Source organism: Microtus oregoni, unplaced genomic scaffold, assembly GCF_018167655.1.
Source record: "Microtus oregoni isolate MIOR12 unplaced genomic scaffold, Mior012 000050F_010, whole genome shotgun sequence".
Lineage (NCBI taxonomy): Eukaryota > Metazoa > Chordata > Mammalia > Rodentia > Cricetidae > Microtus > Microtus oregoni.
Window position 1 is genome coordinate 241429 of NW_024543234.1, and position 144179 is coordinate 385607.

Here is a 144179-nt window from a genome sequence, read left to right on the forward strand (position 1 = left end):
CATTTTTACTATGTTGATCCTCCCAATCCAAGAGCAAGGGAGGTCCATCCATTTTTTGGTATCCTCTTCAATTTCTTTCTTCAATGCCTTAAAGTTCTTGTCAAATAGATCTTTCACTTCCTTGGTTAGATTTACCCCAAGATATTTTATGCTGTTTGTGGCTATCGTGAATGGTGAAGCTTCTCTGATTTCCCTCTCTGCTTCCATATCCTTTGTGTATAAGAGGGCGACTGATTTTTTGGAGTTGATCTTGTATCCTGCCACATTACTAAAGCTGTTTATCAGCTGTATAAGTTCTTTGGTGGAGTTTTGGGGGTCGCTTATGTACACTATCATATCATCTGCAAATAACGAAAGTTTAACTTCTTCCTTTCCAATTCGAATCCCCTTGATCCCATTATGTTGTCTTATTGCTATTGCTAGAACTTCAAGCACTATATTGAAGAGGTATGTCGAGAGTGGACAGCCTTGCCGTGTTCCTGAGTTAAGTGGGATGGCTTTGAGTTTCTCTCCATTTAATTTGATGTTAGCTGTCGGCTTGCTGTATATAGCTTTTATTATATTTAGGTATGACCCTTGTATCCCTATTCTCTCCAAGACTTTTAACATAAATGGATGTTGAATTTTGTCAAATGCTTTTTCAGCATCTAATGAAATGATCATATGGTTTTTTTCTTTCAGTTTATTTATATGCTGGATTACATTGATAGATTTTCGTATGTTGAACCAGCCCTGCATCTCAGGAATGAAGCCTACTTGATCATAATGGATAATTTTTCGGATGTGTTCTTGGATTCGATTTGCCAGTATTTTGTTGAGGATTTTTGCGTCGATATTCATGAGTGAGATTGGCCTGTAGTTCTCTTTCCTGGTTGAGTCTTTGAGTGGTTTTGGTATCAGAGTAATTGTGGCTTCATAAAAGGAATTTGGTAATGACCCTTCTGTTTCTATATTGTGGAATACATTAAGGAGTATAGGTATTAGGTCTTCTTGGAAGTTCTGGTAGAATTCTGCATTGAAACCATCTGGTCCTGGGCTTTTTTTGGTAGGGAGGTTTTTGATAACAGCTTCTAATTCTTCGCGACTTACAGGTCTGTTTAGATTGTTCACCTGAAGATGAATATGGGATGTACTCACTCATAATTGGTTTCTAGCCATAAATAAGGACCACGGAGTCTACAATAGGTGAACCTAAAGAAGCTAAGTAAGAAGGTGAACCCAAGGAAAAACATATAGTTATCCTCTTGGCTAAGGGAAGTAGACCAAATTTCCGGGGAGAAAATGGGATCTTGGGGGTGGGGTGGGATGGGGGTAAGGGGAGATGGGGAGAGAAAAGGTAGAAGGGAAGGAGGGGGGACCTGGGGAAACAGGAGAATTGGGATAAAGGAAAGGTGGATAGGGGAGCACGGAACCACAATTCTTAGTTAAGGGAGCCACTTTAGGGTGGGCAAGAGACTTGACCCTAGAGGGGCTCCCTAGTGCCCAAGATGAGGTTCCCAGTTAGTTCCTTGGGCAGCTGAGGATTGGGAACCTGAAATGACCCTATCCTAGAGCAATACTGATGAATATCTTGCATATCATCATAGAATCTTCATCTGGTGATGGATAGAGATAGAGACAGAGACCCACACAGGAGCACTGGACTGAGCTCCCAAGGTCCCAAGGAGGAGCAGAAGGAGGGAGAACATGAGCAAAGAATTCGGGACCACGAGGCGTGCATCCACCCACTGAGACAGTGGAGCTGATCTACGGGGAGCTCACCAAGGCCAGCTGGACTGTGACCGAAAAAGCATGGGATAAAACCGGACTCTCTGAACATGGCGAACAATGAGGGCTGATGAGACACCAAGGACAATGGCAGGGGGTTTTGATCCTACTTAATGTGCTGGCTTTGTGGGAGCCTAGCCAGTTTGGATGTTCACCTTCCTAGATATGGACGGAGGGGGGAGGACCTTGGACTTACCACAGGACAGGGAACCCGGACTGCTCTGTGGACTGGAGAGGGAGGGGGAGAGGAGTGGGGGGAGGGGGAGAAGGGTGGGAGGAGGGGGAGAAGGGTGCTAGGAGGGGGAGAAGGATGGGAGGAGGGGCAGGGAAATGGGAGGCTGGGAGGAGGTGGAAACTTGTTTTTTTGTTTATGTTTTTTTTTCTTCTTTTCGCAATAAAAAAAAAAGAAGAGGTAGAAAGAGTAAGGGTCAATCATGAGGGTGAGAATTACTAAAATACTATATATGTATGAAACTAGAGAAACTATGTATGTAGGAACATAGGTGTGTATGTGTATACGACTGCAATACAAACAAGTAGGTCATTAAATTAAGTGATTTTTATGCTTATTTTTGATTATAGTGATCTATTAAGTTGGTATTTTAATAATTGTAAGATATTGTTAACAGAAAAGCACATTTTCAGAAGCATATGGCTATAATGAAAAGACATTTTTGTGTACTAATAAGCGTTCTAACAAACCAAAGGACCCATAGAACTTGATGGGTCCATAAGTCAAATGTTACGAGTAAGGAAACTGAGGTTTAAGTAGATTTCCTCAGGATCCCACAAGAGTGGTGCCTGGATTTAAAGCTGCTTATACACACACACACACACACACACACACACACACACACACACACACACAGAGAGAGAGAGAGAGAGAGAGAGAGAGAGAGAGAGAGAGAGAATAAAGGCAGGTAAAAAGTTCAGGCTAGAGGTAGCATTGATATAAAAACAAGTGGCATACACTTTCTATCTAGTGTTTTTTGTGTGTGTATGTGTAGCTGTGACAGAAACTCAAATATAACCTTAAGTGAATAAAAACATCACATAATCCCCGAATCTCATTTTTACCTATTTTCAAACATTTTTTTCCTAAATGTGTTTTACTGAAACAACTGATCACTGAAATAATAAAGTGCATTTCACCTCTCATCAATCTACCTACATAATCTTCGGTACTCATGCTTATGAGAGAAAGAAGATGATGCTGAAGGTACCTGAAAAGATGATCAGTGCAACAGCAAGCACAAATCACAAAATGACATCAGAAAAATAAACATTCAGACAAGAGACAACCTAATGATGGGAGAATGTCTTGGCAAACTACACAGCTAACAAAAGATTAATATCAAGGTAAAGAATTTCGAATTAAACACAAAAAAGCCAAATCAACCAACCTATACATGATCTAATGATCTGAATGGAGAATTCTTTTATTTTATTTTTTTTATTTTATTTTATTTTATTTTTTATTTTTGGAGAATTCTTAAAATAAGAAACAGAAATGGCAAATAAATACTTTAAATTGCTGACCTCAGCCATCAAGAAAACGCAAATTAAAACTACTGTGAGACTCCATTTCTCCCAGCCATACTGGCTACCATCAAGAAGACAGAGGGCAAAGAATACTGGAAAAAATGTGAAAAAAAAGTGGAAACCATATTTACTACTGGTAAGAATGTAAATTTGTCCGAAGTAAATTTGTTCAGCCTGTATGGAAATGTGTATGGAGCCGTCTCAAAGCAATAGAAATAGAACAATCGCAACCAAGATATACCACTCTAGGGTATAGAGCCAAAGTATCTGAAGTCCACAAAGCAAAAGATACTTTATGCTGTGACTGGGACTCCAGTCTAGAGACTCTGATGTCCTCTTTTGGACACTCCAGGTGCAGGTGCACTTACTAACATGTGCCTATACCTCTTCCCCATCCCCACACAATTAAAAAAAAATAAAGAAATTAGAGCTCTGCTGTGAAGAGGCTTCCCATTTAGTCAGCATTTAATGTTAATCATTCTTTAATAAAAATTGCTTAAAGCAAAAACAAATTAAATACATATTTGGCAGAGAATATGCTTTCAAATTATCGCTTCACCATCTTGCCCAAGTATTTTCATGTCTACCTCTCATGTGCTATTCAAAAATTAGAAATTCTAGGGAAAGACTATGGTCCTTAAGTACATAGTATTTTGTCATTCACCAACTGACTTGTTTCTTGGAAGATGGCCTCACATTCGTATATTTGAAATTAATATTCTTTGGATGGTAGTTTGCCACTTTTGGAAACAGCTACAGCGAATATGTACCTTCTGCAATAGCCAGATATATGAACACAGATGTTTAACTCTGAATTTTGATAAATATATTATATATTATATATTATATATTAGTAGAATATAAATTTCTTAATATTTTAAAAACATTTATGCTATTTTATGTGTATGAATGTTTGCCTACATATATTCATGTGTCCCGCATGCATGCCTACTACCTACACAGGTCAGAATAGGGGGTTAGATACTCTGGAACTGGCTTTACAGATGATTGTGAATCAATATGTTGGTACTGGGAACCAAACCCTGGTTCTCTGCAAGAGCAATAAGTTCTCTTAATCACAGAGCCAACTCTCCATCCCCAGTCCCTGGCATATAAACTTCAATATAAGAACAGAAAGTATGCCTGTGTAGAGTTTTTATATCTTTGTGCCTTTCAATTAACAGCTATGTCAATTCCCCCTTATGCATGTGGTTCTAAAATCAAATTGCCCTTTAAAAATAAACCCCAAATCCTAAATTCTACTTGAAAAATGAGTCTTGAAACCAGTGTGAGAAAATCACCTTGGATCACTTATAACCACACACACACATATATGTGTGCCATCCAATATGGAAAACACACATGAACTGCATTCAAAATGAGACAGGAGACCAAAAAAGTTACTGCATGTTAACTTATTTATTACTGCTATGAAACACAAAGGATTCACAATTTAACCCTCAATACAGTTACAAAGAAAACTGAACACCTTTATGAACAAAATGCAGTATGTCTTTAAGTTTTTAGGCTTCCTATCACATTAAAACTGTATAGCACATGACATCGCAAAATTATAGGGCCATAAAGAATGCTTCTGAGTTTATACCTCAACCACAATCAGATTCATCTTGATACAGAAATATTTCCTCTCATTTGACATCTCACTTATTTAGCCACATGGGTGTCAGACACAGGTCTTTACACAGGTAGAGTGATCATTTACCTTTAAAACACAGTAGAGATCTAGACTGAAACAAATTCTGTTACTTACTGTCCTTTTATTTTCAATACAAGCACTTTAGATATTAATGTGAGATACAATTTCACTGTCTAAAATCACATCACATATACTGAAATTGCAAATAAACATAGGAATGTGGACATACTGTAGTCTCTGGCTTTAACATTATACACTGGTCAAAATACTTAGAACTTCAAGGTATTGGAAATTGGTTGAAAACTTATACGATAATGTCATTCAATATATTCATTTTATAGCAAATGTAGAGAAGGGAGGGCATCTGGATCATTAATCTGTATGTATGTTTCTGGACATGATAGGAATTATGTTGTTTGAGCAATGGACTGAGCTCCCAAGGTCCAAATGAGAAAAAGATGGAAGGAGAACATGAGCAAGGAAGGCAAGACCAAGGGGCTTAGCCGGTTTGGATGCTCACCTTCCTAGACCTGGATGGAGAGGGGAGGACCTTGGACTGCCCACAGGGCAGGGAACCCTGACTGCTCTTTGAACTGAAGAGGGAGGGGGAGGGGAGGGAAAAAGGAGGCGGGGAGGAGGTGGAAATTTTTAATAAAAAAATTTTAATAAAAAAAGAAAAAATATAGGTGATCACTTTTGGAGAATGATAATTTGGTCTTTAAATTTGTAAAGCAAGATTTATCACCATATGTGAATAAAATCAGGGGGATGTTAAATTGTGTTGGCCAGGATGCATTGTAGCGAGATGTTGGAACAAAAATACACTTTGCAGAAGGAACAGTATAACATAAATTGTTACAAGTAGTCACACAGCACTGCCACTGAAGAAACTTCTGACAGAAAATTGTCTTGATGGTTTTTCAATAATGAATCTAATAATGAAGTGAGAATGTCAAATACAAGATGAACTGAAAACCACTTAACTTTAGAGTTCTTGGAATATTCTGATGAAAATACCAAGAAAAGAATAGATTCTCTTTAAAGCAGCATTCTATATATACCCTATAATTATTTTGTGTGCTAATCTTTAAGAAGCCTATTCAGGAGTATAAATCTTATGCAAAAAGACCTCCCCTTTATTGTTACCCAAATTACAGATATCCAAGACACAGATGACGTGGACTCTATCCAGTTCAGCTGCTTCTTTTACAATATCACCTAAAAGTGAAAAACAGATGGTAAGCATTGTAAAATAGTTAAATATTTACTTGGATTTATAATCACATAAACTGATGATCTTTTTCTTACAATATTAATGGTGGCTCTAATCTTCTTTGTAGTTCATCACATGCATTTATGAAATTTCTCCAGACAGAAAGCACATCTATCAATAGGTGCAGCCAATAATATTCTTACATGCATTTCCTAGAATATTTACTTTTCTGTTTCCTTTTCTTTTTTACAGAGTAAAGCAAATCTACATATTTTCAAGGTCACAGACAAACATCTTAGATTTTTAAAGAAGTTTGAAGATTAGCTATCTTTTTTTATTTTCTTCTTTTTTTTTAAAGCAGCAGAAGCATAGACATTGATGTTATGACTGATACCTTCCTTTCAATAATTGTCAAACTGGGTAAAAGTATTTTTAATATACAATGAAAGGTATTTTTTCAATGTGAAAAAACAGGCCACAAGTTAATAATAACATGAATAATATTTGCTGGGTGGTAGTGGCGCACACCTTTAATCCCAGCACTCAGGAGGCAGAGGCAGGCAGATCTCTGTGAGTTTGAGGCCAGCCTGGTCTACAGTGCCAGGACAGGCTCCAAAGCTACACAGAGAAACCCTGTCTTGAAAACAAAGAGAAATAATATTTGTAGGAAAATGTAAAAGATGCTAGCAGTGAAATTTTTAGAAAAGACAAAAATAAGCAAATAATTAAGTGACTTATTTATACATAACATGCCTGGTCTAGCTGGAACCAATCTTAAACACTTTTTTTTTTTTTTTGATTTTCGAGACAGGGTTTCTCCGTAGCTTTTGGCTCCTGTTCTGGAACTAGCTCTTATAGTCCAGGCTGGCCTCGAACTCACAAAGATCCGCCTGCCTCTGCCTCCCGAGTGCTGGGATTAAAGGCGTGCGCCACCACCGCCTGGCTTAAACACTCTTCAATGGGGGCCCATTAAAGCAAATTTTGATTTGGTCACACTGTAGAATATTTTGTTGTTCCTGAGTAGAATGTGGTAGCTCTTGCTTATTATAAAGGCATGAAAAATTTCCAAGGTGTACTTTGGGGGAGCTGATTAAAAAACTGTGTCTATAGAATTCCAAAATACAACATCCCTTCATGATAAAGGTCTTGAGGAGAACAGGGATACAAGGAACATACCTAAACATAATAAAGGCAATATACAGCAAGCCAGCAGCTAACATCAAACTAAATGAAGAGAAACTCCCAGTGATCCCACTAAAATCAGGAACAAGACAAGGTTGTCCACTCTCTCCATATCTATTCAATATAGTTCTTGAGATCCTAGCTAGAGCAATAAGACACCAAAAGGAGATCAAGGGGATACAAACCAGAAAAGAAGAACTCAAACTCTCATTATTTGCTGATGATATGATAGTTTACATAAGCAACCCCAAAAATTCTATCAAGGAACTTCCTTATGACTCATAAACATTTTCAGTAATGTAACAGGATACAAGCTTAATTCAAAAAAGTCAGTAGCCCTCCTACACAGATGATAAAAGGGCTGAGAAAGAAATCAGAGAAACATCACCCTTCACAATATCTACAATTAGAATAAATTTATTTCAGAGTAACTCTATGGAAGACTTGTATAACAAGAACTTTAAATCTTTGAAGAAAGAAATTGAAAAAGACACCATCAAGTGGAAAGATCTCCCATGCTCTTGGGTAGGCAGAATTAACATAGTAAAAATGGCAATCTTACCAAAAGCAATTTACAAATTCAATGCAATGCCCATCAAAAACTCAGCAAAATTCTTCACAGACCTCGAAAGAATAGTATTAAACTTCATATGGAAAAGCAAAAAACCCAGGATATCCAAAACAATCCTATACAATAAAGGAACTTCTAGAGGCATCACAATCTCTGACTTCAAACTCTACTACAGAGCTACAGTACTGAAAACAGTCTGGTATTGGCATAATAACAGACAGAACTGAATAGAAGACCCAAATATTAATCCACATAACTCTGAACACCCGATTTCTGACAAAGAAGCAAAAAATAGCAAATGGAAAAAAGAAAGCATATTTAACAAATGGTGCTGCCATAACTGGATATCAAAATGAAGAAGAATGAAAATAGACCCCATCTATAACCATGCACAAAACTCAGGTCCAAATGGATCAAAGACCTCAACATAAAGCCAGCCACATTGAACCTTATAGAAGAGAAAGTGGGAAATACACTTGAACTCATTGGCACAGGAGAGCACTTCCTAAATATAACACCAACAGCACAGACAATGAAAGAAACAATTAATAAATGAGACCTCCTGAAACTGAAAAGCTTCTGTAAAGCAAAGGACACGGTCAACAAGACAAAACGACAGCCTACAGAATGGGAAAAGATCTTCACTAACCCCACATCAGACAGAGGTCTGATCTCCAAAATATACAAAGAACTCGAGAAATTGGTCATCAAAAGAACAAATTTATCCAATAAAAAATGGAGTATAGACCCAAACAGAGAATTCTCAACAGAGGAATCTAAAATGGCTGAAAGACACTTAAGGAAATACTCAACATTCTTAGTCATCAGAGAAATGCAAATCAAAACAACTCTGAGATTTCATCTTACACCTATAAGAATGACCAAAATCAAAAACACGGATGACAACTTATGCTGGAGAGGTTGTGGGGAACACTCCTGCATTGCTGGTGGGAATGCAAGCTGGTGGGAATGCAAGCTTGGTACAATGTCAGTGTGTCGATTTCTCAGAAAATTAGGGAACAACCTTCCTCAAGACCCAGTAATACCACTTTTTGGTGTATATCCAAAGGATTGTCAATCGTGCCACAAGGACATGTGCTCAACTATGTTCATAACAGCATTGTTTGTCATAGCCAGAATCTGGAAACAATCTAAATGCCCTTCAACCAAAGAGTGGATAAGAAAAATGTGGTATATTTACACATGGAGTACTACACAGCAGGAAAAAATGACATTTTGAATTTTGCAGGAAAATGGATGGAGCTAGAAAACATGATTTTGAGTGAGGTAACCCAGACCCAGAAAGACAATTATCATATCTACTTACTTATAGGTGGTTTTTAAACATAAAGCAAAGAAAACCAGCTTACAAACCACAATCCCAGAGAACTCAGACAACAATGCAGACACTAAGAAAGACTTACATAGATCTAATCTACATGGAAAGTAGAAAAAGACAAGATTTCCTGAGTAAATTGGGAGCATGGGGACCTTGGGGGATGGCTAAAGGGGGAGGGGATATGCAGGAAGGGGAGCAGAAAAAAATGTAGCGCTCAATAAAAAAACTATGTCTATAGAATTCAACTTATGTGCATTTATTTGATGGAAAAATTTAATCAGTAAACATGGCAAACAAGTGAGAAAGAATAGACATGGGAAGACAAGGGGAACTTTCACTTTTAAATAGGATTTTTCTGCAACTGTTAGAAATTTTAAATTATTACTGTGTATAGCCTTTGTGATTAAAAAAAGGGTAGTGTTTACAAGATGACAACAATGAGGCCGGGCGATGGAAAAAGGGTAGTGTTTACAAGATGACAACAATGAGGCCGGGCGATGGTGGCACATGCCTTTAATCCCAGCACTCAGGAGGCAGAGGCAGGTGGATCTCTGTGAGTTTGAGACCAGCCTGGTCTACAAGAGCTAGTTCCAGGACAGGCTCTAAAGCTACAGAGAAACCCTGTCTCAAAACCTGTTCCCCCCTAAAATAGATGACAACAGTGTTATCCCATGAGCCACTGCTTTAGATGACAAAGCCTATTTGATCTCTTACATCAGAAGTGGGAAAGGAATGGGAAAGTTTGGAATTAGGCAAACTTTCAGATTCTAATCCTAGCTCTGTAATTCATGTTGGTGAGACACTGAGTTCCAGTGTAGTCACCCTTAAATAGGGGGTAGCAGTATTCACTGTGTCAAGCGCTCTATGAGCATTAGTTAGTTGAAAGGCCAGGCACATTGTTCAACACAGAACGACACCAACACTATCATTTTTACTGCTGTGCCATAAAAAAAGTGATATCTCACTCACAATGAATCACTTTGCTTTTTTTCTCCTCTAGTGATCTGTGTCCTTCATGTCCAAATATTAACTACCTAGCAGACTGGTACCAGGCACTTTTCATGTGACCAAGCTAATGATGGCTGGGAGGATACTGGCACTAGTCATGAGCAGATAAGTGAGAACTCTGACCTACAATTGTATATCAATAATTGTATATGCATACACCAGAAAGTATGTGACAGGGTAGATATGACACGAAGGGAAAATATGAATACAGAAATATTTTCACTAGTTAGGGGATTTAAGACTACTGAAAGCCCAAGGGGTTGTAATATAGGAAATTATATTACAAATTAATTAATCATCTCTAAAATAGGAAAAAATCTTGAATCTCATAAATTTAGATACTGAAACTCAGTTTGTACAAGCAGGCATGCCAAGTGACATCATCAAGAAGACTTAATAAGATATGCTCCAAATCAACAGAGCTTCCAGAGTTTCATCAGTTTGGAGGAACCCACCAGAAACTTGCAATAAATGGCATTCTTAAATGCTCTCTCAACTGTATTATCCTGTTGCACTCAATGAAAATGACTAGAAGCTTTACCACTTGCTCAGGAAACAGAAACTACAACAGAATAAACAACCATCATTGCAGAGTTAAGTTTTTAAGCACAGAATGGAGAACTTGATATTGTAGGAAGAAGCATAAGTAGCTAGAGTTTCACTATTGGGCTCACATATAGTCTTAGCTGTCCTGAAGGAGCAGAATGAATAAATAGCACTTGAATAACCAAACATTTATGAGAAAACAATTATTCTGTAGAATTGCTAGCATATTATAATTTGAGGCAATTATACAGCAAAAGTATAAAGGACAAAAGGAAAGATTTACACTAATTCATGGACATACCCTGTCAGTCTGATGAAGTAATTATAACCATAGAAGGGTTCTTTATGGCTCACTGAAATGGAAACAAGCTATTTAATTTATTTAAAAGACACAGTCACATTTAAGTCTTAGGGGGTACACTTAGCAAATGAGTTAAGGCTACAGTAGTTTAAATAATAACAATTGAGAAAAGGTGACGATTCTTTATAGTGTTTTTCTTTTCTGAACAAAAAGAACAGTTACCTGCAACTGCCTTGGGATCTGGCAGTTTTTCACGGCCAGGTGCTTCTGGTGGGTACACACAACTGTGATTCATGCAGGTCAAGAACGTGTCTATTTGAGATGTCCTCACATCCTCTGGAGAGTACATAGGTAGGAACGCAACATCAATTGCAATCTCATGGTTCAAACCTGTGAGTGAAAGATCACACATTGTTAAATGTTTAGTAGATTAGCATATTTTGCTAGTTTCAGTTTCCTGGTTTGATCATAATGTGTGTCTAATAGTTTAAGACCTGTAAAAACCTGTTTACCCACAGGGAACGAAACTCAAATTGATTTTGATAAGCTGTACCTTCTCACCAAGGTTGCCTGACAATCAAAAGACCCTTTACCATACCTTAGCTCTATACACTTTATCTCTGTATTAAGTTAAAGCATTAAAGAGCAGAATTTATGGGTTATAACATGATATAATATACTCATTTGTGAGATTTATTTAGATATGCCTCACTGTTATAGGTGACTATGTATGTTATAAACTTAAGGTAGGAATAAAGTATCTCATATATTTTCATTGCTTTGCAAATCAAAACTAGTTGAACATAAAAGCTCATTTGTAACTGTGTTAATAATAACTTTACATGGTATATTTAGACTTAAATTTTGTTTGAATTAAAAAATATTATTCTAATATTGAATACTTGTTTTCTCTGAAATGAAAGTGGTTAAGAGACTCAGGAAATCTGATTTTTAATCATGGCCTGCTTTCTGCTCAACTTGAATGCGAGACTTGAAGCCATATAATTTTTCTTTAGCTCTGAATTGAATAGGCAATCAAATAAATAAAAGAATGTTCTTTCTCCATTCCAGAAAGCTCAGGGAAAATTACTGCCAAATGGTAGTAAATTGGTTATCTTTATGGATCGAGTAACAACTACATTCTATCCTTCCTTTAAAATTCATAAATGCCTCATGTTTCATCTCTAAACCACCCTTGAAAACAGGTAAGATAACATTTATATAAAAATAGCACAGTTCTAATATTGATCCGATCTGGTGAGCAGAAGGACAAATTTGTGTTCCTTCTACCTTGCTTTTAGCTGACTCATAGGCAAAGCTAATAAAAAGTGACAATTACATATGAGTCAGATGAGAAGTACAGTCAATCTGCTTCAGTCTGTAGCATGTTAAAAAAAACATTCAGTCTCTGTGTTTCTTTATGGCTCTTTGTTTCTGTGGTTATTTTATGTGACTTATGGGAAATCTTGGCCTAAGTTTTATTTTCTAGATATGGAACAAAGTTTGGTAGTGTACCTGATGAGATCAAGCACCATTATCAAGAGAAAACCATCTGAAAGTCAGAGCTTTCATTATCCATGGATATTTATACCTTGTACTACATGCACGAATATTTACATTAGAGGAAACAGGAAGAAATGGACAGAAGGGAATAATGGTGAAAACAGCACTGGTAAAAGTTAGGACCAAGATCAACAAACAGGAGTTAAAGGAAAGCTCCCTTAGTTCCCATTCTCATCACCCCCAAAATTTTTAAAGACTTACCGGTGTTGAGACGCCAACCAATCTGATCTTAATTTCATAATTAGTGCTTCCCTCATTTAGTTTGAGCCAAAGAGAAATCCCCCCTTGGACTTGTGTCTGGCAGAGGGTGCTTATATATTTTAAGTCTAACTTCTAACTATATTTAATAAATACATTAAATTTTACACAAACACAGAGATAAATAAAGTCAATACATTAAATTAATAGTATTCAAGAATAAGAGAAAAGCAGTTCACCTACCTAGGATGGTTACTTCAAAATGGCCAAGGCTTCGAGCACTGGGAAATTCACTGAGTTTGGGGGGGTTTCCTTCTGAGGGTACATACTTTGCAGGTTGAGTATTAAACTGCTGGGCGAGAAACTTCCCATGCTCGGAAATAAATTTCCGCGGAATACTTTCAGGATAAACACGACTGTAGTATAGGTGGTCTCTCAAGCTGCACTTCTTGTCTCTCCACAGCTGACTCTCCCATCTGTCACTTGCTACTCTTCTGGACTTTCCTCTGGAACCAGCACTTGAACTTTCTTGACCTGTCGAAAGCACAATGGGACAAGCACAATGGGCCCATAGACTAGCTAAACCGAGACATTCATTACAGTACAGATTAAAGCGGAAGAGTTCAGCAGCTTTAAGATGAAAATTGAGTATCCAAAAGGTAATTCTTATTGAAGTAAGGAAAGAGGAGTCTGGAGTGATGGCTCAGTGGTTAAGAGCACTTGTTCTTGCAGAGGACCTAGGTTCAATTCCCAGTACTCACATAATGGTTTACAACAGTCCATAACCCCAGTCTCAGGGGATTCAGCACCCTCTTCTGACCTATGCAAGCACTAGGAACATGTGTGGTGTAACAACATACGTGCAGGCAAAACAACCATATACATAAAATAAAAAAATTTAAAATGTGCAAAAGTTTTGAAAAACATTCAGAAAAAATTAAATTTGCTTTCTAAATAAATTTTCCTCCAAAATTATGAGTGATGCAGTTTTCTCATTTGTTGGAATTGTGAAGATTTGTAACAATTTCTCCATTTCCCAAATACTCTTGAATAAACATGTTCCTTTTATTGTATGTAATTCAACCAAAGTGAAATCAAATTCATTACAACAGCAATATAGTAATATTCATCCATTTCTTTGTGTCAGTAGCTTCAACTGTCAATTTGATATAGCCCAGAGTCAGCTGAGAGCATCTCAAGTTGGGGACTGTCCAGATTAGGCTGTTCTGCAGCCATGTCTGTGAGAAATTACCATAACTGTAGGCAGTTGAATTCCTGGGCTGTAAGACAGTTTAGCAAGCCAAAGGAAGCGAGTCAATAAGCAGCGTTCCTTTATGGCCTCTCCTTCAGCTCCTGCCTCCTTTAGCTCCTGCCTTCTGGTTCCTGTCTTGAGTTCCTGCCTTTAGATTCCCACCATGATGGACTCTCACACACGTACATCAAATAAATCCCTTTGTCCCCCAAGTTGCTTTTGATTAGTGTTTTATCACAGCAACAGAGTAGCATACAGGTATCATTTGTATTTTTATAGAGTCTCATGTAGTCCAGGTTGGACTACTAACTCAGTATACAACTGAAACTTGCCTTGAACCTCTGGTCATTCTCCATTGGGCTCTTGAGGGGCTCTCAAAGGTTGGGGTTGTAGGTGTGTGCCAGGTAACTATGGAAATCATTCATTATTGGTAGAAACCATGTCCAAAATAAAACTTAATTTCTACTAAAAGTAATCTGAACAAATACTGTTTTTTGTTGAATAGCATTTCTCCTACAAAAATTTACATTTAGTGTGTATGATACTCCTTCTAGATACACATGGCTTATGATGAAGGAAAAGGGAAGTAAATTGAGATTAAATATCTCAGGATTTGTGCTGGTGAAATGGCTCTTTGGGCAATGGTGATTGCTGCTGAGCTTGACAATCTGAATTCAGTCTCCTAGGCCTCAACATGGTGTGAAGAGACAACTCTCACAAACTGTCCTCTGATTTCTACATGTGAGCTGTGGTGTGCACACATGCGTACACAATCAAATGTTAAAAGGAGGTCTCTATTATTATTCTTTGTTTTTGTGTATAATATATGCATGCATAGAGGGCCAGAAGTTGATGTTGAGTATTTTCCTATATTGCTCTCCACCTTATCTTTTGAGACAGGTTCTTTAACTGAACCTGAAACTTATTTATTGTCTGGACTGGCTGGCCAGCAACCTCCAGGTATCTTTCCTGCTCTGTCTCCACGGCAGTGGAATTACAGGTATGTTTTCTGCTTGTCTTTTTTTTTTTTTTTTTTTTGGTTTTTTCAAGACAGGTTTCTCTGTGGTTTTGGAGCCTGTCCTGGAAATAGCTTTTGTAGACCAGGCTGGTCTCGAACTCACAGAGATCCGCCTGCCTCTGCCTCCCACCGCCCGGCTCTGCTTGTCTTTTTAAGTGGGTGCTAGGGATCTGAGCTCAGTTTGTCAGCCTTGCAGGACAAGTGCCTTGTTGAATGAGCCATTTCCTTAGGCCCCTATTTGTTTGCTACTAAGAAACCCGTTTATTATCGATGTGCAATGCAACTGCTATGTTTGGTTTCTAAAGTAGAATATATGTTATCCCTCACACAGGATGAGAGATGTTCAACAGTTATTGTGTACCTGTTATACATCAGATATTGTGCTAAGAAATTTGGTACGACTAATATTTTGATTGAATAACACACCTTTGGGCATAAAGACATATTCATGCTAAAATCAGAACAGAAATTAGATGTAAAAATAAGACTCTCATGTTGTCAGTTCTACTAAGACAAGCTATGCTCAACTGCATTTTGAAATTAACCAAGTTTGCCAAGTTGCTTCTTTACAACTGTTTTGTGTCCTGTTGTCGATTCCTGTCCTAGCATAAGAAGCCTTGACGAGACAGAGCAACAAGGCTTTACCATGGTTAATACACCACTATTGGCATTTCAGATTTTATCCTCTATCAAAATCCATGCACCAAGCACAGTGCTTGGTTTTTTAAATTAGCTGGGCATCTACGGAAAAAAATGATTCATGTTAAAAGACAGCATCAGAAGGAAGGATATAGAAATTGAACACAAACTTCTGTTCATCAGGAATCTAAAACACTGCAGTGCCACAGGAGTTATTTTAAGTTCAAAATCAGGCTTATGGATGTTCCTATGGTGAGTATTGATAAGGAAATGGATAAATAAATGAAACACAAGAAAAAAAAAAGGAATATACTCCAAGGAAACAGGCTTAAACAGAAGATTGAGAACTGATTTTACTTTTTAAATTCCCTCTAAATAAATCTCTTTTATTTAAACTAATAGAAGTATTTGGGACAACAGGAAGTACCTGAGCATAGTGGCACAGCCTATAATCTTAACATTTCAAAAACTGAAAGTCAGAGGCATGAGAATTGTGACTTAAGAGACACAGGCAGGCTGTGTTAGTGAGACACTGTCTTAAAGAAAAAGATGAAGAGCAGCAGTAACAGCAAGTAACTTACTCAATGACCCACACCATACTGGACATTCCCACAGCATGATTAAGTCATATAGTATCTTAATTTTTTAAAAATAAACACTTATCTTACTTTATGGAAAAAATTACATTATTGAACTTGTCAGGACTAAGTCATGAGCACACACCCACACACACCCATACCCTCCCCCCCCCCCAAAATGTATTACTAGAGACTATAAGGATAAATACATGTTTTACGAAAATTTCTCCTAAAACCATGCTTTATATTTTTATCTTAGCAATTTCAGATTATAATTTCCTACTTCAGTTATATATTCCTAACAAATGAATATCAAAGAAGTATAGGCAACACTCGCATTTACAGGTTGTGAATAACTACGTGTTCAAGAAAATTGGGAAAGAGACAAAATATATTCAGACTTCGCGTTTTTCTAAAAATGAGATGAAGAATCATAAACTAGACTTCTTTTATGTTTAGTTTGAGCACTACTAGAATTAACATACAAATACACATCTGTTTATCATGTGGAAAATGGAAGTACATGTCATTAAATAAATAAAAAAGTTCCTCCTGTGGGCTGGAGAGATGGCTCAATAGCTAAGAGCATGGCTACTCTTGAAGGGAACCTGGGTTCAGTTCCCAGAACCCACACAGCAGCTCACAAGTGACTGGAATTCCAGTCCTGAGGATCTGATGCAGACATCCATGCAGGCAAAACACCCATACACACAAAATAAAAATAATTTTAAATAAATAAATAAATAAATAAAAATAAAAATAGCCATCCAGAGTGAGAGTGATAGTATAGGAGATAGGAAACATGTAAAAAATTAAAGTTCTTTAAATTTGTGTTCTTTGGTAGAGTTGACTTTGGAACTATGTTAATAATTAACCAAATGATAAAACAAGTATTATCTGAATATATTTAAAGAAACCAGTCCCTAGCATTAAGATAAAAGAAGTGAGCTTAAATATCTACCCAGTTTATAATAGAACCATTCAGAAAGGAATATTACAAGTTATCAAGCTATAATAGTGGGGTACACCATAAAAACAAAAGGAATTGCAAAAAAAACCCACTCAGAACATTATTCTGGGCTTCTTAAATTTGCGGTTGGTGTTATAGTTTTGACATGTCCCCAAAAGGTTCAGGTGTTGAAGGCTTGCTTCCCAACTGGTGGGTCTATTCATTGAGAGGTGACTGAACAACGAGGACTCAGGTCTAACCAATGGATCTGGCCCTTGTTGCTTTTCAGATCTGCAAACCCTTGATGGCCTGGGAAGTTTCACGGGTATTCTTAAAGTAAACACAAAGATTTGCAGTTCTTGATTTGAGTGGTTTTATAGGGGTTTCTGGGTCATGAGAACAGGAAACCATTTTCACAGGTCACATCAGGCTTCTTATGGGAAAAGGAAGAGCAGAATCCGGATTCTAGCACTGGAATAGGTTTCCTTTATTTTTAATCTTGTATTTTAAAATTATTTGTTGATTCAAATTGGAAGTATACTTGTGAAATTACATTTTGTCTTAACACTAACTAAATACCTAATAGCCAATAAGGAAGCACTTTTTCTCACTCTGCCCTCTGTAAATGCTTAGAAACAACAGCTAGCCAAGCGTATATTCAAACCTATAATGCCTTGTCTGTAAATGCTAACTGCTACAGCTCTGTGGGGGAATGATCGATTTCATGTCTGCGGAAAGAATGTGCGAGAGGAGTCTGTAAACACGCTGAAAAAACCAATAGGAAAATTCTTCCATCCCCCCCCCCACCACTATCATACATCATGACGGTCATATGAAAAGTATAAGCATAAATGAAGAATGTCTGACTCACAAATCTGGCAGATTGTCACTAGTAATGGTAGTGATAACAAAAACAAAACAAAACTAAAACCAAACCAAACCAAAACAAACCACCAAAAGAAGCAAAACCGAACCAAAGCAACAGCAACAAGTCTACCCTACAACTGATCAGTTCTGGAGAATACTTGGGATGTGAATCATTATTTTGGAAACTGACAAAGAAAAACAGAAAGTACATTTTTCTTCTTAAGTAAATGAAATACATCCTATGACCATTTAGCACTAAGCATTTATCATCAGTACCTGACAACATTAAGAAATAAGGAAACTTTATAAGTGTTGAGTGTGTTAAATTGCCCCCACTAGGTAACAAGGAGCAAGGAAAAAAATTAGTTGGAGTAGGGAGAATAGAGTGGAAATGGTGTAAATACAGTATTCATATATGCAACTCCAAAAATGTTAATTAAGGAAAGAAAACATGTAATTATAAAGATTAGACAGAAATTGTCAGAAGCGACTGGGCAAGAAACCTGGACAACCAGAGTTCAGAGCAATCAAGAGAACACTTAGTCCAAACACAGAGAAACTGAAAACAGCGGGAAGCTTTATGGGCGCTAACTGGGCTGTGGACTGCCCCTCCCTAGCTACAGCAGGGTTCTTGAAGAAGGAAGCCAGGGTTCATTCTGTGTGGCCCTGGTCCAGTACACCTTACTCACAAATTATGTAGCTTTCTTCTTTTTGTTTTTCTTAGGCTGTGTGGGGGGAATTGGGTGTGTGAGCCCATGAGTGTGTTTGGAGGCCAAAGTTCAACATCAGCTAGCTTCCTCGATTGAGCTCCACCTTAGTTTTTTTTTAAATTTTATTAACTTTTTTTTTCACAGCAGCTATTTTGATAATATTCCCCGCCTCCCTTAACTCCTCCCAGAACACCTTTACCTTCTTAGTCACCTAACTTCATGTTTCTCTCTCAAAAACAAACACCACCACAAAAAGCAAGGGGGAAAAAGCCTTGAAAATTAATGTTTTGATGTACACCTTACTTTTCGAGACAGGATCTCTCACGAAACCTAGTCTACTGAGCTAGTTTGGTTGGCCAGTGAGTTCGGGGTACCTAGCCATCACATGCCACCCTTTCCCACCACTGGGTTTCTTGTTGTGCACTGCCGTGCCTCACTTTTTAACCCCCTGGAGATGCGAACTCAGGTCTCCACGCTTGAACAAACACTTTACTCACTGAGCCATTTTGCAGCCCAATTTAGATCTCTTCTAACCTGCCAGGGCATACCTGAAGTAAGTACCATACAAGAGTCCTGACCTCTGGTTTGGGTAACTTACTGAAGGCTGGAAAAGCAGTTGGTATACCTTGGGAACGCTGTGAAGCAGACAAAGCACCTGCAGAAATCTGGAGCAAGGGATGGGAACTGAGATGGAAAAGTCTAAGGTCACGGAGGAAAAGTCTAAGGTCATGGAGGATAAGTCAGCTTGAAATTTTGGTTTTGAAATTGGTGCATTCAAATCACACATGTATCCTAGGTCATTTGGAACAGGCTCTCTCTAAGTTACAAACTCAAAAAAGCTCTAAGAGCTTAACTTTCACTTGAGGTTGCTCCAAAGGCTCCGTGGAAGTCTAGCTAAGTCCTGAAGGAGGAGCACAGCCCAGAGCCAAACTGCTGAGGTAGGGGGAAGTGGTATTTCACTTTAGCTTCTGTTGCTCCAAGAAACGTCTGTCAGGACAATGGATGGACATAGTTAAGGAAAAGAGAATTCTGTAGCTACATACAATGAATTTCAACCAAGAACTGGAGGAAGTCACTAGACAAAGGGACATTCGTAGTTTTCAAAAATAAAAAAAAAAAAAGCAGCAAATCTTATGGGGAAGAAAAAGCTGATTTGCATAGTCACTGCATCATAATATTCTAATGTTCAGTTTATAGTAAGAAGCCAAAGCCTTACAAAGAAGAAGGTGAATATAATGCATTCAAAGGACGAAAACAAGTGAACAGTCACTGACAAGACCCGGACACTGGAATTGTAGTAAAAGTATTTTTAAACAAATGGCTCAAATGTGCTTTAAAAATGAAAAATTGAAAAATTGTTTAATGGGCTAAATATAAAATAATAGCAATACAGGCAAAACTCAAAACCAAACCAGAGAAACAATACTTGAATCAATGGGAAAAAACCCACAATAATAAAAACTAAAATAATAATCCACGGGGAAAAACAATAACAGAATAGGAGAATTTACTCTAGGGCTTCAATGGTATTTCTGAGAAGGCAGAAAGGGAATCAACAAAATGGGAGGATGATTAAGGAGCAGAAATGAAAGGAAAGAAATGAAATGAAATGAAAGCAGAAATGAAAGTTAAAAAAAAAAACAGAGCCCAGAGAACTGGTGTGGCAACATGAAGCTGACCACCACTGATATTATCAGAGTTATAAAAGAAGAAAAGGAAGAATGAGTTCTTGAAGAAATAATGGCCCTAGATGATACAGATTATAACAAAATGGGTGAAAGGCACGCCAAAAGAAAGACACACAAAAGCAAGGGAGAGGCAGCCTGGCAAGGACAAAAACGTGCTCTGCAGCAGAGCCCTCATAAAAGCCCCACGGGGCCAAAAGGCAAAGTGGTGATTTCGAACACTGGGGAAAATGTTAAATAGGGATTCTATATGGAGCAAAACCTTACTTCAAGAATGAGTGTGAGATCAACACATTGTGAAGAGAGAATAGAAAATGAGGGATTTGGTTAGCACTCCATTTAACCTGCAAGGACTGCTAAAGGCATCAGGTGGACGCAAAAGGACACAGAGCCGTACAGAACCTTGATGATATATCAAGAATAAAGACCTTGGGTAAAATTACTTTCATTGACAAATAGCAAAGTTCACATTGCTGTGTTTTTAGTTCTTAACTCTGGTCGTTAATTTTCTATATGAAACCAATCACGTTTGATATGTACAAGATATAATTAAAAGCTGGGCAGTGGTGGTGCACCCCTTTAATCCCAGTACTCGGGAGGAGCAGAAAGGAAAGGAATAACAGGAAGATCTCTGTGAGTTTGAGGCCAGCCTGGTCTACAAGAGCTAGTTCCAGGACAGGCTCCAAAGCTACAGAGAAACCTTTTCTGAATAACCAAAACCAAAACAAACAAACAAAAACAACCACGAAAAAGAAAGAAAAAAGAAAAATGACATAATTAAATGTCAGGGAACACATAATGCACATAAATATAATCTGTGATGACAAAAATATAAATAGTGGGGGATAGGAAAATATGTATGGAGCACAGTCTTTTTTTAAATTATTTCTTTTTATTTTATGCACATTGGTGGGTTTTTTTTCTTTCAAAGATTTATTTATTATGTATACAGAATTTCTTCCATGTGTGCCTGCAGGCCAGAAGACGGCACCAGATCTCATTATAGATGGCTGTGAGCCACCATGTGGTTGCTGGGAATTGAACTCAGGACCTCTGGAAGAGCAGCCAGTGCTCTTAACCACTGAGCCATCTCTCCAGCCCGAGCACAGTCGTTTTATACTGTTGAAAATAAGTTGTTCTTTTCCTAAAATTTTTCTAAGGCTCCTGTCTCCCAGTTCCGCATCCCTGGCTCCCACCGTGATTCCCTTCACAAGGGGTCACTTCTCTGGCAATATGGAGGTGGATTGCCATCTCCCAGAAGGGCTTGGAAACACTTTCTTCTGAATCTCAGCATGCAGAGGATACCTGCCTTACAAGTCACCTGTGTGAAACTTAAACCGAGAGCCTGCCGCGGTGGCGTATGCCTATAAACCCAGCCCTTGGGAAGCTGAGGCAGAAGGATTACAAGCTGGAGGCCAGTCTGGGGTACGTGGGAGTTCGTGACCAGCTGGTACACACTGAGGCCTTGCCTCACAAAATCCACCACCCCTACCCAAGAGAGATTTTACAAATTCCTAGAAGAGAAAACAACCCTCAGAGTATTAGTAGTGCCTCTGTTTGTAATACTAAGTTATAAATAATTCTTATTTTTATGCTCCCCTGAATTTTCTATAATAAGCATTGGTTATTCACACCATGTGAACCATGCGTTTGTTCTCTTTAGCTTTCTGAACTGGTTCTTTCCATCACTTTGTTTTATGTAATGAAATATTATACAATAATAAAAATAACATTATAAAAATAAAAAAAAATAAGTTGTTGATTCAAGCTATGCCACTATAAATTTAGAATGTTAAATTTAATCTGTATGGTAACCATAAGTCAAACAGTTAGTGTTCCATATTTGTGACTTATACAATTATAGATTCAATCAAACTTTGGATTAAAAGCACTTAAAAACAATTGCCCATATTGTACATGTACATACTCTTGTTGCTGCATTGGTCTATAGACAATACAGGGTAAAAAACTATATACTGAGCATTTATAGTGTACTAGATATTACAAATAATCTTGAGATGATTAAAGTATACAGGAAGATACACCTAGGTATCAAGTTGTCAAATAGTACAACTTTTTATATAAGGAACTTGAACATATGAACATTTCGGTATCTGTGGGGCGTACTGGCGTCAAAAACGTGCATGCCCCAAGGTGCAAATCTATCTTCAAATACACACATACGTGTACAGACAAGGAAATGATATAATAATCCAGATTGATTTATATAAACAAGCCACTTAAACACAGAGTAAGGCAGTAATGCAGGAAACGAGGAAAAAAGCAAAGCATGATACATAGGAAACAAAAAATTTAAGTGTGCTCATCTTTCTCAATTATAAAATTCAGTATAATCAAAGACTGTAATCAAAAGGCATAGCTTAGCAAGCAAGTGGAGAAAACAACACAAGCATTTGCTCCTCTAGCTAGAAAGACAATGTAGGTTGAAAGCAAAAGGACAGGATCCATTGCAAACACTAACCAGATGAAAACTAGGGTCGCTGTTAATAGCAGACCAACCAAATAGACTGTAAGCCAGCAACTCTTGTAAAAGATCAAAGAAATTATCTACTGAGAAGAGTCAATCATCAAATTATGTAATAATTATAAACATATGAATTTTTTTTAAAAAAGCAGATTGCCCAAGCTCAAGAGGAAAGCATTAATAGAACTGAGGGAGGCCATTTTACACTGGTAGCTGGAGATTTCAGTATATCATCTTGAATAATATCTAGAGCATCTAGCTAGGAGATGAATAAGGAAAATGACGATTGAAGATTGTAAACCAAACAGAAAAGACATATATAGAATACTCCAACCCCCAGAAGTAAAGTACACATTCTTCTCAAGAATACATGAGATATTACCCAGAAAAAAAAAACATATGCTTGGCCACAAAACAATTCTCAATAGATTAAAAAAAACTTTCAAAATCTTCAAAGTAACTTTTCTAACTGCAACAGAATGAAGTTAGAAACCAATAATGGAGAAAAAAATAAGAGAATTTACAGATCTGTGAGAATGAAACAACACAGTCATAAGCAACAGGTCAAAACAAAATTATAAAGGAAATCACAGTATCTCGGGGTGAATGAAAATGAAAATACAGTATGAAGCCTAGGAGATGTGATGAGGTGCTGGTGGACCACTGACGCTTGGAGATGCTGATATTAAGAATTTCCAAATCAATAGGCCAACTTAATACTGTGAGGAATTAGAAAATAGTGTTTAGAGCAGACATGCAATAGAGAGTATAAAAAATAAAAAACCCTAAACTGCTCTTTGAAAATATCAAAATTATCTTGTGTATATGTGTTCACATGTATGTGCATGCATGTGTATGTATGTATGTATGTATGTATGTATGTGCATATTTATGTGTGAAGTCAGAGGTCAAATGCTGGGTGTTCTCCTCAATCACTATCTTTTACCCTAATTTCAATTCTATTTTTATTGATTGATCGATTGTGTGTGTGTATGTGTCTCTCTGTGTGTATGCATGTGTGTATGTGTGTGTTCATCCTCATAAGGAGGTCCAAGGACAATTTAGAGGAGTTGATTCTCTCTTTTTATTATGTGAGCTGAGGAATTCAAAGTCAAGTCTTTACCTGTTGAGGCCATCTTGCCCTCTACCTTATTATTATAACTATTTTAACATTTATTTATTATTTTGAGAATTTGATAAGAGTACTGAATTTACATCATTTCTACCTTACTGTCTCTTCCACCTTTTCCCACACCCCTTCCCTCCCACTCAAAATTCATGATCTCTTTGATCAATATAAATACACACATATATCTAAGAGCATACACACACATATATACATAAGTATATATATACATACATATATATATATATATATATAAATACAACCTGCAGAGCTAATTTAGTGATGCTCATAGTGTGTGTGTGTGTGTGTGTGTGTGTGTGTGTGTGTGTGTGTGTATGTCAGTGTTTAGGGCTGAATACTAGGGATTGGATAACCTACTGGGGGCTCTTACATTCATAAGACTGATTCTCTCTTTCTCTTAGAAGCCATGGACCATAGTACTTCAATTTGGGGTGGGACCTGGTTTTCCTTTCCCCACCCATGTTGGAATGCCAACTGTCATTATCTTACTGGCCTAGAATTTAAAAAATAGGCTAGGTTGGCATGCCAGCAAGCCCCAGGGATCTTCCTGTTTTTGCCTACCAGGGCTGGGTATACAAGTGCCTTGGGTCACACCTGTCTTTTGTTTTTTAATGTGTGTGCTAGAAATGAAAACCTTTGTTCACATACTTGCATAACAAACACTTTACCAAGTAAACTATCTCTTCAGCTTGAAAACTGTCCTTAGGTAGAGTGGCTAAGCAAAAAGAGAAGGCACAAATGACTAAACTCAGAGATGAAAGTGTGATTCTTTAGAGAAATAATATTGCAGTGGAATACTCTAAGTGATTATTTGCCAATAATCCAGATAATAGAACAGATGCTTTGTAGGAACAGATAAATGGCTGAAGTTTACCCACAAGACATAGACATTCTCATCAGACGTTTAACAAGTCGAGACTGAACTAACAACCAAAACCTCATCAACAAGACAATAGAAACAGATGGCTTCACTGGTGAATTCTAGAAAACATTTAACAGCAGGACTGAGCTAGAGCATTGCTCAGTAGAGTCCTTGGCTAGTATGTGAGAGGCCTTAGGCTTAGTCCCTCGGTATAAAAAAAAATAAGCACAAATCCTCCAAATGATTATAAAACAGAAAATGCAGGAACACTTCCTTTCCCATTCTACAAGGCCAGTATTACCAATACCAAAATCTGATAAAGGCACTCAAAAAATTACATACAATTATTCTTTAGCAATGTCTCTTAATACAGAAGCAGAATTATGAAAAATTATCAGCAAACCAGTTTCAAAGGATTATTAACAAGATTCTGTGCCACAACCAAGTACGATTTATTTGAGAACTGTTTGAGTTGTTCAACATAAGGAAAGAAATATATCACATTAATTCAATGATGACAATACCAGGTAATTATCTCAAATGGTGTCAAAAGGCATTTAACAAAATCCAACACCCACTCATGATAAAAAAGCACTTAGCTAACTAGGAATAGATGGGAACTTGCTTGAGTTGGCAATGGTACTTTATAAAAGATAAAAAAAATAAAATCTTTAATTAATGGAGAAACGAGAAAGTCCCTGTCTATGACTGTATCATCCTGAATGTGCATGTGAAAAAAAAATATCCCTGTGATCTTGCACAAAATAAGGTTTCTTACTTTCCTCATTGCTACTCAACACTGCCCTTTAAGAAAGAAAATGGGAAAGAGAGGTGGGAGGAGTGAAAGAGAAAGAGAGGGCTGGTAAGGTAAAGGCAAAAGCAAGTGCTACCAAGTCTGATGACCTGAGTTCAGTCCCTAAGACCTACATGTTAGAAGAAGATGCCTACTTTTAGAAGTTGTCAGAGGTCTATATATGAATAGTGACACCCACCCACACTCACATATGCCATTTCAGACTCCACATGAGTAAATAAATATAACACGGAATTTCAAGATTCCAAATAAATGAAAGGAAGAGACCAATGGCCTCAAGTTGGAAAGGTACCGTAAAGATTAGGCTGTCTGGGAGCTGGAGCAGTGGTTTTAGAACAGTGGCTACTCTTCCAGAGGATCCAGCTTCCATTGCCAGCATCTACATGCCAGCTCCCAACCATCTGTAACTCCAGTTCCAGGGGAATCGACGGCCTCTGCTAGCCCCTACAAACACTGCATGCATGTGGTGCACAGAATTACATGCTGGCAAAATATCCATCCGTACACATACAAATAAAGAATTCTTTAAAACATTTCAAATGTCAACATTCTATTTGAGATTGGCTTCACTCTATAAAACTCAAAATCTTTAAAACAGCAACAACGTTACCCTTAACAACAACAAAATTACCCTTTCTTGCAGATCATAGGATGCCATGTATAGGAAATCTGTCAGAATCAAGAGTAAAGTAATTCCAGCTAACAAAGTAATTTAGTTCATTGGCAGGATATAGGACCAAGGCACAAAAACCCATGTCTTGTGAATTCACATCCAGAAACCATAAAGATACTCCAATCAATGAACCAAAATCAATTATTGAGCAAATGAAGGGAACAAAAAACCAGTAAAAATAGACAATAAATATATGCAAATATATTCAACATCAGAGAATACAAATAAACGACACACTGAGATTCCATTTCATCACACTCAAAATAGCAATCATTAAGAAAATAAACAAGAAATGTTTATGAAAATGGGAAGCAGGAACTCTTCTTTGGTAGGACTATAACACAGTCAGTGTGGAACTAACTGAGGATGTTCATAAAAGAAAAACTATTTTATAAACCAGGTATCACAATTCTAGGCATATATGTGAAGGAATCAAACTCAGTATACAAGAGATACCTGTACAAACATGCTTATGTACAGAACTGTATCACATCCAAATTCATATATTTCAATTTTGTCAGTACATCACATGGTGATCATACATAAGAGATGAGGTCTTTAAAGAGGTGACTGACTATGAAACTATCAGTTTAGGTCTTAATTCAGATTGGTGTCCTTACATGAAGAGAAATCTTAAACACAGGTATGGATGTATACACACGGTGGAAACAGTATAAAGACAGCAAGATGGCCATGCACAAGTCAAGGAGAGGGGCCTCAGAAGAAACCTAACCTATGCCAAAGCTTTGTCTCCAGACTGTGTGTAAACAGATGTCAGCAGTTCTAATCATGGAGTGTATGGTATGTCATTATTTCAACCTTGCAAATGAACAGTTGCTTCTGATGGGAGTTTTCAGCCTCTTTATTGAGACAAAATGTGGGTACCTGAGGCTTAACGGTCACTCATCAATTTTCTACTTTCAATTTACATCACCATCTACATTGATTCAATTATATTTTCAAATGCATGTCTCATTTCATTTCTTGTTCTTCATTTTTTAAAACTACTACTATATGTTCCTGGCCTTCATTATCACATCCCTGCTTCTTTGCCTCTAGAGTGGTTTTCTTTACACTTGCTCTCCCTATAGACACCACAGTCGAGTCTTAAATGAAAACAAAACCAGGCCACTCTTTCTGTTTATTATCTTCAAATTCTTTGTCTTAATGTCTCTAAAGTCCAAGATTCTTCATATAATATCACATGTCCTTCATTGAGTTAATTTTTTGACATTTCTTTAGTTATTAGACTACTTTCTGCCATTTGTTTTATGCTGCAACACACCAAAACTTTAACAGAGCCAGGAAGTGGTGGTGTATGCCTTTAATCTCAGCACTTAGGAGGCAGAGGCAGGTGGATCTCTGTGAGTTCAAGAGGTCTGGTCTACAGAGCAAGTTCCAGGACAGGCTCCAAAGATACACAGAGAAACCCTATCTCAATAAACCAGAAATGAAAAAAAAAAAACTTTAACAGTGCCCCAGACCTTAGTAGGCTCCCAGACCTTAGTTAGCACAACTGACTCCATGATGGAAGTACCACTCAGGCCATAAAACTCAGCACATAGATAGTACCTCCTGCCAAATTGAAAACAAAGACCTACTCCATCAAAGTCCATAGTTCTGTTAAAGTCTCTAAATGCACTAACCTTGCTTTTTGGCTTCTGCTGTCTTGCTTCTGGATAACTGCTCTTGTTAATTGGAGTATATTATCCCAGGTAATGCCTTGTCTGCCTAAAGGCTCAGCCTGAGAAAGGCTTGGTATAACACTGGGATCCTAAATGCCCAGTGTAGTTGCTGGCTGGCCAATAAAAAATTTCTATTAGCTTAACCCTGTGCCCAAGTAATCTTTTTGGTGGCTACCCCACAACAAAAACACTGTTGTATTTTGAATATTACCTGAAACTTCTTAGTTTCGAACTTCTGCTAAAATTGATCTTTGCCTATATATCCGTTAATTTGTCAAAACTCCACTGATCTTTTATGAATTAAATATGTATTACATGGACACAAGTTTCTCAGGCCTATTTTTACTTTTCCTAAAGAAAACAGAAACTAATGCAGCATCAATATACTTACTAACCAGAATTATGTAGTTTTTAACTCATGTTTGCTATAGCTGCGAAAGTATTTTAATGTTTTCCTTTTTTTTGAGTTTTTTCTTTTGTTTGTTTGTTTGTCCCTCTGTAGACCAGGCTGGCCTAGAACTCACAGAGATCTGCTTGCCTTTGCCTCCCGAGGGCGTGTTCCACCATCGCCCCACATATTTTAATGGTTTAAATTTATTTTTGCTGTGGAAAAATTTCAAATGTACTAAAGCTGGCCTGCAGGCCTGTCAGTGGGACATCTCAATCACTAGTTGATTTAGGATAGGAAAGGTCTTGAATGCCAGCAAGGGAGTGTGCCAGTGAACAGCGTTTCTTTCTCGTCTTTGCTTCAATCCCTGCCTCCAGGTACCTATCCTGAGCTACTTCCCTGGCTTACTTCCATGATGGATTATAACCTGTAAGCTGAAACCCCAAGTCTCTTTTGTTTATGGTGTTTATCAGAGCAACAGACAACAAACTAGAACAATTACTGAGCTATGCTCACAGCCTCCGGAAATAAGCATTTTTAAAAAGGATTGATTATTTTAAGTATAGAGAGGCATAAATACCCCCAAATTCAGCTAGAGAGACGCTTCAGTGTGTGTGCTGGCTAGATTGTTGTTTTCTTTTGGTCAACTTGACAGAACCTAGGGTCGTCTTGGAAGAAGGTATCTTACTTGAGAATATGCTTCTATAGGATTGGCCTGTAGGAAAGTCTGTAGATCATCTTTTTGGTTGATGATCATGTGGCAGGACCTTGATCACATTAGGCAGTGCCACCCCCGAGATGGTGGTCCTGGGTGATTTCAGAAGTCAGGCTGTCCAAGTCAGTAAGCAGAATTTCTTTATGGCTCCTGCACCAGCTCTTGCCGCAACTACTCCAGATGCTAGACTACAAATTATAAGATGAAATAATCCTTTCCTACCCAACTTTCGGTTATGGTGTTTTATCACAGCAGTCGAAGCCCTAACTAACACAGTGAGGCAAGCATTACCCATAAAATTTCCATGAACCAAGTAAAGCATGTGTCTGTGATCGCAGTGCTATGGAAGGAGAAAGAGGAGATGCCTGGGATGTTCAGAACCCAGATAGCCTGGTGTCCATAGTGACAAACAATGAAGAGATCCTGCCTCAAGGTGGATGGTGAGGACTTACACTCAAAGTTCTACTCTGAGTTCCACATACTATAGCACAAAAGGATCTGTATACACACTCATGAGGACACATACACACTCACAGATCATACACACACACACACACACACACACACAATATCAACATTTTGTATCATGTAACAATCAATAAAAACCATACCAAAAAAAAACCCCCTATGGACCAGTTTACTGACACACCATAGTTAAGAAAGGAAATGTCCACAAAATGACAGTCCCACCTTTGTCTGGGTGGAGAACTGAAATAAAATTCACACCAAAAGGCAAGATGGAGTTAAAAGGCTAAAATGTTAAATCCAGAGAGACGATCCCTTGGTTTAGGATTCCACTGAAAGCAAATAATTCTAATAGCATTCTACCAGTATGAAATTATATTACGAAATCACTTCAGAAACCAACCCTAAGCTCAAACTAGTTGACCCAATAGCAAAGAAAAGAAAGAGGACATGCTTAGAACACTGCATTTGACCTCTCCTCCCTTGAAAGTACCCTACATGGTAAAATAAAACCAAAACAAACAAGAAAACAAACAAACAAAAGACTTACTTAAATTTACCTATTCTGACTGTCAATTTAAATCAAGCCTACTTAACCTAAACTCCCATGTTAACTAAAAAAACTTGTTTGCTATTACTAAAGGAACAACTTATAACTATTTTCTTCTGGTTACTTTTACTCAGATAATCATTAGCCCATTTATTGATACAAACGATCTTTTCCTAGTAGTGCTATTGGATAGCAGGACAGAATTAAAAGGGAACATCAAGACAAAAATGCCGATGAAAGTCACTCTTAAGGTAGAGAAAAACTGCTTTTGTTTTGAAGTGACAACGGTTACCTTTTCAGTGTGTGTACAAGAGCACCTCCAAATGGACAGAAGGGTGCATGCTCCTACATGTGCTAAATGGGAGACAGTTTCTTTTGTTAACAAGGAACATATTTTGTGAGCTTTTCTAGAACTGTCGTTTATAACAGATATTCAGAAAATATTGTTGGCTAGTAATCAAATAACGTGACATCTGAATTTTTCTAGCAAGATGAATAATACTATATATACTCATTGCTCAACTGCCTTTTTGAACACATTTTTTTTCTTTCAAGTGTTGCTGATTCTTGGAACATCACTCGTAAGATGAGTTTAAAACATGCTAGGTATATAGATGTATATATATTTCTTTTAATTGAACAATCGCTTCACTGTTAGCAGCATATAGGATCACAAGCACAAACTTATCACACGGCCATGGTCATAAGACTCTCTGATGAGATTGTGACCACTTCCCTTGCACACAGACTTGTCCTCCTTCCTGAAGGTATCGACCTTAACCTTCCTTTCTGCTTGTCAGTGTTATCTGCATTGTGTCTGGGGTTAATCTATTCCTCTTATCATTTTAATATATGGTAGCTGTTCAGATAAGATAAATTTAAGAAAAATGGACTAGCATACAATCATACACATTTATGGGGTTCAATGAAATGTTCAAATGTATGTATACAATATGTAATTATGAGACCAGGGTAACTGGAAGATCTATCACCTCATAAACTTAGCATTTGTATTTGTAGCCATTTGTAATCTTGTCTAGGTATTATAAAATACACAATTAAATGTCAACTATCATTACCTTAATGTGCTATAGAATACTACAAGTAATTTCTGTTAATTATCTACTGATAGCTTATAAGCATTTTATCTCCATGCTTGGATTCTTGTTCCCGGAGTCTGGCAGACATGATGGCAGTACCACTTTACAAGATGACTCAAACTAATATGAAACACTTCATCTTTTGCTAGTAAAATCAAATACTAAAGAGTATGCAACTGAGTTCCATAACTTTTAAAAGGACTAATAACAAAAACAGCAACATACGTCGTAAGGGTACGTAGTGTTTGCTTCTCTTAGCTTGTGCAGAAGAATGTCGCTGAGGTACAGGAACCCTGCAAAGGATATAAAAATAAAGATAACCACAAATTATAAAAAAGAGACTTAGATGGAAAAAAATCCATTTGAGTCTATTCAAAATTTATTTTAATTCAATACATTTCTTAAAGTAATATATTAAATATACATATAATTACCAAAATCCATATATGATATAGTTCAAAACACTGAAATGGAGCTAAATTTTATTATAAAAGAAAACATTTAACTTCATTATATATCAGCTAAAGATGGAAGCACTTTTATTCTCTTATGGGAAACTTCAAAATGAGTTCTCATGTTTCCAGCAGTTTTATAAAACAACCTTTCCTATTCTCCTCCTTCACACTATAGTCTGTTCGTTTCCTACTACTGCAGATCCATGTTGATTTCTTTCAGCAAGGAACTGCTCTCTGCCTCTTCTATTCTATTAGCTCTTGTTTGTCTTTTAAACTTTAACCCAATTATTATTTTCTATAGAACCCTCCCCTCATTTTTAGTCAGGGATAACTGATCCTTTTGTATGTTGTGACAGTACCAGAATAGACAGAAAAAAACAGTGTTGGTGGATGCTGTCCTCTGGGCATGACATGGTCATTGTCCTCCTGAACGATCAGCAGCTGGTATTACTAAAGATAGTGCAAGACTGGGCTCACTGATGTTCCTTCATAGAGGGAGGAGGCTGAAGAGGTCCTAGCCCTTCCCAAAATTCTGTAAGCAGTTAACAGTTGCTAGGAAGGGGGGCGGTTCTTCAGTGGTGCAGCTGCTTATAAGCTCCCCATATCCCAGTAAACGACCCCTTACCTATGTTCTTGTAAACAATCCTAATCAAACCCATTGATGCAACAAGCTGGGCCTGGGAAGAATCATTACTTTGGGACAGATGTTTGTTTATCTACCCAGAAAATGTTTACCCAACACTTGGCAACTTAATCCAAGATACAACAGAGATAAACATAAGGAGAAGCACCATTGCCTCTGTTGTGAGCTATGAGACATACAAAATGAAGCTAAGCCATCTGAGGGTGGAGTGTCTGTGTGGAGAACCCTGGCATGGTTGTCCTTCCTGGTGGGGTATGGAATGGTGTGCCTTCCTGTTTTAGTAGCCCTGGCACTGTCCCTGCTATGGGTGAAATGACATGCCACTAAGGCTACTGTATTGGAAGGTGGGGTTCCCCTGGAGAATTCCAGAGTGACTGCTTTTCTTATGTGGTATGGAATGCAAAACTCCTTAATGGATGGCATCTATCATGTGAGATGTCCCTTAAATGGCCGATGAAGGATATACTATAATCCACAAAAATAACATATATGGGACAGGGTCTTATGTAAGCTGGGGTGTCAGTTGTGTGCCCTTTGCTCCAGGCAATAAGGCAAGTAATTGAGTTCAAAACTAGAATGACTGCATATGAAATGAAGGAAATGTAAGAAAAACCATGTGGATGCAATCTCCTGTACTAGCCACTGAATTAGCAGGAAAAATAAAAGATAGAGGGAGAAAGAGGAGAGCTGAATAGGATAGAGGAATTGGCTTGCCATTTCTTACTGGGACATAAAGAAAAGAGTACCAATTATATATGTGCAAATAGCCTCTCTTGGGACACCTAAACTTGGATTCCATGGGAAGAATTGGACAATGAGGAGGGACAAAATGAGACAGACATGATGCAAGATCTGACCTTTAGTACAGAGGAAGGGAAAACATGAAGAATATAGAGGGGGCTTAATAATGATCCAGTAAAGTCAACTACTTTAATCAGGGAATAGCCTGACTATGAACTATACATCTTTCTACAGGTCAAAGGCTACATAATGAGGGAAATAATTTCCGGATTAACTGACTTATAAGAGCCCCTAGAAACACTTGAGTATCACTAGTTGATGTCCCCATGAACATCAAGGACCAGAAGACAATAGAAGGACCAGCATTAATGACAAAAATGAGGAGACACAAGCAGTCTCGTGTGAAGTTCACTGGGCCGGATAGGATTGCATTCACAGAACAGCCAAGGAAGGGGTTGATTCAACAGGGACCTAGGGACTAGAATGGTGGCTTTGCTGAACCCCATGGTAGCACACAATTTTTGAGAGCAGAGAGACTGAATGACTTAGATCGGCATGTAGATCAGGTTTCTAAGGTGCTAAAGCACCGAAGAGGACTTAAGAAAGGCAAAAGCAGACTAAAGTACTTTTCCAGGTCACTCAAAAGTGAATGTGGTAAGATGTGGGTTAAACCAGTGTTTTGAAGGAAAAGTGTGACAGGAAGCCAAATTCAATTATTGTGAGCCCTGAGAATGTTTTTATGCCTGAATAAAAGTTAATGAAGGCATAGTGATAGAGCAATGTAGGCGAGCAAGACCGTGCTTGCCTCAGGAGTGCAGTTAGCCTCCAGAACAGCACACTTGTATTCTGTAAGAAAGGATACTGGGAGTGAAAACTGTTTGTCCAGCTCAAGGCCCTCTCAGGTGTGGTCAACAGAAAAGCCATCAACCAACTGAAACTTGGCCAGATGCAAGGAGCCTGTGAGGGAACAGTAGGCAGTCTTGACCCTGGGTGAGTCAGAGCAAAGAAAGCCAGCCCTGGCCTATGGCTGGAGCTGGGGATATGCGAGAAGCATCCCTGTGGCAGCACCCCAAGATGAGGTAGTTGGATGGCTCACTGAGAATGACTGTGGATTACGGAGGGCTGATGAAAGTAGTGCCTCCCGTCTGTGCCACAGAATCGCAATTGTTTCAGGGAACTACTGACAGATGTGATGGAATACTTTCTTTACTTTTGCCTTAACTTCTCGCTTCTGAGATAAACAGGCCTTTGTTTGGAATGGTAGGTGGTGGGCCTTCAAAGACCTTGCTCACACTTTGCAAGACAATTCTGGGTTGTAGACGCTATAATGCTAACCACTGAGAGTTTTGTAGATTTAGAAAAGCATTCTGAAATCCATTAAAGCACACCTGAAGGAGGAAGGACAGAAGAGTAGTTCATAAAGGGCACAGAAGTTACGTATCTTCTAGACTTCAACATGTAGACAAATGAAAATAGACCCATATCTATTACCATGCACAAAACTCAGGTCTAAATGGATCAAAGACCTTAACATAAAGGCAGCCACACTGAACTTTATAGAAGAGAAAGTGGAAAGTATACTTGAATGCATTGGCACAGGGAACCACTTCCTTAATATAACCCCAGCAGCACAAATAAATGGGACCCCCTGAAACTGAGAAGCTTCTGTAAAGCAAAGGACATGATCAACAAGACAAAACGACAGCCTACAGAATGGGAAAAGATCTGATCTCCAAAATATACAAAGAACTCAAGAAATTGGTCATCAAAAGAACACATAATCTAATAAAAAATGGAGTATAGACCCAAACGGAGAACTCTCAACAGAGGAATCTAAAATGGCTGAAAGATACTTAAGGAAATGTTCAACATCCTTAGTCACCAGAGAAATGCAAATCAAAACAACTCTGAGATTACATCTTACACGTAAGAATGACCAAGATCAAAAACACTGATGACAACTTATGTGAAGAGGTTGTGGGGGAAAGAGAACACTCCTGCATTGCTGGTGTGAATCCAAGCTGGCATAACCCCTTTGGATGTCAGTATGGTGATTTCTCAGACTATTAGGAAACAACCTTCCTCAAGACCCAGTAATATCACTTTTGGGTATACATCCAAAGGATGCTCAATTGTGCCACAAGGACATGTGCTCAGCTATGTTCATAGCAGCATTGTTTGTCATAGCTAGAACCTGGAAGCAACCTAAATGCCCTGCGACCGAAGAATGGATAAGGAAAATCTGGTTCATTTACTCAACAGAGTACTACACAGCAGAAAAAAATGACAGCTTGAATTTTGCAGGCAAATGGATGGAGCTAGAAAACATGATTTTGAGTGAGGTAACCCAGACACAGAAAGACAATTATCATATGTACTCACTCATAAGTGGTTTGTAAACATAAAGCAAAGAAAACCAGATCACAAATCACAATCCCAGAGAACCTAGCCAACAATGAGGACCCTAAGAGGGACATACATCTAATCTACATGGGAAGTAGAAAAAGACAAGATCTCCTCCGTAAATTGGGAGCATGGGGACCTTGGGAGAGGGTTAAAGGGGAGGGGAGAGGTATGGAGGGGAGAAGAGAAAAATGTAGAGCTCAATAAAAATCAATAAAAAAAAAAAGAAAATGTGCTACTTTTACACAATGGAGTATTACTCAGTGGTAAAAAAACAATGACACCGTGAAATTTGCAGGCAAATGGATGGAACTAGAAAAAAAATCATCCTCAGTGAGGTAACCCAGACACAGAAAGACAAACACAGTATGTACTCACTCAGAAGTGGATATTAGATATAAAGCAAAGGATAATCAGGTTAAAATCCACAGCCCCCGAGAAGCTAGGTAACAAGGAGGACCCTAAGAAGGACTCATGGATTCCCCTGGGATGGGGAAATAGACGAGATCTGGGTAAACTGGGATGGGGGCTGAGTAGAGGGGAATGGGTTGGTGGAGTTGGGGGCAAGACAGAGGGGATGAGTAATAAAAGAGCTATCTTGATAGAGGGATCCATTATGGGGTTAGGGAAAAACTTGGTGCCAGGGAATCTCCCAGGAATCCACAAGGATGACTCGAGCTATGACTCCTAGGAATAATGGAGAAGGTACCTGAACTGGCCTTCCCCTGACAGCAGATTTGTGACTACCCTAATTGTCAACAGAGAGCCTTCATCTGGTAACTGATGGAAGCAGATGCAGAGATCCACAGCCAAGCACTGGGCCAAGCTCTGAGAGTCCAGCTGACAAGAGGGAGGAGGGATTGTATGAGCCAGGGGGTTAAGACCATGATGAGGAATGCAGAGACAGCTGACCTGAGCTAATGGGAGCTCATGGACTCTGGACTGACAGCTAGGGAGTCTACATGGGACCGACCTAGGCCCTCTGCTTCTGAGTGACAGTTGTGTAGCTTCGTCTGTTTGTGGGGCCCCTAGTGGTGGGTTCAGAACCTGTGCCTGCAGTATAAGCTGGCTCTTTGGAACCAATTTCCCATGCAGGGATGCCTCACCCAGCCTGATGTAGGGGGAGGAGCTTGGTCCTGCCTCTGTGTGATATGACATGCTTTGTTGACTCCCATGGGAGGCCTGCCCCTTTCTGAATGGAGGAGGAGGGGGAGGGAATGGGAAGAGAGGAGGGAGGGGAAACTGTGCTTGGTATGTAAAATACATGAAAAAAATTAATTAAAAAGAAGAAAAGAGGTTAGCTATTTGAGGGCACTGGGGTATGGGAAGGATTGGAAGGAGAGTTACCTGGGAGAGACAGGAAAAAGGAAAGGGAGAGAAGAAAGTGATGAATTCTATTTTAATTTAAAATTTATTAAAAAAGAATATAAGATACAGAGGACTGGGTGGAGAATTGTGGAATATTGTCCTTCAGACATGGCTGCCCATTGCCCTCTTGAGCTTTCAATAGATGGAATTACTGCAGGATTGCTACCCAATAATCGTTCTACTATTGTTCATTGCTAGACGGTAGGGGCAGAGGTTCAAAGGGTGGTATTCATGAAGTCACAAGTCTACCTAAGAATGTCTAAGAAGTTATCAGTTGGCTGGGAGGAGAGGGTTTTTTCTTCAGTGTTTAATGAATTACAAGTAACCCCTTACACATGTTCCTGTAAGTAGGCCTTCTTCACTCATCTCCCTTCCTGTAAGAAACCCTAACTAAACTCACTGGCTCACCTAGAAAGACCTAACTGATAATTCGTTTAATCTACTGTTGGTGCCTTATATGGGGTGAACAGATGTTTGTTCATTGATCTAAAAAGTATCCATCCAACAAATGTCTATCATAACAAACAATACTTTACTCAGATTACAAGTTTGTAAATGAATATAGTATTTAAGATTAAGTTTTCTATGAGAACACTGACTATATTTAGTTTTGTAACACCATATTGTAGTTGCCAAACAGCTGTTTATTGAACAGAAATGGATTAAAAGGGAAACATCTTATATTAAAGGAAAGGAGAATCACAATTTTATAAAGAAATATTTCAGCCAGGCCGTGGTGGCACATACCTTGCCTTTAATCCCAGCACAGAGGAGGCAGAGGCAGGCGGATCTCTGTGAGTTTGAGGCCAGCCTGGTCTACAAGAGCTGGTTCCAGGACAGGCTCCAAAGCGACAGAGAAACCCGATCTCGAAAAAAACCAAAAAACAAAACAACACAAAAAAGGAGAAATATTTCCATTTGATTCTTGCAACAGTTTGTGATGAGGAAATATTGCTTCATTTCCAAAATTAAAGGAAACAATAAACACTATTGTTATTTTCTTTGGGTGCCCCTCTCCAGACATGGAAGGTAACTCCCTATTCCTGAACACACCATGTACTTCAGATATAGGGCTTAGAGTTCGCTGAACTGAATCTAACTTGAAAGTCTCCTGCCTGAGGACTAGCTTTCATGGTACCAGAAGGCCCCATGCAAGCTTCCAAAGGAGGGAGGCTACCAACAGTCCTATCCAGCTATGTTGTCTATGAAACAGAGCAATGACCGGCATGGCAGGATAACTCTAAAGGGATAGTAGTGGCTTCAATACCTTGGCAGTAACCAACAGTTCTCTAATTGGACTGAAGACCTGCTTGCCAAGTGGGAAATCATAACTGGTACTGGAAACCTAACCCAGGGTGTTGTGGAATATTAGTTGAAGATGTGCTACATTTATTTATGCTATGGAACATGTGTTTTTTATGCTGCAAAGACAGGTTGCATTCTTTTATGTTGCATTTGTTTAACTCTGTGAAGCTATGTTATTTTGCTTGGTTAAAACACCTGATTGGTCTAATAAAGAGTTGGGTGGCCAATAGCTAGGCAGGAGGTAGGATAGGCAGGGCTGGCAGGCAGAGAGAATAAATAGGAGGAGAAATTTGGATCAAGGAGGAGAAGGAGAATAGGACTCCAGGAGTCAGTCACCCAGCTATACAGCAAGCCATGGAGTAAGAAGTAAAGAAAGGTGTACAGAATAGAGAACGATTAAAGCCAGAGGCAAAGGGGAATGGGATAATTTAGGTTATGAAAAGTTGGCTAGAAATTTGGCATTCATAAGTAAGAATAAGCCTCTGTGTGTTTATTTGAGAGCTGGGTGGTGGGTCCCAAAAGAGCAAAGAGTAAGAAAAAACCCAACTACACCAGGACCAGTGAACTCATGGGTCTTTGAAGAAAACCTACAACCACCATTCTGCTAAGCTAATATAATATGTAGTTGCATTATATTAATAATTTGTGCTTATACCCAAATGTAAGTGTAGTCCTCACCCCATCAACAAGGAAACCTCTCTTTGGGACAGTTGGATACCATTATAGAAAACCACAACCATTGTCTTAGTGTGTGGGTGCACCCCTCGTGGTCCTGAGTTCCTTGCTCGTGCTCTGTCTCCTTCTGCTCCTGATTTGGACCTTGAGATTGCTGTCCGGTGCTCCCGTGTGGGTCTCTGTCTCTGTCTCCTTTCATCGCCTGATGAAGGTTAATATTCCTGAGGATGCCTATGTGTTTGTCTTTGGATTCACCTTATTTAGCTTCTCTAGGAACATGAATTATAAGCTCAATGTCAATTCAAGAACAATTGCAGTGGGTTTTTGATCCTACTGCACGTACTGGCTTTGTGGGAGCCTAGGCAGTTTGAATGCTCACCTTACAAGACCTGGATAGAGGTGGGCAGTCCTTGGGCTTCCCACAGGTCAGGGAACCCTGATTGCTCTTCGAGCAGATGAGGGAGGGGGACTTGATCGGGGGAGGGGGAGGGTAATGGGAAGCGGTTGTGGGGACGAGGCAGAAATCCTTAATAAATAAATAAATTAAAAAAAAAAAGAAAACCACAACCAATAAAAATGTACAGTTGTGGAGTCCAGTCCTAATGAATATATCTACAAAACTCTCCTGCACCCAAGGTTCATGGTTCATTGCAGAAGAACGGTTGGAAAGATTGCAAGAGCCAGCGGATCAAGGAGTTTGCTGTGAATTGTTTCTCCCAGTAATGTCAGAAGCTACACTCATAAAGTCTCATCAGCAGGATTGCTTAAATGGGAGAATAAGGACAACAAGACTAAACATGCCAAAGTGGACAAGGGAAAGCCCTGGAGGCAGAGAGTGGGAGAAATAGTTCCTCCAGAGAAAAGCATACAAATTGGTTATCCCATACCAAATGGTCAGCCCTGGAAACAAACATACAAACAACATTACAGAGACTGAGCAGGTTGTATCTATGCATTTAGGAATATATGTGTATACACACATTCACATATGTATGTAACAATTAATGAAAGGAGGTCTTGAATTTGAAAGAAAGCAAGAAAGGAGTATATGGAAGGCTTTGAACAAAAAAAGAAAAGGGGGAAATGATGTAATTATATCATAATTTCAAAATTAAAATAATTAAAAACTAAAAATAATTTAAAAGATACAGAAATGTCATGTTACATTATACTGCTCATTTTACTTTATCAGTGTATTTCTTTAGTCTCATTATGTTCTTAATTCTTATAACTAGTTACTAATGGACTATAAAGGAGCATCCATGAATGATGAAAGCAACATTTGACGATAAAATTTTAGCAAGATATATTTTATATGTTATTAATTTTTTGTTTTCTATTTTTTCGAGAAAGGCTTTCTCTGTGTAGCCTTGGTTGTCCTGGGACTAGCTCTGTAGCCCAGACTGGCCTCAAACTCCCAGAGGTCACCCTGCCTCTGTCTCTAGAGTTCTGGGACTAAATGCATGTGCCATCACTGCCTGGCTCATGGTATTAAAATTTAAATTAGTGAAACATATTATTTCTACAAATGATTAAGAAAACAAAACTCTCAGAGAACCCAAAATAAACAAAATAGTTAAAATACACCTGCTTTGCAATTCTTAGGCAGTATATATTGCATATATTCATAAAAATGTTGATTAGAAAATGCCTGTTTTCCATTGTTTAAGCCAGCCAGTTTGGTTGTATTCTGATGTAAGAGTCTTAATATGCTAGTACATGTTTTGGTATTGGGATGTGGGATGCTGTTATGACACATAGCTACCAGCTAGTAAAGAAAAGAGAGGCTATAAATTTGAAAGAGGGGGTACACATGGAGGGTTTTGAGAGGGGAAATGAAAAGGGGAAATGATGTAATTATAATGTCAAAAATTAAAAAATGTGGATGTTTCTTTGAAACTATATTCTAAGTTAAATCTGAAATGTGTAATAGAAAAAGTCTAGAATTCTACAGAGATGTTTGTAGAAATCTAAAGTTCAAAGGAAAACCTCACTGGGCTCAGGATGAGGAGTGAGCTGCAGAAATTCCTTATCTTCTTAGACAACACTGTTATGAACCAAACGTGCCTAGGAATACAGACATGACAGGTTTTTCTGCTAGAGCTTCAGACAGAAATAAAAAGTGTGTTATTGAGAAGGTGATCCTTCTTATGCAGTCTCAAATGGCTTGCTCATACTCTATTCTGTGTGCACAGAAAGTTGACCTTAAAAGTGGTAAACCTAGACATTTAGCTGAGGGTATTTCTAATCAAAACGTGGGGGGACGCCTTGGACTCTCTTTCCTATTTAGACTAAAATATACAAAGAGTGATACCCAATGGAGGGGGAATTGTCAAGGAAAAGAACCCCCAAATTCAAATATTTGGGAAACAGCCAACCTACAAATATAAAATGGAAGGAAGTTTGCTCTGGACAGATCATCAAAGGTGTGGCTGGCGAACCATCTGCTCAAAGATTTGTCTTGTATGAAAAATAGCTGTGCAGTGGAATAGCTCTGTTGGAAAAGTGCTCTCCATGCAAGCATGTGGCTCTGATTTCTCTCCCCAGAACCCACATAAAAAGCCCAGCACAGTGTCATGCGCTAGTCATCAGAGTGTTGGGGAGGCAGAGATAAGCAGCCCCCTTGTGTTGTCTGGAGAGACAGCATAGCCTAGTTGGCAAGTTCCAGGCCAATAAAGATGAGGCTTGAAAAGCAAGGTAGATAGCTCATGCGCATATATGTACAGGAAGATTATTTGGGGAATGGAAGAGGACTAAGAGAAGTGAAGAGGTGTAGATGACAGAAGAAAATGAGAAAAGAAAGATAAATATCAAGTTTATTCATATGTAATAAAGATTTATGCACACGTACACACATAAACATTAGAGCAGAAGTGGGCTAGACCATCTGATGAGGAGAGAGATCAGCGAAGAGGATAAGAGACAGACAGTAGTTAGAGGGCCAACATGAGTAAAGTATACGTATGTACATGTATAAAGATATCATAGTGATAGGCCATTTGGGGGTCAGGGAGAAACCTGGTGCCAGGGAAACTCCCAGGGATCCACAAGGATGGCCCCAGATAAGACTCTTAGCAAAGTCAGGCGCTGGTGGCGCATGCCTTTAATCCTAGCATTCAGGAGGCAGAGGCAGGCGGATCTTTGTGAGTTAGAGGCCAGCCTGGGCTACAAGAGCTAGTTCCGGGACAGGCTCCAAAGCTACAGAGAAACCCTGTCTCGAAAACAACAACAACAACAAGAAAAAAAAAACCCAAAAAACTCAACAACAAAAAACCAAACCAAAACAACAACAAAAACAAAAAGACTCTTAGCAGTAGCAGAAAGGGTGTCTGAACTGGCCATCTGCTGTAATCAGATTGGTGACTGCCCTAATTGTCGACAGAGAGCCTTTATCCAGTAAAAAGGAAGCAGATGCACACATCCACAGCCAAGCCCTGGGCCGAGCTCCCAGAGTCCTCTTGAAAAGAGGGAGGAAGGATTGTACTAGCCATGGGGGAGGATTGTACTAGCCAGGGGGGGTCAAAGTCATGACAGCAGAACCCACAGAGACAGATGACCTAAACTAATGGGAGCTCACAGACTCTGGAATGTCAGGAAGGGAGCCTGCATGGGATGAACTAGGCCCTCTGCATGTATGTGACAGTTGTGTAGCTTGGTCTGTTTGTGTGTCTCTTAGCAGTGGGATCAGGACCTGTCCCTGGCCTTGAACTGGTTTTTGGGAACCTATTCCTTGTGCAGCTTTGCCTTGCCCAGCCTTGATGTAGGGGAAGGAGCTTGGTCCTGCCTCAACTTGATGTGCTATGCTTTGTTGACTCCCATGGGAGCCTGTCCCTTTTGGAATGGTGATGGAGGAGGAGCAGACGGAAGGGTAGATGGAAGATGGGGGAAGGTAGTGGGAGGAGAAGGGGGAGGGGAAACTGTGGTCAGTATGTAAAATAAATGAAAACGTTTAATAAAAAAGATATTGTATGAAGCCCATTATTTTGTACGCTAATTAAAATTAATATGTGGTTGGAGAGATGGCTCAGCAGATAAAGATGATTGCCAGCAATATTGATGACCTGAGTTTGATCCCCAAGACCAACATGGTAGAAGGGAACAAAGAACTCTTGAAGGTTCTCTTCTGACCTCCATGTGCACACCATGGCATGTGTACACATACACAAGCACACACAGTACATAAATATGCGTAATAAAATTAAAAATTAACTTTAAAAGATTACACTTATGATCAGAGATCCAATCAACCATCAAAATAGAAGGTTTGCGTGTTTAAAAAACCAGAGGAAATACAGACAGGATGAAATAAAGAAAAGATGTCAGACTTCTGGGATTCTGCAGGCAGGAAATGAGCTATAAAAGAGAAAAAACTTTCTACAAAGGATTCCGGTAGCACAGGAAATAATCCAAAGGATTGACAAGTGGGAATACATGAGCTTAAAAGTATTCTAAATAACAAAAGAAACTCTGAATAAAGAGCCAGCCTATAGAACAGGAGAAAATCTTTGTCTTGTATAGTTTGTACAGGGGCTCAATATCCAGAATATATAAAGAACTGTAAAAAAATTTATCACCTGAATCCAAAACTTCGTATCGATAAAATAGAGTTTTCCAAAAAAGAAATGCAAATGGACAATAAATATTTTAAGAGTGGTTAAACATCCTTAGCCACAGGAGAATTTAAAACTACTTTGAGGTGAAATTTCATCCCACTCAGAATGGCTACCATTAAGCAAACAAATGGCAGCAAATGTTGCTGAGGATGTGAGGGGAAGAGAGCGATCCTTATTAACTTATAAACTGCTGAGGAGTATGTAAACTAGTGGAACCACTATAGAAAGCAGAGTGGAGGATAGTCACAACTCAAAACACAAATGTTATACCTGAGCTATACCATTCTGCACATATACCCAAAGGACTCTATATCCCGTCACCAAGATATCTGCATATATATGTTTACTGTGTCACTGTTCACAACAGCTAGGAAATGGAATCAGATCATATTTTCATCAGCTGATGAAATATGAATTATGAAATTTCTTCAGCTGTAACGAAGAGTGAAATAATGAAATTGTTAGAAAAATGGATGAAACTACAAAGTATTACATTAAGTGAAATAGGCTAGACTCAGAAAGGCAAATACATTTTCCCTTTTACACGCAGTTCCCAGATTTTAGTGTGTGTGTGTGTGTGTGTGTGTGTGTGTGTGTGTGGAACAGGTTACAGAATTATATAAATGTGTCGGTAAGAAGGGGGAAAGATCTTAAGGGAGAGGAAAAGAACAAAAGAGGTGAAAGAAAACTTGTGACATGAAAGAAAAAGAGGGGTTATGGGGATATGACAGGAACCAAGAGAAAGGAGAGGAAGCCAGTTAAGGCCTGCCAACAGACATAAAAGTGGCATTAAAACCATGGGAAAAACCAACTTTTTGTATTGTTATTGGTATTTTGAGACAGAGTCACTTTATGTTGCCTTGGCTGGCCTGGAACTTGTGGTGTAGAGCAGACTAGACTTCAACTCACAGAAATCCATTTGCCTCTCCTCCTGACTGTTAGGATTAAACATGTGAACTACCATGCCCAGCTTCTAATTAGTTTCTCATAGATTTAAGCCCTGCTCCCCCAAATGGTTATGAAGATATTGATAGACAGGAATAGGTCCTAGGGGATTGGATATTCTGTAGTCTCTTATTCTCTGCTAAATGGATATGGTATTAAAACTAACTCTGAAGGAAGTGTCCCTATAACTATAGATCAATGCATCTCTCAACCCTCACCTGAGAAGCTTCCATTTGCAGAAGATTATCACTAACAGAGAGTTGCATAACTGGTCACGTTGCAGAGAATAAGAGACTACAGAATATCCAATCCTAAATGGAACATATAACACAGCCTCTCCCAAGGCTGCAGGATCATTGCAGAAGAAGGATGGGAGGAGCTTCATGAGCCAGAGGCAGTAGATGGCTACAGGAAGCCACATCTTCTGGACAGAGCAAGGCACCTGAACATATGATCTCATTCTGGCTGCAACAGCATGTACAAAATGTGTGCATTCCCAAATCATACCAAATCCCAGTATTGAGAGGGGAGTTGCATACACAACCCTAATCCTATCTGTAGGGCTATTGACAATTGTCAGATGATGGAAGAAGGAGAGACAGTCTCTAAGAGTGTAGCCCTGATTATGTTAACCAATTTTCAGTGGAAGACCACATGTCCAAGAATATTTGGGCAGCAGAAAATTGTCTTGAAGGATTTTTTTGGAAGGAAAAGGTTTATTTCTGTTTCTACTTCAAGGTCACAGTCCGTCATTAAGAGCAATCAGAGAGGACACTCAGGCAGAGCAGGGACTTGAAGCAGAGGCTGCGGAGGAACTCCGCTTCTCGGTTTCTCACAGCCTCGTGATTACTGGCTTTTTTATAGAGCCCAGGCCCAGGTGCCCCAGGGAACTGTATCCCCACACAGTGAGTTGGGTACTCCTACATGGACTAGCAATGAAGACAGTGCCTCAGAGCCACACCGACAGGCCAATCCCATCTTCCCAATTTCACATTTGAGTTTTTAAAGGACACAAAATGGATGGCTAGAGACATAAAGGAGTGAATCTGGGAAGAGTTGGGGGAGGGGTGTGAATATGATCAAAATATGTATCAAACTTAAGAACTAATAGAACACAGTATATATAAAAATACCACCATGAAATCCATTACTTTGTATTATAATTATAATTATAATTTTAAAACAGTAAAACAAATAAGTAGATGCTTATAAAAAGAAGAAAGGGCAAGAATGATCCTGAAAAGGGGGTGTCACCTCGTTGGTCCCAAAGTGTGGTGCAACCATGTAGGGCTGAGTGACTGAAGCTACCGTAGCGGCCTGGAAGACACAGTATTGATCCCCACAATATGTCTGAATTTCTTGAGAATCAAATGGAATTTGCTACACTAAGCTTTAGAGTGGTTTGGATCTCATAATTCCGCCTTCCGTTCTAGTTTCTCTTTTTCGGAAGGGGAGCGTTTGTGCTAGCCCTGCCACACCACTGTCATCTGCATGGATGGATACCTTGCCTCTTTTCCGCAGTCAATTGTTGGAGAATTGTCACCAGGATGACCCACCTGGATTTTCTTTACATTGAGACTGGGAACTAGAGTTGAGGAAGGTGTAGGTTCAGAATTTTTAGTTTAATTTAGTTTTTGTTTTTCTGGGTTTTTTTTCTTTATTTTTTTTTTCATTTTACATACCAATCCTAGTTCCCCCTCCCTTCCTTTCTCCTGCCCACACCTGCTCCTTTTCCATGCCCCATTCACTCCTCAGAAAAGGTATGGAGTCAACAAAGTCTGATATACCAAGTTGAGGCAGGACCAAGCCCCTCCCCCGTATCAAGGCTGAGCAAGGTATCCCACAATAGGGAATGAGCTGCAAAAAGCCAGCTCATGCATCCTCATTGCCTTTAATCCCAACACTCTGGAGGCAAAGGCTGGAGGATCTCTGTGAGTTCGAGGCCAGCCTGGTTTACAAAGTGAGTTCCCAGACAGGCTCTGAAGCTACACAGAGAAACTCTGTCTTGAAAAACAAAAACAAAACAAAACAACAACAATAGCAAAAAGAGCGTAGGTTAAGGCTTTGAAGGGTTACTGTGATAGAGTGAGTGCTTTCGTGTGTGAAGTTCATGGATTCAGAGACAGAGATAGGCAGCAGGCAGATGTGAGTTCTGAATGCTGAATCTGCTGTAGTCATATGATGGAAGTTCTAACTCAGTACCTCAGAACGAGACCGAATTTGGAAACAGAGCAACTAGAGATGTGATTGGTTAAGGTGAGGTCATAGCCTTGCACAGAACTTCATGGTTGTGATTCCAGCACATGGGAGGCTAAATAAAGGAAGAGCTCCCAGGTCAGTCTGGCCTACATAATGAGATATTATGTAAAGAAAAGATGAATTTGTACCAGACCAGAGTGTTTCCCCGATACAGTATGAATGGTGTCCTTATAGAGAAAGGACATTTGGGGGCTGGAGAGGTGGCTAGGTAGTTTAGAGCTCTTGTTCTTGCAGAGGACCTGGGTTTGGTTCCCAGTTCCCATACAGTGCCTCAAAATTATCTGGAACTCCAGTTCTCGGGGATCTGGCCTCCATGAGCAGCGGGCAAGCAAGTGGTACACATACCTACATGTATGCAGGTAAAACACTCTTAGGAAGAAAATAAAGTAAATATAATTTTTAAAGGTGGAAAACTAGACTGTCAGGTGCGGTAGTGAACTCCATGTGAAAATGAAGGCATATATGTACATATAGCCAATGACTTACGGATTAGCAGATGGGCCTTGAATAATTCTTCGTTTTGCGCCGGCACTCGAAGTTGTAGGTGAAGACTGAGTACGCTGAGAGCCCTCTGACCTGTCATCTTGAGGTCTTTTGCTCCCTCTTCCATAATGATGACCTTCTCTTCTAACCGCCTGAGAAGTTGAGGGCTGATTGTCAGTCTAAAACCAAGTGTTAGGAAAAAAAAAATGGTTTAAAACAGACTCACAAAATGCTTTCTCTTCTGAAAAACTATACTAACTTTCATACTTTGAAGAGTTGAACAGAATGTTGTAATCATATTGTTTTTATACATATTGCTTTAATCTACTTAGTATTAAGTTTAAAGAAGATAAAAGTCCTCTTAGTCTATTGTAACTGACCAGACAGATTAAAAGATTATTTCCACATATACAGTAATACTCCTAGACATAGCTTTAAAAAAGGTGAACTAACCAGGCAGTGGTGGTGCACGCCTTTAATCCCAGCACTCGGCAGGCAGAGGCAGGCATATCTCTGTGAGTTTGAGGCCAGCCTGGTCTACAAGAGCTAGTTCCAGGACAGGTTCCAAAGATACAGAGAAACCTTGTCTCGAAAAACAAAACAAAACAAAACAAAAAAAGAAGGTAAACAAACAGGGAAAATGAACTCTTGATGATATGAACATTCAAGTATCAGTCTTTTCTAGTGACCATTTCTATTATGAGAGTTATTGCTATGTATTACAGAACATAGGTAAAACTATCATTACAGATAAAGAAGTAAAATATTCCTCATGGAAGTTTTCCTGCTGCTTAGCCTAAAAAGAAGTCAGCACAACAATTACTCATATATTCCATCTAGCCACTAAAGACATCCATAGCAGACTTGAATTATTTAGAAATCAAAGGCAGGATCTTATGCCTTAAGAATGCAGAGGCTTGTCCCTTGCCCCAAAATGACAGAAAAAGGACATGAAATAGGAACAAAATTCAAATATTTTTCTCTCAGATTAAGAGTTAATACATAAATGTATCAATGGCCATTATGACCATTGTGCTGTCAGAGATGTACTGGGATCCTCTGGCACCATACCTGAAGTGCTTCTGATGCTGGGGTACTCTCAGCTGAGTGGTTGTGGGGGATGTACTTTATAGCAGCGATTATCCCCTGAATTGCAATGCGCCTCTGCTCCCTGTACTGCAAGACTTCAGTCACCTTCTTCACTTCGCTTATAGCTGTCAAGAGCAACTCAGCTGCAAGAGAACAAGTCCCAAGACAAGGTAAGTTTGAAAGGGAAAATATGATTTAAAGCAATTAAAAAATTCAAATTAGATTTTTGATGTAGTTTTACAATGTGAACCTGCCATATGAACTTAATTTTGTGAGACTTTGTGTTTATATTTGGTATCCTCTTAAGTAATTTTCATAAAAATAGGCAAAATACATGTTATCATTCCAATTGTGATATGGGTTTCTAGTCTGGTCTTTATTGTAACAGAAACTATACATACTGATTATTATAAATTATGATAATTTATAGACCTTGGACCTATATTATAGGCCTTGGAATTGCCACAGGGCAGGGTGCCTTGTACTCTCTTAGGATTGGAGGGGGGTGGGAAGGTGTGTGGAGGGAGTGGGAGGAGAAGAAGGAGTGGGAGGAGGGGAGGGAGTGGGAGGAGGGGAGGGAGTATGAATTTGGATTGGTATTTTTTAAAGTAATAAAATAATAAAAAATAAAAACAAACTGTAAAAAATAGAGATCGTATTTCAAACTATATATTATTGGTTATTCACTGCCCAGAAAACACATTTTCATGATTTCAATCATATATAACATATTACTAACATAGGACACCCAAGAGGATAGCAACACATAGATGATAGCTCAGCATTTGAATGTTTATTGTCTCCCAAACATGCAATTATCTCCAGCTTTAAAAATGAACACACATATTTTAAACTTTTGACTGCCCGATATCAATTCTGCTTAAAAGAAAATTAATGTTAATTTTCTCATCACGATTCCAATTCCAAATTCAATACCACATTTACTCTAGTATTACTTTTTATTTACAATCAACACTCAATCATGCTATATACAAGAGAAACATCACATAGCCATCAACATCTGGATATCAGATTTGTAGCACCTCATTCAGATAACAACGTTCTTCCTATGTAATTTAATACAATAAGATTTCCAATGTCAGAGCTGATCTTAATGACATTAAATCATTGGAGGTGATCTCCACGATATTAAATCAAGATATCATCCCCAAGATAGTCTTCCATCTTCTACGTTCTCTCTTTGGTTTTTTAGTCTAATAAAATAAAAACATTAACCTTTAGGAGACATAACATATATTTTGTATCTATATTTGGACAACATTATTGTCACTAAGGTATGGTCCACATAGGCTCACTCCTTTAAGCAAAGGGAATATACATGACTAACAGAAATAACATATATTAAACTTGTAACGTTAAATAAAGGAACTGACAATTATAACAATACCTCTAATAAAGCGACTATACTTGGCAAATGTCTCTGGAACGGGTGGATAAGGGTAATAGCCACCAAAGGCAGTCTTCTTTACTTCTGAATCAGTCTTTGCTTTAATCCACTGCATACACTTTTTTACCTTGCTATCATATGCATACGGTTGGCCTCTGTGACCTGTTTGCAAGAAGGGAGAAATGCAAATAAACAAATATTTTTTAAAAGATAAAGAGGTCACTGAAATACATTGGGTAGAGTTTTTGTGAAAAGAATTATCATCAAAAGTCTCTCATTTTATATAAAAATCAATTTTACTATGCATAATATAGCAATTTTACTTATCTAGTATGTTGCATATAATTATCCAATGTCAGTAAATAGATCCTAAGAAAATCAAACATATCAGAGCTCAACCGGATTTAAAACCAAAACTGTCTATGTGATAATAAAAATCACAAGGGAGAAAACCCTGAAACTTCATTCTAAATGGTTGGCATCCTCTGAAAAGCTGTTTTTTGATAATTTATTAACTTGATAGTATAGTGTAATCTCAGAATTAAAATACATATGGACATAGTTTGGGATTTAAATTCATGTTCTAAGGCGGACTTTAAAATGTCACATTTATATTAGACATTGTTAATATTTACAGAATATTGATAAAGACATATGCTATACATTTCATAAAACTCTTGACAAACTCCTTAATTATCAGCATGGTAGTCTTCTGATCAAGAAATGACAAAAGTGAAGTTTGTACATTTTAGTATACACACACACTCATATATTTCCCCTAAATACTTGTGATATGATGTTGTCTGAGTTTAAGGATGTGTAACACACATATATAGAGGGCTCAATATATTTGTAGACAAACAATGAGGCTTTTTTAGTTATATAAGTTAAATGTGAGATTTGGAGTCAAATTTTGACCCACATTTTTATTTGGTACAGTGTAAAAATAATGTTAACTGAACACTTTGTTCTTTTGGCTAAGACCAAGTGTGAAAATCATTGTGATACTGAGCCTAACAATCTTCAACGTAACAAGCAATATTTCTATTTTCTATATAAAGTAGTAATCAAAGTTTATCAAATGACATAAATGTAATCTTCCAATGAGCCATGAAACCATTTCCTACCAGCAGTAATACAGAACTAATCTATTTCATAAATCAAATACTGGTTATTAAAACATTTTACAGTCATAATGATGTCAAAATACAGCTACCCTGAAATTGAATGTTATATGGTAGAAGTTAATATATACTAAATGGTTCTAATGAAAAGACAGTGTATTACATTTCCAATAGAAAGCTCTAAAGAAGTACTCACCAGCAATAAAAATGCGGCTCTCATTTGTAGTGGTGAGGTGAAGCAGATTAGGTACTTGGTTTTTATTTCTAACAACTCTCAACTGATTACAAACAAGACATGTCACTGCAGAAAATGGAAAACACATGTGAAATTGCATTTCCGTTCCGAAGAGGAGGATCTACTGGAAATTCTCCCTAAGAACTTAACAGAGGCAGACACCAGAAAGAACTTTTCCTACGATGCCAATTTAGACTTACTAGGTAAATTTACCAGTGTTGAGTCTGCCTGAGATGCTGCATTTTGAATGTTACCAGGTATCCTCTTGCTGCCTGTCCTTGGATCAAACCGGGATCTGATGGTACCTAGTATGTTCTTATTTATTTATTTATTTATTTATTTATTTATTTATTTATTTATTTGTCTTTTTTTAACCAGGGGTCTTTCCTTTGGAAAGTACAAAGACTACATGTAAATGAAGCAAGTTGTTTATTGTGTAAGAATCATTCTAGTTGGGAACATCAATGTGAGTAGTTTTCTATTGTGAAAGGAAACTTAGCTTCTTTGAGATACCTCCACTGATTTCCTCAATACAATACTGACCCCTGCCCACCTGAAATCCTTCCATCAGAGAAGGATATAGAGTATTAATTTGTATTTGTTTATATGGGTGATTTAAATAGTTGCATTAATCAAGACTCAATGAGGGGATTTATATAACCTCTTAGTTTCTGTTCATCTTGCTAACCTACTTGATAGGTTACAAATGTGACTATAATGAGATTATAATGTCTTCAGACCTTAACTACTTTAAAACCTATCATTTAAAAACTACCTATGACATTATTCTGTTCTTGGGAACCTGCAGTCCACACCAGCCAGGTAATCAGGTAAGCAACCTTCATTCTTCTTCCTCTCCTCCAATTCCTATCCCCCCTCCCCGTTTTGGAGAACGTCACCTGCTGTGGTCTCTCCTCCCTGCTTCATTCCCAGGGGTCCCCAGCAGATCCTGGCAACACACCCAGCTTTCCTCCCTCCTGTGAACCCCCTTAGTTTCCCCCTCCTACCCCATCCCCATTCCTGAGTGGCAAGTTCCCAATACCTAGAAACACACACTACCCAGAAACTCCAGGGGCAACACCTGGCAGAATCTCAGAAGCGTTCCCTGCCAGACAACCCACAACAGCCATACATTCCGAAGAACCAGAGAGGGCAACAGAAGCCAAGGAACAAGACATGCACCCAACAAACCCAAGACCAGACATCAGCATCTAAAATTATGATAATCACAAACCCAGATGCCTAGACACCAGTGTAAAAACACAAGCAATAGCAGACGCTATGTCTCCACTAGAGCTCAACAAACCCACACCACAGTAGACCCTGACAGATGTAATGTAGCTGAAATACAAGACAAGGACTTCAAAGTAGCTATTAGAAATATGCTCAATGACCTTAAGGAGGATACGAATAAATCTATTAATGAAGTCTATGAAAATATATACACAGTGGAATGAAATAAAGAAAACTGTTCAAGACATAAAAGTGGAAATGTAATCAATAAAGAAAACCCAAACTGAGGGACAAGTGGAAATAAAATTTCATTACCCTAATCTTATTGGGTACTTCAACTCACTGCATGCTAAAATAATTTTGATTTTGTAAACTAGAACAATAAATAAATAAGTGTAAATTCATGTCATTATTCAAAAGTAGGTTTTTGTTTGAGAAAAAATTTTTCCACAGCATAAGCATAAATTCATTTTCTATTGCTGCAATTGCTAGTTCTTCCTTCTGTAATAATGAAAATAAAGAAAATTCATTAAAGTTTTAAGAATGGTTTTAACTTTTTTACATTTTAAAAATCAATTAAGCTCATTTTTCGCTAATTTCAAACATGAATAAAATAGATTCTTATGACCCTCTCCCTACACCTTCTCTTTTCTATACTGCCAATAATTACATCAAGAAAACAATTTTTTGCTGGGCGGTGGTGGCGCATGCCTTTAATCCCAGCACTCGGGAGGCAGAGGCAGGCGGTTCTCTGTGAGTTCGAGGCCAGCCTGGTCTACAACAGCTAGTTCCAGGACAGGAACCAAAAGCTAGGGAGAAACCATGTCTCAAAAAATAAAAATAAAAAAAAACAACAAAAAAAAACAACAATTTCAAGCTGGGTGGTGGTTGAGCATGCCTTTAATCCCAGCACTCAGGCGACAGAGGCAGGTAGATCTCTGTGTGTTCAAAGCCAGCCTGGTCTATAAGAGCTAGTTCCAGGACAGGCTCCAAAGCTACAGAGAAACCCCACCTCAAAAAAAAAAAAACAACAACAACAACAAATCAGCAGAATTAATATTGTTTAAAAGTCTATACTACTAAAAGCAATCTACAGATTTAACATGATCCCCTTGAGATTCTAATGTCATTCTTTATAGAGCTAGGAGAAAACAACTGCAAAATCTGCACAGAAGCATGATAGATCCTGAAAGGCCAAAGCAATCTGGAGCAAAAGAGTTATGCTGGAGGTATTAAAAATTGGATTTTAAACTATGCTAGTGACATGATAACAAAAACAGCATCATATTGCCATAAAGTAGGCCCATAGTTCAGCAGTAGGAAGTTAAGACCAAGGCACAAATTTGTATAGCTACAGACATCTGAGTCTCAACATAGGCATGAAAATGTACACTACATTGAGAGTCTATCCGAACCCCATTCTGAATGCCTATCATCAAGGAATAAAAAAATAACAAATGTCGATGAAGATGTAGGGAAAAAGAAACAATACACTATTGGTGGGAATGTAAATTAGCCCAGTCACTCTGAAAATACATAAAGGGAGAGCGATTCCTGTGTGGTAACTACATATTTGTGTACACCATCTCAGAAAAACAAAACAAAGCAGAAAACCCAACAGAACAATTGACATCCAAATAGGGAAGATCTGTTGAATAGCTCCCATCATTAGGACTAAGACGCCAAAGGACTCGCGACTGAGGCTGAGTATTTAAGGGTGGAGTGTCATTGGGAGAAATGCCATAGTGGCCATGTCGTAAGGAGTAGCATGTACCTATAATGAATGGAACCCACAATGTCAATCAGTGGATAACCCCCAAATGACTGAGGGGATAGGAAAGATATTGCAATCCCCCAAAATATCAGGGATGGGATCACAAGCAGGCTGTGGCAGCATTTAGCAGCCTTTGTTGTGGGTAATAAACCATGCAACTGAAGTTCAGCTGTCTTCCTAGAGTTTGCCTGAGCGGGGGGGGGGGGGGGGGGGGGGGGGGGGGGGGGGGGGCGAGGTATATGTGTTAGCTGGTGTGGTAGTTTGTGGTAGTTTGAATGTCATTTGCCCCATAAGCTCATATGGAATGGCACTATTAGGAGGTGTGGCTTTACTGGAGTAGGTGTGGCCTTGTTGGAGGGAGTGTGTCACTGTGGGGGCAGCTTGGAGGTCTCATATATGCTCATGATACTGTCCAGTGTTTCAGAGTACTTCCTGCTGCCTGCGAAGAAAGATGTATTAGCTCTTGGCTTCTCCTCCAGCACCATACCTACCTGCAGACCACCATGTTCCTCCATGATGATAAGGGACTAAACCTCTGACCTGTAAGCCACCCAGTTAGAATTTTTTCCTTTATTAGAGTTGCTGTGGTCATAGTGTCTCTTCACAGCAATAGAAACCCTAACTAAGACAGCTGGCAATTTTTCGTTTGTCTTTTTGAGACAAAGTTTCAAATAGTATGTAGCTTAGGTTGGCCTTAAAGTCAATCTATAACCAAGCATGACCTTGAACTTCTGATCCTCCCACCTCCACCTCACAAGTTCTTAGATCACAGACACAGACCACCACTCTCAGAGGTTTGCTATTTCTTAGAGTGGGCAGGGTGCATGGAGAAGAGAATAAAATTAGATCTGTGCGAAGGATTTTTTTCCTGGGAGCCAAAGAACTGGGGCCCATTGGAAGAACTAGATAGTGCAGAGGAAGAGAGTGTCTGACCTCTAAAACAAAAGAAGGAAAAGTCCACAATTCAACATGCAGATGGAGCCTAACTAACGGCCCAGTAACAAGACTATGACAATCAGGAAATGTTCTGCCTTTGTGTGAATGGGAAAGACTTCCACACAAAAAATGAGAACTTCTTTGTCTGATGGGGAAGCTGTAAGACAAGGGGGAAGTAGGATCAGTCTGAGTGCTGTGGAAGCAGAGACCAAGCAATGTAATTATTCCTCCTCACTTGAGACAAAAGGCCACATAATGTGAGAGAAATCATTATCCTTTTCTGACAGGCCCGTTCATAAGAGTCCTTAGGGATGCTTGGTTATCACTGGCTCAGGTACTGTCTTAGTTTGGGTTTTTTATTGCTGTAAAGAGACCCCATGACCACAGCAACTCCTATAAAGGAAAACATTTAATGAGGTGGCTTACAGTTTTAGACATTCAATCCATTGTATTCATGGTGGGGAGCATGGTGGCCTGCAGGCAGATGTGGTGCTGGAGCTGAGAGTCCTACATCTTGACTCAAAGGCAACAGGAAGTCAACTGACTGTCACACCGAGGCAAGTTTAAGAAAAAGAAACCTCAAAGTCCGCCCTCAGCATGACATACTTGCTCCAACAAGGCCACACCTCCTAAGAGCGTCTAAATGGACTCCCTTTGGGGGCCATTTTCTTTCAAACCACCACAGGTGCCTATAGATATAACACATAGAAAAGATAGAATTAGAGAGAGTCGGGCATGTATGTGAGGGGCAGGGTTTTGGTGCTCAGTTACCAGGCTGGAAAGGACTGTGTTCACAGCTACTCCTTCAGGGAACTTAGGGAAGTAAAAGGCTTTAGCGGGTTACTGAGTGCCGTGGTATGAGGTGATCTGCTGAACCTGAATGATTTAGACCACCATGTAACCTAGGCTATAAAATATGACAGTGATCAGGATGGACTGAGGAAAACAAATAGAAGATAATAGGGCCTGTCTGAGTCCCTCAACGCCCTTTAAAAATAAACTCAGAACGGATCAAAGCCCTTAATGATAAGTCCCGAAACTACTAAAGAAGAACACTGTAAGATGTACGAGCATACAATTACTTTCTGAATGGTGACCCAACAGCTTCACAAATAATAGCCAGAACTGGCAAAGGGGATTGAAGTCGATTTTATAGCTTCTGCAGAACTAAGAAAGAAAATATCAGAATGAAGAGATAGTTTAAAAATCGAAAATATTACCAGCTAGCTATTTTTCTGACAGAGAATTAGTATCTGGAATATATGGAGAACTAAAAAAAAAATCCATGTCAAAAGAACAAGTAATGTGATCAGTAAAAGGGAAACTGAACTGGATGCACACTTCTCAAAAGAACAAATGGGGGGTCGGGATGCAGTCAGTCGGCAGAGGGCTTCTGCAGCACTCAGGAAGCCCTGGCCTTACTCTCCTGCACCATATAAGCTGGGATGCACAAGAAACTCTTTTTAGAAAGAAAAATACCTACAAATGGTTGGTAAATGCACAAGAAAGTATGCAACATTCTTAGCCATCAGGAAAACGCCATTAAAGAGCACACTGAGATTCCATCTCAGCCCAGGCAGAGTGGCTACAATCAAGAAATCAAAAACAGTTGATGCCGGCAAGGACGTATAGTCAAAAGCAAATTGTAAACAGTGCTGGCCAGAATATAAATCGTCCAGAAACTATGGAAGTCAGTATCGAGTTTCCTCAAAATCCTGAAACAGAGCTTCCTGTGGTTCAGTCATAAAACTACTAGGTTGCCATCTGAAGGAATCAAAGGTAATATAAAAGAGATGCCGGAATACCCATGTTTACTATTGCATCATTTGCGATAGGCAAAATATATAAAATTAGCCTAGGCACCCATTAATAGGTTAAGTAGAAGAAACTATATATGTAAAGTTTAGCCAGGCATAAAGAATGAAATCATGTTATTTTCAAGAAAATGGATGAAGAATTAGGGATTACCATGTTAAGTTAAATAAACCAGACTCAGAAAGGCATGAATCAGGTTTTCTGTCACTGGAAGAACCTACACTTTAAAAAAGATAAGAAAGTAGGAAGGCCACTATTTGGGAAAAGTAAGAGGACCAGCAGGAGGTGGGCTGGGAAAAGGGGAGTAGTGCACTGTGATTTAAATCCTAAGCCAACTCCTGAAGAGACCAAACGGTGATGAATATAGACTACTAACTGCTTCAACATGGAAAAGATTTGAAATGGTTTTAGATCGTTTGTGCTTCTGCCTCGTTGCCACGCCACTTCTCCAAGTCAGATCACTCTCAATCAAATGTGTGTGTGTGTGTGTGTGTGTGTGTGTGTATTCTTTTAGGTATATGAGTATTTTGTCTGCATGCGTGTATCTTAACCACGGAGCCATCGCTCGAGCCCCCATTTTACTATTTCTAAGTTCATGCTGCTATTTCCAAAAATAAAGCGATAAAAAGATTGAGTACTTGGGTAAATGTTTTCAAAGACTTCTGGCTGAGATGTAGAAAACAGCTGCACTATAAATGGTTGCTCTGAAGTTCCGTCAGCAATGTGGATCCAGCGATATGACCAAAAGTCTTCAGTATTTTCTATGTGGAAAGAAAAGTAAAATAAATGAAGGTCACTGCATGCATATGAACACAAGACTCTTCATATTAAAACAGTCACTAACACTTTCAAATTTAAAGGCTCATCACCTTTCTTTTTTGTCCGTTGCACCCTTCCCACAAAAGTTAACACGCCAACCACATCACAGATTGCTTTTTCTGGCATAGTGTCTAGTTCTGATCTGAAAAGAAAATTTAGATAGATGTTATATCTTTAAACAGTGACAAATCATTCTTCAGGAATAACTATGAAAGTACCGATCTAAATAATTGATTAGGCATAATTTGGGTGGATTTTGAATAAGATATAATTCAATACATTCTGGTTACTAATATTTTAAAGATTAAGAGACTATTATGAGGAACTATTTTACCTTGTAATAAATCGGTTACATAGTTTTGGCAATTTCCATTCTGATTTCAATTGCTTTTCTGGAACGATAACTACTTTAGTTGGAGGATCTCGAAAATTCAGGCAGATTTCTGAAAAAAACCATATATATTACTTTAATATACTATTTTCCATATTAAGGAATATGTGTATGCATAAATTACAAAGCAAAACCATCCACTGAACAATTTTTAAATTTTTGTGTGAGACAGAGTTTCACTGTGTATTCCTGACTGCTCTGAAATTCACTATGTAGACCAGGCTGGCCTCGAACTCACAGAGATCCAGCTGTCTCTGCCTCCCAAGCGCTGGGACTAAAGGTGTGCACCACATCCAGTTTAGACTAAACATGTTTACGCTCTCCATTAAACTCAAGGTACAGACCAATATCAATGATCTGCCATCTGCTTCTAAAACTGACCTCCCGCCACAAAAATGTGCACCATATATTTTGCTTTGTGTATAAGTGTTTTCATAATGTTAAAATATTTTATTTTATATGTGGTCTTGTCCAAATGATATTTGGTTTTCGTTTTGAACATCATTGGAATGAAATCCTTTTATGCACAGACTTCTAGGACGACCTTTTCCGTGCCACATAATACTGCTAAAATTTATCCCATACTGGCTGAGTAGAGTACTTTAAAATTTTCTCTTTTAAAATATTTTATTATTTAGTCACTTATTTCATTTCAAAAAGTAAAAACTTTTTGAAAAATGTTTTTTTGAGAATTTCATGGACTATGTTTCCATCCCATTCTCCTCCTTCAACTCCTCTCATGCTCCCCTCTCAAATTCCTGATCTCTTCTTTTTTAATTGTTACATATATACTTGTGTGTGCATACATACATACACAAATATATGTGTGCATATGTGTGTGAATGTGTAACTTGCTGAATCTATTTTGTGCTGCACATATGTATATGTGTTTAAGGCTGACCACTTACTTTGGAAACCTATCGTGGGTCTTTTCCCTTTTTCTGCAGTCATGATTTGCCTACAGTCTTCATCTAAGAGATTTTTCTCATCCATCTTGGCATGTCAACGGGTGTTATCAATATGAAGCTCTTATTTAGGTGGCCATATTACTAAATAATATCCATTACTAAATAATATCCAGATATGATAAACTAGTACAATTCAGATGCCTATTATTGTGTTGCTGTATATATGAATTATCTCCATATTTTGAAATTTGTAGAAGAGTTGTTGCAAATGTTATTATATGTATTTCTATGTACACAGGTAAGGGTTTTTCTAAGGTAGTACAGGAAACCCTGAATTATACTATATATAAACATTTGACTACATGGGACATATTTCTTACAGCTCTGAAATACTATGATTCTTAACCAAGTACACTTCTTTCAATTGAAAACACTCAGAACAATCATTTTACTCTATATTATGCAATGTGGTCTAGAAATCTCAAGATCTCAAAAGTGTTTATTATTTGGTTATTTCATGAATATAACTTTTGAAAAAGAGGGCAGAAAGAGAATAGAAATACATAAAGCTACATATTACCAGTGGGGAATATATCCTTAGTGTTACAAGAGATGTTTCATCATTATAAACTTACTTGGTCTTTTAAAATGATTATATAGTTTTTCTTTAACTTGAACCTTATACATAAATATCAAAAGAACCAAGAAAAATAATCGCAATAGTTTGTCTAACAACATAAAACACATAAATGGCAGTGACTAATCCCTTACTAATAATCTCTCCCTGACTATATAACTCACCCTTAGATTCTGCTCATAATACGTAGCTGCCCTGCTATTTTCCTGACCCTTTTTACACTTTCTCCTTTCTTCCTAATTAGTCCACTGTCTTGCCCTTTCTTTCCTCAACTAACTACATTTCTATCCGTAACCTCTCCTTTTACCTATCACAACTTCTTGTTATAGCCATTAAAATTTTCATTTTACTGCTTTTTGCTATTTTACCTATCTGTCATCCATTGAACTAATGCTTTAATGGTAGACTATTAATCTATTATTTACTATTGTTTCTCCTGTCTGTAACATGGTGACATAACTGTCTTTGTTCCCTTCATTAAATAGTGTATGATATGTTCTCTTAAAGATCATAGGTATACAGTTCTCAACCCAGCTTAATATTACTATCAATTGAAGAGTTTTAAAGATATGGAGATGCCTTGGTCTCCCCAGATTAATTAAAACAGTATCTCTGATAGGGAGACAGTTCCAGTGGTTTTTTTTTTTTTTTTTTTTTTTTGGTTTTTCGAGACAGGGTTTCTCTGTGCCTTTGGAGCCTGTCCTGGCACTAGCTCTTGTAGACCAGGCTGGTCTCGAACTCACAGAGATCCGCCTGCCTCTGCCTCCCGAGTGCTGGGATTAAAGGCGTGCGCCACCACCAGTGGTTTTTTAAAAAGCTCTCTAACTGACTCTAATATACAGCCAGAGCTGAGAAATATTAAACATATGGCCAAGACAAACTGTAACTTGCAGTTAGCTGCTCATTTCTATAAACTAGCATTTTACAGGAACACAGTAATAATCATTTGTTTGCACATTAACTATGGCTGCCTCCTCTTTCCACGGTCAAAGCCGAGTGGCTACAGTGTAAACCCTATGGCTGGCTGAGACTAAATTACTTATTTTCCAGAATTTTGCATCAAGAATTTATTGATCTCTGTAGAGAAAGAAAAATAAAAAGTCTACTACTAATCAGAATTATATGGGAAATAGAGACCGCTACTACATTAATAAGCAGCAAAACTGTTTTTAAAGTCCAAAGGACATATTTAAAATATATTACCTTCAAAGGTCACTGTCACTTTAAAATAATTACGTATGTGCATCTACATATTGGAAGGCAAATCTTACATTTTTAAGAACAGTTTTCCATCATGAAATGTGGGCTTATGGCTGTGTTCTGTTTCAAGGTTAACTTATTTTTACAGTGGGTGCTTATTTACTGACCTAGTTTTCATGTGGTTTCAAGGCTCAGAAGCAACCACTAGAATTAGAGGTATCCACAGACATGTAAGAAGTCTCCAGGCCTAGGCTACCTCACTCAACGTATTTTCTTTTGCTTCCCCATTTTATTTCTTTTAATTTTTAAATTTTATTCTTCTCTCACACCATACATCCTGACCACAGTTTCCCCTCCCTCCACTCCTCCCAGTCTCCTTCCACCTCCTTTTTCCTCCAGATCTACTCCTCCTCTGTCTCCCTTCAGAAAAGAGCAGTCCTCCTAGGGATAGCCAACCAACATGGCCTAAGATGCTACAATAATACTAGGCACAACCGCTCATATCAAGGCTGGAGGAGGCAACCCAGTAGGAGGAAACGGGTCCAAAACAGAGGCAAAAGGGTCAGAGACACCAGCCATTGTCACTGTTAGAACTTTCACAAGAATATGAAGCTACACAACCAAAACACACATGCAGACGACCTAGCGGAGGCCCATGCAGGCTCTGTGATAGTTGCTTCAGTCTCTGTAAGCCCCTAGGAGTGCTGCTAGCTGAAATTGTGGGCCATATTCTCTGGAATATTTTCAACTGCTCCTGCTCTCTTATTTGTGGATCATAGCTCTGAATCCTTAAATTTGAGTATATAAAAAGAAGTTAGGACAGAAGCCAGGAAACAAAGAAGGGAATATAGTGGGGGCTCTGGATGAGAAGGAGCTCTGGAGACAGGGATAGTAGGGCACAGGGCTATGAATGGGGAGGAATGGGAAAACAGGGCGGGGACTTAACTGTTAAAATAGAGGAGAGAGGAAGGGTAATACTGAGTGTGAGGAAGGAAGGAGAGGTAAATCGCACTAAAGATGTTTGGAAAAGTCATAAGGAAACAATTTTATAAGCTTACTTGAAAGATGTATACTATATTATTGTACACACATACACACAAATACACACACACACACACACACACACACACACACACACACACACACTACCACCACCACCATGACGACGACCACCACTACCACCAAACTAAAAACAAAAAACAAAACCCAAATGGTGCCAGGCCAAGGAAGTCTCCATTTGAGATTTTGGCCAGGAAATTGCAATGTAATTTCTAACTGCAATCTAAACAGTTACCTATATACCTACAGATAGTTGTAGCATTCACCCTTCCTTGTGAAACTGATAAAGACTATTCAAGTATCCACAACTGGTTACAATGATAAGGAATAGTAGATGCCTAGTTCCAATAGACTGTATCCACAACACAACTCATGCACCTAAAGTTCAGTGAGAAGTGAGGAAGAAGGGGCAGGCAAAATGTAAGAGCCAGAGAACCAGGAGGCCTACTGCTAATAGTATCTTCTAGACACGACGGAGAAGCTCCACATATCAGCTCTCAACAACATGGTTGCCCAAAGGAGGCATGCATGACAATACCTGAAGCATGATTAATAAAAACTCAGAGGTAGATATTGGGGTTCAACCTGAAGACCAGAAAAGCAAAGTAAAGCAGCTAGCCACTGGCTCTTACCACTACCTCAGTCTGAAAATGGTGATCTTGCCTCCAGGAATCTCAGAATGACACTGTGTCTGTCAGCTGTCTCCTCCTGTTTTATAATCCTTTCTAGGGCTGGGATTAAAGGCGTGCACTGTCCGGTTTCTAAGGCAACTAGTGTGGCTACTGGGATTAAAGGTGTATGTTATCACTGCCTGGTCTGTAAGGCTGAGCAGTGGGGCTGTTTACTCTCTGATCTTCAGGCAAGTTTTATTTATTCAAATACAAGGGAAATGCCTCTACAAACACCAGTTGACATGCTAACATAGCTGAGGTGCATTTCCTAAGAACTAAAGGCAGTGTATGACTGCAAAGAGAGGAAATCAGTTTTCTGCAGCTCTCTGACAGACCATCTCAGCTCAACATATATACATACAAGCAACAGGAAACAGAAACACACATGTCCTAGAATTGTTAAGTACATATATGTACTTATTATGTATATGTGTATATGTCAGTAATAACTGCATAAGGGTCATGAGGTTGAGAGGAGGATACAGGAGGACTTGGAGAAAGGAGAGTGAGAGATAAGGACAGGAGCCAAGTATAAAATTCTCAAAAATATTTTAATTTGAAAACAGTTCTTGTCTATTAAAACTATAAATCTAGTACAAGGAACTCTGGGCTATGTCTCAAGAGAATTTGTTAATCTAGTATTGTCATAAATAAAGACATTTACCATATCTGCTATTGACTAAGAATGCCCATTCCTTACTAAAGCAGTTCAGTTACTTGGATGTCAGTTTATAGAATATAATTTATCATTCCCTAGGGATAATAGTGTATGCTGTCAATTACTAGCAGCTTCTTCTGGCAAACTTTTGTATTTCCATAAGTAATGCCCAACGTATCTAAACCTTTTATGATCCAGTCACTAAAGTATACACTGTGTAAAACTATAAGATGTCCAATTGCTTATACCGTCCAACTATATCGATTTTTAGTCTGCTATTTGTGCTAGTGTTTTGTTTTAGAACAAAATGCCTCAGAAAATAAACTGACAGTCATTATGGTTAAAAAAGGTAGTTTTCTTTCATCGCCTGATGAAGGTTAATATTCAGGAGGATGCCTATATGTTTTTCTTTGGGCTCACCTTCTTATTTAGCTTCTCTAGGATCGTGAATTATAGGCTCAATGTCCTTTATTTATGGCTAGAAACCAAATAGGAGTGAGTACATCCCATGTTCCTCTTTTGGGTCTGGCTTACCTCACTCAGGATGGCAATGGGTTTTTTTATCCTACTGCATGTACTGGCTTTGTGGGAGCCTAGGCAGTTTGGATGCTCACCTTACTAGACCTGGATGGAGGTGGGCGGTCCTTGGACTTCCCACAGGGCAGGGAACCCTGATTGCTCTTTGGGCTGATGAGGGAGGGGGACTTGATAGGGGGAGGAAGAGGGAAATGGGAGGCGGTGGCGGGGAGAAGGCAGAAATCTTTAATAAATAAATTAATTAATTAAAAAAGAAACAAAGAGAAAAAAATGTAGTTTTCTTTTTTTTTAAAATTAAATAATAATAAAAAAAAAAGAAAAAGAGAAAAGGGGATGGGGGAGCGAGAGGGAAATGGCAGGAGGGGAGGACGTGGAAATTTTTAATTAAATAATAATAAAAATGTAGTTTTCATTTTTTTCTACAGTAACTGTTTAGTGATGTGAAGGACTAAGTGTGTAAACTATTTAGGTAATAATTTTCTTCCTAGCAAGAGTTAAACTATGTCTGCAAATGGTTAAGATTTTAATAAAGAATCATATGTTTGTCTCAAATAGATCAATACTTTAGAATGTAACTAATAACATCTAAATTTCCAAAATTACAAGCATATCTAATAATTGCAAAATTTACTAAATGAATACCTCTAAGATATTTGGGGAAACTGGTTATCAAAACTGTGATTACAATACTAATTAGGGAAATATCTATGCTGGGTGTTGTGGCATACACATGTAATCCCAGCACGTGGGAAGCTGAAGCTGTTCTACTGATATGTTTTATGCCAGGATGGCCTGCACAGTAATTTCCATGAGAGATCGGATTTTAGAGTTAGACCTTGTTTTAAAAAATAACAAAAGTCCTTTCAGGATTATAAGAATTATCAACATTTGATTAATGAAAGGTTACATAATAATAATGTATTGAATTTGTTTCTTGATTTTTATAATTGCACTGTGATTGTGCAATAAAATGATTTTTTTGCTTTTTTTTGAAACAAGGGCTTGCCACAGAGCAAGGCTGGCCTTGAACAATATTTGCTCAAGTCCTTCTGCCTTATCCTCCCAAGAGATGGAATTACAAGGGTGCATTAGCACAGATGTGTAGAATAATTTTGATTTTGAGAAATACATATTATTAGTAAATTGTTAAGCATACAAAGTTATGCAACGATGTATGATGGCTGTTACTATCTCCAAAATGAAAGTGTATAGAAAAAATTAAAGAGCAAAATAAAACTTAAAGATTATTTGTTGAGTTCAGGTAATGTGGGAATTCTTTATAATATTCATTCAACTGTAATGTAATTTTGAAGTTATTTCAAAGTGAAAAGTTAATTTCACATGTGCAGAAACTAAATGTTCTCTGTATTTCTGTTTTGTTTCATGTAATATAGTTACAAAAATATAATTTAAGAATTTATAAACTTAGCCGGGCAGTGGTGGCGCACGCCTTTAATCCCAGCACTCGGGAGGCAGAGGCAGGCGGATCTCTGTGAGTTCGAGGCCAGCCTGGTCTACAAGAGCTAGTTCCAGGACAGGCTCCAAAACCACAGAGAAACCCTGTCTCGAAAAACCAAAAAAAAAAAAATTATAAACTTTATCCCAATCTATTTGTCTTTTCCATGCTTCCCTGAGCTAAATACTGCCTCAGTGTTTGGTATCTGCTTGAACTGTTTATTAATCTTACATATGCATCTGTATAGATAAAAATAAAAACTAGGTAGTTATATTTACATATTGTTAGTTTGTAATATCTTATAACAACTACTTTATATCATTTCACAATATCACTCATATACTTTCTAGATTTACATATGTTTATCCATTATATAAAAAAGTAAAGGCACTAAATGATAAAGTTAACAAGGGTCAGCAGGACGGTTTACTGGGTTAAAATCGTTTGCTATATAAACCTAATGATTTGATTTTGATCCTCATATCACAAGGTGGATGGAAAGAGCAGACTCCTAAAGTTATCCTCTAATTTCTGTAAGCGCACGCCCTCCTCCCCCACAGAGAGAGGCTCACAAATACACACACATACACAACAATAAAAATATGTTTAACTTAATAAAATTCCTTTCAGCATAGTACTTAATAGTAACTATAGAATGTATTCAGGTGATTAACTAAATATTACACACCAAAAATGAACAAAACCAAATTTGAGCATATCCTAAATGGAGTTCATTCTTTGGTCAACAATAAACGCCTCAGATAATCTTTCTTAATAAGTGCACTAATTTATTGATCTGTGTATTAATTTACTGCTTGAATTTTTATAAAGGAATTTAAGCTTGTCTGTTTCTAACAGCTTCAGTAATTTTTACAGACTTTTACCTGATATGACACTCTGCAAATTCATATAAGCAAGATAGCCATGATAGAACAATTAAGTGAACACTAACCTATTGTAGAAATGAGTTTCATCTGTGGATCCACAGGGTCAGGCTGTATTCTGAATGGGTGGCTCTTCTTTACAGTATAATCTTGAAGCAGAAGAATCAAGCCCACTTTCAAACTTTTATACCATTCCAGACACATAGAATTCCACATAATCACTGACACCATGCCAGAACTGTCAGCGACTTCCAAATAGTTCTAGGAAAAGAGCAAAAGCATATATACATTTGCGATTTTTATCTATATGGGTGACACATAAGGTATTATCAGTGGAAATTTATACTGACAGAAAAATAACACTTAAAATTTATTTTTTTATTCATAATGATTCAGTTGTTAACTCAGCTAAGATAGCTAAGTGAAAAAGCGAGGCTGCTGCAAGATACTGGAAGTCAGCAATATAGTACTGACTTACTGTGTGAAAACAATCGTCAAAGGCACAGAGCAAATCTTAGTTTTGATGACTTCCCATAATACTTAACCCAGTGCCAGGCACAGAGTAACCACACAATACAGTTACCAAGAGGATTAGATACGTCTCAAACTGTGGAGATCTTCATAGCATTCTTCATCGTTTGCATGACTGAAGGACTTCCTATTTATTCATTTATCCTATAGCACTTCAGATAGACCACTGAGTAGACATAATCCCATCAATGCTCTGATGACATTAATTACTTACACTGGTATCTTAGGGTTTTTTTTTTTATAAATTGCATGGGAGTTATTTCTGCTACACTATTTGACAGAAGGCAATACTATTGCCAGCATCGTTATTGTTTAATCTGGGAATGGTTGAATAAATATTCTGCAGCATGAAATATGTTCTCCGTTTTAAACTATGAAGATGGACAACACTGCTAACATCTAAAGAATAGCATCTCAAGTTTTCTCTAGCTTTTTAAATTTATTTTCAAATGATGCTTTATTCTAAGATCCTTTTTCTTACCAATGACAAATTTCAGCAATTCATTCTTTCAGTGATTAAATATGTATCAAGTCCGTATTATCCTCCAGATATTATGTTAGTCACTGAGTAGGATAAAAAGCTAAGTCAGACAGTAGCTCTAATAATGGCTAAAATGGAGGACTTGGTATGATCCTAAACAGTTCAATCATTTACCAGTATTAAGAAATTGTATCCTCATATCAGCTCTGTAAGATATATATAATCAGCATCTCCATTCTGCTGATTAGAAAACTGAAGCGTTAAGAAGACAACTAATGCCATAAAAATCTGATACAACTGAGACTAGAAACCAGTTTATCTGCACACAAAGTTATATGACATACATAGTTGCATGCAATCGAACACATATACATATGTGTGTAATACATGATGGATATATGTATATGGGATTTAAATATAAAATTTTATGTATGACATACACACAACCCAGAGAGGGGATAATATTCATCATTTTAGCAGTGGATATTCTCAGTGGTACAATCTTGTATAATATAATTCTCTTAATAAATCTTTCTATATTTTCTCTTAATTCCCTTCAACAAGTATACATGACTTTCACAAAGCACAGTTAATAAAACACATAAACTAGCTCTTGATACATGAGCAACTATGGTGTAATACTAAGGTTTTTTTTTTTTAAAAAAGCAGAACATAAATATCAAGAAAATAGATATATGAGTATAGAAAACACAGAGCCAGGTTAATAGAACAGTGTAGGAATGGATTGACAATTAGAAAGTTACTAGTAAGCCGGGCGATGGTGGCGCATGCCTTTAATCCCAGCACTCGGGAGGCAGAGGCAGGCGGATCTCTGTGAGTTCGAGACCAGCCTGGTCTACAAGAGCTAGTTCCAGGATAGGCTCCAAAACCACAGAGAAACCCTGTCTCGAAAAACCAAAAAAAAAAAAAAAGAAAGTTACTAGTAAGCCAGGCGTGGTGGCACACGCCTTTATTCCCAGTACTCAGGAGGCAGGGGCAGGCGGATCTCTGTGAGTATGAGGCCAACCTGGTCTACAGAGTGAGTTTCAGAACAGCCAGGACTATGCAGAGAAACCCTGTCTCAAAAAAACAAAAAACAAAAACAAAAGAAAAACAAGCAAACAAAAAAAAAACAACTAAAAAAGAAAGAAAAAGAAAGTTCCTAGCAAATGATGAGCTGAAGAAAAGGCCAACTAACTGTATTGAGAAGAAAATGAAAGACAAGAAAAAGAAAACATCTTCAAGAAGAAATGGTCCAGGGATTTTTTTCCCTTACTAAATTGTTTTCCTTTAAAATTTTTTGACTAGAGACTAGAGCCTGCTTACATGGTAGTGCAGAAAGCACAGGGAAGAAAAGATTAGACAAAGAAAACAGTGTGAAAGAGGCCAGCTGGATCGGGAATCGAAAGAACATTAACTACCTCTGTTTCATACTTAACAGATTTTTTTCCTTTGAAATACATTTTGAGGTGCTGGGAACGGAAATGAACCCATGGCCTTACATATACTAGGCAAGTTCTCTAACATTGAGCTATATGTCAAATTTCAAAGAACTTTTAATAGAAAAATCACAGAAAAAATATTTTGGCTTGAGTTCGAGACCAGCCTGGTCTACAGAGCTAGTTCCAGGACAGGCTCCAAAGCCACAGAGAAACCCTATCTCGAAAAACCAAAAAAAAAAAAAAAAAAAAAAACAATATTTTGGCTTTCCACCCTCTATAATTAGTGATCCTAGAGAAGCTAAATAAGGAGAACCCAAAGAAAAACATATAGGCATCCTCCTGAATATTAATCTTCATCAGGCGATGAAAGGAGACAGAGACAGAGACCCAATTTGGAGCACCGGACAGAAATCTCAAGGTCCAAATCAGGAGCAGAAGGAGAGAGGGTACGAGCATGGAACTCAGGACTGCGAGGGGTGCACCCACACACTGAGACAATGGGGATGTTCTATCGGGAACTCACCAAGGCCAGCTGGCCTGGGTCTGAAAAAGCATGGGATAAATCCGGACTAGCTGAACATAGCGGACAATGAGGACTACTGAGAACTCAAGAACAATGGCAATGGGTTTTTGATCCTACTGCACATACTGGCTTTGTGGGAGCCTAGGCAGTTTGGATGCTCACCTTACTAGACCTGGATGGAGGTGGGCGGTCCTTGGACTTCCCACTGGGCAGGGAACCCTGATAGCTCTATGGGCTGACAAGGGAGGGGAACTTGATTGGGGGAGGGGGGAGGGAAATGGGAGGAGGTGGCGGGGAAGAGACAGAAATCTTTAATAAATAAATAAACGGGAAAATAAAAATAAAAAAATAAATAAAAAAAGAATTTCAAACAAGCGATTCCTAATGATATTCTGCTATACTCATAGATAGGTGCCTAGTCCCATTGACATCAGAGAGGTGTGATCTAGCAACTGATGGAAATAGATGCAGAGACCCACAGCTGAACAATAGAGAGAGCTGGGGGAACCATGCAGAAGGCGGGGGAGAAAGGACTGTAAGAGCCAGAGAGATCCAGGACACCATGAGAACATGGCCCACAGAATCAACTGTCCAGGGCTCATGGGGGCTCATAGAGACAGAAGCAGTAACACACAGCCTTCATATGTCTGAGCTAGGTCCTCTGCAAATGTTATGGTTATGTAGCTGGATGTTCTTGTGGGACTCCTAACAGCGAAAGTGGAGTTGTCTGTGACTCTTTTGCCTGCTCCTGAGAGCCTTTTTCTCCTACTGGGTTGCCTCTTCCAGTCTTGATATGAGGGGTGGTGCCCAGTCTTATTGTAACTTGTTAGGCCGTGTTTGGTGGAGGTTTCCAGAGGCCTGTTCTTTTTTCTTCTGAGGGAAACAGAGGAGGCGTGAGTGTAGCGAGACTGACAAGAGTGGAGCAAGAGGAAACTGCTCAGGATGTCACATATGGGAGAAGAAGAAAAGGAAAAAATACTCTGAGGGAAAAACTCGGAGTGCACTTAAAGTTATTAATTCCAACCTGGGAAATATTATTTAAAGGAATATATTTTGCCAATAGAGAAGTGTGCATGTTATAATCTAAAATTTAAATTAAGATATGTTATTTAAGCCTTACGTGTACCTGATATGGCTCAATCATCCTTCTATTAGGTTTCCCATAGTATCGCAGTTTTGATTTATGCAGAATCCTCACAAGCAAGGCAGGAAAATCCTTTCTGCTACTCCAGGTCATTTCAAGGTGTGAGAGAGAGATTATCTTAATGTCTAGAATATAAAAAGATAAAAATTTTATTTATTGCATCATCATAGTTCCAAAGATCCATTTTAAGGCTAAAAAATGGTAGTCAGACAATATCTAATGCAACTCCTTCTTGCCAGCTGGGTCTTTTTAAAAATTTAAATTGGAGCCTATCTATATAGTTCTTCCATATAAACTCTATACAAAGAACAACTAAAATGTTATAAGACTTATATAGAATTAGATAAGCACTTACATAAAATAAAACAGTATTTCTTCTAATTTGCATTCTACCACACCTAACAATTTCATTACATTATGCAAACCTTGGATCTAAATTCATCTCTCGATATTTTCCTTTAATCAATATACTTATTTATCTTACAAAAGTCAAAAGTTGTGGCACTGGAAATGCAGTGGTTCCATTGGTGAAAGGCTTGCCTTACAAGTGCAAGGACCCGAGCTCAATCACTAAAACCCCATGTGAAAATGCCAGGCATACATCTGTAACGTGGAGGAAAGCGGATTTCTAAGACCCATTCGACAGCCAATCCGCCTAACTAGTGAGCTAAAAGCCAACAAGAAGGGTTGTCTCAAAGGAAGTAGATAGTCTTCCTGGGGATGACAAAATGGAAGGCAAGGACTCCACACATGTGCCATGGTCCATGTAAGCCTATGAGCCTACATTTCCATACAAAATGTTTAAAAAAATAAAAATAAAATATGTACATGCATGGACACACACACATGCACGTGTGCAGAGGTGTTTTTTAAAGTACTGTCTAGGATGGACTGGAACTCATGATCCTCCTGCCTCACCGATGCAGGTGCTCGATTATAAGCATGCACCACCACTCTGAACAGATTAGAGAACTGTTGCTGACACATTCTGTATTGTCCTCACTTCCGCTTCATGCGTACACGGTCCACCTTCTCCAAACATCCCATATATAGCTCTGGTTTCTCACCTGCTCTTCCGTTTCTGTAATACCTTCCTCCTAGATATGTAAGGGACATCCTCCCTCCTCTCTCCAAATTGTGCTCAAGGCACTTTCTCAGCGACGTCCCTAACTACTCTACTGAAACCCACCCACATGTATTGCCCACCCACGCTGTTTTCCCAGACAGCACTTATTATTTTCACATACACCATATAATTTTAACATTTTAACCCCTGGGTCTGAATGAGGGCAAAGACTGTTTAAAAGTTGTTCATCATCTTTAAGGATTAACTTTTAAATCAGATTTTAGTCTTCTAGTGTTAAAGGGGGTATCATCTCCAATTGTCTCTACATTTTGTTTTTACAGCCCACACAATTTTCAAACAGAAATTTGCATCACAACCTCTATGTATTATACATTTATAACATATTTGTTGGAATATACTCCATTTCCATTTATATTTGCTAGTATTTGCTAGTCATTATTTTATCAAGGAAGTAATACTTATAATTTAATTTTATTAAGTATAAATGTGATATTTTAAGTATTTCTATAACTCATGAAAGCCAAATTTGCAGTATATTAAGGCACTATAGATAGTTTTACTTTCAAATTCTCAAAATATTTTACTAGCACAGACTCAGAGGCCCTAATAGTTGATATGATGTAATTAAGCAATTTCCTTTCCAATATAGTCAAATTACAGGAAAGCGTTGAATTATCTACAGTGAATGTGGAGCAACCTTGAGTACGGCAAATGCATCTCCTTTATTTACAAACTAGAATGAATTAGAAAGATACGTGATTTTCAGTTAGCTATGTTTAGACATCACTTGGCTAGTTGACAGCCTTTCAAGATTGTCTTTTTAACTTAAAAACTTTATATAACATATTCTCAAATCTAAAACATAATTACAGGCAAATTATAGATAAGGAGCTATCCATGTAGATTCATTGCAACACATACGCTTCATTATCAAAAATGGATGAAAAGAACTTGGATATTCAATGAAATAAACAACAAAATGCTTATTCTCAAAATTTTAAGTCTCAAGACCTGTTAACATTCTTAAAAATTAATAAATATCTTTTCTTAGGGGGGGGTTTATATGTATCTATATAGCCCTGGATGGCCTGGAACTTGTTATGTAAACCATGCTGATCTCAAGCTCAGAGATCCATTGCCTCTGCCTCCTGAGGGATTGGATGAAAGGCTTGAGTCACCATGCTTGGTCAATAAGATATTAAATATCTGGAAGAGCTTTTGTTTATGTGGGTTATACTGATTAGCTGATGTTTACTCTATACACTTAGAAATGAAGCAATCACGAATCAATTTAATAATAAACCTAAATATATTACTACAAACAACATTGTTTTGAAAAATGACTATTTTTTTCCAAAAAAAAAAAATCAGGGCTTGGGACTATAGCTTAGTTTGCAGAGCACTGTCCTAGTATGCATGAAGCCATGAATTCAATCCTCAGTTCTGACAAAAAGAAAAAAAAATCAACATTTGGAATGACTAGGAATTTAGCTCAGAAGTACAGCACCTTCCTAGAATGCATAAGCCAGGTCCTAGATTCAGCTCCCAACATCACACACACAAAAAACAAAAAAATTGCAGTGAGAAAGTGATATTATTTTACATTAGTATGAATCACTTTATCTTAATAGAAAATAGCTTCTTGGGGCTGGAGAGATGTCTCATCAGTTAAAAGCACTGGTTGATTTTTCAGAGGACAGAGGTTCAAGTCCCACCACCCGCAGGTACCACCCAATCGTTTGTAACTTCAATTCCAGGGGATCTCTCACCTTCCTCTGGCCTCTGTAGGCACCAGACAATCATGTTTTACACAGATACATAAGTAATCAAAATGCTCATGCTCGTATTTGTATGTAATAATATCTGACTTCCGGACTCCACACTTATGCACGCATATGTTCAGAACACTTTCTCACCCATTCACATATGCCCTCACATATATGAATCTTAACAGTATCCTTCTTAGGAAAGGATAACAAACATGAAACAAAACTGATATTAAAGACTGGAAAAAAGATATATTGGTTTAGTGATGTTAAAAGTGTGATTTCTGCTAGATACTTATCACCACCAGGGAACTTGATTGAAACACAAACTCTGAAGGACTCTACTGCAAGCCCAATGAATCAGAAACTTATGGTGAGACTCAGGAATCTGTATTTTAAAATACATTTGAGGGGCTGGAAAGATAGCTCACTCAGAAAATTGCTTGTCTTACAAACATGAGGACTTGTGTTTGACGCCCAGAAATACCCCCATTAAAAAAAAAACATGCACGGTAATATATCTCAGCACGGTAGAGACAGAAGCAGAGCGATCCATCTGTTTTGGTGGGCAACTAGCAAGCAGCAAGCCAGTGACAGATGTTTCAAAAATAAAATGGTGGGTGGCGTTTAAAGAAGTGAAGCGGGAGCTCCTTCAGCCAATAGATGCTGAGATACTAGCCCATTGGGGCGTGGTCCCTCCCTCCCCTCCCTCCCTCCCTCCCTCCCTCCCTCCCTCCCTCCCTCCCTCCCTCCCTCTCTCTCTCTCTAAAAAAGCAGCAACTGCCCTCCAGTCGCTCTCTTGCTTCCAGCTCTGCTTTGGCTCCTTCTACTATTGGCTCCAAGTTGCTCCAAGCGGTTCCTTTCCTGATCGAGCAGAGGGCTGTTGTCTGCTTTTTTAAAGAGAGAGAGAGACCACGCCACAATGGGCGGGTATCTCAGCAGCTATTGGCTGAAGGAGCTGAAGGAGCTCCTGCAACAAAGAATGAGGTCCCATGTTGTCCTCTGACCTCCAAACACACATGTGCACATATGCAATTGTATTAACACAAATGCACACACACACACATCACAAAAAAAGAACCTTTGAGGTGTGAGTAGACTACTCACATTCATAAGTATTACCCTAACTGCCACCAAAATGGTAACCACCATTACCAGAATGAATAAAACTTGAGGCAACAAGAACTATGCAGCTCTTCCTATCCCATTCAGCTTACATCCAGATCCCCACACCCCCTGTCTCCCTCCCTCCCTCCCTTCTTTGGGGCATAGCACCTCCCTGCTCAGCCTGCTGGGACCGAACCCGAACCGGGAGGACAACGGGGTGGCCGGTAGCTCCTTTGTTCCCATAGCCTGCCCGCAGCGAGCAGGGTGGGCCCTTTGTTCGCGAGCTAACCAGGCAGCGCGGAGTTTCGATCTGGGCACCGAGTGAAACATCATTGTGGAGAAACATCTCTGGGGAGTGACATCACTGGGAAGGAACATCAGTGGGCAAGAAGACCTGATCCTGTAAAAGAAGATCCAAAGGGGAGTATTGGGAGGAAGAGATGGGCAGACGCCAATGCAGGAATTCTCCCAACAATCTGAAAAACAACACGAAACCACCAGAAGCCAGTGACCCCACAACAGGAGGACATGAACACCTTAATCAAGAAGAAGTAGAAAAAACTGACTTCATGAAAGTGATTGACACCCTTAAACAGCATATAAAAAACGCCCTTATAGAAATGGATGAGAAGTATAATAGAAAGTTCGAGGAATTGAGTAAATCAGTGAATGATACCCTAGGAAACCAAGGAAAAACAATCAAGCAGATAAAGGAAACCGTTCATGACTTGAAAACTGAAATGGAGGCAAAGAAGAAAACACAAACAGAGGGCAGGCTGGACATGGAAAATCTAGGTAAACGAATAGAGACTACAGAATCAAGTATAACCAGCAGAATACAAGAGATAGAAGAAAGAATCTCAGATTCTGAGGATAACATAGAGAAAATAAACACTCTGATCAAAGAAAACAGCAAGTCCAACAAACTCTCATCACAAAACATTCAGGAAATATGGGACACAATAAAAAGACCAAACCTAAGAATAATTGGAGTAGAAGAAGGAGAAGAAGTGCAGCTCAACGGTACAGAAAATATACTTAATAAAATTATAGAAGAAAACTTTCCCAACCTGAAGACAGATGTACCTATGAAGGTTCAAGAAGCATACAGAACACCAAATAGGCAGGATCAAAAGAAAACATCCCCTCGCCATATAATAATCAAAACACAAAATATACAGAATAAAGAAAGAATATTAAGAGCCGCAAAGGAAAAAGGCCAAGTTACTTATAAAGGTAAACCTATCAGACTTACACCTGACTTCTCTATGGAAACCATGAAAGCCAGAAGGTCCTGGATAGATGTTCTCCAAAAACTAAGAGACCACGGATGCAAGCCCAGACTACTATATCCAGCCAAACTTTCATTCACTATAAATGGAGAAAACAAAATTTTCCAGGATAAAAACAAATTTAAACAATACGTAGCCACAAATCCAGCCTTACAGAAAATAATAGAAGGAAAATCACTAACCAAGGAGTCCAACAATGACCACAATAACTCAGACATCTAGAGACTCTTCACCAGCGCAAATCAAAGAAGGAAAACACACAAACCCTACTACTAAAAAAGTGACCGGAGTTAACAACCACTAGTCATTAATATCACTTAATATCAATGGGCTCAACTCACCTATAAAAAGGCACAAGCTAAGAGATTGGATAAGAAAACAGGATCCAACATTCTGCTGTCTACAAGAAACACACCTCAACCACAAAGACAGGCACCTACTCAGAGTAAAGGGCTGGGAAAAGGCTTATCAAGCAAACGGACCTAAGAAACAAGCAGTTGTGGCCATACTAATTTCTAACAAAGTTGACTTCAAACTTAAATCAATCAGAAGAGATGGAGAGGGTCATTTTATACTCATAACAGGAACAATTCATCAGGAAGAAGTCTCAATCCTGAATGTCTATGCCCCTAATATAAAAGCGCCCACGTACATAAAAGAAACATTACTAAAACTCAAGGCAGCCATCAAACCGCACACACTAATAGTAGGAGACTTCAACACTCCTCTCTCACCAATGGACAGGTCAATCAGACAGAAACCTAACAGAGAAATTAGAGAATTAATGGAGGTAATGAAGCAAATGGACTTAACAGACATCTATAGATTATTCCACCCAAAGAGGAAAGAATATACCTTCTTCTCTGCAGCTCATGGAACCTTCTCGAAAATTGACCACATACTTGGTAACAAAGCTAACTTACACAGTTACAAAAAAATATTAGTAACCACCTGTGTCTTATCAGATCACCATGGATTAAAGTTAGAATTCAACAACAATGCTACCCCCAGAAAGCCTACAAACTCATGGAAACTGAACAGTCAACTACTGAACCATACCTGGATTAAGGAAGAAATAAAGAAAGAAATTAAAGTCTTCCTTGAATTCAATGAAAATAAAGAAACAACATAGTCGAACTTATGGGACACTATGAAAGCAGTCCTGAGAGGAAAGTTCATAGCACTAAATGCCCACCTAAAGAAAACAGAGAAAGCACATATTGGAGACTTAACAGCCCACTTGAAAGCTCTAGAAAAAAAAGAAGCAGACTCACCTAGGAGGAGTAGAAGACAGGAAATAATCAAATTGAGGGCTGAAATCAACAAAATAGAAACACAGAAAACAATCCAAAGAATCAATGAAACAAAAAGCTGGTTCCTGGAGAAAATCAACAAGATTGATAAAAACCTATCCAAACTAATCAAACGGCAGAGAGAGAACACGCAAATTAATAAGATCAGAAATGAAAAGGGGGACATAACCACAGACACAGAGGAAATTCAGAGAGTCATTAGATCTTACTACAAAAGCCTGTATGCCACAAAACTGGAAAATGTAAAAGAAATGGACGCTTTTTTAGATAAATACCACTTACCAAAACTAAACCAGGACCAGGTGAACAATCTAAACAGACCTGTAAGTCGCGAAGAATTAGAAGCTGTTATCAAAAACCTCCCTACCAAAAAAAGCCCAGGACCAGATGGTTTCAATGCAGAATTCTACCAGAACTTCCAAGAAGACCTAATACCTATACTCCTCAATGTATTCCACAATATAGAAACAGAAGGGTCATTACCAAATTCCTTTTATGAAGCCACAATTACTCTGATACCAAAACCACTCAAAGACTCAACCAGGAAAGAGAACTACAGGCCAATCTCACTCATGAATATCGACACAAAAATCCTCAACAAAATACTGGCAAATCGAATCCAAGAACACATCCGAAAAATTATCCATTATGATCAAGTAGGCTTCATTCCTGAGATGCAGGGCTGGTTCAACATACGAAAATCTATCAATGTAATCCAGCATATAAATAAACTGAAAGAAAAAAACCATATGATCATTTCATTAGATGCTGAAAAAGCATTTGACAAAATTCAACATCCATTTATGTTAAAAGTCTTGGAGAGATTAGGGATACAAGGGTCATACCTAAATATAATAAAAGCTATATACAGCAAGCCGACAGCTAACATCAAATTAAACGGAGAGAAACTCAAAGCCATCCCACTTAACTCAGGAACACGGCAAGGCTGTCCACTCTCGACATACCTCTTCAATATAGTGCTTGAAGTTCTAGCAATAGCAATAAGACAACATAATGGGATCAAGGGGATTCGAATTGGAAAGGAAGAAGTTAAACTTTCGTTATTTGCAGATGATATGATAGTGTACATAAGCGACCCCCAAAACTCCACCAAAGAACTTATACAGCTGATAAACAGCTTTAGTAATGTGGCAGGATACAAGATCAACTCCAAAAAATCAGTCGCCCTCTTATACACAAAGGATATGGAAGCAGAGAGGGAAATCAGAGAAGCTTCACCATTCACGATAGCCACAAACAGCATAAAATATCTTGGGGTAAATCTAACCAAGGAAGTGAAAGATCTATTTGACAAGAACTTTAAGGCATTGAAGAAAGAAATTGAAGAGGATACCAAAAAATGGATGGACCTCCCTTGCTCTTGGATTGGGAGGATCAACATAGTAAAAATGGCAATTCTACCAAAGGCAATTTATAGATTCAATGCAATCCCCATCAAGATCCCATCAAAATTCTTCACAGATCTGGAGAAGACAATAATCAACTTTATATGGAAAAACAAAAAACCCAGGATAGCCAAAACAATCCTATACAATAAAGGATCTTCTGGAGGCATTACCATCCCTGACTTCAAACTCTATTACAGAGCTACAGTAATGAAAACAGTGTGGTACTGGCATAAAAACAGAGAAGTCGACCAATGGAATCGTATAGAAGACCAGGATTTTATCCCACAAACCTATGAACACCTCATTTACGATAAAGGAGCTAAAAGTATACAATGGAAGAAAGAAAGCATCTTCAACAAATGGTGCTGGCACAACTGGATGTCAACCTGTAGAAGAATGAAAATAGACCCATATCTCTCACCGTGCACAAAACTCAAGTCCAAATGGATTAAAGACCTCAATATCAGCCCGAACACACTGAACCTGATAGAAGAGAAAGTGGGAAATACTCTACAACAGATGGGCACAGGAGATCGCTTCCTATGTATAACCCCAGAAGCACAGACATTAAGGGCAACATTGAATAAATGGGACCTACTTAAACTGAGAAGCTTCTGTAAAGCAAAGGACATGGTCACTAAGACACAAAGGCAACCTACTGACTGGGAGAAGATCTTCACCAACCCGGCAACAGACAAAGGTCTGATCTCCAAAACATATAGAGAACTCAAGAAATTAGACTTTAAAATGCTAATTAACCCAATTAAAAAATGGGGCACTGAACTGAACAGAGAATTCTCAACAGAAGAAGTTCAAATGGCCAAAAGACACTTAAGGTCGTGCTCAACTTCCTTAGCAATCAGGGAAATGCAAATCAAAACAACTTTGAGATATCATCTTACACCTGTCAGAATGGCTAAAGTCAAAAACACCAATGATAGCCTTTGCTGGAGAGGCTGTGGAGGAACGGGTACCCTCATCCATTGCTGGTGGGAATGCAATCTTGTGCAACCACTGTGGAAGTCAGTGTTTCGGTTTCTCAGGAAATTCGGGATCAACTTACCCCTGGACCCAGCAATACCACTCTTGGGAATATACCCAAGAGATGCTCTATCAAATGACAAAAGCATTTGTTCAACTATGTTCATAGCAGTATTATTTGTAATAGCCAGAACCTGGAAACAACCTAGGTGCCCTTCAATGGAAGAATGGATGAAGAAAGTATGGAATATATACACGCTAGAGTACTACGCTGCGGTAAAAAACAATGACTTCTCGAATTTTGCATGCAAATGGATGGAAATAGAAAACACTATCCTGAGTGAGGTGTCCCAGACCCAAAAAGATGAATATGGGATGTACTCACTCATAATTGGTTTCTAGCCATAAATAAGGACCACGGAGTCTACAATAGGTGAACCTAAAGAAGCTAAGTAAGAAGGTGAACCCAAGGAAAAACATATAGTTATCCTCTTGGCTAAGGGAAGTAGACCAAATTTCCGGGGAGAAAATGGGATCTTGGGGGTGGGGTGGGATGGGGGTAAGGGGAGATGGGGAAAGAAAAGGTAGAAGGGAAGGAGGGGGGACCTGGGGAAACAGGAGAATTGGGATAAAGGAAAGGTGGATAGGGGAGCACGGAACCACAATTCTTAGTTAAGGGAGCCACTTTAGGGTGGGCAAGAGACTTGACCCTAGAGGGGCTCCCTATTGCCCAAGATGAGGTTCCCAGTTAGTTCCTTGGGCAGCTGAGGATTGGGAACCTGAAATGACCCTATCCTAGATAGAGCAATACTGACGAATATGTTGCATATCATCATAGAATCTTCATCTGGTGATGGATAGAGATAGAGACAGACCCACACAGGAGCACTGGACTGAGCTCCCAAGGTCCCAAGGAGGAGCAGAAGGAAGGAGAACATGAGCAAAGAATTCGGGACCACGAGGCGTGCATCCACCCACTGAGACAGTGGAGCTGATCTACTGGGAGCTCACCAAGGCCAGCTGGACTGTGACTGAAAAAGCATGGGATAAAACCGGACTCTCTGAACATGGCGAACAATGAGGGCTGATCAGACGCCAAGGACAATGGCAGGGGGTTTTGATCCTACTTAATGTGCTGGCTTTGTGGGAGCCTAGCCAGTTTGGATGTTCACCTTCCTAGAAATGCACGGAGGGGGGAGTACCTAGGACTTACCACAGGACAGGGAACCCGGACTGCTCTGTGGACTGGAGAGGGAGGGGGAGAGGAGTGGGGGGAGGGGGAGAAGGGTGGGAGGAGGGGGAGAAGGGTGGGAGGAGGGGAAGGGAAATGGGAGGCTGGGAGGAGGTGGAAACTTGTTTTGTGTTTATGTTTTTTTTTTCTTCTTTTCGCAATAAAAAAAAATAAAACAAAGTCTTTAAAGAGAAAAAAAAAGAACTATGCAGGAAAATTATCATACTGGTAGGATAACATTCATCAATACGATATTAACCAGCTAATATTGTTAATAATACAGTTAATATGTGCACATATTGTGGGGATCCAGCTCTATCACTCTGCCTTACTCCTTTAAGACAAGGAGGGTCTCTCACTCCTGTCTCAAACACCAAGCGTCTTATTTAATGTGGATGCTGTGATCTCAAGGCTTTGCATGCATGAGACCTCACTGCTCTACTGCTCCTACCTACTAAGCCAAATCTTCAGCCTCAAATTCTTTAGGACTAAAATTGTCATCATAGAAGCTTCACTCAGTGACTGATGGAAGCAGATACAGAGATCCATAGCTAAGCACTGGACCAAGCTTCCAAAGTCCAGTTCAAGAGACGGAGAAGCAATAATATGAGCAGAGGGGTCAAGACCTGTGATTGGGATACCCACAGAAACTGAGCTAGTGGGAGCTCATGGACTCTGGGCTGACAGCTAGGGAATCTGTAAAGATCTGAACTAGGCCCTCTGAATGTGGGTGACAGCAGAGTGGTTTGGTGTGGGACCACTGGCAATGGGATCGGGACTTATCCCCAGTGCATGAGCTGCTTTTTTATTTGTGGAGTCCATTCCTCATGGAGGGACACCTTGCTCAGCCTAGATACAGGGGTGGGGGAGGGTCTTGGTCCTGCCTCAACTTGATGTGACAGATTTTGTTGACCTCCCCCAAGGGATTCTTTATTCTCTCTTCAGGAGTGGATGGAAGGTGGGCTGGGGGAAGGTGAGAGGATTGGGAGAGAGGGGAGGGAGAGAGGGGACGGAGGGGGAACAGGGATTGTTATGTAAAATAAAAGATTGTCCTAAAAATTAAAAAAAATAAAAAAATAATAAATCGCCATTAATCACAATAGTTTGAAAAAAGAGTAAAGTGTGATGTAAATACTATCAGTACAGCCAGGGCTGGTGATGCAGACTTATGATTTCAGTTTGTTGAGTCTAGGGCAGAAAGACAGCCTGCTTGGGTTATAGAGTGAGTTGAAGACAAATCTAAACAACTAAGTTAGACCCTACCTCAAAATAAAAAATAAGAGCTAAAGCTATATCTCAAAGTATAGTTGTTGCAGAGCATGGGCTAGGTTCAATTTCAATCTCTAGCAAAACATGCACATGCGAGTGCATGCACACACGCGCGCACACACACACACACACACACACACACACACACACACAGACAGAGACAGAGAAAAGAGAGAAAGAAAGGATGAGAAAGAAAGAAAGAAAAGAAAGAAAGAAGGAAAGCCAGATTTGGTGGTATACACTCTTAAGCCCAGTACTCAGGAGGCTAGGGGAAGAACAGAGGTTCCACGCCAGCATGTGCTGTAGGCCATCTCAAAAATAAAATAAAAATAGCCGGGCGATGGTGGCGCACGCCTTTAATCCCAGCACTCGGGAGGCAGAGGCAGGCGGATCTCTGTGAGTTCGAGACCAGCCTGGTCTACAGAGCTAGTTCCAGGACAGGCTCCAAAGCCACAGAGAAACCCTGTCTCGAAAAACCAAAAATAAATAAATAAATAAATAAATAAATAAATAAATAAATAAATAAATAAATAAAATAAAGTAAAATAAAATAATCCCTGCTTTGCATAAGTCCTGTGGTAATACTCAGACCCAGCAATTTACACACTGTCTAGGGCTGTTTTCACTATACAATGGTAAAAGTCAGTAGTTTTCTCCAGAATTTGGAGAGAATGCTCAGCAATTAAAAGTATTTATTGCCCTTGCAGAGGACATGTCTTCAGCATCCACATTGTCCATAATCATCTCTAACTCTGGTTTCAGGGCATCTAACACCTGGCCTCCTTGAGCACCAGGTGCACACACACACTGTGCATATCCATGCATGTCGGCAAAGCACTCATACACACGTAATAAAAATTAATAAATAAGAAAAGATAAGATAAGCAACAAAAAGTGGGGCATAACGGTACAGAAGCTTGTGATCTCAGAGACCGCAGAACTATGAATTCCAGGCAAGCCTGGACTGTAAGGTAAAACCTTGTCTCCAAAATCTCGAGAAAAAGCAAGCAAGATGACTCAGTGGGTAAAAGTGCTTTCCATCCTGCACCCATGGTGGAAGGAGAGAACTGACACCCTAAAGGTGTCCTATGACCTAAACACATTCACAGTGACATTGAGGTACTCCTGTGTTCTCTGCCCTGCCTCCCTCATACTCACAAATGAATAAATAAATACGTGTAAAAAATTAAAACTACAAAAACAAAACAAACAAAACTTGGTATGTCACAGGGTCTCTAGTCCCAGTGGAAGCTAGAGTCAGGAGCTAAGAAGTTCAAGGCCAGCCTGAGGTATAAGAATTTGCCTCAAAAGAATATTTTTTTAAAAAAATCAATAGAAAATAGGAAAAGGACATTTGCAAGGTTGCGGTGTGAGCTTCCACTTTTCAAGTAGAGTGTAAACAAAGAATGGGCAAGACAGAAGCTTTTCGGGGGCCTGAAGTTTTCTAGATCTTAATGGACCCGAGTGTGACCAAATAACCATGCAGAAGTGTATGACTTCTATAACCCTTCTCACTTTACTGTGTGAAGCTAAGTTACTAAAAAGAGTCAAAGGCACAGAACATGAGCAAGTTTACAGAAAAGTGACAGGACACCACAAAAATAAACTGCAGCATAAAACACACACAAACAATACCTATTTAGCAAAGAAATCTATTAAATGAATAATAAAAAGACAAGCTTGGTGTGTGGCTCAGCTGTAATGCCCTTCCTCTGGGGTACACTGGAAACCTCAGGCTCAGTTCCTAACTCTAGAAAGAAAATAGGACAAAGCCAAAAGACACTGTTTTAGAATAGAAAGATATGGGGAAATGGAAACTCATATATGTTTGTTCAATTAAAATTACTACAGATTTCCAGAAAACAATTTATCATTACTCAAAGAATTAAAAACAAAGCCCTACTGCTTGTAGGCTTTGGGGGAACCTATTCTCTTTAGATGAATACCTTGCTCAGTCTAGATATAGTAGGGAGAGCCTTGGACCTTCCCCAAAGCAATGTGCCTTATCCTCTCTGTCGAGTGGATGGGGCAAGGTGGGATGAAGGGGTGGGAGGGTATGTGGAGGGAATGGGAGGAGGGGAGGGAGTAGGAACTGGGATTGGTATGCATAATGAAAAAAGATAGTGTTTTCTTTAAAATTTAAAAAATCCTCAGATATTCTTTAACTCTGGGAATCCATCCTTTCAACAATTCTAAACACAAAGAAAACTTACACATCTTACTTGTATTTGGCACTTTTTTTTACAATACTGAGAAAGTTTAAAATAATAAATTACTCAATTACCTGGGTACAATTATAGAAGTTATCATATTTCTATAGTGTGTCATATTATATTTATAGAAATACCCCCAGAGGTGCCTGAAATGCATTATGTGGAAATATCACATAATTAATTTTATGTTTTCAAAAATGTACACCAAATTCTTAAGCTTGCAGTTTTGATAGGAATGCTGAAAGCACACACAGGGCAAAAATGCATTTCACTGCATTCCAAAGTTTATGAATTCGAATTTCAAACACACAGAGAACCTGAGGTCCTGATTTTACTCACTTCCTAGATTTTACTACCATGGTTTTAATAGACTTGGACCTCTCAATTTTAACACAATATGTTTTAAAATACACAGTTTAAATTTTTTAACACGTGGACATTGCTGTTTTAAATAAAATATCACTTTGATATCTACTGGATATGACTATCTTAAGAACTGAAATCAAATATACTTTCACATATTATTTATAGACATAATATATAATTATTAGCCCTCTTTAAATTCTGAATCAATTGTCCTCTTATAAATTAAATTGTAAAATTATAAATGACCATTTATACCACAGCAATCACTGACTACAAATTTCTATTAACATTTTATTTTCTCAAGTAGATATGATTATAAATGCATATTTCTGAGGCAGTTATCTTCTAATGTTCAAATTTGTTACTATTGCTTGCCATAGTAAGATGCCCCATGACAAAAGGGAGTAGGGCTGAGCAAAGTGGCTCACTGGTACCATGCTTGCTTAGCATGCAGGAAATCCTGGTTGGATCCTCAGGTATAATCAAGTACTCCTGATAATCCCAGAATTTGAGAGACAGAGGTAGGAGGAACAGATTTGGCTTAGCCTGGATATATTAGACTCTGCCTCCACAAACAAAAAATATCTAAAACCAGTAAATAGAGAAGATTATAGACTTGTAATTTCTTTTGCCTCTACCCATTTTCTTATATGTTTAGCCTGTCGTGTCATCATCTGCCTTAACTTTAGGTGCTAATACACAAAGATTTTAAAAGGGCATTTATTGAAGACAAACTGCCATTTTCAGGGTAACTTCCTATTTCTGATACAGGAAATATGAACTTCCTATATCAAGAAAAAGGATCATTTGAAGCCTTTCTAAAATCATCACACCTTCTAAGTAATATTTGTATGACTTTTACACTCAATGACATAAACATGGTGTCCTACTTAATGTTAATTATCACATCACAGAACATCTTTGAACAAATGTTCAATGTTAAAATATACAATGCTGCACGCATGGCTTTTACGTAAAATCCAAGTCAATATATTCTTCAACTTATATATTGCTCACAGCTGAAATGGGACTGCAACTAAGATTAATTAAAACCAGATATAAATATTGAACACAGAAGGAGCACTGAGAACTACGTCCTCAATCTTTCTGCCAAACTACATTTAAACCACACTCAGGTATTCCAAGAACAGTACTCTGGAAGCAAACTAAGAACCAAGCACTCAGCATCAACTTAAGACTGTTTATCCCTCTTTGCTTAGAACGAACAAGGCAAAACATTTTCTTTTCCTGTTAGCCCAAGCTTCCAAACACTTTAACTGTTTTTGTTGTTGTTCTTTATTTTTGAGACATGGTGCCTCTCTAGGTCTGAGTTCACCCTGGAATTTGCTCCCAATTCTCTTGCCTCAGCCTCCCCAACTGGGGAGTCTTCTGGGGGTGAACCACCATGCCAGGCTCCCAACAATTTTAAAAACCTGCCCCATTTCCTCCGACTACTTACTGTTAAAATTGAATTCTTCAGGATGCTTGTTGGTCTTCCAGATATCTCCGTAGGGATCCTCGTTGTTCCATAGAGCCAGGTAGTGGCTCCTGCCGCCTCTCAGGGGCCTCTCTGGCTTTTCCTCCTGCACTCTATTTCTAAATGGAGTTTCTACACAAACGACATCTAGGGTCTCCCCACAGTGGACCTTATCTATGCACAGGATTTCCTGGCCCAATCTTTTCTCGTTGTAAAGACACGAAACTCTGAAAATTCTCACTTCTATGCCAACTTTTAGAATATTCTGATAAATGAGAAAGTTTAAGCTGGGGTCTAAGTAACACTTCTCCTGGTACACCCCGTCCGAGATCGTCACATCATAGCAGTAAAGGGGAAGCTTGGGCACCATGTCCCGTGGCTCATCCTCTAAAAGGTATCTTTGGATGGCCAGTACAGTGACAGGCACCACATCGCTAAGGGTGACACACTGTCTAGGGGATCCGGTTATTTGCTCAATAACCTTTTGGATCCAGGACTTGTACCTTTGGCTACCGGCCCTTCGAATCACTCCTCCTGGAACCCTAGGCTGATTTCTTTCGGGGTGCGGCCTGTAGAGGCCAGCGTGGGAGGGTCCAGCCTCCGGCTGACCGGACTCACCCGACATTACGAGATAACCGCGAACTCTTCCCTCTCTGAAAAGCTTATTTTCCCCGTCCAAAGCCAGAGAAAAGCCGCGCGCTCCTAACCGAAGCTCCAAGCCGTCTGAGAGGATTGGTCCGGTCCCGCCCAGGGGCGAGATTCAGACGATTCCACGCCTGCGCAGCAGCTTTCCCGCCTATGCGTGGAGCCCCTAGTTTGAGACTTTGAGACAAAGTTTCTAAAGAGAGCACGAGAGAAGTACGTGGCCTAGCTTGGTACGTTGGACTCCCCCAGCCCATCGAGTTCCATCTTGGGGAGGGAGGCAGGAGACTGAGAGGAGAGAAGCCCGGCTGTCGAGGTTTCTAAAGTACGGCGGCGGCGCGGCGGCGTGGAGGAGCGAGACTGAGAGGAGAGAAGCCCGGCTGTCGAGGTTTCTAAAGTACGGCGGCGGCGCGGCGGCGTGGAGGCATGGAGGAGCGAGACTGAGAGGAGAGAAGCCCGGCTGTCGAGGTTCGCGGCGGCGTGGAGGAGCGAGGAGCGCTGCTGGTTCCCCTGAGAGAAGAGGTAGTGCAGGTGGGGGGTTGGGGGCGTGGAGGTGTGTGTGGGGGGGGTTGGAGAGGTGGAGGGGTGGGGCGTTGGGGGATGGTGGGTGGGCAGAGTGGAGGAGTGGGGGATGGGGGGTGGGGAGATAGAGGGGGGTGTAGGAAGTGGCAAAAGTGAGGCCCTAGTAGTCCTAAAACAGGGCTTACTTGGGCCGGCAAAAGACCGTAATTTATCATGTTCATGTGTATTTACGAAGTTAGTGCCTTGTGGTTAAGAAATAGCTTGTTAAATTTAAACACGTTAAATTAGTAAATATACCGAACATGTTAATTTTGTTCTCCATAGTATGATCATAATCATATGATATATGCACAGCCTTCAGGGAAGTTGCTGGCACAAAAGACTTAAGTAAAATATTAGCTGTTATTGTTATTAGTACTATCATAATTATAATTATCTGGAGTAGCTCCCTGAATGCAGGGTGGGTGAATTAGTAAGTGCAAATGAAAATTTAAGAATGTAGAATTAAAAAAAAAGGGGGGGGGGAGAATGTAGAATTAAAGCCGGGCGGTGGTGGCACACGCCTTTAATCCCAGCACTCGGGAGGCAGAGGCAGGTGGATCTCTGTGAGTTCGAGACCAGCCTGGTCTACAAGAGCTAATTCCAGGACAGGAAACAAAAAGCTACGGAGAAACCCTGTCTCGAAAATTCAAAAAAAAAAAAAAAAACAAACAAAAACCAAAAAACAAGAATGTAGAATTGGCTTGCTAAAGATCTATCTTCAGATTATACTTTTTTTTTGTTGTTGTTGTTTGTAACATCCTGTGCCCTGCTTTCTACTTAGGTGAGCTGTAGGTTACTTTTTCTCGGGGAGATGACACCAGTGACCCCAAGTCCATGCTATCAATCACATGCAGTGTGTTGTCGGGGCTTTCTTATAGGCACATGGGTAACCCCAAAACAGTTCCATTGTGGAAAAAAAGCACAAGCTTTCAAAACCTTCTATGGAACTGGAACAGGAGAATATGCACTGAAGGTGGGAGGCAGGTGGGAGGGAGGGCTTGCCTAGTGAGAGTCCAGTGATACCCTCACCCACTTCTCCTGTGTGGGCACAGCAAGCCTGACCTGAGGATCTATGGGGGCGGGCGGCTCATAATGCTCTGACCTAAAGACAGAGGAAGCCATGCCATGCTCAGAGGACCTTGTTCTATACCGTAAGTCTTATGCAGCTCTGATGGGGCCTCCCTCACTAATGTCAGGAAGATCTCTGCTGCCCCCAAACCAATGTGGGACGAAGGAGGTCCTCCTGCTGCCCCTGCCGGGTCTCACAAGATCCTGCTGAGCTAGGTCTTGGGGAAAAAAAATGAAACTGGAAATTTACTTCTATTGCAGGACAGAGCCTGGTCCTGTGCCTCTCGTTCTGTGATGGCTGTTCCTGCCCAGTGGTCAAGCCTTCAAAACTAGAGCAACACTGGCCTTAGAGAGGTTCCAAAATTCCAAACCCCTGAAACAGCCTTTGTGAGACCTCTGGGCCTTTTTCTATAAAGTAAGTTCATGGACCTCAAATTTATCTTATTGCCTGCCTGGAAAGTCCCCCTTATGTGTTTTAGAACTGAGGATTATCACGGGTGTCCCTGGCAATGCTGGTGACTGAAGGCAGGGGAACACCCGAGCCTCCCACATACTGCCTTTTCCTGTTCTTTACTCCTAAGTTAGACTTTTTAAAATGCATTTTTAAAAATATAATACCTAGTGCAACATACTGAAAGGAAGCACAGTTTTAAAAACTGTATTTCTTAAATACAAAGCGTATTTCAAAGATAATTGTAAAGTGAGTATATTGAGCAGAATAATGTAGCATGATTAATAGAAACCCAGAGACAGATACTGGAGTTCAACCTGAAGGTCAGAAAAGCAAAACAGCTAACCACTGACTCTTACCTTGTCCTCAGTTCAAAATGGTGATCCTGCCTCCAGGAATCCTCACATTGAAAATATAACTGAGAGCTGTCTCCTCCCATCTTATACTCCTATTTAGGGCTGGGATTAAAGGCATGTACCACTATCACCCAGTTTCTATGGCAAACTAGTGTGGCTACTGGGATTAAAAGTGTGTGTCACCACTGCCTGGTCTGTAAGGCTGAGCAGTGGGACTGTTTTACTCTCTGATCTTCAGGCAAGCTTTATTAAAAATGCAAATGAAATATCACTACAGAATAGTCAGAATTAAACATACAATATTTATTAAGTGTGCTATCATATACAAAATGTATTAACTTTTTAAATAACATATCTTTTCAAAATTTTTCTGTTTATCATTTTTAAATTTTATTTTTTAAAACAATCTTTTTAAATTTTAAATTACCAATAACAAAACCTCTCCCTCCTCACCTCCTACTACACCCACCTTCTCCACACCCCACTCCCCATCCATTCCTCAGCAAGGGTAAAGCCTCCAATGGAAAGTCAACACAGTCTGGCACATCACTTTGAGGCAGGAACAAGGCCCTCCCCCATGCCTGTATCAAGGCAGAGTAAGGTATCCCTCCATAGGGAATGGGCTTCAATAAAACAGTTCAGGCAATAGGGATAAATACTACCAGTGGCCCCACAAACTGCCCAAGACACACAACTGACACCCACATGCAGAGTGCCTAGTTTGGTCCTTTGTAGGCTCCCGAGCATGTCAATCCAGGCAGTGAACTCCCACTAGCTCAGGTCAGCTGGTTTTGTGGGTATCACCAGCAGTGGCAGTTATATTTTGTTTTTTGGCTTTTTTTTATATTAACCAATTTATTTTTTTCCTTTTTTTTCTTTTTTCTTTTTTGGATTTTCTTTTTTTGAATTTATTTATTTATTAAGGATTTCTGCCTCCTCCCCGCCACCGCCTCCCATTTCCTTCCCCCTCCCCCAATCAAGTCCCCCTCCCTCAGCACCTCAAAGAGCAATCAGGGTTCCCTGACCTGTGGGAAGTCCAAGGACCGCCCACCTCCATCCAGGTCTAGTAAGGTGAGCATCCAAACTGCCTAGGCTCCTCCAAAGCCAGTACCTGCAGTAGGATCAAAATTCGATTGCCATTGTTCTTGAATTCTCAGTAGTCCTCATTGTCCGCTATATTCAGCAAGTCCGGTTTTATCCCATGCTTTTTCAGACCCAGGCCAGCTGGCCTTGGTGAGTTCCGGATAGAACACCCCATTGTCTCAGTGTGTGGGTGCACCCCTCGCGGTCCTAAGTTTCTTGCTCGTGCTCCCTCTCCTTCTGCTCCTGATTTGGACCTTGAGATTTCAGTCTGGTGCTCCAATGTGGGTCTCTGTCTCTGTCTCCTTTCATCGCCTGATGAAGGTTAATATTCAGCAGGATGCCTATATGTTTGTCTTTGGATTCACCTTATTTAGCTTCTCTAGGATCGCGAAATATAAGCTCAGTGTCCTTTATTTATGGCTAGAAACCAAATATGAGTGAGTACATCCCATGTTCCTCTTTTTGGGTCTGGCTTACCTCACTCAGGATAGTGTTTTCTATTTCCATCCATTTGTTTTTTTTTCTTTTTTTTTTAATTTATTTATTTATTAAGGATTTCTGCCTCGTCCCCACAACCGCTTCCCATTTCCCTCCCCCTCCCCCGATCAAGTCCCCCCCCCCCCCTCATCTGCTCGAAGAGCAATCAGGGTTCCCTGACCTGTGGGAAGCCCAAGGACTGCCCACCTCTATCCAGGTCTCGTAAGGTGAGCATTCAAACTGCCTAGGCTCCCACAAAGCCAGTACGTGCAGTAGGATCAAAAACCCACTGCAATTGTTCTTGAATTCTCAGTATTCCTCATTGTCCGCTATGTTCAGCTAGTCCGGATTTATCCCATGCTTTTTCAGACCTAGGCCAGCTGGCCTTGGTGAGATCCCAATAGAACATCCCCATTGTCTTAGTGTGTGGGTGCACCCCTCGTGGTCCTGAGTTCCTTGCTCGTGCTCCGTCTCCTTCTGCTCCTGATTTGGACCTTGAGATTTCTGTCCGGTGCTCCCGTGTGGGTCTCTGTCTCTGTCTCCTTTCATCGCCTGATGAAGGTTAATATTCCTGAGGATGCCTATGTGTTTGTCTTTGGATTCACCTTATTTATCTTCTCTAGGAACATGAATTATAGGCTCAATGTCCTTTATTTATGGCTAGAAACCAAATATGAGTGAGTACATCCCATGTTCCTCTTTTTGGGTCTGGCTTACCTCACTCAGGATAGTGTTTTCTATTTCCATCCATTTGTATGCAAAATTCAAGAAGTCCTTGTTTTTTACTGCTGAGTAATACTCTAATATGTATATATTCCATACTTTCTTCATCCATTCTTCCGTTGAAGGGCATCTAGGTTGTTTCCAGGTTCTGGCTATTACAAACAATGCTGCCATGAACATAGTTGAGCATATACTTTTGTTGTATGATAGGGCCTCTCTTGGGTATATTCCCAAGAGTGGTATTGCTGGATCCAGGGGTAGGTTGATCCCGAATTTCCTGAGAAACTGCCACACTGCTTTCCAGAGCGGTTGCACAAGTTTGTATTCCCACCAGCAATGGATGAGTGTACCCTTTCTCCACAACCTCTCCAGCAAAGGCTATCATTGGTGTTTTTTATTTTAGCCATTCTGACAGGTGTAAGATGGTATCTTAAAGTTGTCTTGATTTACATTTCCCTGATCGCTAAGGAAGTTGAGCATGACTTTAAGTGTCTTTTGGCCATTTGACTTTCTTCTGTTGAGAATTCTCTGTTCAGCTCAGTGTCCCATTTTATAATTGGGCTGATTAGCCTTTTATGGTCTAGTTTCTTGAGGTCTTTATATATTTTTGAGATCAGACCTTTGTCAGTTGCGGGGTTGGTGAAGATCTTCTCCCAGTCAGTGGGTTGCCTTTTTGTCTTGGTGACAGTGTCCTTTGCTTTACAGAAGCTTCTCAGTCTCAGGAGGTCCCATTTATTCAATGTTGCCCTTAATGTCTGTGCTGCTGGGGTTATTCGTAGGAAGTGGTCTCCAGTGCTCACGTGTTGTAGAGTGCTTCCCACTTTCTCTTCTATCAGGTTCAGTGTGTTCTAACTGATATTGAGGTCTTTAATCCATTTGGACTTGAGTTTTGTGCATGGTGATAGATATGGATCTATTTTCATTCTTCTACAGATTGACATCCAGTTTTGCCAACACAATTTGTTGAAGATGCTCTCTTTTTTCCATTGTATACTTTTAGCTCCTTTATCGAAAATCAGGTGTTCATAGGTTTGTGGGTTAAAGTCAGGGTCTTCTATTCAATTCCATTGGTCGACATCTCTGTTTTTATGCCAATACCAAGCTGTTTTCAATACTGTAGCTCTGTAATAGAGTTTGAAGTCAGGGATGGTAATGCCTCCAGACAATCCTTTATTGTATAAGATTGTTTTGGCTATCCTGGGTTTTTTGTTTTTCCATATAAAGTTGATTATTGTCTTCTCCAGATCTGTGAAGAATTTTGATGGGATTTTGATGGGGATTGCATTGAATCTATAGATTGCTTTTGGTAGAATTGCCATTTTTACTAAGTTGATCCTCCCAATCCAGGAGCAAGGGAAGTCCTTCCATTTTCTGGTGTCCTCTTCAATTTCTTTCTTCAAAGGCTTAAAGTTCTTTTCAAATAGATCTTTCACTTCCTTGGTCAGAGTTACCCCAAGATATTTTATGCTGTTTATGGCTTTTGTGAAAGGTGATACTTCTCTGATTTCCCCCTCTGCTTCCTTATCCTTAGTGTATAGGAGGGCAACTGATTTTTTTGGAGTTGATCTTGTATCCTGCCACATTACTAAAGGTGTTTATCAGCTGTAGGAGTTCTTTGGTAGAGTTTTTGTGGTCGCTTATGTATACTATTATATCACCTGCAAATAACGAAAGCTTAACTTCCTCCTTTCCAATACGAATCCCCTTGATCCCCTTATGTTGTCTTATTGCTATTGCTAGAACTTCAAGCACTATATTGAAGAGGTATGGAGAGAGTGGACATCCTTGTCGTCTTCCTGATTTTAGTGGGATGGCTTTGAGTTTTTCTCCGTTTAATTTAATGTTAGCTGTCGGCTTGTTGTAAATAGCTTTTATTATATTTAGGTATGACCCTTGTATCCCTTATCTCTCCAAGACCTTTATCATAAAGGGGTGTTGAATTTTATCGAATGCTTTTTCAGCATCTAATGAAATGATCATATGGTCTTTTTCTTTCAGTTTATTTATATGGTGGATTACATTGATAGATTTTCGTATGTTGAACCAGCCCTGCATCTCTGGGATGAAGCCTACTTGATCATAATGGATAATTTTTCTAATGTGTTCTTGGATTCGGTTTGCCAGTATTTTATTGAGAATTTTTGTGTTGATATTCATGAGTGAGATAGGCCTGTAATTCTCTTTCTTGGTTGAGTCTTTGTGTGGTTTTGATTTCAGAGTAACTGTAGCTTCATAAAATGAATTTGGCAATGACTCTTCTGTTTCTATATTGTGAAATACATTAAGGAGTATAGGTATTAGTTCTTCTTGGAAGTTCTGGTAGAATTCTGCATTGAAACCATCTGGTCCTGGGCTTTTTTTGAAGGGAGATTTTTGATAACCGTTTCTAATTCTTCACGACTAACAGGTCTCTTTAGATCATTCAGCTGGTCTTGGTTTAGCTTTGGTATATGGTACTTATTTAAAAAAATGTCCATTTCTTTTGTATTTTCCAGTTTTGTGGCATATAGGCTTTTGTAGTAAGATCTAATGATTCTCTGAATTTCCTGTGTTTGTGGTTATGTCCCCCTTTTCATTTCTGATCTTATTTGTTTGCGTGTTCTCTCTCTGTCGTTTAATTAGTTTGGATAGGGGTTTGTCGATCTTGTTGATTTTCTCCAAGAACCAACTTTTTGTTTCATTGATTCTTTGGACTGTTTTCTGTGTTTCTATTTTGTTGATTTCCGCCCTCAGTTTTATTATTTCCAGTCTTCTACTTCTCCTGGGCGTGTCTGCTTCTTTTTTTTCTAGAGATTTCAGGTGTGTTGTTAATTCCCCAATATATGCATTCTCCATTTTCTTAAGTGGGCACTTAGTGCTATGAACTTTCCTCTTAGCACTGCTTTCATCGTGTCCCATAGGTTTGAGTATGTTGTCTCTTTATTTTCATTAAATTCAAGGAAGATTTTAATTTCTCTCTTAATTTCTTCCTTAACCCAGGTGTGGTTCAGTAGTTGACTGTTCAGTTTCCATGAGTTTGTCGGCTTTCTGTGGGTAGCATTGTTGTTGCCTTCTAACTTTAATCTGTGGTGACATATAAGACACAGGTGGACACTGATATTTTTTTGTATCTGTGGAGGTTTCCTTTGTTACCGAGTATGTGGTAAATTTTCGAGAAGGTTCCATGAGCTGCAGAGAAGAAGGTATATTCTTTCCTATTTGGGTGGAATGTTCTATATTTTGGAAGCAAATGGCATTTGATATTACGATTGGCTTCTTTGGTTCTCTGTAAATTACCCAAAATGAATGTTACCTTACATATTTCAGGAAGAAATAAATGACAGTGGGCTCCATTTTCCTGTACGTGTTTTTATTCATTGATGAGATCACAGAGACAACTCTGTTGCAATTGGGCCTTTACAGGAAAACCAGCCCAACCTGCTCACTCAGACTTCCTGAGCACAACTCATGTTTTTGTTTTCAGATGCCCTAACCTGTTAACACGATTCCAACGGCAGAGCTAGATCTTAAGGTGCTGGGATTGAGCTTGCAGTGGGACTATGACATTTCACAAAGACATCCAGACTCATTTCGAGCTGTATTCAACACTACCTGAAAGATATCTGCCATTACCTTTGGTCAAAAACATTTTATGAATCTGCATAAACATTTGCAGTTTCAATGTTTTAAATGGGTGTTTCTTTTGCAAGGAGGGAGCTGCTTGTTTGTTCCGGGTGCCCAGCTAGCTTAGCCCCGAAATAACCACACAGAAATTGTTTTAATTAAGTTACTGCTTGACCCATTATTTCTAGCCTGTTATTGGCTAACTGTCACATCTTGATTTAACCTATTTCTATTAATCCGTATATTGCAACAAGGCAGTGGCTTACCGGCAAATTTCTATCCACTGTCCATCTCAGGCAGAGGATCCATGGCTTCTCCCTGACTCTGCCTCCTTTCTCCCAGCATTCAGTTCTGTTTTCTCCGCCTAACTAAGTATTGCCCCAATCAGGCCAAGCCAGTTCCTTGATTCATTAACAATGAAAGCAACATATAGATAAAAGGACCTTCAACACCATGTTTCCAGAAATAATTTCATAGTGATTCTATTATTACTATTCTATTATTCTATTATCCAGCTTGGCTGTGGACATGTACACACAATGCATCTAACTCTGAAAATTAAAGAGTTATCCTTTTTACCCCGTGCTGTTTTATGGAGCCACAAAAACCTGTTTTTAATCCTTGTGAGTTGTCTCATAATTTATCTGTAATAATGTCCTTTATTCATATTCTTCGCAACCTTACTATAAAAAAGAAAACCCGTCTCAAAACAATGATTGCCGTATTTCCTCATACTCCTGTTTCCTATGTCTGTTTTAACTATTCTATTATTTTGAATATTTTTCAACTGACACATACATTTGTTATTTATTTATTTATTTAATAAAGATTTCTGCCTCCTCCCTGCCACCGCCTCCCATTTCCCTCCCCCTCCCCCAATCAAGCCCCCCTCCCTCGTCAGCCCGAAGAGCAATCAGGGTTCCCTGCCCTGTTGGGAAGTCCAAGGACCACACACCTCCATCCAGGTCTAGGAAGGTGAGCATCCAAACTGCCTAGGCTCCCACAAAGCCAGTATGTGCAGTAGGATCAAAAACCCAGTGCCAGACACCAAAGCTACAGAGAAACCCTGCCCCGAAAAAAACCAAAAAAAAAAAAAATTCCTCCACGAACCTAGTTGCCACGTGCCAGAGTTCTTGTCCACGTCTGCATCCTGAATCGAAAGTCCCCCTTTGGACGTGGGCTCCTCTGCCCTGTGGTTTCCTATGAGGAGGCCATCTTTCTGATGCAGTTATTCAGGCTGGTCCACACTGGTTCAGGGCCAATTTGTGTACCCCTCCATACCCAGGTTCTCCTTGTCTCCCTCCGGAGCAGCAGCTCCCCCACGATCCCTGCCTGCCTTCCGCACCTGCACCCCAAACACCACTGTGTCCTGCGACTAGGCCGAGTTTACCCTCCTCCCCCACCTTCCACTCCTGCCTCATGCCCAAAGAAAAACTAGGGAAACCAGGCTGTGGGTCCCTGGCAACCCCAGCCATCACTCTCAACCCCTGTGCTCCTTCAGCTAGGCCCACCTCACCTTCTGTCCCCACTGCCACCCTCACACCCAGCTCCACCCCTATCCCAAGCCCAAAGGAAACTTCAGGGAAGCAAATGTATGCGATGCTCTAACAAAAGCTTTAATGAGAACACAACAGAGGGGCGAGGCTTGTCAGCCAAACAGGGCTGGCCATGGGAAATGTTGGGCAGGATGAACTGATGCCCGATGGATAAACGGGGCGGAAAGTCCATCAGAAACCCAGAGCCAGCCAGCGAGCCAGGAGCAGGTAGGAGCCATCACTGACGTCGACGACTGCTACGACGACGACCAGGTTCCGGCAGAGGCACATGAGAGATGGTGGTGAACTGGAACAGTTCGCTGAGGGGCGTGTTGTTGTAGACAGTGAAGTCCAGCAGCTCTGGGGTGATGAACATCTCGGCACCTCGGCGTTGGGCCTCGTTGATTGCCAGCTCCAGCACTCTGCGGACCATGAACTCCAGGACGGCGGTCAGCAAGATGGGCGCTGTTTCTCTCAGTTGCGAGGCATGGCCGGCCTCCCGAAGAAGGTGTTCCACCAGACTCACAGACAGTGTCAGCCCGGCTCTGGAGGAGCGTGCACGGCGAGTCGACCCTTGACGTCGAGCGGACCCCTGACCAGACGACCCCTGACCAGACGACCCTTGGCGGCTGCTCTGCCTGGTCCGGGGCATGGTGGCCTCGAGGTGTGCCCTCAGGGGCTGGCTCGGCTCTACCTGGCTGCTCCCTGCTGGCCTGCTGGGCTCTGGGCCTCCGCCCTGATCCCAATGGCCGCCTGTGTCCTAGCGGCCCCTCAGGGTCTGACTGTCGGTGGGTCGTCGCAGCCCACCCTGTCACACTTCCGCTCTCACTGATGACGTGTCACGTGCCGGATGACTCTCAGCCAGCCCTCGCTAGGGGCGCTGTTGCCATCTTGACACCCCCCCCCCGGGGGGGGGCCTTCTAGGAAAGACAAAGACGTCTGTGGTGCTATGGAGAAAAGTCCTTCACAGTCTTGGCTTCTAAGGTGCTGTCACCACGCCTACCCATTAAATACGAGCTGTTTGCCCCTCGCTCGCCTCTGCTGCCCCCCTCCCTGTGCCACCAGTACCCCAGGCACCACTGTAAACCTGAGTTTTTTGTTTATTTTTTTTTTTCCTTTTCATGCCGGTGATTTGGCTCAGAGCCCCTGGCATCTGGAGCAAATTCAGAGCTACAGCTTTCCTGGTCCCTGGAACTCCTTAGCCACTACTCTGCCTTCTGCCATGCATGGCAGCTCATGTCTGAGTCGGACAGGTCCTGTAGGTGGGATCATTTGCGACCTCATTCCTTCCCACACCCAAACAATAGTCCACTGTATGCACCAATCATTTTACTGATGTCTTCATATAGTCGGAGGGTTCTGCCCTGCCCCGGTCCCTCAATAAACACACAGAAACCGTATAATTTGCAATCGTGTTTGGCCAATAGCTTAAGTGTATTTCTAGTTAGCTCTTACATCGTCTATTTTTATATTTCTATTTTTTATCATTTCTATTATTATTATTTTTCTATTCTTAGTTTATATTTCTTTTATTTTATATTTCACCATGAGGCTTGTGACCTACCAGCAAGGTTAGCTGATGGCTCATGGCCAGCAGCCACAGGGCTTCTCTCAACTCTGCCTTCTTTCTCCCAGCATTCAGTTTAGTTTTTCTTCATAGCTCTACTCTGCCCTATCACAAGTCAAAGCAGCTTCTTTATTCATTAACCAATGAGAGCAACACATATACCGAAGGACTTTCCACCTCATCTTTCTATGCTGATTCGGACTTAGGTGTCCTCCAAATTTTACATATAACATGAGCATTTCCCAGTCTTCATAGGTGAAAAAAAACAAGAGCTTGATATCTATCAAGTTTTCAAATGAATATTTTCAGAATTACTATTTCTTTTGGAAAAGAAAGTGTGAGTGGGATTGTCCAGTAGGGACCAAACCAAAGAAAGCATGGCTAGCTGGCCATGTCCTTCAGAAAGACCTGTGAACCCAGAGGGAGGGAGGAAGGGAATAATGTAAAAAAGAAAACTTTCATAAAGCTGGAGAAATGGGATGGATGTTTGGATATTTAAACATTGAAAAAGGGAAGATTCTGGCCATGTTTTGGAGAGAAAGAAGGCACACATATCAGGCATTCCAATCCCATTTATTTCTCCATTTCTTTGCATCCAGCCTCTGCTCTTATAAACTCATCCCTAAAATATATAAATTAAAATAAATGAACAAATGAAAGAAAGAATCTCAGCATGGAAACTGTAGCTGTGGCCCAGTTAGCCCCAGAGGGTTCCCTTTAGTCCATACATCTTTTCTTGGGTTTACTGCAATGAGCCATTGGTCTGGTTTGAGGCCTCTGGCTTCTGCTACACTATTGACACTGGGTCATCACCATGACTCCTCCTTCAAATACTGTTGCTGCCTTAGTGGGGATCCTGCTGTTTGGGGTCTGTAGGTTCATCCCCTTCATCTGCTCCAGCAGTTCACAGATTGAGTGGATGCTGGGCTGGGCTAACTCAGTCCTGCTTCTGGGCCTGGTGGTTGGTGGGTTGATCTCCCTGGCAGCTTTCCCTTGTAGTCACTGCCTGAGTGAGTTCTCCATTCCTGCCCTGGCTAGCTCACCCAATGCAGCAGACTGCAAGGAGTAGGTCCAGTTATGCTCTCACTCCTTCAGGTTGGCTCGCCTGTACACACATCACCAGGGCCAGTTCTACTGAGAGTGTTGCAGTTGGTGAGGGGCAGGGCAAGCACTCCCATTCTCCTGCCTCCGTGGCCAGGTGTAGTGCCAATTCTAATTGGTCTTAATAATAAAAACCCAGAGTCAGGTATTAGGGATTGAAATCTGAAATATCAGAGAAACGGAGAAGCCAGCCACTACTTCTCCAAATGTTCAGACTGAATAGGCAAGATCCTGTCTCTAAAATCCCTCAGACTCAATAGATTCAGGATCTTGTTTTAAAAAGAAAAGGGGGGATACAGAAATGTGGTAATGCAAGTTAGAATAGAAAACAAATTAGCTGTTACCTTTTGGACTCACCAAAGGAGGATAATGGAGTATTTTCTCTGAATTTGTCAAGTGCTAATGACTAGACTTTGTTAATGTTCTTATTGCCTGAATATATTGTTTACCCTTATTGTATACAATATATAGTTATTGTACTTGTGGTTTTTTATATTAATTATAATCTTTTAAATTTTAGAAAAAAAGGGGAAATGTGATGATATTTTGCTTGTGATCTAACAAATAAAAAGCTTGCCTGAAGATCAGAGTGCAGAGATAAGGCACTAGATAGCCATAGAGGCCAGGCAGTGGTGGCTCTATGAGAGGCGCTCGAGAGGCAGAGTCAGACAGATCTCTGTGAGTTCAAGACCACCCCTACCTGCACTAGATTGAGCCAGTGTCAAAGAGAAATAGAGTTGGAGATCTGAAGAGACCTTTGACATCAGGCATGAAGATACAGAGTTTGTCCAGCTGCTGTTTAGGCTTTCTTTGGTCCCGTGTTTCCTCACTATCCTTTCTTCCTTATATTTTGGAACCATAATATATCTCTTGTGCCATTAAATGTTGAATCTGTTTATTTTATTTTATTTTATTTGGTGTTAGAGTTAAGAGAGTGCATGTATCTCAGGGGAGAATTTGAACTTTGGACTTTAAAACATTGTTGAGATTGTGATAGACTACGGAGACTTTTGGAGTTAGACTAAATGCATTTTGTATTATGATATTTTTGCAAGTTCTTGGGTCCAGGGACTAGAATTGGTAGTTTGATTATAAATGGCCCTCATTATCTCATAGAGTATATCACCATTAGAAAGTATAGCTTTATTGGCGTGCGTATGGCCTTGTTGAAGGACGTGTGTCACTGTGGAGGGGCCTTTGAGATTGCCTATGCTCAGGATACCATCCAGTGGCTCCTGTCAGTGAGCAGTCTTTAAGTTCTTCTTGATGTAGAACTCAGAGGAAACTGCAACAGAGGTGTTCTGAAATGTTGGATCATTTGAGCTATTCACTACCATTAGAAATTTTTTTCAGGGGGTTTTCTTCGATCACACCTGATTTTTCTTATCCCAGAATGAATCTACACCCTCTAATTTTCCGTGGAAACAAAAGCATGCCCTCTTCTCCAAAGTAACATACCGTTTGACTTAAATTTTGAAGTCAAGGCATTTTTAATATATATATATATATATATATATATATATATATATATGTCGGATTAATCCAGCAATATTTATTATAAAATATCTTTTAGCAGCTTTTGTTCTTTTCTCAGCAGTCAAACTATTTAAAGACAACACAATTACATACACTATCTAGACTCTCTTTTATGTGGCCTCTTAATGTTATTTTACTCCCTTTTTAAGAACCTTATTATTTTAAAACTATGTGTTTCTTTTTTATGACTGTCTATACCTTTACTTTCCCAGGCCTCTGAATATATATATATATATATATATATATATATATATATATATATATATTTTTATTTTCGAGACAGGGTTTTCCGTAGCTTTTGGTTCCTGTCCTGGAACTAATTCTTCTAGACCAGGCTGGCCTTGAACTCACAGAGATCCGCCTGCCTCTGCCTCCCGAGTGCTGGGTAAAGGCATGTGCCACCACCGCCCGGCTTGGCTCAGATTTTTAAACAAACTGTTTAGATGTTTTTATTTCTTGTCTGAATCTGTCTTTACTGCATATCTCTATCTTTTCCTTACCTCATGAGTCTTTATACTACTAAGCATCATGGGTTTGACTAAGTGGGCAACTTTGGCCACTGGTTGTACCCCTCTCCTTGGTTCCCTGAAAGATTAGTCTCATGATGGAGACTATGGCCACCTTTGGGACCCATGATTTCTGTCCCAGCTCTGGGAAGCTTTTACGTCAATGCTGACACCTAGTAGAATGCCATCCACTATTCATAAACCCCAAAGTTTAGTAGTAGGGCCTCTTAAGCTGCCTGTTATTTTGCCACTAATACTGAGTCAGGAAGGCATCTGTTAAAGGATACTGCCTCTGTTTGCCACTAGCAAACAGAACCCCCCCAAGAAAAAGGAGTTACCAAGAAGCTGAGTTTGACTCTGTTTTTGTGTGTTTAGAATCCTTTTTAAAGCCATTTCAGGCTTTATGTGGAAATTTTGGCCCCATGTTGTAATGCCATATATATCATAATTAGTCTTAATAATAAAAACCCAGAGTCAGATTGGAGTAAATGCTGAAAGATAGGAGAAGTAAATGAGTCATCCACTAGAGAAACATTTTACCTCTACAAAATCCTCAGACAAAAGTGGACTAGATTCTCTCTCCATGAATTCTCAAACTGAATACCAGGAGCTCCTGTCTCCTCCCACCTTATATTTGTCTCTCCACCCAGCCATATCCCTCCCTGTTTCCACCTCTTCAGTGTTGAGATTAAAGGTGTGTGACTCCCAAGTACTGGGATTAAAAGTGTGAGCTACCACTGCCAGGCCTCTATGGCTAACTAGTGACTTAGCTCTGTTCTCTGATCTTCAGGCAAGCTTTATTTATTAGATCACAAGCAAAATATCACCACAGCCAGCTTTCCTGCCTGGCACTGGTGACAAGGGTCAGGGAACATCTTTCCCTCACCCTTGCCACATGTGACATTTGAGGGGATGATGGGGTCAGCTCTCCAGTTCTCATACCTTAGGGCTAGCTCACCTGCATCCCAGCCAACAGGTTAGCTCTAGTGTGCTGTCCAGGCAAGCTGTGTAGGGCCTGTTCTCCTGCCTGGTGCAGCTGGTAAGGGGCAAGGCCAGCTCTCCCACTCTTATGAGCCTGAGTGCCAACCAGCTCTTTCTGCCTGCTGCAGGTGGCAAGGGGTAAGAGGTTGTGGGCATCTTTCCCTTACCTATGCCAGCACATAGCACACACAAGGGGGTGGCAAGATCTGCCCTCCTGATCTAACATCCTCAGGGTCTGCTCACCTGTGACCCTAAATTATTTTAAATAAATGAAAACCACAATTCTTACTGTCTCTCTTCCAAAAGGAATATGCATGTGTGGCTTTTTATAAACAATATACAGAGTTCCAAAAGTTCAGTGATGAAAACATTGTTCTCTGAAAGCTGGCGAGATATCTCAGTTGGTATACTTCTACCCTTGCAAGCAGGAGGGTCTGCATTTGATCCACAGAACTATATACACAATGTAAAATCACTTGGGAAGTATATGCATAGCACAAATTGAAGTCAATGGGTTATTGAATAAAAAAAGCACAAAGTCAAGGGATAGGGAGGGGACGTGGATCTGGGGAGGAGTTAAGGAGACAAGTGCAAGTGAATGAATAAAATCAAAAATATATGAAAATAAATTTTAAAGTGGGTGTGATGTAAATAGAGCTAGGAACGTGGAGACAAGTACATCTGCGGGGCGGCACTCAGCTAGCATAACCTTTTTGGTGAGTTCTAAGCTGATGAGATACCCTGCCTCAAAAACAAGAGAAGGTAGACAGCACCTGAGGAATGATAGCCAAGAATGTCCTCTAGTGTCCAGAAGTATGAACACACAAACTCCAACTCAGGAACCCCCCCCCCCACACACACTTTCCCAAGTATATATGCTTTGTTGTGTTCATTGATAAGTCTTGAGTGTAAAAAACAGTGTGAAACATAGTACTCTACGTAAGTCCCCAATGGTAATTTACAGTTGAATAAACAAAATTATGAAACTTTACTGGATTTACTACAAGTACCATTAAGCCTCATCTTTCTCTATTACTTGTTTAGAAGAGCTTAATTGAGCCTGGTGTGGTGCACACCTTTAATTCCAGCATTCAGGAGGCAGAGGGAGATCTGTGAATTTGAGGCCGGCGTCATCTCTATAGCATGTTCCAGGCCAGCCAGGGCTACATAGTAAGATCTTGTTTCAAAATACAATAACTTAGTACATATTTCAAATCTGTTTTATTCCCAGTCTAAACTATACACAAAATGTAATTTATGAATAAAGGTATTATGTGATCAAATTCTGGGTCCATCTGATCCAGTGAATTTATGAAAGATGGCTTTTTGACGGTGATGCTTGGTAATTGGATAATGTATCAATAGGAAGAATGTTTGCTTTTTACCATATTGATAATGAAGATGAATGTGACTAAGGAATATGCATGTATGTATGTAGCCAAATGTGTGCATTACTCTGTGTTAAGAGGACAACTTGGGTAATCTTGCAAGTATGAATGCTCTGTTGTACTGTTACTAAGCACATGCCTTAGGATTAACTACAATACGCAATAACATAATCAGTAAGCTAAATGACTTTGAGAGTCCTATAATGGTTATCGCTTCTCAACTGGAAGATTTGTTATAATGCCTCTATAGGTAAAATGGTTTGCTTTGTTTCATTGTTTGTATTTGATTTGTAAAAGATTTCTCTATTTTGTTTTATGTGTGTGTTTTTTCTACATATATACAACGTGTGTGCTGTGCCCACAGAGGCCACAAGAGAGAGCATGGTCCTCTAGAACTAGAATTCCACGGAATGTGAGCCACCATGTGGGTGCTGAAAACTGAACCCAGATACTAAGGAATAGCAACCAATGCTCATAACCACTGAGGCACTGCTCTAGTCCTGGGACAATGTTTTATAAAGTGGGCATAGTGTAAGAGTCAAAACACTTTAATATAATGTGAAATGGCTTTGTTAGTCCACTAAATTCAGTGCGCATATCAGCCTCATTGACTTTCTTCACCTTTAAAATTGCACCAATGAAGGTAGTCATCATGGTTGTTGAAACGTGAGGTTATTTCATATGAGTGAAGTGCTCAAGAGAGTGTTTGGCACTGTGGAAAAGTTTTTTAAAAGGCTACTTGCTGTTAACTGTTCTTTCTCTAAAAGATAAGACACAACATAAAAACAATAGGCTTCCAGAACTATAGGAAACCATTAGGTCACCCATTAATTTTGTTTTTTTTTTTCAAATTATGCATTGAAAAGCACTAATGAGGTATAAAACCAATTTATTGGTCATAAACTGAACATAAAGTCAAGACAAAAAATCATAGCAAATATATCCAATATTTAGGATAACTTTGTAGAAGATTTGTCTTATTGGGGCTAGAGAGAAAGTTAAGTGGGTAAGAGCACTGACTGATCTTCCAAAGGACCTGTGTTCAATTCCCAGAATAAACATGGTAGCTCACAACCATCTGTAACTCCAATTCCAGGGTATCCAGTGCTGTCCTTTGACTTCTGGAGCCCTGCATGCTTGTGGTGCACAGACATACATGCTGGAAAACACCCATGCACATCAAGTACAAATAAATCTTTAAAATTTTGTCTCAGATATTTTGGCATGTACATGAGTAGAGTATGATGTCAAATGAATTTCTTGTTATGAATCGTACCCAGAAATTTTTATAAGACTCAATTGTACTTCAATCCCTCTTCATTACAAATGAATAGATTTAGACAGAAAAGGCTACCAATGTGAACAAAATCGTACAGTGATACATGTCAGAGCTCTGAAGCTTGTAGCCAGGCTTCCAGCTTTAAAAGCCACATAAAGGTTTTCATGCCACTTGGACAGACCTAGGATTATCCCCCCCCAAAATAAAACCCTACTTTTTTGTTTTTTCATCATGAATTTCTATTTTAGTAAACATTTTTGTTTCTATTTTTGAGACAACTCGTGCATGTTTCTTTTGTAGGCCAAATTGGTCTGGTTATGTTATGTAGCCCAGGATGGATGTTCTGATCCTCCTGCTACGATTACAAATGAGCACTTTGCATCTGACTGATTTTCTATTCTTTTAAAATGATTTGTTTAGATTATAATATAATTACATCATTTCCCCCTTCCCTTTCTTCCCAGAAAATCCTTTTATATGACCCCCTTGCTCTCTTTAAAATTCCTGAGCTCTTTTTCTTTAATTGATGCTATATTCATATATTTCTACACATTCCTAAATATATATAAATATAATTTGTTCAATGTTATTCATATGCATAGTTTTCAGAGCTGGTCTACTTTGCCTATGCTCAGCATTCCTTAGTTGCCTGTAGTTCTTTGGTTAGGGCTGCGGTATTACTCTCTCCCCCATCTATGTTAACATGTATATTGGTGTCATCCTTGTTCAGTTCATGGTTAGACAGTCATGTTGGTGTGGTGTGAATTTATGGGTGTAGCTTCTGGCATGCCTAGGAAACGCAATCTCACAGCAAAGCTCCATTACTCTGGTTCGTTCTGCTCCATCTTCCGCAATGATCCCTGAGCCTTAAGTACAGGGGTTGTGTTGTAGATGTATCAGTTGGGATTGGGCTTCATAACTCTGCGTTTTGATTGGTTGTGGATTTCCATCTTTTGCAAAGAGAAATTTGATAAAGGGCGAGATAGGATTACGCTGGTTTAGTAAAACTGCTGGCGGATTTAGGTTCTCCTCCAAGATCCATGACTTCACTAGCCAGAGTTTACAGTACAAGGGATAATTTCCCTCCTGTTTAGTGGGCCTTAAGTTGAATTATAGAACTGTCAGTTACTGCTAGACTATGCATATCACTACCGTATCCTTAGGGATACTGTGCTATGTTGGTCATTGCTGTAGTTCATAGACATCACAGCTGGATAGGACTACTGGTTGTTTCTTTCCCCTTGGAAGCTTGCATGGTTATCTTCTGATACCTTGAAAGTTCGTCCTTATAGAGGAGGCTCACAGGTAAAATATAGCTCAGATACTCTGGGTCTTGTGTTCAGAACAGATAGTGTCTTCAGACAGTAACCCCAGGGAGGCAAACAAGGGCAACAACAACAATCTATTATGTTTAGGATTCTATTGGGCAACACTTACCAACGTCAAAAAAGGACTTTCTCATGCCAGGTGTTGAGGTTTTTTTTTTTTTTTGTCAGGTGTTCTGTGGCTCTTGAGGGGAACATTGTGTTCCCAAATGGGAAAATTTCATTTAAACTATATATGTATATTCGTATACTTGCTTATGCATATCATAGGTATTTTACATAGATAGTTAATAATTTGATTCTTTATGACTTTTTAAGACACTCTTATTATTATTTTACCCATCTCCTATCTTCAGAATTTGTTTGAATGACTTTATTTTGGTCTATCCTGCATTCATTTAACTGTTTTCCATTCTTTTTTTGGGATAGGCAAATTAGCCCCATTTCCTAACCATGGACATTGTAGGTATTCTTACAGGTTTGTCAAATCTATAAGATTTTGAAAGTGTTGGTAGAGTTGTGGAGAAGAAATGAAAACAAATAATGCTATGCAGGTGTGGAGAGTGCAGATGTCATTGCAAAGAGTGGTTAGGTATCTCTCCAAATATCACTACGGTAACAAGCAAGGGCCTAAGGGTGGCTGCCTGGCAACCAGAGCACTACAATTTCCTGCTTAGTTCTGCCTTCCTCCAAGATCTTTCCCTTTCATCATTGCCTTTGATGTTGTTGTTATCTAAATTGCTTCCAATGTGAGAATAGACTTTTAATGCTCATAATACCCCATATGTTATTGGAATTAAGGATGTAGCTGCGAGATTATATCTTATAAGTTAGGAAATATGATTCGATTTATGTATAGAAAGTGCATGAACAAGAAATTGTTAGCACAGACTCATCATTTTGTTAGTACTTGACTTCTTTTTCCCCTTAGTGCCTCAGAAAAATGCTTATATTTATTTTCATATCCTTATTCATATTAGGCATATCATAATTTGTGGGTGCTGTTCCTCCTTCCATTATGCCCATTCAAATTTGACTTTTAGTTTTCATAAAAAAGTTTTATGCATGTATACACACACACAGACAACCATACCACATGCATGTGGAGGTCAGACTTGAACTTCCCACAATCAGTTCTCACCTTCACCACGTAGTTTCAGGGACTGAACTCAAGTTATCAGGTTAGACAGCTGAAGAAGGATGCTTAAAAGAAATCCCGCACTAGCTCAGAATTGAGAATAATAGATGGCTATTTATTTAGGGGTAGACTTACAAATCAATATCCTCTGCTGGATTTGAGAACAGCTACCAAATTCCGCAGCTGGAAAAGAGACCGGATGCATGCTTTACATTGGCATAATTAGTACAAGGATGGAAATAGAAAACACTATACTGAGTGAGGTAACCCAGACCCAAAAAGATGAACATGGGATATACTCACTCATAATTGTTTTCTAGCCATAAATAAGGGTCACGGAGTCTACAATTGGTGAACCTAAAGAAGCTAAGTAAGAAGGTGAACGCAAGGAAAAACATATAGTTATCCTCTTGGCTATGGGAAGTAGACAAAATTGCCGGGGAGAAAATTGGGATCTTGGGGGTGGGGTGGGATGGGGGTAAGGGGAGATGGGGAGAGAAAAGGGAGAAGGGGAGGATGAGGGGAACTTGGGGAAAAAGGATGATTGGGATAAAGGAAGGTTGGATAGGGGAGCACGGAAGCACAATTCTTAGTTAAGGGAGCCACCTTAGGGTTGGCAAGAGACTTGAACCTAGAGTGGCTCTTAGGAGCCCAAGGCGATGTCCCCAGTTAGTTCCTTGGGCAGCTGAGGATAGGGAACCTTAAATGACCCTATCCTAGAGCAATACTGACGAATATCTTGCATATCACCGTAGAACCTTCATCTGGTGATGGATGAAGATAGAGACAGAGACCCACACTGGAGCACTGGACTGAGCTCCCAAGGTCCCAATAGGAGCAGAAGGAGGGAGAACATGAGCAAAGAAGTTGGGGCCAGGAGGGGTGCACCCACCCACTGAGACAGTGGAGCTGATCTATTGGGAGCTCACCAAGGCCAGCTGGACTGTGACTGAAAAAGCATGGGATAAAACTGGACTCTCTGAACATGGCGAACAATGAGGGCTGATGAGAAGCCAAGGACAATGGCACGGGGTTTTGATCCTACTTAATGTGCTGGCTTTGTGGGAGCCTAGCCAGTTTGGATGTTCACCTTCCTAGATATGGACGGAGGGGGTAGGACTTAGGACTTACCACAGGGCAGGGAACCCTGACTGCTCTTTGGACTGGAGAGGGAGGGGGAGAGGAGTGGGGGGAGGGGAGAAGGGTGGGAGGAGGGGGAGAAGGGTGGGAGGAGGGGGAGAAGGGTGGGAGGAGGGGGAGGGAAATGGGAGGATGGGAGGAGATGGAAACTTGTTTTTTTTTTTCCTTTTCTCAATAAAAAAAAACTGAAAAAAAAAAGAATCCACGCCCGAGTGGGCAGGTAACTTAAAGGCTATTGGCTGTAGGATTTCCTAAATCATCTCCCACCTTTTTAAGTAAGAGAGTTTTAAGCCTAATACGTAATTATATACAATAAGAACAAATATATTCAATAATTATCCTATCCTAATGAGTTTAAGTCTTGTATAATAAATAACTTGACTAAGTCATAAGAGGAAAGTAACTACATTTATCTAGTCTTCAACCCCATTGAAGATCTGAGAAGGGAAATAATATTACTTGAGTAAGCAGGAAGTGCAATCAAGCAACTTCTAAAATATGCAAGAAATGACAGAGACAAATGGCTACCTGGGCATTACTCAAAGTCTCATTTGCAACGTTGAAGCAACCAACTTTGGCTAAGGCCTAGAGTAACTGACAGACTATTTTTAGAGGCAAGAAATTTTTCGAAACCTTCTTACCCTGTCTTGGTAAGAATTGACAGTCTTTTCCCTTGTGGCCTGCTGTGTGGAGGCAAATTTTTCTCTATCCTTTTCTTGTAAAGGTATAGTGAAGAAACAATCTTTCAAATCAATATAAGAGGCCATCCCATTGGTAATAGAGAAGGCAGAGAAATTCCAGATTGTAGAAGGTCCATGGTTGGAATTACCTTATTGCCAGCTCTTAGATCTGTCGCCATTCTCCATTAAGCAGATTCTCTTCTACAACAAATACGGGACAATTCCAAGGGCTGATTTATTCTTCAATATGGTGATCATCTAGTTGCTCTTCTACCAGCTGTTCTAAAGCCTGCAGTTTATCTTCTGTTAATAGCCACTGTTTAATCCATATTGGTTTCTCACTTAACCATTTTAAAAGTAGGGCTGTGGCCACCTCTAAAGGTTTGCTAGTTGCTCTATATTCTTGTACAGCCTGAATTGTTGGTGACCTTTGTGCATAGTACCTTATAATATCCTTTCTAGAATTATAAGTTCTGGGGACTTCAGGAATGTTAATCTGGGTATTCCATTGCTGCAGCATGTCACAACCCCATACATTTACTGCAATATTAGCCACATATGTTCTCAGCTTTCCTCTCCTACCTTCTGGACCAATGCAGTCAACCCATCTAGTGCTTTGTTTAACTTGAGATATGGTTCCAACTCCTAGTAATTGTGCATCTGCCTCTTGAAGAGGCCAATTTGGATGCCAAGATTCTGGAGTAATGATATTCACATCCACACCTGTGTCTATCTTAACAACAATTACAGTGCCATTTATATGCACTCTTAGCTTCGGCCTTTGATCATTTATAGAAGTCTGCCAGAATATGTTTCCTATTTCCTCTCAGAATTTTTGATTTATCCTCCATGTTTATGTCATCATCTAGAATAGTATGGTCTTTTACAGAAGGCTCTGGATTTTTAAATTTTTCCTGGTGACACATGTCCTCCACAGTGACTGGGAATGACTGGGCCACTTTTGACCTGGGGGCCTGCAAATGGTCCCTCAAGGATTTCCCAATGTTATTGGGTTGCCTTGTCTGTCTTTTGTTGATCTACATTCATTGGTCCAATGTCAGCCTTTGTCACACCTCTACATATACCTGAAGGCTGAGTCCTATTTCTTGCTATTCCCAGAGGAGATATTACTCATAGGAATTTTGTGCCTAAAATCACTTCTCAGATGTCCTATTCTACCACAATTAAAACACTTGGCATTTTGATGTCTCCTCATTCTTTGGAAATTGCTTCTCCTACCCAAGATTCAGTATTATAGTCAAATGTCTCAATGTTCATTTTGTGCAGAATCCATTCAATTATAGGTACTGATTTAACCTTTAAAGGCCCAAGTTTTTTTTTTTGCATTCTAAGCTGGCATTTTCAAAAGCCAGAAATTCAATAAGTACTCATCTAGCATCTGGGTCTGTTACTCCTATTTGTATAGCCTTAGTTAATTTTTTTTTAATTCACTAAAGGGTTCTCTTTGGCCCTGTTTCACCCAGGTATATGATTCAATTAATTTTTCTAGGCCTTGAATCCTGTCCCAAGCATTTAAGGCTGCTTTGTGGCATGGGGAAAAGGTTTTTTCATCGTAAAGAGCATGAGCCTGTGGGTCAGCATAAGTGCCCTCACCAAAAATTTGATCTTGGGAAGTTTCAAGTCCTTTTGTGTTTCCTTGTTGTTCTAAAATTTTAGCCTTTTCCTTGAAATAACATCTAAACATCACCTGTGGTTCATTATCCAGGACTGTAGAAACTAACTGAATCAAGTTATGTGGTGTTGCTTTGATGCTAGAAGCCCATGTCTTCATCATCTCCCTAACAAATGCAGAATGCAAGCGATAAGTTATGACCGCTTGCTTAACTTCTTTTAGATCATTCATTCCTATAGGTATCCTTCTACCTTCTTTGGATCCTTTTGGGTCTTTAGAACTTGATGCTTTGTCAGAGTAGATTTCAGGGTAGGAAGCTAAGACCCTGGGTAAGTCATCTCTGACAGATACTGGTGATGTTGAGTCCTGTCCTTGTGCCTTCTTTCTCTATTCTTCAGCTCCAATAATTTCCTCATTCATTTCAAATCTTGTTATTATTGTCTTTTGAAAAGCCAGAATCTCCTGTCATGTATATATTTCTAGTAATTTCATTGGGGCACCTAGTCTCTGGTCCTCATTCTGCATATGTGATTCCAAGGTCTGAAGTTTTTCCTTTAAAGATAGCATTTCATCTTTGGACATTATTTGAATAGCATGCAGATTGCCATCCTGGAGAGATACTCTACCTGCTAACCTATCATAACTTTTTAACAAATTTTGATTGTCAAATGCTACCGCATGAATTCTTTCAGATAATTTCTTAGTAGTTTGAGATATGAATTCAATTTTGTCTGTGAAATTAATGTTACCCTTTTCAATAGTATTAATTTTTCAGGGAACTTTTAATTTTTGATGGTATTAATACTGTCAACTAGCTGTTCACTATTAGTCTGTAAAGACTGTATCATTCGTAAAAGTTCCACATTTTTCCTTAAAGATATAATATGAAGAAAAAACTGAGTCCCAATACCCAATAAATGGAAGTATCAACATAACCGTATAAGCCTCACAGAATACAATCCATAGTATTAGCAAAAAAGTTACTAAAAGTTTCAATATTAATATAGTCTGCCATATTGACTTATTAATTACCTGTTATGAAATCTGGTAAAATGTTTTAGGTGTAATGGTCTTTATCGTCCAGCAGATGTCGTGGTTGCAGAGTCGCGACTAGCAGTGATACAGCCAGAGGCAACACGAACAGTCTTGAGCCACTTTAGTTTCCCACCTTGGTACTGGTTAAATACTGAGAAATATGCTTTGCTTAACAAATTGAAAGCAATTAAATCAATTCCATACATGAAGCAAGAAACCCAGAACTCACGGGCAGGGAGCGCAACTGGAAGGTGCGTAATTTGCCACATGGCAAGGAACCACACCAGGGAACCAAGCCAGGGAAGGTGGCAGTGGGGGTGTGGGACATGTGTGAGCTTGGGAAATTTCCAAGTCACCACATGCAGTAAGCTCCACTGTGGCAGAGGAAAAAAAAACAAACAAACTACCAAAACTCTTAGGTAAAAGCAAGCTATGCAGGCACAGTTGGAAGATTTTCCAGGCCTTGGATCAGCTAAGCCTTTAAACTGTCCATGCAGTAGGTGTGGAGTCCAAATCCACATGGGCCCCAGATGTAGAAGGATGCTTAAAAGAAATCCCACACTAACTCAGAATTGAGAATAATAGATGGCTATTTATTTAGGGGGAGACTCACAAATCAGAATCCTCTGCTGGAACAAAGAACAGCAACCGAATCCCACAGCCAGAATAGAGGCCGGACACATGCTTACATCAGCATAACTACTATAAGAAGCCAAGCTCAAGTGGGCAGGCAACTTAAAGGCTACAGGCTGTAGGATTTTCTACAGCAGACAGCAAGCATCTATATCCAATGCAGTTTTATTTGACTCTCAAAATTATAGATCTATTTGAGACACAAATTAAGAATGAAGATTTGGATGGTCCTTGCCCTGTAGTCAGACTGACGAATATCTTAAATATCACTACAGAACCTTCATCCAGCAACTGATGGAAACAGAGGCAGAGACCCACAGCAGAGCACTGGCCTGAGCTCCCAAAGTCCAGTTGAAGAGTGGGAGCAGTGAGAATTCGAGCAAAGACGTCAAGACCATGATGGGGACATCGACTGAAACAGTTTACCTGAGCCAATGGGAGCTCACAAACGACAACAAGACAAAGAAGGAAACAGCATAGGTACAAACTATTCCCCCTGAATGTGGGTGACAGTTGTATGGCTGGGGCAGATTGCAGAGCAACTGGCTAAGGCAACAGGATTTGTCTCTCCTCCTTGAACTGGCATTTGGGGAACCTATTCTCTTTGGAAGGATAACTTGCTCAGCCTAGATATAGTAGGGAGGGCCTTGGACCTTCCCCAAAGCAATGTGTCTTACCCACTCTGAGGAGTGGTTGGGGGGCAGTTTGGGAGGTCGGAGGAGTAGAAGGAAGGAGGAGAGGGAGTGGGAACTCGGATTGGTACGTAAAATGAAAAAAAAAAGACAGTTTGTTTTCTTTTTTAAACACTAAATCGAATTAAAAAAGAATGAAGATTTCAGTGCTATAATGATGGACCAGTTAGCAAAGGCATTGGCTTGCAAGCATGAGGACCTGATTAACAACTCCAGAACCTATGTAACATGACAGGTGTCATAGCATATGGTTGTAATACCAGTTCTGGGGAGCCAGAGACAGGGAGATCCTTCTGAATTTCTGGCCAGGCAGCCTAGCCTAGTCAGTGAGCCCAATGAGAGACCCTGTGCCAATAAAGCAAAGCAAGAGCCTGCACGTGGGTAAAGGCTTTTGCTGTCAAACATGACAACTTTGAGGTTAATCCCAGGGGTCCACACATGGTGAAAGGAGAGAATCGCCTCCTGTGAGTTGCCTCCTGATGCTCCATGTTCATGCTGTGACATGTACACACACACACACACACACACACACACACACACACACACACACACACCACTGAAATCCTCACTCGCTGCTTGCTGTCTGTCTTCCTTTCTCCCAGTGCACCAGCTTCCCCTGAAGTGACTCCCATTCCCTGTCTATGCTTTTCTTGTGCCCTAAGCCCTAAAAGTTCCCTGTGTATGTCTTCGCTTATGCTTTTACTGCTTGAAGTCTCCATTTGTGTCCTTTTCAGCCACAAGCCCAGCTATCTCCTCCTCTATACCTGTTTTTAGCTAGTGTGCAGGTCATCTGTTTCTAAGCTGCCCTGGGCCCTGGGGATAGGGCCGAGAGTGGACAGGTGTTTTGCAATTTCTAGACAGAGAGTGGCACAGTTCTTTCTCCTCTGTGTCCACCACTGCAGTGTTCTTGAAGAGAACAGAGAAATTTCTGTCCTTGCTTGAGGTTCCCTTAGATCGAAGGGGCATAGGATTGTACATTGTGTCTTCCTCTGTAAAGATCTCATTCCATGGACATGGCAAATGGTTCCTTACTCTATTATCCAGCTTGGCTGTGGACATGTACACACAATGCATCTAACTCTAAAAATTAAAGAGTTATCTTTTTTGCCCCGTACTGTTTTTAGGGAGCCACAAAAACCTGTTTTTAATCCTTGTGAGTTGTCTCATAATTTATCTGTAATAATGTCCTTTATTCATATTCTTCGCAACCTTACTATAAAAAAGAAAACCCGTCTCAAAACAATGATTGCCGTATTTCCTCATACTCCTGTTTCCTATGTCTGTTTTAACTATTCTATTATTTTGAATATTTTTCAACTGACACATACATTTGTTATTTATTTATTTATTTAATAAAGATTTCTGCCTCCTCTCTGCCACCGCCTCCCATTTCCCTCCCCCTCCCCCAATCAAGCCCCCCTCCCTCGTCAGCCCGAAGAGCAATCAGGGTTCCCTGCCCTGTTGGGAAGTCCAAGGACCACACACCTCCATCCAGGTCTAGGAAGGTGAGCATCCAAACTGCCTAGGCTCCCACAAAGCCAGTATGTGCAGTAGGATCAAAAACCCAGTGCCATTGTTCTTGAGTTCTCAGTAGTCCTCATTATCCTCTATGTTCAGCGAGTCTGGTTTTATCCCATGCTTTTTCAGACCCGGGCCAGCTGGCTTTGGGAGTTCCTGACAGAACATCCCCATTGTCTCAGTGTGTGGGTACACCCGAAGTGGTCCTGTGTTCCTTGCTCGTGCTCTCTCTCCTTCTGCTCCTGATATGGACCTTGGGATTTCAGTCCGGTGCTCCAAAGTGGGTCTCTGTCTCTGTCTTCTTCCATCGCCTGATGAAGGTTAATATTCAGGAGGATGCCTATATGTTTTTATTTGGGTTAAACTTCTTATTTAGCTTCTCTAGGATCACGAATTATAGGCTCAATGTCCTTTATTTATGGCTAGAAACCAAATATGAGTGAGTACATCCCATGTTCTTCTTTTTGGGTCTGGCTTACCTCACTCAGGATAGTGTTTTCTATTTCCGTCCATTTGCATGATGCATACATTTGAAATTGATATTTTTACAAATGAGTGCTCTTCACGGGGTTCTCACCACCTATGCAGATATCTGCATGCCACATGTACACCCCACCCTCAGGCTTCCACCTTTTACTATTTTCTAAATTTGCTATCTTCCATGATCACCATTCCCGATAGTTGTCTCTTCTAATTTCCAGTCCTTTCAATTTTTCCTTTTTCTCCACATATGGAAGGAAAGATGTAGTATTTGTGTTTCTATGCCTGGCTTTTATCTCTCTCTCTCTCAGTGCCTACAGTTGGACCCATTTTCTTACGCACGGAAGGATGTCATTCACTTTCTAACCTGGGAGAGGCTTCAAATACGGATGTATTTGTTGTCTTCACAAGTTGTCCACATACATCATCCATTTGTGCTTTCCTCTGTCTTCTCTAGCTGGATGATCCTCTGTCCTTGTAAGTTTCCACTGTGGTATGGGAGAGCAAGACAGAGTATGGTGAGTTTGCAGGGAACTGGACAGTTGGAAGGGGTGGTGTCAGTGCTTAGACTGAAGGGGACAGGCCGGAGCCACTGTAAGTTACTGCGTCTGCTGAATTTGGGAGGAGTGGACGAGCACTACCAAGGGATAGGCCACTGCAGCTGTTTGAAGCCAGAAGTGGGAGGTGGCATTCTTGCCTTCAACATACATACAGAGAGGGTCCCTACTCCAGTCACAGTCAGAGGGATGATGTTTCTGATTATGTCAGACCACCAACCCTATATGCAAATAATAGCAAGTGGGATGAAACCAGCTGCCAACGACACATACTGTAGGTATGGCCGGAATAGCCACAGATCCAGAGGCAGGGCAAGCCAAGTGTCTGACCCGTGTGCAAATAACAGTATGTGGGGTTGAGCTTAGAATCAGGGATATAGCCTCATGTACAAACCCTTGACCCAGGGCAGGCAAAGCCACAGATGTTGGGGCAGTACAGGCACTGGCGGGCTAGGTTACATATTCACATCCATTGCCAGGCGAACCTCCTGGTAGATCTTGCTGACCATCCAAAAATTAATAATAAATAATATTCATAGCCGGATGGTGGTGGCACACGCCTTTAATCCCAGCATTTGGGAGGCAGAGGCAGGCGGATCTCTGGGAGTTCGAGGCCAGCCTGGTCTACAAGAGCTAGTTCCAGGACAGACACCAAAGCTACAGAGAAACCCTGCCCCGAAAAAAACCAAAAAAAAAAAAAAATTCCTCCACGAACCTAGTTGCCACGTGCCAGAGTTCTTGTCCACGTCTGCATCCTGAATCGAAAGTCCCCCTTTGGACGTGGGCTCCTCTGCCCTGTGGTTTCCTATGAGGAGGCCATCTTTCTGATGCAGTTATTCAGGCTGGTCCACACTGGTTCAGGGCCAATTTGTGTACCCCTCCATACCCAGGTTCTCCTTGTCTCCCTCCGGAGTAGCAGCTCCCCCACGATCCCTGCCTGCCTTCCGCACCTGCACCCCAAACACCACTGTGTCCTGCGACTAGGCCGAGTTTACCCTCCTCCCCCACCTTCCACTCCTGCCTCATGCCCAAAGAAAAACTAGGGAAACCAGGCTGTGGGTCCCTGGCAACCCCAGCCATCACTCTCAACCCCTGTGCTCCTTCAGCTAGGCCCACCTCACCTTCTGTCCCCACTGCCACCCTCACACCCAGCTCCACCCCTATCCCAAGCCCAAAGGAAACTTCAGGGAAGCAAATGTATGCGATGCTCTAACAAAAGCTTTAATGAGAACACAACAGAGGGGCGAGGCTTGTCAGCCAAACAGGGCTGGCCATGGGAAATGTTGGGCAGGATGAACTGATGCCCGATGGATAAACGGGGCGGAAAGTCCATCAGAAACCCAGAGCCAGCCAGCGAGCCAGGAGCAGGTAGGAGCCATCACTGACGTCGACGACTGCTACGACGACGACCAGGTTCCGGCAGAGGCACATGAGAGATGGTGGTGAACTGGAACAGTTCGCTGAGGGGCGTGTTGTTGTAGACAGTGAAGTCCAGCAGCTCCGGGGTGATGAACATCTCGGCACCTCGGCGTTGGGCCTCGTTGATTGCCAGCTCCAGCACTCTGCGGACCATGAACTCCAGGACGGCGGTCAGCAAGATGGGCGCTGTTTCTCTCAGTTGCGAGGCATGGCCGGCCTCCCGAAGAAGGTGTTCCACCAGACTCACAGACAGTGTCAGCCCGGCTCTGGAGGAGCGTGCACGGCGAGTCGACCCTTGACGTCGAGCGGACCCCTGACCAGACGACCCCTGACCAGACGACCCTTGGCGGCTGCTCTGCCTGGTCCGGGGCATGGTGGCCTCGAGGTGTGCCCTCAGGGGCTGGCTCGGCTCTACCTGGCTGCTCCCTGCTGGCCTGCTGGGCTCTGGGCCTCCGCCCTGATCCCAATGGCCGCCTGTGTCCTAGCGGCCCCTCAGGGTCTGACTGTCGGTGGGTCGTCGCAGCCCACCCTGTCACACTTCCGCTCTCACTGATGACGTGTCACGTGCCGGATGACTCTCAGCCAGCCCTCGCTAGGGGCGCTGTTGCCATCTTGACACCCCCCCCCGGGGGGGGGCCTTCTAGGAAAGACAAAGACGTCTGTGGTGCTATGGAGAAAAGTCCTTCACAGTCTTGGCTTCTAAGGTGCTGTCACCACGCCTACCCATTAAATACGAGCTGTTTGCCCCTCGCTCGCCTCTGCTGCCCCCCTCCCTGTGCCACCAGTACCCCAGGCACCACTGTAAACCTGAGTTTTTTGTTTATTTTTTTTTTTCCTTTTCATGCCGGTGATTTGGCTCAGAGCCCCTGGCATCTGGAGCAAATTCAGAGCTACAGCTTTCCTGGTCCCTGGAACTCCTTAGCCACTACTCTGCCTTCTGCCATGCATGGCAGCTCATGTCTGAGTCGGACAGGTCCTGTAGGTGGGATCATTTGGTAAACACTGACCTCTTGTATCTGCCCGTTTACTTAGAATCCTGGGTACATGATGCTTCATGCCCAATATACAGTTCCTTGTGTCTCACATCACCTATAATATGGTTTGAACCAGTGCTCTCTCAGTCCTTCCCACACCCGAATAATAATAATAGTCCACTGTATGCACCAATCATTTTACTCATTTCTTCGTATTGTTGGAGGGTTCTGCCCTGCCTGGTCCCTCATTAAACACACAGAAACTGTATAATTTGCAATAATTTTTGGCCAATATCTTAAGTGTATTTCTAGCTAGCTCTTACATCTTAAATTATCCCATCTTTATATTTTATATTTCACCACGAGGCTTATGGCCTTCCAGCAATGTTCTAGTTAATTGCTCATATCTTTTTCCTCTGGCAGCTCCATGGCTTCTCCTGATTCTTCCTTTTTTTCTCCCAGCATTCACTTTACTTTTCCCAGCTAACTCTACTCTGCCCTATCACAAACCAAAGCAGCTTCTTTATCCATTATCCAACAAATCATTATATATACAGAAGGACTTCCTACAACATCCACCCTTTTCTGTCTAAATAAAAAGGAAGTTTTAATTTTAACATAGTATAGTTACATATAACAAAACATGTCTCACGCAAGAATTATAGTTACAATATTTATATATACTTTATCTTTTATCATAACCAAGGAAAATAATAACTCTATACTTCAACTACATCAAAGTCTCCAGAAGGTTATATTATTATCTAAGTAAACAAAAAGAGCATTATAAGCAACATTATAATAAAAACTCTAGAATTCACAGAGACTTCTAGCTGCCTGGATAGTCACCCAAAGTTATTCTGTAATATTGGGGCATCCAATCTTTGGCCTACAGTTCCATAGTATCCAGCAGACTTTTCCCTGAATCAGTAAGTCTGAAGATCTGTGCTGTCTTATAATGGCAAAGTCCATCAGTTGCTTTCTTCTGTGTCTTGCAGAATATCTGGCAGACTCTTTAATGAAGCAGGAACCTTGAAGGATGGTCTTAATCTTAAGCAAGAACAGCATGTCCAGTTCATATAGCATACCATCAAGCAGTTCAGGCAAGAGCAGTTTCTTGCCCAAATGGCTAACAAACTCCTTATGGAGTCTCTTCGATGCTCATCTTTCTCTTGAAGTAGATTGGTGCTGCCAGAAGCAGATGTGTCTCACTGTCATGAAAAGTCATATATTCTTAAACATTTTAAATGTTGTATTCTGTTAGTGTTTGAAAGGTTTGAAGAATACCTATCCATCTGAAATATATCTCTGTATGTCTAGAAAACCTAACTAACCTGACTACAAACTTGACTATTATAGATGACTATCTATTAACATGTGTTTCTTAATTATACATTACATTTTTATATGAGCTGCACAAATACAATAGCTTAATCAAGAACAGAAATATACATATCACAAAATTGTCCTTAAATCTGTATCATTAGGGGGCTGGAGAGATGGCTCAGTGGTTAAGAGCCCTGGCTGCTCTTCCAGAGGTCCTGAGTTCAATTCCCAGCAACCACATGGTGGCTCACAACTATCTGTAATAAGATCTGGTGCCCTCTTCTGGCATTCAGGCATACATGGAGGCAGAATGTTGTATACAGAATAAATAGATAAAATCTTAAAAAAATCTGTATCATTAAACCAAGACCCATACAAGTGCAAATCTCTACAGCTTATCTTCTTTAAGTGTAAATAAACATTTATAAGAACTATATGGGATATTTGGGCATAGTTCTCTCTAAACTGTTTCCTGCTTTTTCTTGGGTGAAGTAATTCTTGGGGGTGTTCACAATGACCTTTTGGAGGGTCTTTTTCCATCAAACCACATATGTCTGAGTTAAAGCCACAGGTTCTCATCCTCTGTAGAAACAAATTCAGAATCTCTTTTCCAAAGCAACAAAACCTTAGACCCGAATTTTGAAGTCAAGTTACCATTAAAATATTTATGTTGTTTCAACTTTGTTGCCCATAAAATGAAATATCTCTTTCTACTTAGCTTCTTCACAGTCAAAAAATTTTTAAAAACACAATAATATACATAAACTGAAATCTCTTTGTATATTCCATCTTTATGTGGCTTACTTTTTTTACTCTATTACATTTTCTACAAGTTTAATATTTATTTTATTAGTTTTATTTCTTTAACCTATGACTGTCTGTACTCTGAATTATAACTGTCTATACTCTTTTCCTTCTCTCTTTCTCAAGACTAAGTCCATTTATCTAACACTGTGACCCATTTAGAGGTTGTTTTCATATGATTTTTTTATTGTATTTATATAATTATTTTCTGTCCAGAAGCACCTTTTATCTTTTTAATGCTAGGTGGACATCACTAAGACCAACTGCATGGCACTAGCTGTTGGTTCCAGCCCGTCCAACATGGCAGAGGCATGTTTTCTGTCTTCGAGAGCCATTACCTCTGCCCCAAATCCAGGGTTGGTTTACATCAGGTCTCTGTTGCCATTAAGCAAGTTGTAGCACTCTGCTCACAAACCCCATTTAAATGTTCAGTCTGCTGAGAGAGCCAGAGCTGTTCCTGCAACTAGTAAAAACACAGACTCCTTCTTAAAGGAGTTGCATTGGTTTTGCTGCTACTGCTGAATCAGGAAGCCTTCTCCTAAAAGAATTGCATTTCTGCTTGCTTCTAGCAAACAGAGCCCACCCAGAAATATATGTGGCTAAACTTTGCATTTTTTGTGTCAGGTTATATGTGGATTTAGCTGCCCCATGTTGGTTCCCAATCTGTTGTCAGGGGTTTCTGTCCCACATGGTCCCACAATAAATACACAGAAACTATATTATTTGCAATACTGTTTGGCCAGTAGCTTAAGTATATTTCTCACAAGCTCTCACATCTTAAACTAGCATATTTCTATTATTTTATATTTCACCATGAGGCTTGTGACCTACCAGCAGTGTTAGCTGACGGCTCATGTCTTTTGCCTCTGGCAGCCACAGAGCTTCTCTCAACTCTGCCTTCTTTCTCCCAGCATTCAGTTTAGTTTTTCTTCCAAGCTCTACTCTGCCCTATCACAAGCCAAATCATCTTCTTTATTCATTAACCAATAAAAACAACACATATACAGAAGGACTTTTCACATCATCTTCCTATGCTGATCGGGACTTTGGTGTCCTCCAACTTTTAAAAACAACATGAAGATTTCCCAGTTTTCTTAGGTGAAAAAAGGAGCTTGATATCTATCAAGTTGTCATATGAACATTGTCAAAAAAAGCATCTCATTAGCAAAAGAAAGTGTGAGTGGTATTGTCCAGTAGGGACCAAACATAAGAAAGCTTTGATGCCTGGCCAAGTCCTTCAGAGATACTTGTGAACCTAGAGGGTGGGAGGTAAGGAGGAATGTAAAAAAGGAAACTTTCACAAAGCTGAAGAAATGGAGTTCATGTCTGGATATTTAAACAGTGAGAAGGGGAAGGTGCTGGCCCTTTTGGGAGATAGAGAAGGCATACATTACAGAAAGTCAACATTGTAGGTCCCTTTAATGATGAATTAGGACTTAGTGGCCTTTGGTAAAAGCATAGGAGCACTGCAAGGAATGAGGAGTGTGTGATGTAGGGTGGCACCAGTAGAAATGTAAGATACCACAAAGTAGCACTGCAGAAGGAAGAGTCATAGAGCCCACTGATGATACGTGGATGAGAAGTGGGAATGCAGTCCTTTACAGGATAGCAAAGGCCTTGCATGCTTTCCCTCATACAGAGAATAAAAGGTGTCTATACATACACTTTTACCCACAATCATGTATATACCTGTGGGGGGTGTGGTGTTGCACACACACACACACACACTCACTCACTCACAATGGAAGTAGAAGTGGCATGATGTGAGAGAAAGGAACTGTAGTGGTTGTCAATTTTACAGAACTTAGAATTATGTGGGAGTTGTGTCTCTGGGCGTCTCTTCATGTGTGAGCAGTTTTGTAGATTGTTAGCTGAGGTGAGCATGCTGTCCCCATTGTGGGTCACACCACTCCATAGGCAGGTGAGTCTGGACTCTTTAAGAGTGTAGGAAGCTAACTGAGAACTAGCATAACTTGAAGAGTAATTTTAAAACAAACAGAAAACATCACCATCATCAACAACAACAAAACCCAATGCCATTCATTGCAGCAAATTGCTTCTCTGAAACTTATGAGCAAATTTTTCCCTAATTTGCATCTTTTAGAGCATCTTAGGATAAATTCCACAAGGTGAAAGAATTGCTTGAGGGATTTTCACAGCACTGATGAGTATCTCACATTTCTGAACTTAATTTCAACAGGAGGAGAGAGATAAAGAAAGTAAGCAATTTTTTCAAATGCCAGCCAGGGAAAGGGTAGACTAGAACAATTTGAAACTCAGAGCAGTGTTTCTGAGCCACCTGTTGCTATCCTCAGGCATGTTGTCAGCTCCAAGACCCAATGCCAGGAAAGCAGGAAGGCTATGGGACATTGAGAGGTTAAAGAGGTGAAAGGAGCCGTAGGCAAATAAGATATACTTTAGTCACTGAAAGACAAAGGCTGCTAAGCAGGCAGCCAATGGCAGGCATCCATGCATGCAGGGGCATGCCAACACACAGGCAACTACAGGTGTGGTTGGTGCATGGGCCTCATGGTGGTAGGGATGGAGGCCTAACAACAAACACACAGACAGGCTGGCAAAGATGAAGGCTCAGGCCTCTGATCTCAAGGCCACCTCTATATGGAATCCAAAATGATAATTTGAATAAAAACAGGGTATTTTGGAAGAAGCTATAAAAGCATGCAGACAGCAGCTGGGTGATTGTGGTGGACGCCTTTTAATCCCAGTATTTGGGAGGCAGAAGCAGGCCAATCTCTGAGTTTGAGGACAGCCTATAGAGTAAGTTCCAGGACAACTGGGACTACACAGAGAAACCCATAATTCATTGAATTTCTCATCTGGTCCATTCAAGAGCAAGCATACATCGTGATGCACCTCCTACATCCAACAGTCAGGGAGAAGTGTATATCCTGCCATATTGTATTTCCTGCTTGTGAGCCTCTTGCCTACATGTGAGCAAGCACATTCAGTGCAGATGGGAAAAGCAATCTTGTTTAGGGGAGTAAAAACACCTGGCGTGTCCCATAAACGACAGCCTACAGCATGTTAGGAACTGTGTGTCCTTGAGCAAGAGACTTGCAGATCAGAGACATTTTGCTTCATGAATCTCTTAGGCATAGTAATTAAAAATTAAAATGTGACTTTGGCTCTCACATTCCACCCTTGAGTTGTGTCCTGAGTCAAATCTTTGACTTTGTGACAGTTATCTGTTTATACTGGGATCTAATAACCATCAGTTTAATGGTGCCCAGACAGGAATTATCATTTAGTTAAGGAACCAATGATGCAAGAATCAACAGTAATTAGCACCAGAAGAAGGTCTAAAGGCCCTGAAATGACTGACAGGGTTACTATGAAGAAGGAACCTGGAAATTAGAATGGGGACCAGTTATTTCCTTCATTTCAGTCCCCCTTTTTTGCAATGATTTTTTTTTAGAACAGCCAGATTATTTCCAATGATTCCTGAGTGCTTTATATAGAAACAACAATTTTCTCTTAAAGCTATAAAAGAACCTCTCTGTTTTTTTTTTCCACAGACCAGATTGAGTGGCCTATTATACTTAGAACTATTTCAGCTACTGAATCTAGCTGTTCATAGATCTGGGTCTACTTGGTTTTAACAGGCACTATAGGTGGCTATTTTGTCTCCTATGACAGAGAATTTCCTTTTAATCTAACAGTAGTTTTCTTATCATCACATTATATAATATAATACAAGATATTTATGATATAATATATTATCATAATATATTATAAATAATATAATTTAAAACCAATAATTTTTCAATTAGTCAGTTATCATTACTTACATATTAGACCCAAGTTTAAAATTTAAGCCACTCATCAGGCAATAAGTGACCAAGCTAAGGCTTGGATTTAATGTTTGTGATTCTATTCTGTAGCTATAAACTATATTATTCCAATAGGGCTGAGATTTTGTTACAAATACAACAGTATTTGGTCCTCCTCCATTTTTATCGACATCACAAAGTTGTAATCCCTCCATTTGATGTTTAGATGGGCTCATCTAAGTGGTTCTGGCCAAAGTTTCATGAAGAGATAAGATCTGCTTTGTGTTTAAGGCTTTTTTTTTTTCCTTTTCATTTTATTGATAGTCTTACAGCAGCCCAAGTGTATCCCAAGAGCCTGGAGCTCACCATGAAATCCAGGCTGATCTGGGATGCCTGTGCATTTCCATTTATGTTATTTGCATTTTACAAATATATAGGAATAATTAGGAGGCAGGTACTAAGACTTAATAGAATGAGTATAGAAACTATGAAAAAGGGATTCTAATGTTGGGTCTAATATGTATGTAACGACAACCGACTAATTGAATAATTACTGATTTTAAATTATATTTCTGCAAGGTTTAACACAGTTCCTGGCATGCAGAAATCACTCAGTTAATCATTTCGTATGATGCATGACATAGAAAGACAGTGTCATTCACTAAGCTATGATGAGAACCAGTGAAAATTCAAGCCATTTTTGTCAGAACACAATCAAAATACCACACGACATTTTTATTCTTAAGAATTTGTGTCATGGCCGGGCGGTGGTGGTGCACACCTTTAATCCCAGCACTCGGGAGGCAGAGTCAGGTGGATCTCTGTGACTTCGAGACCAGCCTGGTCTACAAGAGCTAGTTCCAGGACAGGCTCCAAAACCACAGAGAAACCCTGTCTCGAAAAACCAAAAAAAAAAAAAAAAAAAGAATTTGTGTCATTAGATGCCATGGTGAAGTAAGAATACAATGAGAATGTATTAGCATCTGAAATCTCTTTTTAGACCCAATATAGGCTAAGAATACTTTGTAAAGCATGCCACTGGGACTATAAAAGAAAGTCAAGCCGGACGGTGGTGGGGTGGTGGCGCACGCCTTTAATCCCAGCACTCGGGAGGCAGAGGCAGGCAGATCTCTGTGAGTTCGAGACCAGCCTGGTCTACAGAGCTAGTTCCAGGACAGGCTCCAAAGCCACAGAGAAACCCTGTCTCGAAAAACCAAAAAAAAAAAAGTCAAAATTATCAATTCATCTTTCTGAATTGATTTATTTAACCATAAAACTATTGTCCTCTAATGTTTATATTGTGGCAAATTGTGGGTGCTTTCTCTAATACATTTTCATTTAATTATTTAATTGGGTTCTGTTTGAAGTTTCTGAGGCAATGATTTAAATATAGCCTCTGAGAACGAGTTTGCGCTATCCAGTTGCTATAGAAAACTCACACCAACAATCTATCACATGATAAACTTCTGGTTTCTATGACAACTGAACTAAGCCATCCTTTTCTTGGAATAGAAACATTTAAAGTGAATATTTACAGACAAAATGTGTGTGTCACTTGCACTATAATTTCATTGAAAGAGCAAAGATAAGCTCAAATTCTCTGACCTTCAGACCAGGTGGAATAGGCTCACATTTTTGGATTCCCACACATTCCTCCCTTTTATAAAGCTGGTGCTTCTGCTAAGGACAGATGACTGTGCCTGCCTTAGGGGATGTTTTCCCATTTTCCAGACTTACCCATCCTAGGTACATATATTCTGTCATGAATGTACTGTTTTAGATTACCTGAGGAGGTTGAGGTTCTTATCTGTCTCTGACTACCAGTCTCTGTAAACAAAAGGTGAAGGGAGAAAGCGTCTCTAGGTGCTGTGCACCTTTGAGTCAACTTTTTTTTTTATTAAATTTATTTATTTATTAAGGATTTCTGCCTCGTCCCCACAACCGCTTCCCATTACCCTCCCCCTCCCCCGATCAAGTCCCCCCCCCATCTGCTCGAAGAGCAATCAGGGTTCCCTGACCTGTGGGAAGCCCAAGGACTGCCCACCTCTATCCAGGTCTCCTAAGGTGAGCATTCAAACTGCCTAGGCTCCCACAAAGCCAGTACGTGCAGTAGGATCAAAAACCCACTGCAATTGTTCTTGAATTCTCAGTATTCGATTACCAACAGCTAGATAATCATATGCAAGCAGATAATGCTTTGTGATATACCTGCTCCTATGGTTGCAGTATCTCCTATAAAGGAGTGGATGGTTAGAGGTGTGACTGCCTTTTTTTTATTGACAAAAGGAAAAAAAAGTTTCAGCCTCCTCCCAGCCTCCCATTTCTCTCCCCCTCCTCCTACCCTTCTCCCCCTCCCCCCACTCCTCTCCCCCTCCCTCTCCAGTCCAAAGAGAAGTCAGGGTTCCCTGCCCTGTGGAAAGTCCAAGGTCCTCCCCCCTCCATCCATGTCTAGGAAGGTGAACATCCAAACTGGCTAGGCTCCCACAAAGCCAGTACATGAAGTAGGATCAAAACCCTGTGCCATTGTCCTTGACTTCTCATCAGCCCTCATTGTTCGCCATGTTCAGAGAGTCCGGTTTTATCCCATGCTTTTTCAGTCACAGTCCAGCTGGCCTTGGTGAGCTCCCAATAGATCAGCTCCACTGTCTCAGTGGGTGGGTGCACCCCTCGTGGTCCTGACTTCCTTGCTCATCTTCCTCCTTCCGCTCCTCATTGGGACCTTGGGAGCTCAGTCCAGTGCTCCAGTGTGGGTCTCTGTCTCTATCTCCATCCATCACCAGATGAAGGTTCTATGGTGATATGCAAGATATTCGTCATTATTGCTATAGGATAGGGTCATTTCAGGTTCCCTATCCTCAGCTGCCCAAGGAACTAACTGGGGATATCGTCTTGGGCTCCTGGGAGTCACTCTAGGTTCAAGTCTCTTGCCAACCCTAAGGTGGCTTAAGAATTGTGCTTCCGTGCTCTCCTATCCAACCTTCTTTTATCCCAATCATCCTGTTTCCCCAAGTTCCCCCCATCCTCCCCTTCTCCCTTTTCTCTCCCCATCTCCCCTTACCCCCATCCCACCCCACCCCCAAGATCCCAATTTTCTCCCCGGCAATTTTGTCTACTTCCCGTAGCCAAGAGGGTAACTATATTTTTTTCCTTGGGTTCACCTTCTTATTTAGCTTCTTTAGGTTCACCAATTGTAGACTCTGTGACCCTTATTTATGGCTAGAAACCAATTATGAGTGAGTACATCCCATGTTCATCTTTTTGGGTCTGGGTTACATCACTCAGGATAGTGTTTTCTATTTCCATCCATTTGCATGCAAAATTCGAGAAGTCATTGTTTTTTACCGCAGTGTAGTATACGATGGAAGAAAGAAAGCATCTTCAACAAATGGTGCTGGCACAACTGGATGTCAACCTGTAGAAGAATGAAAATAGAGCCATATCTATCACCATGCACAAAACTCAAGTCCAAATGGATTAAAGACCTCAATATCAGTCCGAACACACTGAATCTAATAGAAGAGAAAGTGGGAAGTACCCTACAACAGATGGGCACAGGAGATCGCTTCCTATGTATAACCCCAGAAGCACAGACATTAAGGGCAACATTGAATAAATGGGACCTACTAAAACTGAGAAGCTTCTGTAAAGCAAAGGACACTGTCACTAAGACAAAAAGGCAACCTATTGACTGGGAGAAGATCTTCACCAACCCCGCAACTGACAAAGGTCTGATCTCCAAAATATATAGAGAACTCAAGAAACTAGACTTTAAAATGCTAATTAACCCAATTAAAAATTGGGGCACTGAACTGAACCGAGAATTCTCAACAGAAGATGTTCAAATGGCCAAAAGACACTTAAGGTCATGCTCAACCTCCTTAGTGATCAGGGAAATGCAAATCAAAACAACTTTGAGATATCATCTTACACCTGTCAGAATGGATAAAATCAAAAACACCAATGATAGCCTTTGCTGGAGAGGCTGTGGAGGAAGGGGTACCCTCATCCATTGCTGGTGGGAATGCAATCTTGTGCAACCACTTTGGAAATCAGTGTTTTGGTTTCTCAGGAAATTCGGTATCAACCTACCCCTAGACCCAGCAATACCACTCTTGGGAATATACCCAAGAGATGCCCTATCATATGACAAAAGCATTTGTTCAACTATGTTCATAGCAGTATTATTTGTAATAGCCAGAACCTGGAAACAACCTAGATGTCCTTCAATGGAAGAATGGATGAAGAAAGTGTGGAATATATACACATTAGAGTACTACGCTGTGGTAAAAAACAGCGACTGCCTTTTTAAATTAGTCTAGGATATCTTGTAATCTGCTGGCCTGCTCTGTCACCTGGGTACCTTGTCCCTTGAAGATACAAGCCCCATCCACTCCCAACCCCTTCCTTCTGCCAAGGGAAGTAGATCTCCTGCCTCCTCTCCAGCCTGCTCTCTCTCTTTCTGTCATTTTCTGAAGAGGTAACTACTGTTTCTCTCCCCTCCCTTCCCCCTCTCTACCTCTCTCTCTCTTCCCCCTTCTTCCCCCTTCCCTTTCCCCTCCATAACCCACTAAATAAACTCTATACCCAAACTCACCCCGCAAGGTCTATCTGTCTCTCGCCCACCATAGTCTCCCACCCACCGTGGGGACTCTCTGAGACCTTCGGTGACCCATGGCTGCCCCACTGAGGTCTTATGGGACCACTGCGGCCCCTCGTGGGACAGGCCTCTGGTCCCCCATGTCTTTATAATTGATAACAGTTATCATTTACAATCAAATTCCAAATTTGTCCTTTCAAACATATCAAATCTAAGGATTCATTGGCAATGTCAAAAATCTCTCAGACTAGCTCTAACTATTTTCTAATCAGTAGCTTCTTCATAATGAACTAAAGCAGTTACTAACATTAATGGGTCAATATCATAATTCTAGCCTAGAGATTAATAACAAACATGTAATTTTGACAAAAAATTGTCAAATCACAATTCTCTTAAATCTGTTCTAATCAAAAGACAAGAAAAGTTTTCTGTGATAGCTGAGCTATGAGTCTTCTCCTAATGTCCATCTACATTACTGCTTCTACGTTTCAGAGAAAAGTCTGAATTGTTCCAGTCTTTGAGTAGCAGCAAAATCCTTTAGGCTATCTCTCCTCACTTCTGAAGAGTGGCTTGAGTCACTCTTTATAATGAGTCTTTTTTCTCCAGAGTGGAAAATTGAAGTTTTACTTTTCAGGTCCTTTACTGCAACAGCAGATTGAATACAATACTGACCAAGTGAGTTCTGTGTCTCAAGATATAGTGTGGATAAAATGTCAAATATTCAGTCAGTGTCCTTGGGTCAGCTCCAAAGCAAACAGGACACACAGAGGTCTGGCAGTTTGTGCAGTAGGTCCACCAAGAAATGAGGACTCGCCATTCATCATCACAATCTTCTTCCCCTTCTAAGACTGCAGCATGATGGCATAGGTCAGGAACCGAAGTTCAGGAACCTCCTTCTGCATTTTCTCTGGGGTCATCAGCTGTGACGTCATCAGAGCTGACATCTTTCTTCTATTCACATCGAACAAAGACATTCTAGAAGCCATTGTGCTTCACTGTCGTCCTGTGAAAAAGCACAGACATAACCTCAACCCCCATATTAATACAGGGCAAGGGTCTTTCTACCTTGCTTTAGCAAAGGTTACCTTGGTGCTCTCGTGCCAAAATCTCTCCAAGGCAGACTGCTCACGAGTGTTCACATTCGAGAAGTTTAGAGTAACATGCCTTGTTTAGGGCATGATTTAAGGCAGTATGTGGTGACTGGGGGTATAATCCCCCTTATTTATTTTTGAAGTTGTATTGTATGGGCACGTTAACTGCATGCTTTTTTAGAGCCAGCATTTTGTTTAGAAGCTTCTGTGAGTTGCCTGGGGAATTAGGATTATTATACCCCTTAATAATCTCATCGAGGGGCTCATGATCCCTTGTAAGCAACAATAAATAGGACCATAGCCACTGGATATTTTATTTGAAGTTTGCAAATTACCTTTCTAATCCAAGCTGCAAGTCTGCCTGTCTGATGGGCTTTTGCAGACACCTGGTTCGAGGTGCAGCAACTGGAGAGGAATGGGGAAGGGGGTGGGGGGAGGGGGAGGGAAATAGGAGGAGGTGGAAATTTTTAAGTAAAAATAAATAAAAAAAGAGACACTTGACTGGGAGGGAAGCTACAGTTCCCCGAGGCTACTTTTTTGCAGCTTGGCTGTCAGGCCAGGAACATACTTAGCTGAAGCTGGAAGCAGGGTGGGGTGCAGGCTATGCTCTCTGCCCCTTGGTTGTCCCACCTGGGACATGGGACCAGGAGGCTGATTACTCACTGCCTGCTGTGTCTGGACTCAGGTCATGTTTTTTTATGTTTAGTCATCTCATCAGAGGCCTGCATTATAGGCAGCTGACAGGCTCCAAGGTGTCCTCCATTGCAGTGACTTTGAAATCGCTGTGTCCATAAGCTTGAGGGCATGATGCCTCCAGCCATTTCCTGCTGACCGCTCTGGGCACTGGCTTGGGAGGCACAGGCCTTTAGACTGTCCTGTCTTTTGCTGCTTTTTGGCTCCATGGCAGAGCGGGGGTCAAGACTCAACTAGCTATAGCACAGGCACATGGGTGGCTTAGTGACAACCCAAGCCATTGCTGGGCCATGTGCCCTGAGCTCCCTTTATTCCTCCACCCACTCAGCAGCAGCTGAGGCTGCCCCTCTGAGGCTATAGCATCTGGAGCTTGCCAGAGCAAAGGTCAGACCACACTTTGGCCTCTCCCAGTCTCAGAGCTGTCCAGAGGCCCTGGTGGCTACAATTTTAGCATGGGGGAGAGAACATAATATTTACAAACTCTAAAAGTCTCTATATTTGTTTCTGCTCCACCCCAGCTCCTCTGGCTATCAAAATACAACCAAGCAACTGTACAGAGAGTTGAATACTGTTTTCTTGCTCCCTATTTATAAATATTTACAGCCTTTCTCCTGATATTTTATCACCACCTTTTCACATTAATTTTCTATATTTATTTGAGCTCCCGCCTTCTACTCTTACATCTGCAGTGCCTCATTTATGCAGTGTGCAAAATGTGCCCCCTTGTACCATTGGCCAAATGTCTGCTCATTATCTGTCATGAGTCCTAAGACCCACATTGTTGTGCCATATGTCATAAGCCACCTTTTTGGGGTGACTTCTGCCACAGTCCTAGCCACAGCAGGTTTGTACTTCCAGGGTATGGGCATGAAAATTAGAAATGTTAGGTAAAGGGAATGAAGATAAGAAAGAAACACAGAGACATATGATGGTAATAGGAGGGCAGCTCAGTGGATACTGAATGCTGAAATCTGCCTGTGCTTAATTTTCATATACTTTTATACCTCAATACAAAAGGGGGAGGAGAAGGCAAAGGACTGCTTTAACATGATACAAAGTGTAATGCCAGATGGAGCAGCAGATTCCAGGCAGGGAGCTGTGTGGCAGATGAGAGACCCAGGTGAAGCAGCCAATCTCATGAGTAGCCACAGCCACGGTGAGTGACAAACAGACGGATAGGCACGCCATGCAGAGTGAGGTTGGATATTTATTTATTTAGTGGCTTATGGAAGGGAAGGGGAGAAGGGGAGAAGTGGGAAGAGCAGAAAGAAACATACACACACACACACACACACACACAGAGAGAGAGAGAGAGAGAGAGAGAGAGAGAGAGAGAGAGAGAGAGAGAGAGAGAGAGAGGAGTCATGGCAGCAGCTACCTCTTTGGGGGAGAGAGGAAAAGGAAGAGAGCTCAGGTCAGAAGCAGAAGGAAGATCTGCCTGCCTTGATAGTGGATGGGGGAGGGAGTGGGCAGGACTTATCTCTTAAAGGGACAGGACAGACCATTATATTCCCATCTCTTTTTATAATAAAATGGTGGGAGGTTAGGCATAACAGGTTAAAGGAACTGGGGTAGCCAATTCTCAAGATGGCTTCCTGCTTATTTGTGGGAGTCGTCTTGGGGGTATATGGTCACATCATAGCGTAGCTGGTCTCTTTGCTCCTGTCTGGTGTTTGTGGTATGGAAATGTCTGGTGTCTCTTACACCTGTTTAAGGTATTGTCAGAACAGAGGACAAGTCAAGTTTAGTAAAAAAATTTAGGACCAGGGAATTGAGAGAGGGGTGTATCTGACCTGTTTAAGGTGAATTCTTCAATTTGCTCCCTGGAACTCACAAGATAAACAGTAGAATATTTATATCAAAATGACTGTGACAGATGTTCTTGCATTATGAATAGTATCTTTAAGACTATGGAAGACAGCGTGAGAAAGAAATTTGATTAACTTGTATTTGTTCTCACACCTATATAACTTACAGGTACACACTTTAATAACTTTTATTTGTATTTTGCTGAAATTTGTTTGGTGAGGTTGTCCTTTTAAACTGTCAAAACTTCTCGGCTGTCAAATTGCATCAGAGATCTTTGAGAAGGATAAAATTTTACTTGAGTTATTGATTAAAAATAACAAAGAACTTACCTGGTTGGCACCTAGAGGTACTCCTTAGGGTCCTCCATGGTCGCTGAAAGTTGTATTTGCCATTTGCTGTTTAGTACAGGGCCTGCTAGGCTCCAGAAGATCCTGAGCAGCTAGGCTATCGATTCCAGCAATTCTGCCCACTATCTGGAGATCTTCAGTTTAGATGAAAAGCTGTTTTTCCCAGTGATCAGTGCTTGGCAGTTGAAGTGAATTGTAGATGAACATTGTTCTGTGCCCATTTGTCTTCTGTCTTCTTTGGAGGAAATAGAGTGCTGCTGCTAGGAGCCAACCTGTCTCTTTTTGTTATGAAAAGTTTTTAAATAATTAAACATTTAAATACCATATTCTCCAGATCTCTGAGCAGTTGAAGGCTGTTTATCAGGTATAACTACAGTATAGAATCTGCCTGGAGAGCTGGGTTTGAGCTTGACCGTACTGGCTGTCAACTTAGCATGTAAGATTTACACTTGTAAAAAGACAGAAAGAATCAAAAACTGCTTGCAATAGAAGGTTAATGGCAAAATTGACAATAATAGAAAACAGCTTAATATATTTTAAAGCAGGGTTGGATTAAGAGACTTAAAAGTACATACCAATGAGGCTTATTGCTGTGTTAGCCTGGAATGAGATAGAATAGGCAGACAATTATAACATTTAACAATAAACATAGGTGTATTTAAGTTACATGTATGTATACACACATACACACACACAGTGAACAGGAATTGGGCAAAGTGGCAAAGCCATGCCACTACATAAAACACACATGTAACGGAGTCAGCAAGAGGAATTTAGAGACAAAAACATAAGTAAACCAGAGGACCAGGCAAGGTATACCTCAGTAAAGATGGAGGGACTTGGTCACCTGACCTGGCTCTCAGTTATGATGGTGGTGAAGTCATCTGACCTCATTTAAGATGGTGGTAAGGTCACCTACCTCAGTCAAAATGGTGGTAAGGTTACCTACGTAACAGAGTTAACATCGGGGAACCAGGCAGGGAATACCTCAGTAAAGATGGCAGAACTTGGTCACCTGACCTGCTTCTCAGTTATGATGGCAGTGACATCATCTTAGCTCAGTTAAGATGGTGTTAAGGTCACCTGACCTCAGTCAAAATGGCAGAGGTCACATGGTGTATGGAAGAGAGACATAGAGGTGTGATCTGCCCTGTTGCTGAGCGGCCATGCCACAAGCTGCAGTGGGGAGCAAAAGACTGGAATTGAAAACAGCCACCTTGTGGATCTGACTAATATTGTTGGCAGCAGTAGCAGTGGCAGAGACAGTTTGAGGAAAAGCAGAGCCAGCAGGACACCTGTGGAATATAATTTGAGGGTTTATACCATAGCTCAAAATGTGAAAACCCGTGAAAAACACCACAGGGCCTATAGAAGAGCACCCTCTCTCTACAGGCAGGGTGTTGAAGCCTGACTGACTCTGGTCCAGGCAAATCAGAAGCAAGAGAGGGTGGAGGCCACTCTGAGTGGTCTCTCATGGTGGGGACCACTGATGAGTGGTCCAAAAGAAAAGAAAAGAAAAAGAAAGGAAAAAGAAAAATCTGAGGACCCCAGGTCCCCAGTCGAATGTACCACACAGCGTGTACAGTGCTAGTGCAGGAAAACTGACCCTGCTGGTGTGCATAGAAGTCGGCGTTCAGGCAGATAGAATGCAGAGTTGTTGTAAAGAAACCTGGCTCCCAAGCCCAGGGTTCTACATTTCCTCAGTCGGCCCACCCACGGGTATGAGAGAACATGGAGACATCCTGGCCAAGTCACAAGCACCAATGTAATGGTAAAATAAAATTCTGCAGGTCCCCAAGGGGTGCAGCGGCAGAAATGTTGCAGGTCCCCAAGTGGCAGCAGTGGGCAGTAGTCCATGATACCATGCTATAGGTCCCTGAGTGGTAGCAGGCAATGGGCAAGCAGGTCCCGAGACCATGGAAGGCCATGAAGGCAGCTGGCTACAAGGCAAGTAGCCATGCGGCAGGTGAGAGACCAAGATGGATAGGCATGCCATGCAGAGGAAGTGGGTATTTATTTAGTGGGATATGAAAGGTAAGGGGAGAACGGGGAAGAGTAGAGAGAAACAGGGGGAGGAGAGGAGCCATGGCAGCAGCTGCCTCTTTGGGAGAGAGCTAGAAAGGAAGAGAGCTCAGGCCAGAAGCAAAAGGAAGATCTGCCTGCCTCAGCAATGGATGGGGGAGGGAGTGGGTGGGACTTGTCTTTTAAAGGAACAGAACAGACCATTACACAAAGCATAACCAGAACAGTTATTTGTTCTAATACTTGAGACATCAAGCCATTAATTCCTGAGCAAAGCATTTGATGTTTGAGGACAGTGAACATACCCTAGACCAATTATCTTAAAGGCAGCCACACCCTAAGTCAAACCTCCTAAGGAAATAGAGAAAGCATACTTGAACTTTCTGACCTTTGGTCAGGGTGGAGAGGATCCACCTCTATGGGTCATCTAAAATACTGAGTAACCGAGTAACCACACCCTAGGTTAGGATATCTTGTTTTGTAGCCACATCTGTAGTCAACACTTTGAAAGAACAACAATAAACTCAAACTCTCTGATCTTCAGACAAGGAATAGGCTCAAATTTTTGGGTTCCCACATTTACCTTCAATACACTATGCTTTTATATGAAGATGGAGATGAAGACTAAACCCATGGTGACAAATATAGATCCTGACTACTGCTTGTGCAGAAGGAAAGTAGACACTACTGAGAGGAACCTGAAATGGCTGAGTCACCATTTACTCTATCGTTTTTCTTGTTTCTGTGTCCGAAGATGACATCTGTAATGTAAGGGCTTCTGCAATCTCAGATTCTACAAAGCAGAAGTTTCAAAAAAATTTTAAACTATGAACTCCTTCAAAACCCCTAAATATGTAGTATTGCATATACTGTATCTATATATATTAAGGAAATTTGAGGAAGGTAAATAATAAATCTGATGTGGGATTCCCCTCTGTATGCTGTGAATGCCATTAGTTAATAAAGAAGCTGTTTTGGGCCTGTGATAGGGTAGAGCAGAGCTAGACAAGAAAAATTAAAGTGAATGCTGGGAGAAAGAAGGTAGAGTCAGAAAGAAGCCATGTATCCCCACCAGAGACATATGCCGGAACTATACCCACAACCTCGTGGCAAAACACAGATTAATGGAGATGGGTTAATTTGAGATATGAGTTTTCCAGAAATACGCTTAAGCTATTGGCTAAATAGTATTGCAAAAAATGTAGTTTCTGTGTGAATTTTTCAGGGCTGAGCAGCTGGGCCCAAACAAGCGGCCTCCTACTGCATAAATCCATGAATTTTGAAATAAGTAGTAAAATAATGAATATAGGGAAATACTAATACTCTTTTCTTCTGGTCTTCTATAAATCATTTAAATATTTCCTAGATATATGAGCATCACTTTAAACATTGTTGCACTAAAGGAAAAATTTTAATTTATTATACTAGTAATTAAATTCTGTAAATACCCCCCACATTACTATACCCATAAACCACAAGTTTCTTGGTTTGGGTTGTTTTATTTTGCTTGTAATTTTTGTTGAAATGGCAGACATTCTTCATATTTATTAATTATGCTTCAAAAGAAGGCAGAATATTTAAAATTATGGCTAACACTGAGAACATGTACTGAGAAATGCATCATTAACAGGTTTTATAATTGTGTGCATATCAGAGTGTACACATATAAACCTGGGTAGTCTAGCCTACTGTAGGTCTTGGCTTATAAGACATGTGCATTCATACATCTGTGTTTGCATATATCTGAAAGTATTATAGGGTTCAACTGAAACAACAGATTAAATCAAGCACAAGAAAAAATATCAGAATCAAGAGTAGGGATAAGCACGAAGATGCATGAGGCAAAGAATACCATAGCATGGTGTACTGTTTTATGCTTAAAATTTTTTTGGTCCATATAATGAGCATCACATAATGGTTAAAAGTATAGAGCAATAAATTCATCAACTAATAACTATAAATTTTATAACTATCAGGTTCTAGTCATTGCACATAATTATATATGCTACAAATGTATATAGTTATAATGCAGAAAGTTTATTTCATTAGCATCACCAGTAACATGTGAATAAAGCATTGTACTATATAGCATTATATTAGTCGTACTAGTACTAATAGGATTTTTTCAGCTGTCATGATAACATGGAACCAGTATTAAACATGTGGCCATTTGTTCACTGAAATGTTTTATATGGCTCATGATTATGCTTATTGTTTATTTGCAGGAAATATATTTAGTGAAGAGTAATGCACACATATGTGTATATCTCTGTATGCTCAGCTTTTCTTTCCTCACTGAGCTCTGTGGCACTAAAAGTTGGTCCCTGTAAAGGAAATAATCAGTCTTGGTTGACATACCTCCAAATATGCATACTGAATTACAAAAATTAGTATCTAAGAGAAACTACTTCCAAGTAACAGATGAATTTCAAACAATTTAAAAATATGTGTAGCAATACAAAGTATACAGTTCAGCAAGAAAAAGGCAAACACTTCAGGTTTGGGGCTTTTGAATTTCAAAGCATATAAATTATTTTATTCTGTGTATATGCATATGTGTGTGTTAGGCTATTCACATAGTGGTCAAAGGACAACTTGAGGGGCTTGGTTCTCTTTTTCCACCATGTGGGTTACAGGAGTCTAACTCAGGTCATCAGACTTGGTAGCAAATTTCTTTACTAACTAGGCCATCTTGCCAGTCCCTATTCAGTTTATAAAGTGAAAAATTTAGTGCATTATTCACAGAGCAAGTTATTTTATTGATCAAGAAGCAAATTTTAAAAAAGAAAAGAAACTGCTAGTTAGCTTTTGTTTTCTTGCTGTGACAAATATTGACATCTTAAAGGTGGGAGGATTTATTGAGTTACGATTTCAGAAATTTTGGTCTATAATCAGTTGGTTCTGTTCTTTCTGGCCTGCAGCAAGGCAGAGCATCACAGCCGTGGGAAATGGAAAAACAAAGATGCTCACTTTATGGTAACAGGAAGCAGGAAGAGAGAGGACAATGAGAGGTTGCTAGATGAAATTCACTATTTAAAAACATGCTCTTGTTTATTTCAATTCTTCGACTTGACCCATTTACTACTGCCTCCACTTAATATTTGCAAATTATAACTTTATTGATGAATTCATCAACTGGCGAAGTTAGTGCCTTCATAAGCTAGTCAATTTTCAGTGATTTGAGGCCCCAGTTGGGGATCAAGCCTTCAAAGATGGGGCTTTTCAAAGGACACTATATTCAAACCACGGCGTTACATTTAGTGACCATTATCTTTAGTCCTCAGGGACCTGGCTGCTACTACATCTGCCCTGGAAGAGCTCATATGGGAAAAAAACAGGACCCCCGGTGGGAAGAAGAGAGCAGAGCAGCAGGAGATTGCTGTCGAGATGGTTCCAAGCTGCAACCTCCCTGTAAAAGTGGCAATTTCTCAGTGTTTCAGCATGCGATTCAGTAATTACACTTTGAGGAATTTAGCAGCAGCAACAACAAAAACTATCAAACCATATGTGCAAAGATTCCTTCCTATCAGAAGACTCATATTGGTCTGCCTCATTATAACTTTAATCTGGAACCAAATTTAAATAGGTAAAATAATGCACCACTCACTGCTAATATGATGTATCATACATTAATTGATTTATATATGTTAACCCATCTTTGTTTCAGTGAAATGAATCCCATTTGATTATAACATGATTTATGAGGCATTATTAAATACTGTATCCTAATAACTCAAAATGGATAGAAACAGGTTGTTTGTTTGTTTGTTTGTTTGTTTTTAAGTACTTATTGGGGAGGTTGGCCTGTAGTTTTCTTTTTCCAGTATGTCCTCGTCTGGTTTGGGGATAAGTACAAGGCAGAGTTTCTAAATTAAGTTTGGAAATATTCCTTCCTCTTCATTAGAAGAATGTGAGAAGAATTAGACTTAGATATTCCTTAAAAGTTCAGTGGAATTCAATAATGAAGCCATTTGGCCAGTGGTTTTTCTTTAAATCACTGATGCAACGTCCTTACTTGATATTGAGCTGTTTGGATTTTCTTTTCCTCCATAATTCCATCTTGTTAGAAATATCAAAGAATTTATACACTTAGTCCAGGCTATCCAATTGGTTAACTTCAGTTCTTCCTATCAGTCTCTATGGTATTAGAGCTAATGCCTCCTGTACCTCCTGTGCCACCTCTGATTTTACTCATTCAACTTTTCCCTCCTTTTGAGTCAAGATAAAAAAATAACCATATTTATACTTTTAAAGAATTAAATCTGAGTTTTATTGACAAGATCCAGTGTTCTTGTAGTCTCTAATCTATTTTTGCTTTAATTTTTATTGTTTCTACCTTTCTTCTAACCTTGGTTTTACTTAGTTTATTTCTATGCTTTGAGGTATAAGTTAGGTTACATATAGATACTGTTTTTTATTAGTATAGGCATTTATAGCTATGTGTTGGAGAAACCTCATGTATTTTGGTATGTGGTTTCCATTTTTGTCTTAAACTTTTTAAATTTCTCAGGATGGAGAGATGGATAAATGGTAAGAAGACTAGCTGCTCTCCCAGAAGACTCAGCTTTGATCTTATAGAAAGGGCATCTAATTACCTCCTGACCTCCTCAGGTACCAGGCATGCACGGACATACATGTAGACATGTAAAATAAATGGGATTCATTGTTCAATCAAGTATGTTGTTCTGCTGTTGTTTGACCCTTTCAGTTTTGTTTTTATGATACATAAATACTTACAAGTTCTATATGTTTCAGTGATGGATTTGTCACATAATAACACTACTTTCTTTGTGTTACCCTGTTTTTCTTTGGTTACCAATGGCATCCCTCACTTGAAACATATTTGGGCCCTTAAAACAAAATCTTTTATAGCAAATGAATAGCTATATCTTATTTTTATCCATTCAGACACTATTTCTTAACTGATGTATGAAACATAAATATTCTACATATTAATGAGGTTGCACTTAAGTCTTGAGATGTGTAGTTGTATAATGTTTATGTGCAGATATAGACATTTTGTAGGATGCTGTGCTTGTTCTGTGGATGCTGTGATCCAAACTTCATGTGTATAGCAAACATTCTTAGCTACTGAACCATCTCTTCAGATCAATTCTTTTTCTCATCTTTTATGTATCTATGACAAATCTGTTTTTGAGTTACTATGTCAGTTACATGAGATAACATGTATTATTAAATTGATAACTGTAATCATACCCCCAAACTCTATAGTGCAGATGAAAGTTTTTGTCCCACCTGGTTCCACAGTCATTCAGTCCCAAATAAACACCCAGAGGCTTATATTAAACCACAGCATTTACCCTTTATTTCCTTTTCAAAACAAGAAACTTTAATCTAATCTCCCTTTCTTTTTTTTTCTTTTTCTTTTTTTTCTTTCTTTTTCTTTTTTTGGAGGCTCCTTCTTGGCTTTATCAAAAGCTCTAAGGTAGGACTCCAAACAAGGCTGTCACAGAATTGTCCTAACAGGCCTGTCCATCCCCAAGTCCCACAACCACATCTAGACTAACGCACACCAGCTTCAATAATGTGTTTGCAACCTTCAGTCTCTCCGTGGTCTCTTGATTTCTTTCCAGCGTTTAGTGGAGTTTCTGGCCTAGCCCCTTCTGTTTCTGCCTCTTGAGAGCAGCTGCTGTCTCCTCCATTAGCACCAGCTCCTTGTTCCTCACACTCATCACCGTCCTCCCCAGAATCCTCACTGTCGTCCTCAGACTCATTGACATCAGCCACGGGCAGCCGGGTACTAGTCACAGGCCTGTTGAGGTTTGCAAACTCTCGCCCAGAGTCCACATCAAAGGGATCAATCTCCTCCTCCTCAGGGGTGTCCTTGATGTTGGCCCAGTAAGTACCCCTGTTCAGCCTGCAGCACTTCCTCTGGGCCATGGCTGCACACTTATCCAGGAGCTGTCGGTTCAGGTTCAGGAAGCCCTTGCCTGACTTAAACTTTTGAAGCAAAATGACTGCAAGATCTGAAAAGCCTACAGTGCAGAAAGCAGCCGCAAAAGCTTCCACGCAGGAAAGTCTGCAGGGCCGGTCATAGTTTACAGGGTTGGCAGCCAGGAGGTAAGGCAGGAGCCGCAAATGGCTCCCTCACATCTTCCCACAGGGTGTCCCATCTAGTCTGGCCCAGGAGTAGTCTATGACAGCGACTCCTGACTGTGCCACCAGCTGTCTGCCAGAGAGTGTAGGGGAGGTTCTGTCTGCGGGAGACACATACTGAGTGCCTAGCAGGCTGAGCACCAGACCATCAAATCTTTGGCCCAGTCGCAGGCAGCGTACCAGATCCAGGCAGGCCAGTTTATGGCCTGTGCAGCTCCTGGGGTCGCAGTGACCAAGCTCCCACATAGCCAGGGGACAAGGCAGCAGCGCCGCAGGGCCCCGGCCATCCTGGCCCTTGGCCTCCTCAGGCTGCACGGATGCGCGCAGGACAGCGCCCACCTCTTCAGCGAAAGCGTCCAGAGAGCGCGCGCAACCTTCCTGCGGCCCATAGCCCCAGATAAAACTCTCTGCCACAGGGTTTGTTTGTGCAGTGCGCCTCTAATCTCCTTTTCTTTAGCTTTTTATTCTGACCATTATCCATAACAACTTGCAACGAACAACCTAAACAAAGACAAACATCCATAATCCACTTTTTAGAGGGGATGTGGGCACATTTTTCTAGGCTATTTCCTGCTGACTGGGGGCACTGGGTAATCTTTGGGGATCCCTGAGAAAATTTAGGATTATGGTCAAATCCTGACTGGAGTATTCTGTGAGGCTGGATCACCTCAGGCAGACACCTCGAGGCTATTCTGGATATAGAACTCAGAGGAAACTGCAATATAGACTTTCTGAGACATTGGATCATCTGGGCTATCCATTTTTATCAGAGATTTTTCAGGGGGTATATCTTGATTAAACCTGATTTTTCTTAACCCAGAATGACTCAACAGCCTCTCATTTCCTATGGAAATAAAAGCAGAACCTCTTTCCAAAAGTAACATATCTTTTGCCTTAAATTTTGAAGTCAAGATATTTTTTAAAATATATAGGTTGGGCTCCTAAGAGCCAGTTCATGCACTAGTGATAAATACTGGTTCCACGGCCAGTGGCCTCAGAAACTGCCCAAACCATACAACTGTCACCCACACTCAGATGGCCTGATTCGGGTTCTCCAGTTGTTAGGCTGGAGTCAGTGAGCTCCCACTAGCAGTCCCTATGGAAGGACACCTTGCTCAGCCTAGATACAGGGAGGAGTGCCTTGGTCCTGCCTCAAGTGATGGGACAGACTTTGTCAACTCCCCATGGGAGGCCTCACCCTCTCTGAGGAGTGGATGGGGGATGGGATGTTGAGAAGATGGGGGGAGCAGGAGGATGGGAGAGAGAGGGACTAGGATTTGTATGAAAAATAAAATTGCTTTAAAAATATAATAAAAAATAGAAGCTATATCAGCTGCTACTCCTTCTTCAGCAGCCAGTCAAACAATTCAAAGACAACACAATAACATATAGTATCCATATATATGTGTATATATATATATATATATATATATATATATATATATATATATAGTCATCCAGAAAGAGGGAACATGGGTTACAGAATTGCTTCCATCAGATTGGCATATATATATATATATATATATATATATATATATATGTGCTATTTAGAAGTTTTTACTCTGAATCTGCCTTTACTGTATATCTCTTTTTCTGACCACATGAGTCTTTAATCTGCTAAGTGGCACGACTAGGATTCTAGGTCCAAGAAGCATGCTGTTGACTACCCATAAACACTGTTTAAGTGTTTGGTAGCAGGACTTCTTAAAAGAACTGCGTGATTTTTGTTACTAATGCTGAGTCAGGAAGCCTCTCTTAAAGAAGCCACACCTCTGTTTGCCTCTAGCAAACAGAGTCCACCTGAGAAAATGCTGCTATCAAGAAGCTGTGCTTGATTCTGTTCTTTTGTGTCTAGAATCCTTTCCCAAGCTCTCTCAGGTTTTATATGGATGTAGTTGCCCAACATTGGGCACCATTTGTAGAGGGACGTTTCTGTCCTACCTGGTCCCACAGCCATTCAGTCACAAATAAACACACAGAATCTTATGTTAATTATAAACTGTTTGGTCTATTATCTCAGGCTTATTATTAACTAGCTCATACAACTTAAATTAACCCATAATTCTTGTCTATGTTTAGCCACATGGCTTGGTACATTTTCTCAGTAAGGCATTCTCTTCTTGCTTCTTCTGTATCTGGCTTGCAACTGCATCTCTGTCTTTCCTCCTCCCAGAATTCTCCTAGTCTGATCATCCTGCCTATACTTCCTGCCTGGATACTGGCCAATCAGCGTTTTAGTAAATCAATATGAGTGACAAATCTTTACAGTGTACAAGAGCATTTTCCCACAGCACTATAGTTTAATTTTTCTCCAATTTATGTTTTAGGAACTTGTTTTGATTAGTTTCTATGAGCTTGACACAGTTATAGTCATCTGGGAAGAGGGAACATGGATTGCAGAATTGCTTCCATCAGATTGGCCTATTGACATGACGGTGAGGGCATTTTCTTATTGAATGATGTATGACGGCCCTGCCCACTATGGGTGGTGCCACCCCCAGATTGGTGGTCCTGAGCTGTATAAGAAATCAAGCCTTGGGGAACAAGCCAGCAAGCAACATTTCTCCTTGTCTCTGCTTCAGTTCCTGCCTTGGTTTCTGTTGTTGGTGGATTGTATCCTATAAGATAAAATAAACACTCTCTTCCCCATTTGTTTTTGGTGATAGGTTTTTATCACAGCCACAGAGAAGCAAACTAGGATAGGGAAGTAATTCTTAGTAGATTCTTTGATCATGCTGAAATATTGGCTGTGTTCCACATTTGGGTAAGAAGGTTTCTGGCCAAGATTTGTAATCAGTTGACCATGGCAGACCTAACGTGAAGTTAGACAAAGCTGAGATCTGAAATCTAAAATCAGGTGGCACTAAAAACTCAGCTCTCCAATTGCGTGGGTTTTCAGACTTTGATCTGCAATTAACTGAGGTCACTGACTACACTCTTGCTCTGGCATGGGGAATGATCATTAATCTGATTAGGTTATAGGATGGGTTCGATGACAAGACTGGACTTTAAACTGGGTCATCTGGCCAGGCAGTGATGTCCATTGGGCTATCACAGATGAATGAATTTGCTGGTCTGATGTCTTAGTTGGATGAGGCCAAAGGTTACTCTCCTCAATTGATAGGAGCTACTAGTTTAGCTTTGTGATGGTGCATAGCTGTAAGCTAATCTCCACAGCTGGGCAGGGTAACAGTTCATTCTCTATGATCAGATGGGGTTATAGGCCATGTTTCCTACTTAAGTTGTGTATCTAGCTCAACTATATACTCCTGCAGGGTCTGGACTCTGAGACTGGCAGAGTTACTATATACTCTTTGGTCAAGTAGATTGGAGAGCTCTTTGACTTGATTCCCTTTAAATTAAAGGTTCGTAATAAGGTTTGTAGCTTGGCAAGAATACTGGCTAGGGATTCAAGCTAGACAAAACTGTCAACCCAACTGTGTTTCTTAGACTATTGGAACAACTGGTTCAGTTCCTTGATGAAGTAGAGCTATTGGCTAGGCTATCCACCAGCAGGAAGGTGGTGTCACTACCCAAAACCTGTGAGCTGGTTTCTGTGAGCCCTACCTCTCCTCTTTGTTTCTAGTTGTGCCCAGTGACTTAACACTACAGGGTCCCCCAGTAATCTCCAATAGACAACATATCCTTTTGTCTTTACTTCCTTTCACCCAGC

The 144179-nt window shown here is 40.2% G+C and overlaps 3 protein-coding genes and 1 pseudogene across 4 annotated transcripts; all 4 read right to left on the reverse strand.

Moving 5' to 3' along the window:
* Nucleotides 1–6062: 6062 nt before the first annotated feature.
* Nucleotides 6063–86516, reverse strand: LOC121436949 (RPA-related protein RADX-like). Of its 2 annotated transcripts, none has more exons than XM_041636863.1 (14): nt 85808–86516; nt 70297–70439; nt 66262–66454; nt 58127–58235; nt 57843–57934; nt 57612–57734; nt 51177–51281; nt 49857–50018; nt 48431–48591; nt 47363–47538; nt 31695–31762; nt 13131–13415; nt 11349–11516; nt 6063–6184 (listed from the first exon to the last, which is right to left on the reverse strand). In XM_041636863.1, the coding sequence occupies exons 1-14, from the start codon at nt 86448–86450 to the stop codon at nt 6063–6065; spliced, it is 2550 nt and encodes an 849-aa protein (XP_041492797.1). In that variant the 5' UTR covers nt 86451–86516. The 2 variants fall into 2 exon arrangements, with proteins under 2 accessions (XP_041492797.1, XP_041492796.1); XM_041636862.1 differs by having other exon boundaries at nt 13131–13421.
* A 10049-nt stretch (nt 86517–96565) lies between these two features.
* Nucleotides 96566–96979, reverse strand: LOC121436950 (histone H2A-Bbd type 2/3-like). The gene has a single exon (XM_041636864.1). It carries the CDS (start codon nt 96977–96979, stop codon nt 96566–96568), a length of 414 nt encoding a protein of 137 aa, XP_041492798.1.
* A 19915-nt stretch (nt 96980–116894) lies between these two features.
* Nucleotides 116895–117308, reverse strand: LOC121436951 (histone H2A-Bbd type 2/3-like). The gene has a single exon (XM_041636865.1). It carries the CDS (start codon nt 117306–117308, stop codon nt 116895–116897), a length of 414 nt encoding a protein of 137 aa, XP_041492799.1.
* A 22641-nt stretch (nt 117309–139949) lies between these two features.
* On the reverse strand, nt 139950–140866 carry LOC121436945 (annotated as a pseudogene).
* Nucleotides 140867–144179: the final 3313 nt, after the last annotated feature.

What these genes read in the sequence shown, in the direction of transcription:
- LOC121436949 (XM_041636862.1), bottom strand. Translation starts at nt 86,450, where the DNA reads ATGTCGGGTGAGTCCGGTCAGCCGGAGGCTGGACCCTCCCACGCTGGC. An exon ending in TTTTGAAGTAACCATCCTAG is followed by an intron (nt 11,517 to 13,130) that starts GTAGGTGAACTG and finishes TTTCACTCACAG; the next exon opens with GTTTGAACCATGAGATTGCA. An exon ending in AGATCCCAAGGCAGTTGCAG is followed by an intron (nt 6,185 to 11,348) that starts GTAACTGTTCTT and finishes TTTCACTTTTAG; the next exon opens with GTGATATTGTAAAAGAAGCA.
- LOC121436950 (XM_041636864.1), bottom strand. Translation starts at nt 96,979, where the DNA reads ATGCCCCGGACCAGGCAGAGCAGCCGCCAAGGGTCGTCTGGTCAGGGG.
- LOC121436951 (XM_041636865.1), bottom strand. Translation starts at nt 117,308, where the DNA reads ATGCCCCGGACCAGGCAGAGCAGCCGCCAAGGGTCGTCTGGTCAGGGG.